General features: G+C 35.9%; 5 protein-coding genes across 8 annotated transcripts; 3 read left to right on the forward strand and 2 right to left on the reverse strand.

Moving 5' to 3' along the window:
• The first annotated feature begins 23,637 nt into the window (after positions 1 to 23,637).
• LOC123529384 (uncharacterized) lies at positions 23,638 to 26,287 on the forward strand. Its single transcript, XM_045309697.2, has 2 exons — positions 23,638 to 23,745; positions 23,991 to 26,287. Exon 2 carries the CDS (start codon positions 24,278 to 24,280, stop codon positions 25,613 to 25,615), a length of 1,338 nt encoding a protein of 445 aa, XP_045165632.2. The 5' UTR covers positions 23,638 to 23,745; positions 23,991 to 24,277; the 3' UTR covers positions 25,616 to 26,287.
• Positions 26,288 to 30,142: 3,855 nt separating this feature from the next.
• On the forward strand, positions 30,143 to 58,902 carry LOC123529069 (urocanate hydratase-like). 3 transcript variants are annotated; one of them, XM_053521395.1, is made up of 21 exons: positions 30,155 to 30,419; positions 31,057 to 31,187; positions 32,732 to 32,885; positions 33,122 to 33,250; positions 33,417 to 33,478; positions 33,798 to 33,864; positions 34,231 to 34,287; positions 34,594 to 34,680; positions 34,952 to 35,103; positions 35,594 to 35,702; positions 35,921 to 35,991; positions 38,168 to 38,265; positions 38,450 to 38,558; positions 38,855 to 38,943; positions 51,758 to 51,828; positions 52,506 to 52,604; positions 53,147 to 53,246; positions 55,242 to 55,323; positions 57,348 to 57,396; positions 58,124 to 58,174; positions 58,762 to 58,902. In XM_053521395.1, exons 1-21 carry the CDS (start codon positions 30,294 to 30,296, stop codon positions 58,900 to 58,902), a joined length of 2,034 nt encoding a protein of 677 aa, XP_053377370.1. In that variant the 5' UTR covers positions 30,155 to 30,293. The 3 variants fall into 3 exon arrangements, with proteins under 3 accessions (XP_053377368.1, XP_053377371.1, XP_053377370.1); XM_053521396.1 differs by lacking the exons at positions 51,758 to 51,828; positions 52,506 to 52,604; positions 53,147 to 53,246 and having other exon boundaries at positions 30,153 to 30,419; XM_053521393.1 differs by lacking the exons at positions 51,758 to 51,828; positions 52,506 to 52,604; positions 53,147 to 53,246; ... (2 more) ...; positions 58,124 to 58,174; positions 58,762 to 58,902 and adding an exon at positions 40,753 to 41,755 and having other exon boundaries at positions 30,143 to 30,419.
• Positions 58,903 to 60,385: 1,483 nt separating this feature from the next.
• Positions 60,386 to 73,644, reverse strand: LOC123529067 (mediator of RNA polymerase II transcription subunit 20-like). 2 transcript variants are annotated; one of them, XM_053521397.1, is made up of 5 exons: positions 73,626 to 73,644; positions 72,424 to 72,486; positions 64,680 to 64,822; positions 62,557 to 62,831; positions 60,386 to 61,241 (listed from the first exon to the last, which is right to left on the reverse strand). In XM_053521397.1, the coding sequence occupies exons 2-5, from the start codon at positions 72,435 to 72,437 to the stop codon at positions 61,029 to 61,031; spliced, it is 645 nt and encodes a 214-aa protein (XP_053377372.1). In that variant the 5' UTR covers positions 72,438 to 72,486; positions 73,626 to 73,644; the 3' UTR covers positions 60,386 to 61,028. The 2 variants fall into 2 exon arrangements, with proteins under 2 accessions (XP_053377372.1, XP_045165203.1); XM_045309268.2 differs by lacking the exon at positions 73,626 to 73,644 and having other exon boundaries at positions 72,424 to 72,570.
• Positions 72,641 to 74,287, reverse strand: LOC123558529 (uncharacterized). Its single transcript, XM_053520796.1, has 2 exons — positions 74,177 to 74,287; positions 72,641 to 73,669 (listed from the first exon to the last, which is right to left on the reverse strand). The coding sequence occupies exons 1-2, from the start codon at positions 74,285 to 74,287 to the stop codon at positions 72,641 to 72,643; spliced, it is 1,140 nt and encodes a 379-aa protein (XP_053376771.1).
• Positions 74,288 to 80,163: 5,876 nt separating this feature from the next.
• On the forward strand, positions 80,164 to 96,837 carry LOC123529068 (small nuclear ribonucleoprotein F). The gene is made up of 4 exons (XM_045309269.2): positions 80,164 to 80,286; positions 93,824 to 93,949; positions 94,679 to 94,743; positions 96,085 to 96,837. The coding sequence occupies exons 1-4, from the start codon at positions 80,281 to 80,283 to the stop codon at positions 96,149 to 96,151; spliced, it is 264 nt and encodes an 87-aa protein (XP_045165204.1). The 5' UTR covers positions 80,164 to 80,280; the 3' UTR covers positions 96,152 to 96,837.
• Positions 96,838 to 104,679: the final 7,842 nt, after the last annotated feature.

Below are 104,679 nucleotides of genomic sequence, written 5' to 3' on the forward strand. Positions count from 1 at the left end.
TTTCAAACACTGAAAGAATAAAAGCCTACAATATAACAAGGAAAATACCAGATTTTTAGAAAATTTGTCAAAATGAAAATGAATGTGCATAACTTTGTTGCAAACTGCACACCTAATGTAATGCTAGCCAAAGAAAGAAACTAATTCAATGTGCAGACAAATTATATACCTCATTGCCCCCGAGACAAAGGACCAAACTGCTCCGCCCACTAACCAAAAAATCTACAACTTGACGTGCGTACACTAGCTCGTAGTCAGCATCAATCACTATAACTGTACCGTCCATGAAACCATTGTGAAATCTTCAACATGATAATATCTTCACACGATCAGCCAACATTCTGGTGATCTGCAGAGAAATACATACAAACAAAGATGCATAAAATACATATATATTAAAGTATATATTATTTTTATACTTCTTTGATACAAAAAAGGATAATATAAGTAGCAATATACATACCTATTCATGATATACAGAAACGCACAATTTTCGTGTCTGCATCTCCATCTCCATATCCGTTTCTGTCTTTATTCTTCAAGTACCTCGCATTCTAGTAGAAAAAGAATAACAATACAAAATAAAAAATAAAATAAAATGAATAAAATAGAACAATTACGGGCGTTACCCAGTGTGTCGCCTGCACCTTGTGTCTGTCGTCTGCATAGTTCATATTGTGTCTTTCCAGCTATCTAAATTGATGGAACAGGTAGAATCATAAAAACTCACCTCAGTATTTAAATTATTCTAATAATTGTGTAAAAGATTAAATCTAGTAATAATATATTGCTAATGACAGAAAAAAAAAACACATTGTTACGGAACGAAAAACGAAGACCAAATGCGACAAACAGTTCGCAACAACAAAAAAAACCTTTTAACAAAACAAGAAAAAACCACATCGTATACAATCAAGAAGACCAAATCAAAGACACAACAAACACCATCACAAACAGTAAAATACCGTCACAAACACAACCACCAACACACATCAAAACAAACACAACCACCAACACACAACAAAACAAACACCACCACAAAACACCACCAAGTAGTAACTCACAGTAAATAAACCCCTGACAAGAGCAAACACCGAACACACAATATTACGAAACAAAAACATACCAGGTAGATTGAATGTTCAATAAGCGCACCTTTTATCGAGATTTTTGTTTAAATTCAAGACTTGCTTCAATTCATTTTCAGGTATTAGCGAGGCTTAGGCTATTTAAAGCTAAGCGTTACCACGTGATAAGTTGAAGGATTTCTCTCACTTCTGTTTGTAGACTGGGAGGTCTGTCATCCATTTATACCATTGTTTAGATGTAGATGAAGGTTTCAATGACAACCCTGTTGAGTGAATGAGAAAAAAAAAACAAATATATCAAAGTAATGCCAAGAGTAAGAAAAAATGAATATATACATCCTGTATGCTCAAAACTCTGCTCTAAGACTATAACATTGTAAGTCTGCACGCCGGTCATCCATTTATACGATTGGCTAGATGTAAAGGTATGTATCCATGGTAACCTGTTGAGTGTATATATACAGAAAGGAATGTGTCAAAAGAGATACAAATATATCAGTTTTACCACAAGAAAGCAAACATACACACCTTTTGTAACTTTGTAGACCTGAACATCGGTGATCTGTTCATACCATTGCCTAGATGCAGTTGCACGTTCCTATGGTGTCCCTGTTTGATGTATAGATACGGAAAGGAATGTGCAAAAAATAAACAAACATGTCATAGTGTCGTCTCAAGAAAGGAAGTATACTGTGCAACTAAGTAGATATGAATGTCTGACATCTATTTCTATCACTGCCTCAAAGATGTAGAGGTGCTATTCCATAGAAACCCTGTTGAGGTTGAATGTATGTTTAGATACAGAAATGCATATGTGTCATATCAGACAGAAACATATCAAAGTACTTACAAAAGAAAAGAAAAGAAAAGTAAACAAACATACCCTATCAGCTGTATAACTTTCTAGATATGAACATCGATCAAGTATTTATATCATTGCCTAGTTTTAGAGGTACGTTTTCATGGTACCTCTGATGGGTGCATTTAAAAAGAAACTAATGTGCAAAAAGAACAGAAACAAACCGTCATATCATAGTATTGCCTCATTTTAAGCGTATTCCCGGCGGGAATTGGATTGCGCGTTTACCACCCGTGTTACAGAAGAAAGGGAAAGTAAACATATATACCCTATATTGTCCAAATCTGTTGTTTAACTTTGTAGATATAAATTTTAACTTCGGTCATCTATTCCTATCATTATCTCCTTGTAGTAGATATGCGTTTCCATGGTAACCCTGTTGAGGTTGAATGTGTAGATATAGAAAGACATGCGTAAAACCAGGTTGTGCTTAATTAAACAAGAAAGCAAAAAATAAACATACATACCCTATATCCTCCGTATCTGCTGTATAACTTTGTAGACCTGGACGTCGTTTATCCATTGATAACATTGCCTAGACATAGATGTGCGTGTCAGTGGAGCACCTATTTTGTATATACATACAGTATGGAACGTGCAAAAAACAGACTGAACAAACATAGCATAATGTTACATCCAAAAAGAAAATATTAACATACACACCTTTCATGCTCCAAAATCTGCTTTACAATTTTGTAGACCTGAACGTCGGTCATCTACATTTCCATTGCTCAGACGTAGACGTACGGTCATCTACTTCTTCCATTGCTCAGACGAAGACGTACAGTCATCTTCTTTTTCCATTGCTCAGAAGAAGACGTACGGTCATCTACTTTTTCCATTGCTCAGACGAAGACGTACAGTCATCTTCTTTTTCCATTGCTCAGAAGAAGACGTACGGTCATCTCCTTTTTCCATTGCTCAGACGTAGACGTACGTTTCCATGGTAACTCTGTTTAGGTTGAATGTATAGATACAGAAATATACAGAAAGGCATGTGTAAAAGCTGAAAGAACCAGATCATAGCGTGAAAAGAAAACATACACATCCTATATGCTCCAAATCTGCTGTTTAACTTGGTAGATCTGAACGTCGTTCATTCATTTATTTCTTTGTGTGGACTTCGATGTATGTTTCTATGGTATCCCTGTTTATTTAAGACACAGTTAGGCATGTGAAAGAACATAATCAAATATAAATTATAGTAGTTCCTTCATCCATTATGTGTATGTATCTTTTTTTTATCCTAATACTAAAACACAACCCAGCTCGATCCCCGGCCGCTCGACTACTCTCAGTTCTTGATAGTATAATATAAGCAATGAGTAAAACTTTAACATCACAATAAGCATATTCTAAGTCGAAAAGGGGCCATAATTCAGTCAAAATACTTGATAGAGTTGCCTCCTCCTTTTTACAGACTGGGGTCATGATGGTAAACAAGTATGCAAAATATGAAAGCAATATCTCAATGGACTTTGAAAATATTTGGGGTGGTACGCAAACTTTAACATTTATTCTAAGTCGAAAAGGGGCAATAATTCAGTCAAAATGCATGATAGAGTTGCCTCCTCCTTTTTACAGACTGGGGTCATGATGGTAAACAAGTATGCAAAATATGAAAGCAATATCTCAATGGACTTTGAAAATATTTGGGGTGGTACGCAAACTTTAACATTTGTGTGACGCTCACGCTTACGCTAACGCTCACGCTCACGCTAACGCCGGGTCGAGTAGGATAGCTCCCCTATTCTTCGAATAGTCAAGCTAAAAATGAGTAAAAGCTGAATCTGCTTCCGTTAATACTAAACAGCAGCTTACTTTACAACATAAATTCTAGGTTATAAATAGTGTTGAAAGTTTGGATTGAATATGGCATGAAAATAATCTTCCACAACAAAGCACAATATGCAACACATTAATACCGAAAAAAGCTCCAACTCGACCAGGATATAATATCACATTGAAGTTCGCAGAACAGTAACCGGTATCAACAAACAGTATTTTATTTATTGCGAACTGAACAAGATAGTACTGCAAATATCGACATTGTGAAGTAAGTTCTTCTTGTACTCCAGATACAATTTTGAAACTAATTGCGTAAATGCCGACTTAAATGTTCAAGCAAATGGTTTCATTTTAGAGTCGACATAAAAGTTCAAGCAAATGGTCTCATTTTAGGGCCGACATAAAAGTTCAAACAAATGGTCTCATTTTAGAGCCGACATAAAAGTTCAAACAAATGGTCTCATTTTAGAGCCGACATAAAAGTTCAAACAAAAGGTCTCATTTTTAGAGCCAATTTTATAGCTTTTAAATGGTCAAGCTAGAACTCTCGAACTGTGTTTATACAAGCATTGTGAATTAAATCATTTATGAACTTCTATTACGATTTCGAAATTAATTGCGTATCATGCCTAAATAAAAGTTCAAACAAGTGGTTTAATTTTTAAAACCCCTCAACTGGCTTTTACCCGAGGTCTAGCTAGAACTTTCGATCTGTATATATAAAATCACTGCAGTATGCAAAACACTGCATATACCGGCAACGCTTTATAAATGTTATATGAACAAGAGCTGTCCGTAAGACAGCTAAGCTCGACTATTCGAAATATTGTCCCAGAAGCAGGAAAATATTACCCAAAAAGGTTAAATATCAAAAGAGTTTTAAGTTCAAAAGGGGGAATAATTTGACCAAAATGCATATCAGTTATGGGACTTGCTGCTATCAACTAGTTTTATAACCCCGAAGGCACATGTGAAGCTTCAATTCAATATCTGCATTAGTTTTGGAGATAGAAACTTGCATGTAAAACTTTAACCAGAATTTTCAAAGTCCTAAAGGGGGCATAATTTGCCCAAAATACATGCCAGAGTTATGGGACTTGATCCAGTAAGGTTAGTAATTGATCTAGAAAAAGGAAAAATAAGTTTCAAATCTATATGCCTTTTAGTAATAGCTGTATGTACTTGCACGCAAAACTTTAACCAGAATTTGCTAAGTCCAAAAGGGCACATAATTTGGCCAAAATGAAGGTCAGAGTTATGGGACTTGCTGCTATCAACTAGTTTTATAACCCCGAAGACACATGTGAAGTTTCAAATCAATATCTGCATTAGTTTTGGAGATAGTAACTTGCATGTAAAACTTTAACCAAAATTTTCTAAGTCTAAAAGTGGAAATAATTTGCTCAAAAAACATGTCAGAGTTATGGGACTTGACCCAGTGAGGTTGGTAATTGATCTAGAAAAAGAAAAAATAAGTTTCAAATCTATATGCCTTTTAGAAAAAGATGTATGTACTTGCACGCAAAAATTTAACCAGAATTTTCTAAGTCCAAAAGGGGGCATAATTTGGCCAAAATGAAGGTCAGAGTTATGGGACTTGCTGCTATCAACTAGATTTATAACCCCGAAGACACATGTGAAGTTTCAAATCAATATCTGCATTAGTTTTGGAGATGGTAACTTGCATGTAAAACTTTAACCAAAATTTTCTAAGTCTAAATGGGGGCATAATTTGCTTAAAATACATGTCAGAGTTATGGGTCTTGACCCAGTGAGGTTGGTAATTGATCTAGAAAAAGAAAAAATAAGTTTCAAATCTATATGCCTTTTAGAAATAGCTGTATGTACTTGCACGCAAAACTTTAACCAGAATTTTCTAAGTCCAAAAGGGGGCATAATTTGGCCAAAATGAAAGTCAGAGTTATGGGACTTGCTGCTATCAACTAGTTTTATAACCCCGAAGACACATGTGAAGTTTCAAATCAATATCTGCATTAGTTTTGGAGATAGTAACTTGCATGTAAAACTTTAACCAAAATTTTCTAAGTCCAAAAGGGGGCATAATTTGCTCAAAATACATGTCAGAGTTATGGGACTTGACCCAGAGAGGTTGGTAATTGACCTAGAAAAAGAAAAAATAAGTTTCAAAGCTATATGCCTTTAATTGATGGCTGTATGTACTTGCATGCAAAAACTTAACCAAGGTGTGACGCCGACGCCGACGCCAGGGTGAGTAGAATAGCTAGACTATTCTTCGAATAGTCGAGCTAATAAAAACACAAATATCAAACCAGTAGGTTATTATGATACAATTACAAAAATTAGATATACTTTGCCGACACCGGGCGAGTGCAATAGCTCTACTTTTTCTTCGAAAAGTCGAGCTAAAAAGTATTAAACTTGATTTTAAGTAAATATTCTCAAATTAATTCTGTCTTTTGATAGTAAACCGGAAGTATGTAAACCATACCAGGCGTCTCCTTCAGCACATTCATGGATGCCAGGTTAAAATGAGACTTGATCATGTTCCCATCTAAAAAAAAAAATCTTGTACAATAAATGATTTGACTGCGTTTGTTTCAGACGAAAGCTAATAAAGGCGGTAACTCCGTCATATCTATCCAGTATTGGAATAATCATAACTTAGGTCCCTGTAAGGAACGAATATCTGTATAAAACAAGTGTTTGAAAACTTTTAAAATTTTATTTTGACTCAAAATAGCAGTTTGAAATTAAATGATTCACTTATGTTATGCATAAATAAAGGTCAATTATAACTAAATCAATGCCAAAAACTCAAAGTCAACAAATACGGGTGAAACTCACAAATAACCTTGATATATGCATACTGTAAGTAAACCAATTAATTTTAAGCTGCAGTTTTAAGAATATTAAGGTACTTCCGCAAATTGAAATTAGAAATTCATGTGAAAAATCAGAATCCTCGAAACAGCTTTCGAAATGCAAGGACACAAAAAATATATGATAAAAGTTGAAAAGATATATCTGTAGGTAAACTTGCGAGCATGAAAGCTACTCTGAACCCTATCACCAAAGTGCTTTTGAAGAAAATGAGTGAACATTTTTGGTGCAAAATTTTGGTATCGTATGCAACCTAAATTGCTATAAAATATTTATTTTCAAATCAAAGAAATGCCAAAATAGTGCACACGAGCTTTACTTTTTCAAGAAAATGTCGTTAAAAAATCTAATGCGCAAAACACGTGCACAGTTTTTCTAAAATATTTCGCCGCCATGTTTATTTCATGCATTAAATATACGATTGTTCTTTTACCTCAGATTTCCTTACTGAAATATATATGTCTCCTTATTCACGGTTAGAGATATCCATTTAGTATAGTTTGCACTGTCCGATCACTTTAATCTGTTACCGATCCTTTACATTTAAAGAATAAACGCAATGTGTAATGATAGTTTTTCGCTTTACACACCTCTCTTGGACAAGAAAGTCGTTTCACTTAAATTTTGTAAGCATCCGCTGGCAAAATATTAATGAAAGATCGGCACTTTTTCTAAAATAAAGTTCAATTTCAATCATTTTCAAAAACTGGAAATATTGCACATTGTGTTGAATTTATAAATAAAACAAAAATCCCAAAAATAAACCATTTTAGAACTTTTCCGGGAACTATACGTTTCAGCCGAACAACGCATTTCAAGATGACACAAAACTGTTTTCTCTTTATAAACAATGTCAAAGTTCACCTGTGGGACATTGTTGGAAAGGTAAAAGTGCTTATTTGTTTCAGTTTTATGTCCTGTAGAAAACAATCAACTTTCAACTGTAAATGCGTATATGTTCTATAATTATTCCAATATCAAAAACCGTCCGATCTTTTCCGTGAGAAATAAAACGAAGCAATTTTAACTATTTAACAGCTGCATTTGAACGCTTTTGTTCACTGTATTTTCACACCGCAAATGAAGGTCACTCTAAATTCAAGATGGCGGAAGTACCTTAATGTAAATTCGTCAGTTTTCCTACACACAATCTGTTATAGATCAAAAAATCTATAAAATCTGTTAACCACTTTCCTAGTCCCATTTAAATGAAGAAATGAGGAAATAAAGAACGACAGAAAAAGAAAGAAAACAGAAATGAAAGCAGAGGAAGAAAAAAGAACATATACCAATTTTTGACGTGTTCTTTTGAAAATCCCTGCTGACGCCAACAATAACAATACATTTAGTCACAAAAGTCAACTGAGAAGTGAACTGAGCATACATAGTGCCCCGGGAATAACGTGTTGATTAATTCACAAAGGGTGAGTGAATTGTGTAAGATCTTGTGTCAAACATGTTTTGTACGAGTTCAATACAGTTACCGGGTCATTGCACCGCACCGTTGTTCTGTGTTGCAATATAACCTTCCTAAAAGACAATGTTAATTTTTTTATGTTCCATCTTTTGTGGAGAAAGTTCATACAAATACCGGTTTAACTCCATGGCTGTATCTCATATGGCGATACCTTTGACCTGTGCTGGTTGTGCCTTGTTTCAGGTAGTGACACGCAGCCAAATGACACTTGTACAATATCTAGATGGTACAGTAACTGGTCCACTTCTCTATTCTTCCGGGTTTTATTTCTATCATACCCCCTGTAACTTTGGGAATGGACCTGTTGTACGTTGTTGAATTCTAAAATCAATATCGCCTCGCCCCTCCTCATTCCACCTCTACCCCCGTGCGCTAAATTCTTTCCAAACAAGAATTGCTCCAGAATGAGACACCCGCCACCAATGCCTGGTAGGGAAAACTTCGATACTGGCTAGATCTTAGGGCCTTGGAACATAAAAAACAGCGGAAAATAAAACCGAAAACCGCTTCCGAACATCTGTATGACTCTCTCACGAGTACACCAGATTTTTTTTTCGCCGTGGCGATACAACGACAAACGTCGTAATGACCCCTTCCGAACGTCGCCCCGACAAATGTAACCTCGCTGAATGTCGCCCCGCCAAAAGGCCGCCCCGCCGGACGTCGTCCCAACAATCGTTGCCCCGCCGAAAGGCCGCCAACAAACGTCATCCCGACAACCGTCGCCCCGCCGAACGTCATCCCGCCAAACGCCAACATTGTTATTTACTAGGATATGTAATATAAGGCTGCTGCATTCTTGGGGCATGACTTATCCGTTGAGATCTTTGACTTTTGTTTTTCGTACGTAACCTGTACAATTTGATATTGTGGTAAAAAGCTGTCTGAATGTTGTTATGGTGTAGGGATAACGCATATTTTTTCATGTTATAACACCTGCAGAATCTCGAAAGATTTGTTGGTGCACAAGCCCGTTAGTGCAAGGATGCCAACTTGAAGATGTCAGGACACGAAATGAACATGCGTTAACGTTATTCTAGCCTTAAACTTGTAAAAAGTAATAACTTAATTAGATCTATATGCCCCACAACGTTATTGAATTTACATGAAATGCGCGGGATCGCCTGCCTTGTTTTTTTTTTCACATTGAGTCATTTACTTTTGAATTATCTTTTTTTGTGGCAATAATACGTTTAAGTAAAGGTGTTTTAAAAGTACGTCAGAGCGTGTGCCTCTCTGTTAACACACGTTTTTTTCTCCTGTTAAAACACCACCGAAAAATGATAATAACAGCAGTTTTATCTATATCTAAAGTTAACGACATATTACATCGTAGGCACAGCATGTTTTCTCGTATGCACGGCATCTCATCTCGTGAGCTCGGCATCTTATCATGTGTGCACGACATCTTATCTCGTGCGCTCGACATCTTATCTTGAGCGCACGACATCTTATCTCGAGCTCATGACATTTTATCTCGAGCGCTCGACGATACCAATTCAAATGCCATTTCAACTAGCACCGTTGTTTATAAGTATGTATCACTGTATGCAAGAAACAAATACCCGACCCAGCCAATAAGGAATGAGACAGATATGCTGGAGGTCGTGTAAAAATAGATCGAGTGACAGCATACTTAATGGTCTTGGCTATTCCAGCATAATGCTACATTCATTTCAAGTGAAATCCTACTGAGTTGGTTTGGGCAAATATGAAAGAAAAACATCTGACATGCGTCATAAATGAGAAGAAAAAAACACATAAAGTATGGGCCTCAAAATCCAGCTCATAACATAAAATGTACAAACACTACCATTCACATCCGCTCCGACCTTGACTTTTGGATCGGACCAGGTGGACGTTATAGCGAGTGTTGTCCCCAACCCGACTCGGGTGGCCGCCATTTCGGGAAAACTCATTTGGGAAAAAACCCGGAGTGAAGTGTGAGGCGGGGATTGCCTAAAATGCTTACAGCAGTTAATAGGAGGACCCTACGGGACCCTTACATTGGGACGGGACCGGATTGACGTTGTAGAGGGTGACGGTCTATGGGGATAGCATGGCGGCTACTCCGGGAAAACTCTTGTTTACTCGTGAGCGGGTCTCAAACTTAGTCTGAGGCCGTTTATGGAAATTTTCACATTTTGCAATTTTGGCACCTCCAGCTCGGCCCCAGACCTTGATTTCTGGATTGGACCGGGTGGCCGTTGTAGAGGGAGTTGTCCCCCAACCGGCACGGGTGGCCGCCATTCCGGGAAATCTCTTGTTTCACTTATCAAGAAAAAAGATACAAGCTGGTGAAACAACCCCCTAAAACAGCTTCCAAGCTCCTCCCCCAATATAACATGAAACCAACCATATCTGGGCATTATCGCGGAAGAATCCAATAGAATTAAATGTAAAAAGAACAACTGAATGCGCACGAGACACCGACCACATCTGGGCACTTTTCTCGGCGTATTATCGTTGAAGAAGCACTTGGCGTAACACTTAGCAACAGAACAAGTGTTTGGCAATGTCCGTAAAAGAATTGACCAGGAGTAATTTTGTAACAAAAAATGAATATCAGTTAACTGCTCTTACTGCTGCTACTGCTGTACTGCTAACTTCACGCCGATTCAATGTTTAACTGCTGTAACTGCTGGTAATTACAGCAGTTAACTGCTGCAACTGCTAGCTGTAACTGCTGTAACTGCTGCAACTGCTAACTGCCAACTTCCTACCGGTCTCATATCTTGGACGCTGTGATTAAGCAGTTCTCATAGTATAACAAGGGGTAAGGTATAACATGTACAGCATTGTTGTTTTTTTTCTACCAGTGTCTCAGCAATTAAACCTTTAAATGGTCTAGTGCTTTAGTGTTTATTTTCTAGATTTTATCACTATGTCTTGTCATTTATGGGAGTATTAACATGTAAAATACATGAAGTCTTTTATATTTCGTATATGCATAAGCCCACATTGTATTTTATGTTTTATGACTTATCTTTATAGATTGATGTACAAAGAAGGGACTTAAAAATAAAGTTTCTTTCAACTAGTGAACTTAAAAGTATTAACAGATCTCGAACAGTATTGTGAAAACGTATAGTTAAAATATAAATTCTGATTGACTCGCTATATTCCTATGCCTAAATTCACTGTAGAAAACATTTGATCCTACAACATACGTTTTCTTCGATGGTATAGTGTTAGAGCGTCCGCTTTGAGTGCGGAAGGTCGTTAGTTCGATTCCTGGCCGCGTCATACCAAAGACGTGAAAAATGGTACCAGTATCTCCTTTGCTTTGCGCTCAGCATTCAAAGGGAAACTGGCTCCTATTCTCTCATACCCTCATGGCGATTGATTCTATCAGGAATGAGGTGTCGAGAGTGATAAATATAAATTGTAGAACTTGCTTCACAATTGACCTAAAATAAATTAGTATAAACTATACTTTTTCTTTTCTGATTTTTTGTCAAAGTTTGCATTATGAAAATATCACAAGTTCATATGAATACATAACGAATATAGATCTAGTAGCATGTTATAACTTCAATGTAGGCGCATTTCACATTAGTATAAATATATAGGAGTACATATAAGTGTATAGCAATATGAGGTATCAACTCTTATATCACACCATGATAAAAATATGAAATGATGGAAAAAATTAATTGACGATTTGAAACATACTTATTTTTATTTGTACTTCTATACCTATGACAAGGATTTCACATGCATGAATACCAGAAATAAGTTTATTCAAGTTATTTCAGCCGCGAATTCAATGGTCTATTTCCATGCACCAAAAAAATCGAAAGCAACTTTTCGTCAAAGTTTTTAATCGAAATCTTGATCATCGAATAGGAAACGTTTTAACTGAGAAATGCTCGCACTTAACATTTTGTTCAGAAAGTTACCGCTTTTTATTTTTGGAACTTTACTGCTGCTTTACGAGGAAAAGCTAGTGAAGAGCTGTAACTTTGTAAGGAATTGTGAGAGTTGTCAGGTGAAAAGTGAAAACATATATATGGATTTACGGGACTCGAGTACAATGTGAAAAATAATATATATTTAGCTTTTTCGGGACTCCATCCGCTACACTTTGACTACGTTCGAAGTAGTTATTGGCTACTGATGTCAGAAATAGCAAGTATACATTATATGCCATGGTGATGCCAGAGAAGTGTCAAAGGTCAGGCAGACTATGATTGCCAAATATTAGTATGTTTGTTCTCCGGTAGAGTAAAGTTTCATCTAATTCCACCTTAATTTCTCAAACCCGATGTGAAAACTAATGTAATGTGAGCCTTGATTTTTGTTGATGCTTCTTTTTTCTTCTGTCTATTATAATAGTTTAAAGACGCAACTACTTGGTTCTATCGTAAACTGATTTCTAAATAGACAGTTTTAAAAACACGCGATGTAGCATTATTTCCTAAGCTCAAGGTGTAAAATATGATTTCTAATTAGATGGTTTTATGAAATTGCGATGTAGATATATTTCACCAAGCTCAAAGTGTAAAATGATTTCTAATTAGATGGCTTTATAAAAATGCGATGTAGAATTATTTTACGGTTTTTGCCGCCAAATTCAACCCTTCAACATTCAATATATATATAATTATAACTATACCCTTTAATACATATCAACATAAAAACTGCAAAAAGGTCGATGTCACAGCTCCATTTTGGAACCATTTTATTCTTTTATCACCAAGACATAGTTTTATGATATACTACTACTTATCGACTATATGGTTTAACTTCCTAAGCTGACGTGGAAAAAATGAAATCATACAGTTCAAAGTAATTTTATTGCGAGAACATTTTTTATTCTCACACAGATGGTCCTACCAATATAGTCATTATCAATATATGATCAAGTTACTTAACTGATTTACACTTATCACAATCGCCATTTAGTTGCATCCCTGATTGACAATTATGGAGAGGATTGTTTTTTACTTAAGCCGTCTGGAAATTTTAGGTAGTAAATTTTTCTTTTAGACATCTAGAAATATTTCTCTGCACCTTGGTCTTGGTCAAAGTCCAAATGACATAAACATTCTGTTCTTCTGAAAAAATGAGAAATCCTGCTTTGTTGAAACAAATTAAAGACATTATAGAAACAACTGTATGTCGAAGACAGAACTTTAGCGTAAATAAAATGCAATGTCTAAACCATGCACAAAATCTGTGAAATACCAGAATGATTTCACTCTCCAAAATCTAAAAATGGTGTTTAATCCCATTTATCCGTAACATTATATAAAAGCTAATATATATTAATTTTGATTATTACCAGTATTCATCGACAATTAAGATTCCCAACACAAATTTTCAAACTAGTATAAGTAGTAGTACAAGGTCACATTACTTTAATATTGATGTAATTCTGTGGTGACTAAATTATGTGAAAAAGAAAAAAACTTTTTGTTTTCGTCAATTTATATTACATTTACGTTATGGCAAAGACTTTTACTCTTAGATGGGTCTAGCTATGTGTAAGCTCTGTATGCACTGTCTATTTTATATGGAACACACCAGGAATAATGTTATGTGTATTAGAACCACAGCTGAGCCGAGGTTAAGCATGTTAACTATGTCTAAAACATTTGTATAGTAAACAACCAGTGGTTGTTTGTTCTTAGGAACTGTAAACTATGCATTTTCCAAACAAGATGGATTAAAATTTATTTTAGTATAAATATATATATCGGAATGGTAGATTTACCATAGCATAAAATATTTGCATAAACAGCTAGATAGGGAAATGAATACACATGATAAAACATCGACCGTTTTCTATAATCATGATGATTTTTGAAGGGAGATAAAATCTGACTTGAACGACGTGTATAGGACATAACTTGTTTTCCCTTTATATCGATATTTTAACTTCCGCGTTCCAAAGTCCAATTTTCTGAAAAAAAATTTACAATTGCTGAAACGCAGGTAAGAATTTAAAAAGTAATGATAATAATAATTGTTTCAGAATTTATAAACTATCTTCAATAAAATTGTCGTCACTTGAAAGAATATAAACAGCTATTGATTAATATTTTTATTGCTTGCTTACTTTGCCTGTCACAACAAATATGTTCCGTGACCTTGCATGTAAACATTTCTGTATCCTAAACATGCATAAATGGAATGATTTGCATTAGTTAATCAAGTGAAAAATGGTGTATGTAATATTTTTAGAAAGTGATGGAGGTACCAGGGAAATTAGCTGCATTTTCCGAACAAGACTCGAACTTGATATGCCTTCCATGTGATAGAGATGGTTTGAGGGAATCAGTATATGGATTTTGCCAGGACTGCCAAGAACACCTGTGTGAATCATGTTACAAGCACCACAAAAGGCCAAGGCCGTTGAGGAATCATGTCCTTTTTGGCAGAGACGAAATGCCAAGGAGCCAAACAATTGATACTGTGAGACCCGATGACAAAACGGATTTTTGTGCAAATCATAAAGATAAAACGTTGGAGTTTTACTGTAACAAACACAGGAAAATTGCATGTTATGTCTGTGTTACTCTGGGACACAAGCTGTGTGAGGTAGACTACATTCCTGATATATCAGGAAGTGTATCTGATGAGTTTAGAAATTTGATGACAGAAATGGAATGTTTGGTAAACAAATGTAAAACCGACATTGAAAATGCTAAAATGGCTACATATTAGATAGACCTGAACTATAGGAAAGTTGCTGAAGATATCAAGCGTTTTAGGAAAGATATAAATGATTGTTTAGATCAAATGGAAATTGAGATAACTAGAAAAGTGGAAGATCTTGTAAACATAGCAAAACTTAAACAAGAGAATGTTGACGTAGCCTGCGGAGAAAAAGTCGAAGAAGTCAATTGTTCGCAGTTGAATCTGACCTCCCTGAATGAAGAAAATAAGCAGAACCAACTTTTTATTGAAATGAAGAATGTTGAGGACCGTCTGTCTACACTGACAAGTAAGAAAAGGCAAGTACTCGAGGACAATAAAACAGATGGAGATGTTGAATTTACCCGAAACCAAAAGATAATTGAACTACTCAAGACTGAGAACAACTTTGGAATTCTGTCTGCCTCTGGAAAACCTTCAGCGGATAAAGCAATATGTGTACAATACAAAGGTACAGTCAACATTAAGTCTTCATCTGATAAGGAGGAATGCAACGTCGCTGCTATAGTTATGATTTCTCCATCGAAAATGATTTTCGCTGACAAAAACAACAAAGTATCAAACTTATTGATGTAGAAAATGATGCATTAGTATCAGAAATAACGCTCTCTTCAGGGCCGCATGATGCAATAAGTTTTCCGCAAAATAAACTTGCTGTAGCTTTAAATAATGAAAAGTGTATCCAGATCTTGTCTGTTACTAGCACTGGTATGTCTTTTGATCGACGTTTAGATGTTGGAGAATATTGTCGTGGTGTAGCTTATTGTCAAGATAAGCTCGTTGTCGCGTGTAATTATAATCCCGGGAAGGTGATTATTCTGAATCTTGCCGGAAATATTCTGCTCGAATTTGATTCTACTGCTTTGTTTAAAGGGTTTTTAAAGACTGCTGTCAGCAGAGACGAAAAATTAATATATGTATCTGCTTATGATATTGGAAGGAGTAGGTGCATTAAAATTGACTGGCAGGGAAATATTATCAATGTTTTCAACGAACCAGGATATAAGGCGCCCTTCGGAATCCAGGAGCTAGAAGATGGCACCTTACTGGTGTGTTACAGAAACAGTGACAATATTGTTAGACTATCCGGGAGCTGCAAGAAATGTGAAATGAAAGGATTTGAGGAAGCAGATCTTTTTCATCCGGCAGCTGTAGCATATTGTGATAGAGATCACACATTGCATGTCAGCTGTGCATCAGAGAAAGAAAAAATAGTGAGTGATAACATAAAAGTGTTCAACGTTAAATGGATTAAGTGTTAAGAAATGGTGCATGTCGATGTATTTCGATCACATTAGATTCATTTGACGTAATATGTACTGCAAGAAAAGACAATTTTGTATTGTATGGAGTATGAAAATGTTGAATACATGTATAATATATCTTCATTGCAACATTAGTTATGTCACACAATGTATCCTGGTATTTTCTAATAAAGGACTAGCGTTTTATATGCATATTACCAACTATAAAATACTGTTTCACAGTACTAGTAAAGGAAAACGTCCTTTCGAAGCATGAGGTATAAAACTATATACAGATGCTACACATTTATTTATTAGATAAAAAGTATCTCATTTAAGGCCTTATGACGACGAATATTTCTTATTTAGCATGTTTTATCATCAGATGATACATGCGTTATACATTATTTGTCTTTCATTGATAAGGAAACAAACAGCTGAGAAGTGTTTTAAGTTTCCCATTGCAGCAGTATTACACTGAACACAAAATGTTATTAATGATGGCGTACTAGGTATACAACCAGAAAGTGACATGGATTTTTTTCTTTTACAGTGTGATATATTTTCTTATCTAGGTTCATACCTGTTATTACGTTTTAAGAAGAATGATAATTGTATTACTGAATATTTAGGGATTTAAGTTAAAAGACATAAATAACAAATTACATTTTCTACACTACTCATATATAAGGTAAAATGTCTCATTTAAGGCCTTATGTACCTTCATATTTCTATTTGGCATATGTTGTTATCATTAAACAAAACACCTGACAAATGTTTTAAATGTCCCGTTGCACTTAAGAGAAATAAATTAAATATGACCCATTTCAACATTAATGAAATTACATTTTTTGTTGTTTTCTAAGCCGGATATACTTTCGTATCAACTTGCATGCTTTAACCGTCGCAGCAATAAATTTTAGAAATGCTTCACTTCCAAACTTAAACAGATTGACAATTTTTCTCAACTGTCCCATTCAAAATGCTATATAGCTCAATACTTAAAAGCTCATAATGCCTTTGTGGCTGCCACATTTTCCGTTATGAACATAAAATACATTAATTTCCCTTTAAATCCTATTTCTGATAATTACTTTCTTTAACATTTGTCAAAGGTTTGAATATTGCTTAATATACTAGAATGTTTTATTGAATCTATTGTTTTTATTACCTCCATTCATGACTCTAACTATATAGCAGTTCATATGCAATATTAAGTATAGTGCTTTTTGTAAGTATTCATAACATCTATTTGGAAAGCTGTTTCTTCTGTTTTAAAGATAAAAATTTAAAGCATTATGTACCTTTAAGGAAAATCGCATATAGATAACGTATAATCCAAAGGAGAAATGGATAAGTTCGGTATGAGATTGGGAAGTTATTTTACTGATGCTAAATTCAAATGACAGCTTAATACAGTAGGTAGGTTAAACTGCATTCCAATTTGATTTTGTTCCTATGAAATACCGGCAAGCCATGCATTTTCTCTATTGAATAAAATATCGAAACGGTACGTTATATCTTCAACTTAGGCGCATTTCACCTAACTATGTATGTAGGAGTACATGTAAGTGTTGCTGTTAATAATATGAGGCTTGAATTATTTTGGAAAGGTACACAACAGTGAGGCTATAACTATTGTGTACCAGTCCAGTTGAATTAAATATAGTACTCAACAAAGGTAAACATTACTTTTTATTTTACACCATGATAACTGAAACATTAAATGATGGGAAAAAAATGACGATTTGAAACGTACTCAGTTGTATTCCTTCTGCAATACTTATGTGTGCGTTATATGCCAGGGTTTTCACATGCATGAATACCAGAAACAAAATTCATTTAATCCTATAATATATAAAATTAAATTTAAAATTCAGAAATAAAATTTCAGTCACAAATTCAATGATTTACTTCCAGCATTAAAAAAAATCGAAAACAATTTTTCGTCCTAGTTTTTAATCGAAATTTTGATCACCGAATAGGAAACGTTTTAACTGAGAAGTGCTCGCACTTAGACCTTTACATTTTGTTCAGAAATAAGAAAGTTACCACTGTTTTTGAAACTTTACTGCTGCTTTAAGAGGAAAAGCTAGAGAAGAGCTGTAACTTTGTAAGGGATTGTGAGAGTTGTCAGTCGAAAAATGAAAACATATATATGGATTTACGGGACTCGAGTACGATGTGAAAAAATATATAAAGCTTTTTCGGGAATCTATATACATCCAGCGACTACGTTCGAAGTAGTTGTTGGCTAATGATGCCAGAAATAGAAAGTATATAGTATATACCATGGTGATGCCAGAGAAGTGTCAATGGTCAGGGAGACCATAAAAATATATCCAAATATAAGGGTTTTTTCTCCAGTAGAGTAAAGTTTCACCTAATTCCATTTTAATTTCTCAAACCCGATGTGCAAACAAATGTACTGTGTGCCTTGCTTTTTGCTGATGCTTCTATTTTCTTCTGTGTACTATAATAATTTTAAGACGCAACTACTTGGTTCCATCGTAATCTGATTTCTAAATAGACAGTTTTCAAGGGACAGGACGTGAAGTGGTTGCACACTTGGTTCAAGCGAGCGAAATAGTTGCAAACTTACAAAATGGCGGATATTTTCTGAAATCATCGCGTGTTCGCTTGTTTTTTATCAGGTAAGTGGGTTTCTATGGTATTTTGAACTCTATGGATATGTGCATGCATCAGTTCTATTTCTACGTCACACTCGGTTTTGCGTTTCAGCGTTGTAGATTTCGAATTCTCGAAGTTATTGAAGTCATAAAATTGTCATGTCCATGTTTTGATATTTGAATTGCGTCGTTTCTTGCCCTTTTTTACATTCTTATGTTCAAACGAGCCTGTTTTGGGACCATTAAACGAGACAAAACAACTAATTGTGAAGAATTCTATAAACGTTTGACTCTGCATGTTTTCGGGATAGTGCTATACCCAAATAAGTCTTGTTCAAGCTCTTTTTTGTTGCAAACTTGTTCTTTAAGCAATTTCTGTTGCAAACTATTTCTGAAAAAATAGTGTCCAACTAACAGAAAATGTTTATTGTGCAACTCGTGTGCATTTCTTTTCTGTTTAGGGTCGTACATTTTCATAGCATCAAATGGCCCTTTGATATTTTAATATAACTGTTGATAAAAAACCTTATCATGTTTTCATGAAACCTGGTAGGATTAGGGTTAGTGTTCCTACATAACTTGAACATCTTCCCTGTTTATAGATTCAGCTGTCTAAATTGCAAGCAGAAATAAAATAAACTTTCGGAGACATTGTCCATAGCTACATTTTGTCTTTTCGATCTTGTCCAGCTATACGCACTATACAGACAACGACTTTAACACGCAGTTGTTTTCTTTCAGATCTTTTCAGGTCTAGATGCTATGAACATCAGACGCTATTATGACCCGAGTCTCGGAGAGCATGAACATGAATCTTGATTGGTTGAACAAACTACGTTATCACGTATATCAGAAATAACCGTTAGGTAAGTGTTATTGGTATCAAAGACAATATATAAAATTTTGTAAGCCTATTCTTATTTTCTATTCCTATTCTGAACCAACAATTTTAGCAACCTAAAGTCAGATACATTTTTTGCGTAATATTATAGTACACACAAGCAATGTTGGTTACCAACCAGTAATAAAAAGTAAATTAATTGCAGTGCCATAATACAGAAGACATACTTGTATTGCTACAGAAATGAATGGCAAGGGCAAATATTGAAATGCCGTTTACTTGCAAAATTTATTTTAATTGTTAGAAACAAAACAAAAGCGTCAAGTGCAACAGTGTATAATGTTGTATGTTCAGTTCTTTATATTATATTAATTTTGCATGACATTGCAATATATTACACAAATTACCAGTGTTATTTTTTATTGCAGAGATCACGAGTTTAACCGAAGGAAAGGAAGCATACCAAAGCATGGAACCTTAAGAAAATTGAATAATTTACCAAGAGGTGTTCGACCAGTTAAGTCCCATTACAGAGTTGACGAGTCCACTAAAACTACATTTTGAGCGAACTCGCAAATTAAAATACAGCGCAACACTTACGCTGTATACAGTGGATTGAAATTGATAAACTATAATAAGAAAATGTTCGGCTGTGATTAAATCCATCTTCTCTGAAAATGAACAGACATAATGATGATGTTTTCTGTTGATTGCCACTACACATTTAAATGACAACTCTACTGTTTGCAATTTTGTCTTAATAAAGTTGCTTGTGTCCAAGATTACAACCACTGCACCTGGGACCTTCAAACTTCACATGCTGATAGTACTTATTGAGTACACGACCCCTACTGATTTTGGTGGTCACCAGGATAAAGGTCAAGGTCACAGGGGCCAATGTTAACTTTTTGCATGAATGCAATTTACTAGCAAACCACTGCACCCAGGACCTTCAAACTTCACCTGCTGATAGTACGTATTGAGTACATGACCCCTACTGTCGTTGGGGTCACCATGTTAAAGGTCAAGGTCACAGGGGCCAATGTTAACTTCTGCATGAAGGCATTTAGCGAAGAGCTTCAAATTCACATGTATAACTTATGATACAGGCCTGACTTGAAGTCACCACGTAGCACCAGCAACCTTCCCAACATTACACATGGCGTTAATATCGTAAACTTAAATTTTCCGAGCGTACACGCCCCTAATTGAGTAACTTTAAGGTTCCTGCAGGTCCAAGGTTACAAGTGATACACCTAGGTTACAAACGATGTCAAACAGGCGCTGCGGGGGTCATTTTGTCACCATTAAGACAGCTTCTTTGAGTTTGATAACCGTGCAATACTATGTGGTTTCTTGGTCCTTTTTTCACAAAGTTATGTTGTGGTAGTCCTTTTTCCTTTTCTGTGATTTAAAACCCAATTCAAGCATTTTCCACACTGACAAATTAATACGCCACGGATGGATAAAATGATGGGAAGGTCAATAATGTTTTCTGTACACTGTAATAAGAGATTAAAATTTTAATCTCAGATATATGAATATTGAACAAGTCCTGGTCTACGATGGTATATCAATTATCTTTGTTATATGATACACAGTACGTATGTCTTATAAATTAAAGACGATGAACGGTTTATGTTTTCACGAACATAGATATGAATAGCCCATAGGTCCGTAAGGGCATTTTACTGTTGTATCTTGCCAGCACTCAATAGCCTTGTTTCGTATTATGATCATGTTATGTCGACACAAGATTGCGCAGGTGGATAAACAACTACTATAACTTCTAATAAGTTCAAAACATTTTGCATCATATCTTAAGACTGGGATATATATTTGCACACTAAATCTAGAAATAAAACATAACGTATGCATTTATGTCATAATGTTATTACATCACTGTTGTATATAAATGTGTTGTTTGTTTTTTTTCCTATCAAAATTACATGTACTAATATTTTACGAAAAACAGTTTTTATGAACAAATTATGTATCCTGGTAGTTTGTTGTCTCATGCGACGACAAATGACGTTGAAGCACAAACCGTGAACGGGATTTCTTTTCGCAAATACAACATTCCAGAGGAGAGTTCCCATCGCTGTCTCAGTCTTGCGTTTTTGCCTGAAAAATAAATTGAACAAGAAATACAATACTGTAGATTTCAGATCGATTGAAATTAAAACATAAGTTTGCTATATATTTGTTCGATTATAATATTTATTTTATGTAAAATATCTTTAACACATTTTCTGTCAATTATAAATAAAGGTCAATGGAGATGAGAACTTAGAATTGGGACTAAGAATTGAGACGAGAACTTGTCAGATTACCCAGTTTGCATTAAGTAATTTCTTGGGCAAGATACACACAAGGCTAGTGCACACCATAGCAAAACATCGACCATATTATTTCACTGATCTTCCAAACTCACAAAAAGCTAAAAATAAGTCTCGTTTTGTGCCCAAGCGTCGTTATACGTGATTAGAAATAGAATTATGAAATTTCGCGCTATCTGCTACAATTTTGAGGAAATTTATGATTTGCCTCTTCAACCAGTTACACAATAAACATTCTCTGTTAGTTGGACACTTTTTTTTTTCAGAAAAAGGTTGCAACAGAAATTGCTTAAAGTACAAGTTTGAAAAAAAATTGCTTGAACAAGATTAATTTGGGTATAGCACTATCCCGAAAACATGCAGAGCCAAACGGTTATAGAATTCTTCACAATTAGTTGTTTTGTCTCGTTTAATGGCCCCCAAACAGGCTAGTTTGATCATTAGAATGTAAAAAAGGGCAAGAAACGACGCAATTAAAATATCAAAACATGGACATGACAATTTTATAACTTCAATAACTTCGAGAATTCGAAATCTACAACGCTGAAACGCAAAACCGAGTGTGACGTAGAAATAGAACTGATGCATGCACATATCCATAGAGTTCAAAATACCATAGAAACCCACTTACCTGATAAAAAAAAATAAGCGAACACGCGATGATTTCAGAAAATATCCGCCATTTTGTAAGTTTGCAACTATTTCGCTCGCTTGAACCAAGTGTGCAACCACTTCACGTCCTGCCCCTTGGTTTTAAAAGTATGCGATGTAGAATTATTGCCTAAGCTCAAAGTGTAAAATGATTTCTAATTAGAATTATTTCTCTGCCTTAATCATAAACAAGCTTACGCTTTTTTACGCCAAAATTCAACCCTTCAATATATAACTATATCCTATATTAACATAAAAACTACAAAAAGGCCGATGTCACAGCTGCATATGGTACCATTTTATTCTTTTATCACCAAGACTAAGTTTTACGCTATACTACTTATCGTATATGGTTATCTTCCTAAACTGACGTGGGAAATATGAAATCATAAAGTTCAAAAGACTTTTATTGCGAGAACATTTTTATTCTCGCACAGCTGGTCCTACCAATACAGTCATTATCAATCTATGATCAAGTTATTTGACTGATTTATACTTGTAACAATCGCCATTTAGTTGAATCACTGACTGACCATTTTAGATTGACTTAATTTTTTTACTAATGCTGTCTGGAAATTTCGGGTAGTAAATTTTTCTTTAGACATCTAGACATTTTTCTCTGCACTTTGGTTTTGGTCAAAGTCCAATCTGTTTTTCTGAAGAAAAAAGAGAAAGCCTATTTTGTTGAAACAAATTAAATTCACTTAAATTCACTTAAATTAAAACTCTATTTATAGAAACAAATGTATGTCGAAAGCTTATATATATATGATTATAACCATTATTCATCGACAATTAAGATTCTCAACACAAATTTTCAAATTAGTATAAGTAGCTATACAAAGCCACATTACTTTGATGTTGATTTAATTCTGTGGTGAAAGGAAAAATACTGTTTTCGGTCAATTTATAAGTGTATTTGAACCACAACTGAGCCGAGGTACGTATGTTAAGCATGCTAACCATGTCTAAAAATTTTGTGCAGAAAAAAGGGGTTTGTTGTTCTAATGAACAGTAAACTTAATGCATTTTCCTAACAAGATGGATTAATAATTTATCAGAATGGTAGATTTACCATAGCATAATAAAATATTTGCATGAACAGCTAGGCCGGCAGGTAAATGAATATACATGATAAAAACATTGACCGTTTTATATAATTACGATACATTTTAAAGGGAGATAAAATATCTGACTTGGACGACGTGTATAGGACTTACTTTTTTCCCTTTATACTGATATTTTAACTTCCGCGTTCCAAAGTCCAATTTTCTGAAATAAATTTACAATTGCTGAAACGCAGGTAAGAATTTAATTAATAATGACAATAATAATTGTTTCAGAATTTATAAACTATCTTCAATAAAACTGTCGTCGCTTGAAAGAATATAAACAGCTATTAATTAATATTTTTATTACTTACTTTGCCTGTCACAACAAATATGTTCCGTGACCTTGCATGTAAACATGTCTGTATCCTAAACATGCATGAATGGAATGACTTCTATTTGTTAATCAAGTGAAAAATGGTGTATGTTATATTTTTAGAAAGTGATGGAGGTACCAGGGAAATTAGCTGCATCTTCCGAACAAGACTCGAACTTGATATGCCTTCCTTGTGATAGAGATGGTCTGAGGGAATCAGTGTATGGATTTTGCCAGGACTGCCAAGAACACCTGTGTGAAACATGTTACAAGCACCACAAAAGGTCAAGGCCTTCGAGGAATCATGTCCTTCTTGGCAGAGACGAAATGCCAAGGAGCCAAACAATTGATACTGTGAGACCCGATGACAAAACGGATTTTTGTGCAAGTCATAAAGACATAAAGATAAAATGTTGGAGTTTTACTGTAACAAAAACAGGAAGGTTGCATGCTATGTCTGTGCTACTCTGGAACACAAACTGTGTGAGGTAGACTACATTCCTGATATATCAGGAGGTGTGTCTGATGATTTAAGAAATTTGATGGCAGAAATGGAATGTTTGGTAAACAAATGTAAAACCAACATTGAGAATGCTAAAATGGCTACACATCAGATAGACCTGAACTATAGGAAAGTGGCTGAAGATATCAAGCGTTTTAGGAAAGAAATAAATGATTGTTTAGATCAAATGGAAATTGAGATAACTAGAAAAGTTGAAGCTCTTGTAAACACAGCAAAACTTAAACAAGAAAATGTTAATGTAGCTTGTGGAGAAATAGTCGAAGAAATGAATTGTTCGCAGTTGAATCTGAACTCTTTGAGTGAAGAAAATAAGCAGAACCATCTATTTATTGAAATGAAGAATGTTGAGGACCACCTGTCTATACTGACATGTAAGGAAAGGCAAGAACTCGAGGACAATAAAACAGAAGGAGATGTTGAATTTACCCGAAACAAGAAGATGATTGAACTACTCAAGACAGAGAAAAACTTTGGAAGTGTATCTGTATATGGAAAACCTTCAGCGGATAAAGCAATATGTGTACAATACAAAGGTACAATCAGTGTTAAAGAATGTGCCGTCACTGCTCTAGTTATGATTTCTCCATCGAAAATGATCGTCGCTGACTACAACAACAAATGTATCAAACTTATTAACGTTGAAAAAGGTACATTGATATCGGAAATAACCCTCTCCTCAGGACCGCATGATGCAATAAGTCTACCACAAAATAAACTTGCTGTAGCTCTGAATAATGAAAAGTGTATCCAGATTGTGTCTGTTACTAGCACTGGTATGTCTTTTTGTGGACGTATAGATGTTAGAGAATTATGTCATGGTGTAGCTTATTGTCAAGATAAGCTCATCGTCGCATGTAATTACGATCCCGGGAAGGTGATTATTCTGAATTTTGCCGGAAAGATTCTGAACGTTTTCGATTCTCCTGGTTTGTTTTTTGGACCCGAAAAGATTGCTGTCAGCAAAGACGAGAGATTCCTGTATGTATCTGATTATTTTTCCGTCAATAGTAAATGCATTAAAATGGACTGGCAGGGAAATACTATCAACGTTTTCGACGAGCCGGGACATAAAACACCCTACGGAATCCAGGAGTTAGAAGATGGCACCTTTCTGGTATGTTACAGAGACAGTGACACTATCGTTAGACTATCAGGTAGCTGCAAGAAATGTGAAATGGAAGGAGTTGAAAAAGCAATCGGCGTGAAGTTGGCAGTACAGCAGTAGCAGCAGTAGCAGCAGTTAACTGCTGCTACTGCCAGCAGTAGGAGCAGTTAACTGCTACTGCTGCTACTGCCAGCAGTAGGAGCAGTTAACTGCTGCCACTGCCAGCAGTTACATCAGTTAACTGCTGCTACTGCCATCAGTTACAACAGTTAAATGTTAGTACTATCACAAGTGAAGATGAAGTGCTGCTACTGCGAGCAGTTACAACAGTTAACTGCTGCTACTGCGAGCAGTTACAACAGTTAAATTGCTTGTACTACCACAAGTGAAGTGCTGGCATGAGTTAATGTTCAGTTTTAAAGTTAGCGATGCTTTACGCTTTTTATAAAGGAACGGTATATAATTTGGATAGTGTGTGCATATACAATGCTACTGTCAGCAGTTACAACATTGGTTAACTGCTGGTACTGCCAGCAGTTACAACGGTTAAATGCTTGTACTACCACAAGTGAAGATGATCAAGCGAAGTGCTGCTACTGCCAGCATATACAGTTAACTGATGCTGTTGCCAGCAGTTAGAACAGTTAAATGTTTGTACTTACAGAAGTGAAGTGCTGCTATTGGCATGAGTTACTTTTCAATTATAAAGTTAGTGATGCTTTATACTTTTTATAAAGGAACGGTCTATAATTTAGATAGTGTTTGCATATACAATATAGCAGTATAGATTTATTTTGTATAATAATTAATTTTAGCAAGAAAAGGATGAACCGCCTAAATAGCTGTGATAGTATGGTAGGTATAAGCATTGCTTAAATATCCATCTGTATTTTTATCTATATAAATTTTCATTTTTAACATAATATTATGCAAAGCCATAACAGATCGGAAGTGTACGGTGGCACAGAGGTGACAAAGATGTTTTTTTTTATTAATACGTGCGCACGTAATAACTAATACGTGCGCACGTACTAGTACAAAAAACATCATCGCACATATTATAAAAAACATCTTCGTACGTATAAAGTAATACGTGCGCACGTACTAGTACAAAAAACATTATCGCACATACTATAAATAAACATCTTCGTACGTTTAAAGTAATACGTGCGCACGTACTGGTACAAAAAACGTCATCGCACATACTATAAAAAACATCTTAGTACGTATAAAGTAATACGTGCGTACGTACTAGTATAAAAAACATCGTCGTACGTATAAAGTAATACGCGCGCACGTAAAGGTTTTACGTGCGCACGTATTAGTTTATGCGTAGGTAGATATTTTTTATAAACTAGTACATGCGCACGTAAAATCTTTTACGTGCGCACGTATTACTTCATACGTACGAAGATTTTTTTTTATAGTATGTGCGATGATGTTTTTTCTACTAGTACGTACGAAGATTTTTTTTTATAGTATGTGCGATGATGTTTTTTTTTTTATACTAGTACGTGCGCACGTATTAATATAAAAAACATTTATGTCACGTCTGTGCCACCGTAGAAGTGTAATGCGTATTTTAGTATTTTTTACAAGTAAGTACAAAATATTTTATATAATGCACAATGTATGAGATGCATGCATGCGCAAATAGAATTAGTTATTATTTTGCCTAGAAAAAAATTGTACTGTGTACTCTGACGAATTAGCTGGCGAGACTTACCGATAATGAAAATTATGCATGATTTTTTTTTGTGTTAAGATGAAATTTATTGTACATAACAAGAAAAATGGAAAACATACAAGTGAAAGAATGAATTTTATCGCACATAAAAGGTTCCTAAAAATGAATTGATAGAGTACAGAGTCCCAACCGCTAACGTGACAATACTACAGGCAACCACAACACCATTTTATTTAGACAGGAAGGGAACATAATAAAACACGCGAGAGACGATCCCATAAATTGAACTTTCAAATGTCAAATCAGTTTATAGTACAGTGTATTTAACTCCAACTTTTGGCCTTAACTATGATGTAATTACCTCCCCAGATTGCATCGTAAGAAACTGAACGTAGAAAATCTCGCGCTTTTATAAATAGGAAGGGATGGTTTCGAATTAGGCCCGGGCACGTTTTCTGAATAAAATGAGTACATGTATTTTATAGGCATTTATATTCAAATAGTTATTTTCAACGATAAAGGAAGTAAAAATACAAACAACAGTAACAGTTTGAAGGAAGTTGCTGTGTGCTAAAATCGAATTACCCAGCTCCTGACTAAAAATAGAATTGCGAGTTAGATCATGCAAAACAGGAAAGGGCAGTCATCCATCAATGTATTCATCCATGTACATTGTACAGATTAAAATCATGACATTTAAATAAGACAGAAGTTTGGGCACCCCCAGCCCCGCCCCAGACCTTGACTTTTGGATCGGACCGGGTGGCCGTTGTAGAGGGGGTCGTCCCCCACCCGGCACGGGTGGCCGCCATTCGGGGAAAACTCTTGTTTGGGAGGAACCCGGGGTGAGGTGTGAGGCGGGGGTGGCCTAAAATGCTTACAGCAGTTAATAGGAGGACCCTACGGGACCTTGACTTTGGGACGGGACCGGGTGGCCGTTGCAGAGGGTGACGGTGTATGGGGGGCCAGCATAGCTGCTACCCCGGGAAAACTCTTGTTTACTCGTGAGCGGGTCTCAAACTTGGTCCGAGGCCGTTTCTGGAAATTTTCACATTTTTCAGTTTGGGCACCCCCAGCCCCGCCCCAGACCTTGACTTTTGGATCGGACCGGGTGGCCGTTGTAGAGGGGGTCGTCCCCCACCCGGCACGGGTGGCCGTCATTCGGGGAAAACTCTTGTTTGGGAGGAACCCGGGGTGAGGTGGGGCGGTGTTTCCAAGGGGAACTCTTTTTTTTAGGGACTCGTGGCTGAATGCGACTTGAGTGGTTTTCTTTCAGCAGTTAATACACCAGAAATATATACGAAACTGGTAAATTGCTCTCGTTAGCTGTAACAGGAACCTTGTTATTTGCTGTCATAAACAGTTTACTGCTAGCAGTAATAGGAGCCTTGTAAACATTTAATCACTGGTAGTTACATATACAAAAAACTGGTATACTGGTCTTATAAACCATTTGACTGCTGCCAGTAACACATAGAAAACTGCTTTCATTGGTCATTTGACTCATTTCATTACTGGAAGTGATATGTTCTCATAGACCACTCTGCTGGCAGAAACATAAATGAGACTTTTAAACCATTTAACTGCTGGTATTATATAGTTTACAGGAGAATTTAAGGGTGAATGGGGCAATTTTCTATAGGGCAAAATTTTTCTTACGGGCAGAATTTCTTTAAACTTTGTATACTGTCTGAGAATCAAAGTTAGAACGAAAATATGTATTGAAGATCATAGGTACCTAGGCTTGATCCTTAATTTTCTGCCCTTGAATATCGGTTTCAAGGGCAGATAATTCATGATAGATTAAAAACGCTTTAATGATCTTTAAACGATACGCGAGAAGGGTAGGTTTTACGGCCTATTACACATCTGAAGGGATCTTGTAAATGATCTTAATAACACAATTTAATTGCTGGCAGTATTATATGTAGGACACTGACAAAATAAATACCTTATGTCATTCTCATCACCTGGTAATACAGCTTGATGAACTGTTATAATTGCTGGCAGTTGTAGCAGTTAACTGATGTTAGCAAACACGATCAATTGCTGTAACTGGTGGCAGTTAACTGCGACAGGCAATAAACTGCTGTAACTGCTGGCAGTAGGAGCAGTTAACTGCTGTAACTGATGGCAGTAGGAGCAGTTAACTGCTGTAACTGCTGGAAGTAGGAGCAGTTAACTGCTGCTACTGCCAGCAGTTACAGCAGTTAACTGCTGCTACTGCTGCTACTGCTGTACTGCCAACTTCACGCCGATGAAAAAGCAAATATTTTTCGTCCTAGAGCTGTAACATATTGTGATAGAGATCAAACATTGTATGTCAGCTGTGCATCAGAGAAAGGAAAAATAGTGACTGATAACATAAAAGAGTTCAACGTTAAATGGGTTTAACGTTAAGAAATGGGACATTTCGATGTATTTTAATCACTTCATTTTCATTTATCATATGTACTGCAAGATATGACATTTTGTGTATTCAGCACAGAAGTATTGAGTGTATGTATATAGATATATATATATATATATATATATATATATATATATATATATATATATATATATATATATATATATATATATATATATATATATATATATATGTGTGTATTGCAGCGTTGTATTTGTCACACAATATATCCCAGTGTTTGTTTGTTAATAAACTTTATTGTAACTTTCTTCATTCCGTTTTACTTGCGTTTTAACAACTTCAAAACGCCGTTTCACAGCAATGGTGAAATGTCAATTTTGAGTATTAGGCATTAGAAATTATCTGGGACAAAATCTTTACAATTTCATAACTTGTGCGTTATTTCTTCATTTTCAGGCCAACCAACGGCAAAAACATTTCGGCTGGTTCAGCAAAAAAAAAAAATAAATTAATTCTCTAAAGGCACACTTTTATGCAACATTATAACACTTATGTGCCATGACCTTGAATACTGTTTTGGAATTCACTGATTAGAACGGTATATCTTATCTATGGTATATTAAGTATACTGTATACATTTATTGTTATTCGAGAGTGTCAGCGTTCATTCACAGAGGATTGTTTCACAATACTTTATTCTATTGAAAAAAACCTTTATTAGAAACTGTATACAATAAACGATGTCATCATTGAAAGACATCTGCGAAGGTGTACCAGTGGACCCACTTCCAGAACCAAAGAACCGAGATGAGTCGGTGCCTCATGCACCTGTTCGAACCCCAGACCTTACCAGAGAGGAACAAAGGGTAAGTTCTCTTATCACCTATATATATTTTGTTAATAATGATAAAAATATTAGAGTGAGTAATTAAGAGTTAGACACAGTAGGCCAGGGGGCGTTTTCAGTCCTTTTTCGAAATGGACTTTTTATTAAGCGCTTGTTTACAAAAGATATTTTAATTGAGATGATAACACTATACATGATTTTCACAGCACATGTAGAGTACAGTTTTTGTTAACTATATAAACTAAACAGAAAAGCCTTCCGCTAACTTATGAAGTTGCACACATGATAACAAAGCGAACTTTGTTTACCATTTAGCCATAATGATAACGTGACCTCGTCTTGACCGAATAATTCATAGCTATTAATTAGTACACTATGTTTGTGTAGAAGAAAATCTCAGTTTTTAAACGAGTTTTATAATTATTTCTTTATTACATTTGTTTAGCCTTTAAAGAACATTTCAACGCACGTTGCGAGTAAGTCTACTCACTAGTGTGCTTTAATTACCAAGAATAAACAATTGTGTTTTATATAATTTTTCTATAGAACATATACAACGTTTCAAAATTCAATGTCAAATTTTGATGACTTAAAGATTTTATAACCATTTTCAAAGTGTTTTCTTTCACCGGGTCAGTACATTTTTAATATTACAGTTAGCCTTGCAAAATGCGCTCAGATATTTCCCACCTAGTGTTCACGAGACGCTTGCCCCTGAGTTTGCAGACGAACTACGAAACTATGGACACATCTACATGTACAGGTTCAGACCTACATTAGAGATGAGGTATGCCATAATTATTGTTTCAAAGGGTCTCATATTGTACCCGAGGAAATATGTTTAATTATGGCTGCACATCCAAAAGGTCAACATTCCTTGTCCGCATATTCTATGTGTGACATATATAAGTATCGGGAACCAAAAATCATATTAAGGAGGTAGGTTACCTTTATTGCAGGGGAAATTGAAATCTGTAGAACATATTGAATTCGAACTGTTTCTTGTAGAGCTATATATATATATATATATATATATATATATATATATATATAGCTGCTAATCGGTGTTTTAGTACGTGTATTGTTCCTATATAGGAAAATATTCATGTTTTAATCACATGACCCGCAACCGACTTTTTATATGAGTTACAGAAGGAAAAAATAAGAGTTTCTATTTTTCACTCTTTTGTAAATTAAATATGATTGTAAATAATGGATAACTGTATGGCATTAACTGCAACCTTTGTATTGTGAATGAAAAAAAAAAGGTATGTAGCGGGCTTTGGTTCCATGGTAACACAATTTATTCCATTTTTAGCAAAATTTTATGGAATGAAATGTTATTAGAGCCCCCAGTTCATTGTCAGAAGCATATAGTCTATTAAGTAAGTGATATGTATGCACACTATTGGTCACACTTACATTTTATGTTCCGTAAATTGTACAATTCATCTGTTACCATGGCAACAGGGGTAGTATAATGCAAATAGTTTTATTTTTTTAATTAATACTTGTATATTTATACATAGTTCTTCTTCTTTTTTTGACTTGTAAATAACTTCAACCATTTTAACATGTAACTTACTTATTTTCCCTTCTCTCAATCGTAATTTCATGGTAAAGATCGTTTTAAATACGTACTTGGCAGCTACCTCTATGTTGACAAATCTATGAATAGTTGTTATGTCACGTTTAAAAGCGTATATCTCTGCTTTGATTTAAATATACGTATCTCCAACAGTTTTATAACGATTGAATTATTACAGTTTTATATATTATACATATTATCAAATTATACCAGGTTTATATAACGCCCTTTTCATGACAATCAAGTCACTCAGGGTGCCGAATTCATCCTCTACCAGTACAGGGATAGAACGAGAGAAAACCCGCGGAATAGAAACAGAAAAGACCTTTAGATACAGACATGTCCGGCTAACTTATCAAAGCTCCTTGCGAATAGACAGTCTGGTTCTTTAACATGCTCCATGTGTAGCACCTATGCGCGCGTCCTTCTTTGGAAGAACCGGTACTTAGTTAGGTGGAAGACACTCAAGAGTATCTAAGAAATTCCCAATGCCTGGATTCGAACCCCGGATCTCAGGGTTGCTACTTTGACAGTCAAGCGTGTTACCTCTAGTTCACCAGGCCACTTTTTAAGTGTTGAAGTAACATTTCTGTGATCCTTTGCTTGCAGTAGTCATTGAATTATACATGTAATTTTTCCGTTGAATATTCAATTTCACCATTTCAAAACTGGGGTTAGGGAAGCGACTTTATCATTAATAAGTTACAAATCATTTTTCTAGTTTTTTTCTGTTTGTGTTACAGGGCTTATCCAATAGACGAGTATCCAGTCCGATGTCGTCAGGCAGCAGCCATCATGCATATGATAATGAATAACCTTGACCCTCGTGTCGCACAGTTCCCGCACGAGCTTGTTACATATGGCGGGAACGGGCAGGTGTTCTCAAACTGGGCTCAAGTATATCATAGCGTTATGAAATAGAAATTCTATCTATCACAACTGTGTTAATTTAATTAATAGTACTAAACAGAAATTATTATGCTGTATGCAAATGCACGGGAACAGGGAAAAAGCTAGCAAAGCTGGTCTCAAAATTCTAATTAGATCTTTGATTAACTGAAGAAATGATTATAAAATTTGAAATGGTCATTGCCGGTGGTAAATGTATCTTCATGATAGAAATATAATTTCAGTTTTTGTTGGTGATGAAGTATCTATCTGAAATGTCAGACGAGCAAACGCTGGTTCTCTACTCTGGTCACCCTATGGGTCTGTTTCCCAGCTCACCAGACTCGCCAAGGGCCATCATCACCAACGGAATGGTAAATATTGCTGTTGAAACTTATTTTCAAAGTAATGCTGCTGACATATCGGCTTGTGAACTTGTTTTCAGTTATGAAGTTCTATGTAGAATTCACCTCTCTAAATTTATAATACATTTTACTATATATACTGCTACTATCTTAAAGTTATTATCTTCTATTTAAGGTTATTCCAAACTATTCATCCAGAGAAATGTATGAAAAGATGTTTGCACTTGGTGTAACAATGTAAGCATGCAATTAACCTAATTTGTATAATCCATTTATACTTCGAAGAAAGAAAAGCTTGTTTAGTCAACTGCTACGTAGACTGCTGTGGTTAATTCTACGCGCCTCCAGATTTATGACAGCATTTTAAAAAAATTTAGAAAGCGCTTTCTTAAGTAAGTGATTGCTTTAGAATAATATTTTGTTTGTGAAATGCTGAATATTTTATCCAGGTGCTAGCGCGTACTTGAAATCATACCCGGAAGGCAACGTGTGGTCTGTCTCCACCATTAAAACTGGAAACATATATCTCCAACAAACATTTAATGATTATGTATAGGTATGGACAGATGACGGCTGGTAGTTACTGTTACATCGGTCCCCAAGGTATAGTGCACGGGACAACGGTAAGTAACAGGACTTAGTTCCAGCACGCGCATTGTATAATGTCTATGACCTGTTTATCGTAACATTTTCTCTTCATGAAATGCAATATGAATTAAATATGTAAACAACTGTTCACGAAATTGAAAATGCAACAAGTATATATGTGCGGAGGCAGTATCCCAAATTGACTGAAGCCGTTATTCGAATCATTTAAGTGGTAAACTTAGAAAAAAATTGCTGTAATAATTCTTAGCCCGTGCTTCTGTCAGGGATAGTGGCAATATTGAATAACCAAACAGTTCTTAATAATTCAATATACCTTTCTTTCTTGTTGTATTTGAATATATTACTGTGAATTAATCCGCGTACGTGTCTGTGGGTTTCAGTTAACCGTTCTGAACGCTGCGAGGAACCAACTTGGATCAGACAACATGGCCGGCAGGGTAAATATTTGTTGTTGTTTTTACATGAATTGTTTATTGCACAGATTGTAAGGTGATAAAAGACTAAGTTCGTCATGTTTACGTACAGTCAAATCTGTGCTAAAGAGCATCTGTTTAAAAAGACCACTACTTGCTCTTCCAGTGGTAGAGCCAGACATGTAGATCGGTGTAAATATACCTCTGTTGAGAGTCCATCTGTCAAAACGGACATTTTTATTTTTGCATTTCCCGTAGGTAGTCTTCATAGATTTTCAAGGAAAGACTGAAAATGTTTATGCAGCAGAATTTGATTCCTTGTATTTGTAGGTTTTTGTGACGTCTGGACTCGGCGGTATGAGCGGGGCCCAGGCCAAGGCTGCGGTCATTTGTGGCTGTGTGGGTGTTATTGCGGAGGTAGGCAAATTAAAAATTTGATCAAAATTATGATTAATTGAAAATATACAACTTGGTGAATTTAGGTAGCGAAATACACTAAGTTGTTTTCAACGTAATATATGTATATTCCATCTAAAACTGCAAATTAAGGACCCAGTGTCTTTTTTCTTCACATGTGTATTTGAAATTGATATATATATATATATGAGGGTATACAAATTATTTTAAATAATGCACATCGTAACTGTTAAGATACGAGCATTTATATGACATATACCTTCCAATACAGGTTTGTGGAGAGGCACTTTACAAGCGTTATAATCAGGGCTGGTTGCTGGAAGTCACTGACGATCTTGATAAATGTATCTCGATGATCAGAAAGGCGAAACGAGAAAAACGGACAACAAGCATTGGATACCATGGCAACGTTGTGGACTTGTGGTAATAAACATGCTACTCATATCGATGAGAACGATTTTATTTACGGAAAATATATCTCAAGTCTATGAACAGACACGCTAAGCGTTCTAAATGTACAGTGCCGGATATCTAAAGGCACCTCTCTGAGTTTTTGGGTCCGTAAATCTTTATTTGCCTACCTTTGACATTCAAACAGAAAAAAAAAACGGTTTGTCGGGGTTGTTGGAGGATTTAAATGTGTTTGGTCTGGACCCTAAAACCTGTCATTACATTGTGACTCTTGATATAATTCGCCGGAATTCTGATGGCATGAATAAAACAATTATATTTAATATCCTGCGGGTCAGTAGTCAAAACTATTGGCCGTCTTCCCTCGGACCTCAGGCAACAGCTTTTATAATTGACCGGAAAGTCATTAAGTAAGTATCTAGTATTAGAAGTTTATATTACTGAAAATTATCCTAGATTAACAATTGATTAGTGTCATTAACACATCATGGTTATTTGACAGGGAGAGACTTGTAGTGGAATATGATCAGACAGGCGACTTATTAGCTGACCTTGGGTCAGACCAAACATCATGTCATAACCCCTACCTGGGAGGCTACTATCCAGTTCAGGTTTAACTTTTCTTGATTTGTCTTTATTCATTAACATAAACATGTGTTGAAAACATCTCATTTACAGAAGCGAAATTCTTATTTTCATTAAACGTGTTTGTACTTAACACTTGGATAAATTTAGATAATTAGAGTGTTCGTAATTCTTCACATTTTTGGTATTCACTTTATTCTTATGCATTATATTGCGAGTAGAAAATGCATTTATTTCATTGCAGTTGAGTTACGAAGAGGCAAGAGCAGAGATGCATGAAAATCCTGTCCGGTTCAAAAATCTCGTGCAGGAAAGGTAATGCAGCATTACATGAAGAACGTAAATCTCACATTATGCTGATTGTAAATTTCCTTTAATACAAAGATGATTTACATTTTTAGCCCACCATCATCAGATGATGGGCTATTCAAATCACTCTGCGTCCGTGATCCGTCGTCCTTCCGTCCGTCCGTCCGTCCGTCCGTCCTTCCGTTAACAATTTCTCGTTATCGCATCTCCTCAGAAACGACCAGGGGGATTTTGACCAGACTTTGTCAGAATGATGTATTGGTACCCTAGTTGTGTCCCCCTGAAAATCAGACTGGTTCAACAATTTTTTTATTTCTATAATTTACATAGATTTATATAGGGAAAAACTTTGAAAATCTTCTTGTCCAAAACCACAGAGCCTAGGGCTTTGATATTCGGTATGAAGCATCATCTAATGGTCCTCTACCAAGATGGTTCAAATTATTTCTCTGGGGTCTAATATGGCCCCGCCCTGGGGGTCACATGGTTTATATAGACTTATATAGGGAAAAACTTTGAAAAACCTCTTGTTCAAAACCACAGGGCCTAGGGCTTTGATATTTTGTATGTGACATCATCTAGTGGTCTTCTACTAAGATAGTTCAAATTATCCCCCTAGGGTCAAATATGGTCCCGCCCCGTGGGTCACATGATTTACATAGACTTATATAGGGAAAAACTTTGAAAGTCTTCTTGTCCAAACCACAAAGCCTAGGGCTTTGGCATTCGTAATGTAGCATCATCTAGTGGTTCTCTACCAAGTTTGTTCAAATTATCCCCCTAAGGTCAAATATGGCCCAGCCCTGGGGGTCACATGGTTCATATAGACTTATATAGGGAAAAGCTTTTAAAATCTTCTTGTCAATAACCTACAACATTCAAATTTGGACCACATGTATGGTTTTGAGTGGCAAGATGAACCTTGACATGAGTTGAACTTGATTCTGACCTAGTGACCTACTTTCACATTTCTGTAGCTACATCCTTCAAATTTGGACCACATGCATAGTTTGTGCACTGAAAAAAACTTTGACCTTGATTTTGACCTAGTGACCTACTTCCACATTTTTGAAGGTACAGGCTTCAAATTTGGACCACGTGCATAGTTTCGTGTTCTGAAATGAAATTTGACCTTGATTTTGACCTAGTGACCTTCTTTCACATTTCTCAAGCTACAGCCTTCAAATTTGGACCACATGCATAGTTTTGTGTACCGAAACAAACTTTGACCTTTACATTAACCTAGTGACCTACTTTCACATTTTTGAAGGTACAGGGTTCAAATTTAGACCACATGCATAGTTCTGTGTTCCGATATAAAATTTTACCTTGATTTTGACCTAGTGACCTACTTTCACATTTCTCGAGCTACAGCCTTCAAATATGGACCACTTGCACAGTTTTGTGAACAGAAATGAACTTTGACCTTAAGATTGACCTAGTGACCTACTTTCACATTTCTGCAGCTACAGGCTTCAAATTTAGACCACATGCATAGGATTGTGTACCGAAACAAACTTTGACATTGACATTGACCTAGTGACCTATTTTCACATTTTTGAAGGTACAGGCTTTAAATTTGGACCACATGCATAGATTTGTGTTCTGAAGTGTAATTTGACCTTGATTTTGACCTAGTGACCTACTTTCACATTTCTCAAGCTACAGCTTTCAAATTTGGACCACTTGCATAGTTTTGTGTACCGAAATAAACTTTGACCTTAAGATTGACCTAGTGACCTACTTTCAGATTTCTCAAACTACAGCCTTCAAACTTGATGCACATGCATAGTTTTGCGTACAAAGAACTTTGTCCTTGAAATTGATCTAGTGACCTACTTTCACATTTCTCAAGCTACAGCATTCGAATTTGGCCACATGCACATTGTTGTGTACGGAAATGAAATTTGACCTTGAGCTAGTCAATAAGTCTTGAAATTTGGAACACTCAAAAATGGCACATTGGTGGGCGCCAAGATCACTCTGTGATCTCTTGTTTACGTTTATTTTCGTTTTCCATAAAACCTACGTTGACTTATTTACTTGTATGCAAGTGGCAAATCTAAGTACATACCTCATTATTTAAATATAAATGTATGCGAATTTGATAAGACTTATGTTGTGACTTTAGTTATGAGAAAAGATTCTCTTGAGTCTTTGTTACAAAGTTTTGTCTTTGCAGCTTACGGCGGCATGTTGCTGCAGTCAATCACTTGGCTAACAAGGGATTGTATTTTTTCGACTACGGCAATGCATTCCTTCTAGAAGCAGGACGAGCAGGTATGTCACTAGCATGATCCAAACAATTTATTAACATTAACATAAATGTTGATAATGATTTCTATGTATGAAGTAACAGAGAAACCATTTCGAATGTTTCTGATCAAACCATTCTAAAATACGACATCGTGCATGCAACCTATTTTCTGTTTTGGACAACTGCATATTTTATTTTATGTTTTAGGGGCCGATGTTGGAGAGAATGCCGGACTACACGGAACATTTTTCCGATATCCGAGTTACGTACAGGACATCATGGGGGACATATTTTCACTCGGCTTTGGTCCTTTCCGGTAAACAACCTGCTTATTTTTAATGAGTTAACTTTAGAGTGATGTACAAGCATTTCCAAATATTAGATCTTTCTTTGGTTAATGTATAAGATTACAAGATGTAGAATATTGAAATACAGATATGAACAGAACGAATGGGATTAATCATTCAGATGCAGAGTCCTGCAAACCAAATTATACAGGCAACACACACCAGACTTATGATTACAGATCACCTTGCTCGTCTTAACTCGTTTGTAAGTGACATTCTTTGCCTTTCTGGAAATTTCATTTTTTCCCCTTTATTCCATTACCAGATGGGTCTGCACAAGCGGTGATCCTAGTGACCTTGACACCACAGATGACATCGCAACCACAGCTCTAGAGGATATAATTAATCAAGGCGGTAAGTGTTTAGTTTGGGCTGAGTTTGTATGTTTGTGTGTGTGCGCGCATGTGTACGTGCGCGCGCGCGCGTGTGTGTGTGTGCGTGCGTGCGTGCGTGCGTGCGTGCGTGCGTGTGTGTGAAACGCCTCTTTATTTATACTAAGACGGGAATGTGTATAGAATAGGTGCATTAGTTTTGTCCCATAACTGTTAAAGATAACCGTTTGATATAGCCTGTACAATATTCTTTTTTCTGTTTCTAAGATATTTGCACAGACCTGACATATCTGAGAAGCGAGTGCGGTTAGAAGAGTGGCGTTATTAATGCAGTATGCAAAATACGGTGAAGAAAACGTCACTTTATATTTTAAATTAGTTTCTTCTTTTTGCCGCGACAGAAGCACGACGTATCTATAATGAAAATTGACTGTAATAACTATTGAGAAAATTATTTTAGATGAACTAGTTTCGACTTCTCACTGACGGCGGTATACTTCTTAACCTTGAACTTTGGCATTCATTGCTCCACTATAGAACATTACTACAGTACACCACTGTAGTACTTTACTACAGTATACCACTGTAGTACACTGCTACAGTACACCACTGTAGTACACTACTACAGGACACCATTTTAGTACACTGCTACAGTACACCACTGTAGTACACTGCTACAGGACACCACTGTAGTACACTGCTACAGTACACCATTTTAGTACACTACTACAGTACACCACTGTAGTACACTACTACAGTACACCACTGTAGTACACTACTACAGTACACCACTGTAGTACACTACTACAGTACACCACTGTAGTACACTACTACAGGACACCAATGTAGTACACTACTACAGTACACCACTTTATTACACTACTGCAGTGGTGTACTGTAGTACACTACTACAGTACACCACTGTAATGCACTGCTACAGTACACCAATATAGTACACTACAACAGTACACCACTGTAGTACATTTATGTTGTTCAAGGCTGTATGTACTTTGTAAATAATTATTGTTTACACTTTTTTCTGTTATTTGTTTTTGTGTCAGTTGCTTGGAAGGTTAGCGTGGTTATTTCCTTGTTCTGTTCTGTCGCAAAAGGACATGGTTACTATGTATGCTCTCCAGGGTATACCTCTATGGATAGCAGTATTGAAAACGTTGATTATACATTTTCATCGCATTTTATTTATTCCCGAGAGGAAAGAAAAATCTTTATGGTGTTGTTCGTTTGTTTACCAATGGTTGACTCAGTATTAGTGACTGTATAATAAATGACATAGCTGGTGTCGTTCTGGAAATCAATCATTGATCATCTCAATATTTAGATATTACGAGAACTCATAGAAACAGTCAGCTAGGTAAAGCGTACGCTTGTAAGAAAATTTATTGGAATATCAAATTAACTTTTCTTTGCAAAATGCGTTTACCGGTTAAGCTAAGCATGCTAAAATGCATCATGCTAACTGGTATAATACAATTACCGGTAGCGTTTGCGTTTGCGTTTTACAATGCTATAAATGATACAAGTGCACTTATAAGTGATCTTCTAACTGACTATAATTTATATGTTAGACCTGCACTGGACGTAAAAGATACCGTCAACGTCACAATGTCTCTGGCTGTTATATCCATAAAAGAATATGACGAAAAAGACGGCACTCTTTCTTTAATTGGTATATTGGGATTATCTTGGAATGACTCCAGAATGATGTGGGATCCACTTTACTATGGGGATATTGAAGAAATACTTGTTGGCTACGACGAAGTTTGGGTACCAGATCTGTACTGTGTAAACTCTGCTGTTTCCTTTATGCCAGTTGGAACCAAAAAAGAAAGAGTTCGTTTCTTCTCTAATGGATTGGCGATTTTTGCTCCCGGAGCACTATTTACAGTTTCATGCGCTGGTAATATGGAAAAATACCCATTTGATTCTCAAACATGCCTTATATCATTTAATGCATGGAATTACAATAAAGGGGAAGTATCCTTACTTCCAGAATATGAAGAAATAAACCTTAGTGTTTTTTCGGAGAACAACATTTGGACACTTGGTGAAACACGAGTTACGCATGGAAGACATACCGACGGTCGTCAGCTAGATTTCTACATGGAAATAAAGCGGAAGTCAAAATTTGTAACTGTTAATGTTGTGGTTCCGCTGTTGTTTCTTAGTTGTTTGAACAATTTAGTCTTCCTGCTGGTTCCTGAATCAGGAGAACGTATTTCATTATGTATAACTGTGTTGCTCTCAATATCAGTGTATCTAACCATTCTGAACCAGACGCTTCCACAAAGTTCGGAACCAGTACCAATCATATCGTACAAAGTTATCGTAGATTTAGCGGTAAGCTACTTGATCATTCTAATGGTGGTCATTAACCTTAAATTGTATAACAAACCTGACAATGAAAAGGTTCCGCATTGTCTACAAACAATGTATAAATGCTTTTCGTGCAGCTGTAGAAAAGCAAAATGTTTAATGCCCTCCAAGTATCCAGATATAAGAAGTTATATAAATGATTGCGTTGAAGATGAAGGGGATACAGACAAACCTCAAGCAAAACGACCACATGTTAAAGTAGAAAATGAATCAAAGGAAATTGTTTCATGGAGAAATATCAGTACAGCAGTTGATTCCATATGCTTTATTGTGTTTAACTGTATCACTGTGTGTAGTTTTTGCGTGTTTATTAGGATGACATACGTCTGAAACTTTGTGTTGGTTAGAATAGATAAAATGAAAATGAAAATAAAATTTTAAACGCTAAAAGATAATTCAATACAATGTTGTTATGTTATTAAATTTTTAAGGACACGTCACCTTTGTTGTTGTTGTTTTTTTCAATTCGTTTTTACGAAATAAGATTTCGTTTTAACGAAACAACACTTCGCTTTTACGAAATACACTTCTTTTTTACGAAATACACTTCTTTTTTAAATATATTTCGTGTATACGAAATAATATTTCATTTTTACGAATGTATTTCATAAAAACGAAATCTTATTTTGTAAAAAACGAAATGTTATTTCGTTAAAACGAAATAGAAAAAAGATTCACATGTCACTTTACGGGCACTGTAGTTTTGCAAGTATCTTGATAGTACGTAGTAGTATGTTACATAACAAAAAAAATCAGAACAATATTTGTGCTAGAAATTGTTTTGGATAGCTCATTGAAGTCACATAATAATTTCTATTGTTAAACTTAATTGTTGGTAACGAGGGCACCATAACTCATTCTTAAGGCATAAGAATGGTTCCTTCCTGATGGGTGAAGAAAAATATTAGTGTGACTCTAAACGTTTTTTCTCTGTAAACAATTGAATATCTTCTTGTTTTTCAACGGAAATTAAAAAGGTGATCCCGTTTTAAATCTGATATTGTAGCAATACTGATGCTAACTTTCCTGCAAAATGTTACAAATAAATACACTTAATGCAGCACTATCATTGAGAAGAACCCAGGTACCGGTCCGTGCATCATTTCATCACGGGAGGGTACATTGGTAGAACAACCGACCTTTCCTAAGCTAGCTGGGTGTCTTCTCCACATTAAGAGTTCAACATCCCGAGCAAAGCTCAAACCCTTAACCAAAGACCTTAACCCCTCGGCCACGGAGGCACCACTATTATTTGCGTTAACTTATTTGATCATCGTACGTTTTATGCATAAATGCCGATACATTTCTCAATACACTTTTACCGAGGTAAATCATTTGTTTCAAGACTGACGTAGAATTACCTAAGGATGCAGAACTTGTTTATTTATTGATCAAATTTAACATTTACGACACACACCTTGAAATTAAGTGTATAATATTTAAAGTGTAAATGCATGCTCTAATTACGGCTATGTCCATCTTTGCTAACAACCACTTTTTAACCTTTCTTGCATTTTGTGTATAAAGGTTCTCAGTTGCTCGGTACAAACTGACTCCCAAAATCTTCTATGCTTTATTTTTAGGCTCTGAATCTGATTTAACAGAACTGATCGAGATACTGGATGCAAACAGATTTAATATTGTTTTTATAAGTTTAGTGGCACAAAGTTTGAGCCAGTCCAGAGCATAAAGTAGGTGTGCTATTCTCTTGAGATTACATTTAATCCCGCTGGAACTATATTTTATGTAATTTCATATTTAAGTCAGTAGTAAAATTGCTTTGTCAGTTGAGATGTGAAACGTAATAGCCTGCGGTAACTGATTATATGAGGTGGAAGCAGTCCAGTATCTGACATGCCATCTAGTACCCTTTTTGGCAGTCCAAGCCACTAGTACATTTTCTTTCAATATCATTTTAGCCCGGCTTGTAAATTCAATAATACAGTAAAACCTTGCAAAGTTTAGTAGAGACCTAAAATATTACATTTCTTAAAGAACAATATAGAGCAGCAGTATTAGTCAGCCTGAAAGCCAGTGCAAATTATTTGTTTTACTTCATTTTTTTTTATAATTTATAAGATCTAATCTTCCTTTATTAACTATTAGAGTATAATTATAGAGTTGCGAAAAGTTACATTAATGCAATATGAGCAAAAAGTCTTTTTACTTTATATACAAAGGGTTAAATCTTCTGCAACCGTAAACTGCACGCAGCATTTTCAAATATAGTCAAAGAGGAAATTTCATATTTTGTTATCTATATATATGATTCTGTCACATTTTAAACTTGAACATTCATTCATGAGAGATGCATCTTTCACTGCAAATCTAAAAGTTATATATTTCCTTGCGGAATCAGCGTTTTAATACTTAAAATGAATTATTTTGATGTAAATCTTTAGTTGATATAAGTTATAGAATAGTGATTTGGCGTGGTAAATCACACCAATTCTTCAACACCAAAGCGAAGAAGGAATGACTTAAAAAGGAAGGAAGATAAAATTGTAGAGAAAAATGTGTCTGAGCAAAATATTTTGTAGGGAATTTAATGGAGACCTTGTTTATACCACGATGTAGCATTAGCTGTAAATTGTACACCCTCGTAATAGAAAAACAGGGCTATATTTCTATAAGATAAATACGCTTTGATCAAATATGAAAGGCATGATTGCGACGGGGCGTCCTAGTAATAACGCGTGCTGCCGTGTTCTTAACACCTCTCACACACCTAGCACCGGCTTAAGCGGAACTCTATTACACATATGTTGGATTGACTCCATGATCCCAAAGGCACGGTAGACTTACCATGAGGTAACCAGGCTGGCATCACAGGTGAGATACTGTCCTATTCTGCGTTGTTGTGCATATCCAGCCCGGCTTACAGAGTAACTGTTGACTTGCTGTTCGATATCCATACTGTTGTCAAATACTGCATCAAGATTTCTAACACACATTTTGTGGACTTTATTACAGAGTCCCCGACCTTCACTAAGACGTCCTAAATGTACTTGGAGTTATGCTTTGATGTGAATAATATTACCTCTGCTTCATCAGCATTGCGCATCAGCATGTTGCAATGCCTCCATGAGACTATTTCAGCCAGACAACTGTCAAAGAGGCGCATGCCGCAGCTTCTAACGGCTTAAAGAACAGATATAAGTAAGAGTCGTAGGCGTAGAAATTAGGACTGGGACGATTATTCGGTTAATCGGATCCGATTCGATTACTAGGTGAAACCGGTTTCAATTTTGCAAAACCGATAATAACTCTCAAACAAAACATATCACAAATCGTACTTCATCTTTATACATTTCTTTGACCAGCACATAGATCCACAGTATATTTCCGCTAAAATACATCAACTCAACTTAATCAATAGTCTCGGATTTGCCTGTCGTGTTATAGTTAAGATAAAATACACCAAAATATGATTTACTTATCGTCACACTGCGTGCAAACGATAAAGTCGGTAAGTTTCAAATGAAATCAGCCACTGGAAGTACCCTAATACGGTCGTCAGGAAAGAATTCGCATTTTCAATATGGTTGCCGATTAACAGGTTCGATTCGATTCGATTTCAAAAAAAAAAATGATTAACCGGTTTCAAAATTTTGAAATCGTCCCAGCCTTAGTTGAAATGATGAAGCAGTCTGTGATATCTGCACATGGCACTAACGAGTTTAGTGTACATGATATTGTTCTTTGGACTAAGTACTGAAGCCAGGGGCACACTGTGCTTCATCAACATAGCTAGGCGTCGACAACTCGCCATCAACGCAAAAAGTTTGATAGGGTTCACTTAGATATTATGACATCCGCGCATGTGCTTTGTCTGTGATCCAAAATGATGTTTCAGGCGGTTTAACCGTGTTTGGTGGTCAATCGTGTCGAAAGCTTTAGACAGATCGAGTAGCACCAGAAATGAAACTTTCTGTACTCGGGCTCAATCCCTCGTGAAGCTTATTTTCACTCAAGTGCCAATCAAGACGTGCATTTAGTACTTTTTCCAAGATTTTTTTAAATGAAAGGGAGATTAGGCACAGGCCTGTAGTATTTTTAGAATATTTTGCCCAAGACCTGGTTTCTTAATATGACATCTTATCCTCGCATTCTCACACTCTTTTTTGTACATCAGCTAATTCCATTGATTCATTTATGATGTTTATTAACATTAGCAAGCGTTCATAATACATTTCTTCAAAAGCGTCAAGTTCACAGGATTGACTTGAAGATTTTTGTATGATTTGTTTTACCTGTTCTGTCGTTGCAGGAGCAAAATCAACAAAACAGTTTGCTATTTCCTGATGTTCTGCAGTATTCAAGTCCGCTGAATCACAATTATTGTGGCTATATGAAATAATGTCATTCCTAATGTTTCCAATTTTATCGATGAAAAAGGCACTAAACATCTGCGCAAGGTCCTTTTAGGATGAGTTGGAGGTACGGGCAGCATCTTGGCTGTCTCTTAGCAGAGGTTTGGTTATCTTGGCTAAGCTTTTGTGGTCAGTGCCACATGACTTCACCTTATCAGCGAAGTAGTCGGTTATGGCCTGAATAAGGAGTTTATTTACGGTAGCACATTTGTTCTTACAAAGATAGTGGTCCATTATTATATTGAGAACACAAGCTTTTGATTAAGTGTTTAGTCTCATGAAGTTCGTCTGTACATTACGGATACCTAGATAGTTTTAGTGAATCATTTATAGCACTTTTTACTTACAATAGCGTATAAACAAAGCGCAGGAACTTTACAATGTGACAAGAAATGATGTTGTTCTAAAATGATGATGTCATGTCCTGTTTCCGTTATGTAACTCAATTTACAATTAATATACAATGTATCATTGCTTTGATTCTAAATTTGAGAATATTTCACTTGTCACAGAAGGTCAATATTTCCGCCGATCGAACTCTCTGGCACGCAGTTAAAGTTTCAAATGAATTATTGGCTAAAGTAAATGTTTTTTTTTTTTTTGGAGACGACACATTTCTCACATTTAAGAGAATAAGATAATTGATTTCAGAGATTTGAGTATATACACAAATATTCTACTGATACCAATGTGTTGTGTATATACAGCTGGACTGAAACTAATTTTGGTAGTTAGTGGATCAGATGTGGAATATGTACACTCATCAGGACAGCTAGGTACTTTGCTGTAATTGGCCTGGTGTGGGAGGCAGTCTTCTTCGATCATTGGTGTTTGTAGTGGGTCAAAAGCATTAAATTAAGTTGATTGGCGTCTAGTCTTCTTGTCTTCTTGTCGTTCGCGAAACTGTATAGTCATAGCGATATTGCATGGTGCTGTGGTTCGTTAAGAGAGTGCCAATGGCCCAGCACCTCTGTCTTCAACTCTCCAGGTTTCTTTCTGGGTTACCTCACCCTTAGTTCCGAGTTAAAACCCTATCCTGGGAACGCAGTAGCTATTTGTCCCACAGCTGGGGGTCTGTTCATAGGCATCAGGGCGTGTCCACACACCGGTGGGCCTGGCATGCCACATGTCTGGGGGCAGACCTCCTCCGAGTCCCCTGCAGTTCTGCCTGAGGCCGCAAGGTGCTTAGTTACCGTGTGGCGCCATCTGAGAGGCACTGCAAAAGGGCTTGTCTGCGGAGAGGCTATGTACTGGCAGGGAAGACTTGCGCACTCGGCTCCTTTTTCACCAGAAGGCTAGCCAGCGGTGGAGGCTGAAAGCTGAAGGTGACAAGCACACAACACACAGCACACCACACTTGACGCATCAGCAGACCAAAGCCACACATTGGCGTCTAGTAAAATATAATATATTCGTAAATGAAAGTTGACCAATTAGAAATGTTGATGATTATACCTTTAACTTAATATCCTAATAACATTCATTCAAATTATCGTAAAAGAACGGTATGTTGTTAAAGGTTGTATATAATCTGAATCAAGCCAGCCAAATCATACGTTACTAAGCCACCACTGGACCGATATTATATTGAAATCTGACCAATTTCGTTTTGCCTGTATTGGTTTTAAGTCTTGCCGATATCTAGTCTCAAATTGTTTTGCTCTCATCCCCAACGCAAACACAATTTTTCGTAACTTTCAAATGCTTTAAAATTGTAATAATATTGAACTTTCATATTTTCTATTCTCAGTAATAGTATGTCTTGATATATTGCTGAATAGTAACGACAGCGCATGTGCAAAAGTATATAGAATGAAGGATTAACAAAATTATCAGTTCAAAATAACATGAGCCGCACCATGAGAAAACCAACATAGTGGCTTTGCGACCAGCTTGGATTCAGACCAGTCTGCGCATCCGCGCAGTCCGGTCAAGACCCATGCTGTTCGCTTTCAAAGTCTATTGCAATTAGAGAAACTCTTAGCGAACAGCATGGATCCTGACCAGACTGGGCGGGTGCGCAAGCTGGTCTGGATCCATGCTGGTCGCAAAGCCACTATGTTTGTTTTCTCATGGCACGACTGATATATGGTTTCTCACAATATCATAACATTGTAGCAACGTTATGTTAATGCATTTTTATTAGCTGCATTTCTTACGATATCTAGCTAATACTGGACTTTTGTTGTTTTTGATTTGTTTAAAAACATACATAAAGAATATTTTTGGACCAATCTGCCAGTATTCCGACCATTAAACCAATATCTATCTGAGTGGGTGTAAACTAATTTCTCTTATTTAATTACTATAGGTGTTTCTTTGTATAGCTGTACCAGGATCACTGATTAAATCTATTCATTACTATTAACTTTTCATTTATTCTCTGGAGAAAGGAAAAAGCTCTGTAGTGAAAACCGATCGTTTTGATATTAATTAAAAAAAGCCTGATATAGTTGCCATTCCGGTAAACAATCATTGAGCAGCTCTCGAGATTGGATATTCTCAAAACATCTTGAAGCAGTCGGTCAGGTTAATCGCACGCTAACAAAATTTGTTGGAATATTTAACTTACTTGTCATTGCAGAATGTTTTCGCGACTTAATGTTGCCATGCTAGCATGCTATATGTTGAGTAGTGTCGTACTATTACAGGTGCAAACTTCTGCTATAAATGATACTGGGACACTTATGAGTGATCTTCTTCTAGACTATAATTTGTATGTTAGACCAGCAGTGTACGTAAATGATACTGTTAACGTTACAATGTCACTCTCTATTCTTTCCATAAAGCAATATGACGAAAAAGAGGGCACGCTTTCTTTTATTGCGATATTGGGATTAGCTTGGAATGATTCTAGAATGATGTGGGACCCATATGTATACGGAGATATTGAAGAAATGCTTGTTGGCTACGACGAAGTTTGGGTACCAGACCTGTACTGTGTAAACTCTGCTGTCACTTTTATTCCAGTTGGAACCAAAAAGGAGAGAGTTCGTTTCGATTATACTGGCATCGCAAAGTTTTCTCCTGGAGCACTATTTACAGTTTCATGCGCTGGTAATATGGAAAAATACCCGTATGATTCTCAGACTTGCCATATATCCTTTAACGCATGGAATTACAATGAAAAAGAAGTATTCTTAATTCCCAAATTTGAAGAGATAGATCTCAACAGTTTTTCGGGGAGCAACATGTGGATGCTTGGTGAAACACGAGTTACAAATGAATTATATTCCGGTGGTCTTCAGTTAGACTTTTTCATGGAAATAAACCGAAAATCAAGATTTGTAACAGTAAATGTTGTGGTTCCGCTGTTTTTCCTAAATTGTTTGAACAATTTAGTCTTCTTGCTAGTTCCTGAATCAGGGGAGCGTATTTCATTTTGTATAACAGTTTTACTCTCAATATCAGTGTATTTAACCATTCTGAACCAGACGCTTCCACAAAGTTCGGAACCAGTACCAGTCATATCGTATAAAGTTATTGCAGATTTAGCGGTAAGCTACCTGATCATTCTAATGGTGGTCATTAACCTTAAATTGTATAACAAACCTGACAATGAAAAGGTTCCGCATTGTCTACAAGCCATGTATAAATGTTTTTCGTGCAGCTGTAGAAAAACAAAAGGTGTAATGCCCTCCAAGTATCCAGACGGTATGAACGAATGGGTTGAAGGTGAAGGGGATACTGACAAACCTCAAGCAAAACTACCATATGTAAAAGTAGAAAATGAATCAAAGGAATCTGTTACATGGAGAGATATCAGTGCAGTACTTGATTCTGTGTGTTTCGTTGTGTTTAACTGTGTCACTCTGTGTAGTTTGTATATGTTTATCAGGATGACATATATCTAAAACTGTGTGCTTTTTTCGAGTACCAGGAGGTGAAATGAACATGAAAATAAAATTTTTTAAACGCTTTCGCAATGGTGTGTATTTGTGTCAACAAATCTGACATCTGTATGTAACAATGTCGTATCATTTTTGTAAAATATCGCATTAAATTAAGCTATTGCAATAATGATGTTTTCTGTAATTGTTTGTTCATCCTCGGTTGTCTTGTATATTTCATTTACCCATGCATTTATTAATGTCAATATACTTCTACATACCCTCCTTTACTGGAGTAAATATTTGTAAAAGGCCAAATATGTTTCATACATATTTAAAGCTACTCGCCCACAGTGTGGGTGAAATTTTTTCCACCAAGATTGGCATAGAATGTATACATGAAACCTAAAAATAGTCACTTTCAGAGTTCTCACTTATTATGGATTTTTGAGAGAAATTATTGTTCGCCTAAAATGTGTGGGTTAGTCCCTTTAAGGCAGTTGGCACTTTTCAAACTCTCTTGTCAGGAAAGTTAAAACTTAAGTACTTGGGCCATTCAAGTCAGAAATAACAAGATAAAATGGCCGTGATTGCCCTATATCTCTCACCTGAGTACCATTGCGACATACTCAAGGTCAACGTCAATGTGTATTTTTATAAAATCAAATGATATGATAAACTTACATATTTATCATCTCTTTCATTGCAACTACGTGTTCGGGAAAGATTCCACGATTATACCGTGTAGAAGACACAACACTTAAACATCAGCTCCGGACCTAGTACTCCATCCCGACCAAATCTTGCATGAGCTCCTATAGATATACATATTTGGTGTGAATATGATAATGATTGCTGAAGAAATGACGGGGCTTGAATGCAAAAAACAAAGACAGAGACCCTATACAAATAGCGACGTTTTAAAACGCAACCCCTCTAACAAAACAAAACCCTATCCCAGTGTATGCACAGGCGCTTGAAGCTCTATCAGTAAATATATGCATTATCATAACCAACCCAACTAATATACTATGAGACAGGTCTATCACCAAAAATATTGGATATGTCAATTAAATCAAATAAAAAATGTGGAAAACCACAGGTCGCCCAACACGACATAAACGAAAATGGTGCAGGCTCGGTGTGATTGAGCCTACTTGTGACATATGGCACTTTATCAATGGCATATAACCCTGAACCTACTGATCGAAGTAGTCCTCAATTTTGATTGAACGACATCTTACTGATATTCATAAACGTATTGGTGAAGAATGAAAGTTCAAGTGAAAACAAATATTACTACGGCATTTAGCATGGTAAAGGAAGGGAACACTACTCTGGATTTAATACTTCTGTCTAATCTATAATAAAAAATAACGTGTACTCCTTCTCTGTAAATATTATTAGGACTGATTAGGAAAATAATTAGAAACTGCTAGAAGGTAAACATAGATTAGAAGAATCAAGGGCACATCACTCGTCACCTTACTTTCCTATTTAACCCGTGAACAAAGTTAAAATTAACGGAAAATTAAGGCCAAATATACTTTGCTGAACTGTGTGTAGGATTGGTGACGAAATGAAATAAATTGAAGGTTATAGAGTGAAAACATCGTTAGATGTGTCTTTTTGATGAATCAAGAGTCATTACTCTTAACCATATTGTCCAGTCCAGCCGGTATTCAGACCAGTCCGAGGTTTTACAGCCATAAACATTGCTTCATTAATTTTGAAATACGGATGCTAGAGAATCAACAAACGTATACTAGTAATGGACGGATGGAGGACATATTTCCAACAATGACTATATTCTCGGTTTACTCACTGGTCGAAAACGGTGCCATAAAAGTTGCATTGTTATGACTAAGATATATGAAAGATACAGAAATGAAAACAATGAGACGATACAGCAAAGGTGTGCAAAAAGTTGTCATTTTAAGTTATTATCCATGCATGCATGAAAGTATTTTTTCTACTACTGGTATATATTAACCTTTAGCTCGCTGGCGGCAAAGGTGATTCTGCCTTTTCGACCAGTGCAGATCAAGATCAGCCTGCACTTCGAATGATAAATGGTCCATTTTAGAAATTTAACAGGGTAAAGGTTAAGGATGAGATGACCAATGTCAAGGTACTAACTTCCTAAAAACAGCAGTGTAAATTATGTTCAGTGACAACAAGAACATTCGAGTTTACTTTCTTCGAAAATTTACATAAGTTAGATCAACTTTTGTTTCAGTAAAGGAAAATGTGAAGCAACAATATAACGACAACATACGATGGATTAAAGAAGCTTCTAAAAATAAAATGGTAACATTTATCTATTGAAATTAATTTGTATAATTCTTATTATCCCTAATAGGGGAGCCATGTCTAGGACAAGTTCATACACGTGTATTCATGAGTTATACGTTCAGAGCGTTTTCAAAAGATGAAGACGAATGTCATTCCTCAGGATAGTTTACATGTTTGAATTTGTGTTTGCTTTGGTCAAGGTCATTGCATATCTAATTACAAAAATAATTCGCTCAAATAAACTAAAAAAGGCTATGTAACTTCAAAAAGCAATGATATATTGGAACGAGAATGACATCCATTATTGATAAAAATTATAAGCAGTTAATTCTGTTTAAAATCTTTAACCTAAACCTCCTTGGCGTGGGTACCAATTCATTTAATTTGCATGTTGAGAGGATTTGACAGCAACAGTCGAACAATAGCGTTCATTGTGAAATATCAGTGGAGTAGCCTAGAAGAGCGTTGCTAATTTACAAAGGACCGCTGTGAGTTAACTTCGTTCTTCAAATCTTTAAAGTCCACATTTCAAGTGAAATCAATAATGTTGTCTATTCAGTATAAGGTTTGCTCAAAATTTCTATATAAGGTACTGATGGTTTAGAACAAATTCATTTAACCAAAATAAAATATACACTAGTGACTACTTCTGATGATACAAAACCAACATTAAACAGTAACGGCTTTTTAAGGTTGTTGGATCCCAAGCAAGAATTCTCTACTCTGACGACAATGGCAGGTTAGCTATAGCAACAGCCTTCAATAAAGCAGTAGCTGAGGGAAAAATAAAGGTAACGTATGGTGTCTCTTTACTTTGTAGTCATTCGTTTAAACGTGTTTTAATGGACATATCGATTCTTTTTACCAAAGCAAATTAATCAGCAACAAATAAATAAATTCCAAATGATACTTCACGTGAAGTAAATATGACGCATTTTTTCGAGAATCTGATCTGTTTATGGATTAAAAAAAAAGCGACGGTTGACCAAAAAAACAACAACAACAAACAAAAACATGAAATGACATATAAAAAGAACCTTCTATTGCTTTTCGTGCTTACCTAACAATTCTACTTTAACCTTTAGCCTGCAGACGGTATATGATTCTGCCTTTGCGACCAGTGCAGACCAAGATCAGCGTGCACATCCGTGCAGTCTGATCATGGTCTGCACTGTTCGCTATTCAGTCAGTTAATTTTCAATGAACACCCCTTCGAATAATAAATGGTATTGCCCAAATTGAATGATGGACCAGTCCATTATAGAAATTTAGCAGGCTAACGGTTAAATAAATGCGCGGCTTAAAGAATAAATACGGTATGTATTTGATGAAGGGCCCTGTTGTGATCAGCCGTGACCATCATGACGTCAGTGGTACAGACAGCCCGTACAGAGAAACTTCCAATATATATGACGGATCTGCCTTCTGTGCAGGTAATTTTTTAGTTAAATCATATTTTATTACATACATAATATGCACATATCTAATACAAACGTATGAAAATAGCAAATGGGTTGGACTTCAAGTTATACCAACATTATAAGCTGCCCTTCCCACGGGGAAGGGCTGTGCAGGTAATGTATATTATGTTTCTGGTCCAACACAATTATAGGTCGTATGGCGACTTTCCAGCTTTTGACGGTGGTGAAAGATTCTCATGTCCCTTCCGGGCGTTATTTCAGGCGGGTAAAACAACCAACCTTCTGTAAGCCAGCTGGCATGGCAGAATGTTAAACCGCATGCAGATTTCGAACCCACAGAAGTGTGGCAGGTAGCATACGTGGTGTTAAAAAGTAGTTGTACAATCCTCGATAATGTTCGTTGCTTTGTTGTTGTTTTTTGCTTTGATCCCTGAAGCGAACATAACCGTGTAAATTTTAAGTGTCACGAAATCATTAACAAAGTACATCTGCATTTCTATCTAATGCAAATAATTTTTCGCGTGACAGATCCAAAGAGTTTAATGTTAAATTACAGTAGATATAATTTTGATACAGTTTAACATTTTAAGTATGACTGAAATCAAATTTAGAAGGGAACGACATACGAGGGCTGTTCCAAAAATAATGTCATTTGTGTTTTATTTCGCGGAAATCGTGTCATGTGTACACAAAACCACCTCGTGTCGATAGAATGATCACTAAATCGTAACATAGCTAAATATCTCGCTCACACGTTCACTGACCTTAGTACAGTGTATATTGCTTTATAGCGTATTCATTACACTTTACACAAAATGACTGGGAAAAGCTGAAAATGTGCTTGAAATTAGGGCCTACATAAAAGGTAGGTCGCTACTCGGCATGAAGCTTGTAGGTATTCACCGTGAGGTGTGCGACATTTATGGGGAGGGTCAAATGTCTCACAGGACTATTTGCAGGTGGGTAGCAGCCCGAATGACAAACTTGTCGTTAGCAAGAGTTCATGGAATTTTGAAGAAACACCTAAAACTTAGTAAATAAATGCAAGATGGACACCCCATTTGTTAAAAGATGAACAAAAGAGGACCCGTGTAACAGTGGCAAAAAAACTTCTGAACATGTACCCAAAATACAGCAAAAAGGTTTTTGATAATATAGTTAGTGGTAATGAAACCTGGGTTTATTATTTTGAACCAAAGCGGAAGTATTCCAACCGAATTTGGGTCACCAAAAATGCGAGACGCCCAAGTATTGCCAAACGAATACGAACGGTGAAGAAGGTTTTGTATGTATTTTTTCACTCATAAGGGTCCAATCATTCAAATTCCGGTACCAAAAGGCAGTACGGTCACAGGAAAATTCTATAAAAAAGTTGTTCTAAGAAAATTGAAGAACTACTACAAAAGTCGCCGCCCCAAAACAGGACTTAAGTACCTCCGACTTTTGCATGATAATGCACCCGCTCACAAGGCACGCATTGTGACCGAGTTTTTGGAGTCAGAGAAGGTTACCGTCCTTCCACACCCTCCGTTTTCGCCAGACCTGGCCCCCTGCGACTATTTTCTGTTTCCCAAACTTAAATATCATCTGTTTGGAAAGAGATACAAATCGAGAAATGCCCTTGGATCTGCTGATTATCAGTATCTGATGGGTGTTCTGTAGAAGAGTATGAACAATGCTTCCAAAAGAGGATTGACCGGCTCAAAAGGTGTATTCAGGCTGACGGAGAGTATTTTGAAGGGCAGAGCAAGTTAAAATGATCAGAACATTTGCAGTAAAGGAGAACCGATGCAAGTGACATTACTTTTGGAAAACCCCTCGTAAAAGGAAACGATTCCACTTGGTTACCTCCTCTTCGTTTAATCCCAATAGCCTTGTGAAACGACATAGTAAATTTGTTCCCGTAGTCTTTGAATGCTTAGCTTATTCGATTGGATACTTGGCGAAACTTTTTGATGCAATTTATCATATCACTTTCTTTGCATAATTTTGATGTTTCTTTGTCAGATATGGCTGTACAGAACGCAATTGGTGACTCCTTCAGAGGCGCGACCTGGGTTGCTCTTCACAATGGTGGTGGTGTTGGATGGTGAGAAAGTTCTTAAATTCTGAGATGAAACTATATTTAAATGATAGATTATGACGACCCATCCCTACGTGACGGTATTTTTTCAAATGCAATAGATTCTTATGTCCCCCTTCGAAGAAGGTGGGGTATACTGTTTTGCAGATGTTGGTCGGTCGGTATATCGGTCTGTCTGTCTGTAGACCAATCCGTTTCCGGATGATAACTCAAGAACGCTTGGGCCTAGGATCATGAAAGCTGACAGGGAGTTTGGTCATGACCAGCAGATGACCCCTATTGATTTTGAGGTCAGTTGGTCAAAGGTCAAGGTCACAATGACCTAGAACAGTCAAACCGTTTCCGGACGATAACTCAAGAACGCTTGGGCCTAGGATCATTAAAGTAGATAGGGAGGTTGGTCATGACCAGCAGATGATCCCTACTGATTTTGAGGCCAGTAGGTCACAGTGACCCGGAACAGTTAAACCGTTTCCGGACGATAACTTGAGAACGCTTGGGCCTAGGATCATGAAAGTTGATAGGAAGGTTTATCATGACCAGCAGATGACCCCTATTAAGTTTGAGGTCAGTAGGTCAAAGTTCAAGGTCACAGTGACCCGGTATAATTAAACCGTTTCAGGACGATAACTGGAGAACACTTGGGCCTGGGATCACGAAACTTTGTAGGGATGTTGACCACGACCAGCAGAAGAACCCTATTGATTTTGAGGTCAAAGGTCAGTGACCCGGAACAGTCAAACCGTTTCCGGATGATAACTTGAGAACTATTGGGTCCAAGATCACGAAACTTAATAGGGAGGTTGATCATGATCAGCAGATGACCCCTATTGATTTTGAGGTCAGTAGGTCAAAGGTTAAGTTCACATTGACCCAGAACAGTAGAACTTTTTTGCCAAATAACTAGAGAATGCTTTCGTCTAAGATCACATTTGATACAGAGTTTACTTATGACTGGTAAATGTCCAGTGCACAGTGACCAAATAATTTTGTTCCTTGTGCAGTTACTAAATGCATCAAGGGTGGGGGGGGGGGGGGGAGCATTTCGTGTTCTACAAGCTCTTGTTTTGCCTTGCTTTCTTATCAACCTAGTTTTCACCTCAGAATAATCCAGGTTAACAAAGTTATTCTATATTCTGACCTTATGACCTAGTTTTTAACTTCGTATGACAGTTTCAGATTTGACTTAGATTTTATCAAGACAGATCAAGAAAAAAATATAATCTATAGATATAATAAAGTGTTAACAACGTTTTCCTGTGATTTGACCTAATTACGAAGTTTCTGGTCCAAGATGTTCTGATTTCAAATATTGAGCCTGAACTAAATCAGTGACTTCTAGAGTATAACAGACTTTTTTGACGGACACACACAGGAGAATAACAATAGTTAACCTTGAGCAAATTGTGGGGCCTCCGTGGCTGAGTGGTTAAGGTCGCTGACTTCAAATCACTTGCCCCTCATCGATGTGGGTTCGAGCCTTACTCGGGGCGTTTAATTCTTCATGTGGGGAAGCTATCCAGCTAGCTTACGGAAGGTCGGTGGTTCTACCAAGGTGTCCGCTAGTGATGAAATAATGCACGTAGGGGCACCTGGAGTCATGTTAAACCCAACAAAATAAATAAATTGAGCAAATTGTGCTCAGATCATGAAGCTAAAATAAAGGAATGTGGAATAAAATTATTTTAATCAAAACCAAGGTTCCTGTATAAATTTTAGCCCAAGAGTTTATGACAATCTAAATGTGCCATTTTCCCGGCTTTTTTTAAGTGAATACAGATACTGTTAAAAATTAGATCATAGCAAAAGATCTTTCAGTCCAGTAGCATAGCATAATTACAGGCCGTTGACAAGCCAACCTTGTCATTATAAAAATAAATAATAAATGATGACTTTTCCGATCATTTATAAGATCAGTCTTTTGAAGCAAATCAATTAATAGAATGGAGTTCCTAGTCGATTATTTTGATATTATCAATTACTTAATAAATAGATACATGACAATGTGTACCAGGTACTTATTTTTTCAGGGGTGAAGTTATGAATGGCGGGTTTGGGCTAGTCCTGGATGGATCGAATGTAATGTTTTCATCTTCCTTTGAAATATTTTTATAATCAGTAATAACAATAGTTTGACCTGGATCGCTTTTGATGCACATCTCCCAATAGGCCCCAGATCATGTACTTTAATTTTATACAAAAAACAGTCTTGTAAACATTATTTTTTCATGAGAAGATCAATTAGATAGTAACTGTTGATTAAACATACTGACATGGCATTGCCATTACTGCTTATCTTATGTCGCATTGAAAACTGCATTTAGAATATTACTTTTATGCAAATATTGCAGAGATTAAAAAACAAATTACATTTGTTGCCTTGCAACAGAAATAACACTTTGTGACAAGTAAAGCTACATGTTTCAAGCAGGTCATAGCAGTTAATTAATAACTGATGGTGCTGAATATGAAGTTGAAATAGTTTCATATAATATACATGTACTAGACATCTGTTTTTGTTATAACAACTTGTTAAACTCAAAAGAATATGCTTTCAAGGTTTATCACAATGCGAAAGAAAACATACATTCTCCTGTTGGTGCTTTTTTTTATCCAAACAGATGACATATAAACAGTAACTATCTTTTTGTGTGCTCATCTGGTATATTCAAATTCATCTTAAACCTCGAGCACCTGTTAAGGTGTCTCAAACTCAGGTATTTATTTTACATTAAGGCTTGTAAAAATTTGGATTCACAATCGCGGCATTATCTTTGATGTAAGGACACTTTTCTTATTCCATCAGGATGCGGAGGAAAAAGCTAAAAGGATGCTGTCATGGGACGTTTCAAATGGGGTAGGTAATACTTAATACCCAAGACCGTTAAGTACTTGTCACATCTGACTCTGGTTAGTATGTCATATATCATGACATGTGAAGCTGTTTACAAGTAAAAACATATACTTTCAACATGCAGTGACATCATCATGACATGTAAAGTATAGCAGAATTGGGTGAAAAACATGAAGATATTTCATATTTGAGGAAACATTGAAAATAAAGCAACATATAATAAACTTTTGAGTACAGCTAGAAAAGGCTAAACTATAAATCACCGTTTTGTCTTGACATACTGTCGAACAAAACAGCAAAATAAGAGAAAAATGGGCAAAAGGGTCTGCTTAGAAGCCTGAATAGAGCTTTACCTTGTTATTATTTACTTAACGGTTAAAATAACCCTTATCATGCAGGACACGATCGATTCTGCCTTTGCGACCGGTGCAAATCATGATCAGCCTGCACATCCATGCAGTCTGATCAAGATCTGCACTTTTCGCTCTTCAGTCAGCATTTTTTTGGTAATCATCCCTTTTAACAATTAATGGTACTGTTGGACAAGTTTGTTACAGAAATTTAGCAGGGTAAGGGTTTAACTATTACAGGTTGCTCGGAGAAGTTGGTCAGGAAACAATAAAGCCAAGGAGACCATCTGCAGAATTATGGATGAAAATCCAAACATGAAAGTTACCATTCCAAACGAAGTCGAGAACAAGGACATTCTGGAGAGAGCTCTCAAAGACTAAATAGGACACCTTACTGATATATTTTGTATTGTGCAAACATTTCATATAGTCATGTATTCAACATGCACTGTACATGTTAAAGAAAACTTGAGTAATAACTTATATCCGGAAATATAAGCATTCTACAAACCTATGAATTGTAAACCTTTCATTGGTGATTATTAGGGTACAGCTCACAAACACCTTTGACAGTCAGAGTAAACAGGCTTATATAAAATTTTCCACGTTACGAAATCACTTGATATTTTCTCTGATTAAGTCAGTTCTCTGTGATTATGTCAATGTTTGTCTGCCAATATATAATAGGGTTATTATAATAGTAACTCAATCTGGGATGCTGTACTCGGCTCGTGTGCATTTTTGTCAGATCAGATCTCACGAGGTACGCAGGCGCCAAGTGTGATCCGACCTTGCAAATTCCACAAAAGCCGAATACAAAATATATATCTAGCTACTGTTATAATGACCCTTTTATTATATACCTTTTTGTTTGTTGTTTTCTTATTGAACAAAATCTTCAATGTTTACCAATGTTAAAATGGAACTTAAGTGAAATTTTTATGTGCACTATTTATAGAACTGTGTCAGGTCATGCATATTAATGAAAGTTGACCGGCAACATACAATACAAAAGGCACAATACTGAAATTTTTTCTGCCTGTTCATATTTACTTGTGAAATACAAGCCGATTTTTTTACAGAATTTATACGGTATATAATATTAAAATGAGATTATTGATAGATGGATGGTTAAATAAATTGCTTTTTTATTGGATTAAAAATACTATTAAAAAGTTTTAACATCAAGATAATTAAAGATGCAGTCTCTATTTGGAGAAAAATACTTTTCAGACCTAAGCACAACTTTGAAATAAAAGTTGAAGACAATATCATTAACTGATAAAAGATTTTAGAATTTACAGGCCTGAGATTCAGTCAAAAATCAAATTCTAGCAGTCAAATGCCTGAAAAATCTCTGACCTGTAGAAAAAAAGGTCTATTATCAAACTTTGTTTGCATTTATTTAAGGAAATCTTAATTACTCCATAATTAAAAATAAACCAAGACAATAATTATGAGATAACATATTTCATCAACAACAGTTTCAGGGTATTATCAGGATATAGAATTCTTTGTAAATCACATTAAAAAAAATAAAAAAATATCCTAAGTAGCAAAACAACCGATACAAACTGAAAGTAATTTATCTCTACATGAAGTGTTATTTGAAAATGTCACGAGTGTGCTTTTACCATGCACATATTCTTGCAAAGCTTCTTTTGATGGTTATATGTAAACAAAGAACATGTGACGTTAGAGGTACTGACCTCCAGATCATATGACAACAAAAAAAAGAGGAATTTTCAAATATCAGAAAATAATTGCTATATTTCTTAAGAAGGCCTTGAAACTTAGTTACTGACAGATTATAGGTTACTGACAGATTATAGGTTACTGACAGATTAAAGGTTATGGAAACAAATAAGAATGAGTTGTTTTATTTTTTCCATTCAAAATTGCAAAGCATCTAAAAAGGTGTACCGTTGATAAACTGCTCTAATTATAGAGCTTTAAAATTACTGTCCATTACATACGTATTCATCCTTAGTTTATTGGTCTAGACCTCAGGTAAATATGTATTGCAGTGGCGACCCGGGTTCGATTCTCCACTTGTGCATATATTTGTTTTGATTTGGCATTTTTATGATAGTTTAGAAACAAAAATCTCATGTTCTAATGTTCATAATACATGACATTGTATGACACAACTTCCATTTTAAGAAAAGATCATTTTAGCCGAAATCTGAAGATCAGCGCCTTTTACTTTCCAAGGTACATTTTGGTTGGTAAACTTATGGCCTCAAAACCCTGGATGACACTATTATTTTGCTCTTCCCATTGCGACTCCCAGCAATCTGTGTTGTACTGTAATATGTTCTATCAGTCCCTTTAAAAACACAATAATAAATGTGTACGTGCATTTTAAATTTATATCTCCTTGCTCTGCTTGAGGTCCCTCATAGTCTCCAGTAATACCAGTTACTGTAACGATGGCATTGTTCATTCAAAAGTTGTTGGAAACTTAATATTTACTTTAAAATAACTGCCACAATCTTGCAACTGCATCATCTAATTGGCTGATTCACATTCGTTTGTTTACGGAAATTAGTGAAGTGTTCAAGGTACTGATTTATTGTATCTCCGGGTGTATAAAACGCATCCATTTTGTTCTTCACTAACGTTGGTGGGGTTTCTGCTACATTGCCAAGAAAGCTTTGCATCAGTTCTCTCATAAGATTCCAACATTCATTTGGTATGCTGCAAGGACAGTATTCCACCTGGATAAAAAGATAAAAAAAGTAGAGTATGATCCTCTAATAAACAGACTCTGTCACTAACTTTTTTTAAAAATTTGTTCTTTGTATAAAAGGAAACTATATTCATTTCATAGCCTATGATTTATCAACTGTATTTGACAAAGCCGTAGCAAGAATTCATCAATTGAAGTAAATCAATTCAGTATCTGGCCACTGTTTTTATGAAGTGCTTCGTAACTTTGCAGAGAACTTGACTACTAGGTTAACTCAACGAAAACCTTATCAATACTCTTAGAGGCTATATTTGCATATATTCTAGCATAAAACTGCTGTTTTTGTCACTTTTTGGGGGTGTTTTAACAGGAGAGAAAATGTGTGTTAACAGAGAGATTCTCGCACTCACATGCTGTAAACACCTTTTAATATATTATGTGCGTTTCGTGGCAAAGTTTAAACATATTACGCCCCCAAAACAGATTATTCAGAAGGAAATGACGTCAACGTGAAACAGGAGTGCCAGACTGTCACAAAATACGCCCATCATCGAACTTGGCCTAATTCAAGGGCCATAATCCAAGAGTGCCTGGGACAATTCCGCTGCTTATCGAACTTGGCCAAGATGTTAGGCCCACAAACATTGTCAGCATGTTTGGTGAAGATCGGATGAAAACTGTTCGACTCAGAGAGCGGAAAAGGCTAAATTGGCAGTTTTTTAAGTAATTCAAGGGTCATACACTGTGTAATTCAAGTGCCTTGAGTGATTTGGCTGGTTATTGAACTTGGCCGAGATATTATGCCCACAAACTTTGTCAGCAAATTTGATGAAGATTGGATGAAAACTGTTCTACTTAGAGTGCGGACAAGGCTAAATTCATAGTTTATTGAGAAATTCAAGGGCCATAATCCAAGAATGCCTGGGGCGATTTGGCTGGTTATCAAACTTGGCTGAGATGTTATGCCCACAAACATTGTCAGCATGTTTGGTGGAGATCGGATGAAAACTGTTCGACTTAGAGACCGGACAAGGCTAAATTTGCAGTTTTTCAATTAATTCAAGGGTCATAATTCAAGTGTCTTGGGCGATTTGGCTGGTTATCGAACTCGGCTGAGATATTTTTCCCACAAACATTGTCAGTAAGTTTGGTGAAGACTGGATGAAAACTGTTCGACTTAGAGAGCGAACATGCTTTGGACGCCGACCGCCAGCCCTTCGGGATTCTGCAGGTGTTATAACACGAAAAAACATGAGTTATTCCTACACATGACTGTGAATGTTGTTGTTGTTTTTTTTCAATAAATCGAACTTTCTCTTGTTTGGGTTTACCAACTTACTAACCTCTACAAGAATTCCTTTGAAATTTGATGCCATTGACACTGATCCAATTTTGATAACAAAGTCACTTAGTTCATATCTTGGCCCCTTGGATTCCATCTTGAATCCTTTTCTCTGTTGATAGAATGGATCTTTCCCTGCTTTAACCTGAGTGATTTTAGCAATAAGCACCTCAAACAGGACATCAGCAATAAGAGTTGTACCTGTGTCCAGCACAGAGAAACAGGAGGCAGGCTGTTCATTGTTGTGTAGAACATGGATCAGACGTTGTGTGCCTCCTGCAAGATATCATATTCAAAATACAATGATCCAATATTAAACATCAAATGCTAAACTAAGGAAGGACTAGAAAATAAACACTGCTACAATACTGGACAAAGAAAATCTTAGCATGACTACCCTGATCCATTACAGGTGGTTTTTGGTTAAAAAAAGATCAAGTAGGTTATACAAGTGTACTTCATACAATCAGCATCAAGATACACTTCTAAAAATACATTGTTTAACAGTGATACACAGGAAACACTTGTTGCTGTTTTCAAAATGGATTGTCAGCTTGGTCCAAATACCTCATTCATTATTAAATGGATACAGCTTACATATCTTCAATAAAAGTACCTCATTTCTAACATAATAAACTATCCAAAAATATTTTTTCTATTTTAGAAATTGACCAAAGCAACTTAAAATGCAACTGAAATTTGGCTTCAATGAAAGATAACAATTTCTCATTTCCAACTAAATTACTGACTGAACCATTTTTCTGTATTTATTTTATGTTTTCCAGTGAATTATAGAATTTTCTCAGTGAAATAAAAGTGATAATCCACAGTTTTGAAACAGATGATTATCATTTTTATTTTTCACTGTTTTTGCCGAAATAGTTCTGGTCCTCCGTCGCGATTGAAGTCAAATTGTATACCGAATGTTATGAATACCGGGGACCATAATGACGATGACGTCGTTAAAATGACGTCATTTGTGTTCTGCTTTCTGCTGACCTTTCCAGCGATTTTCGACATTTTATAAATTACGCAACAAAAGTAGAGTTTTACATATCATCACGGAAATAAAAAGAAAATTTGTTTGTTTCAGTGAAATATCAATTTTATTTCACTCGTGAGCACCAAAAAAGTCATTTTCACTCGTGGCTATGCCACTCGTGAAAATATCAGTTTTTGATGCTCACTTGTGAAATAAAATTGATATTTCACTAAAACAAACAAATATCCTCTATTTATTTACTACAATTCATGCTTCTCATTAGTTCTCAAATACAACCAGTAACACTGGTTTCTATGAAAGCCACTTTAGTATTCACCAAAGTTGATCTACATGTACTTATCTCATTCCTAACTGAAGAACAATTTTTCTATTTTTAGTAACAATAATCTGACCTTTGTCCATATAACAAAAAATATCACTAAAACCATTGTCTCTATACAAGCTCCAAGTCTTGTTGCAGTACTGCATCTTTTAAGCAGAAATAATTTTCTGTTGATTACTAACAGTGACCTTGACCCTGACAGCAGTATCAAGTGTATACCTCTTTCTCCAAAATCCAATTCCAAATATATATCTAAGCCATTTGAAAAGAACTATCATTCACAGTAAAAACTGACGGACGGAAAATGGAATAAAAGCAATATATAATATACAGTATATACAGTTATACAAAGGGCCATAAATCTTCCAGCAATCTGACTGAAACTTGCAGGGCCGCATTTCCATACAGCAGTTAAAAGTTCTACCATGTTTTATTGAAATATTCCGAACAAAGTCTTACATAAGGCTTCTGACAGACAGATGGACAGACAATGCTAAAACTATATCTCTCCAAATTCAGGTGGGAATAAAAACATTATCCCAAGCCGAAAGCTATGGACAAAGTTGAAACTTGGGACATAAGCAAAGTGGGTGTTTAAACAGGTATAATTTCATCTGTAGTCAGTAAGTACTGAGCAGTTTACTGATATGTCTGACTTGTGAATTTCAACAAAACCAGATCTAGTATAACACCCATTCTGACAACTGATGCAAAGCTTCTCTATTTCTGTAAAACTGGGCTGTCAGTGGTTAATATTCAACAAGATCAAACTGACTGAAAGTAAAAAGTGTGGTCTCACCTGGCAGGTTCACTGAATTATAGGTTTCACAATCTACATTAAAACTGCCAGTTTTGACAGCACCAAGAAGTTCAACTTCCTTCTGTAATAAATCCACAACTTGTTGTCCGCTTTTACCCTCAGGAACAGGAAAAGCATACACACTGAAAACAGATAAGCTATCGTTTATACTCAATTTTTGCACAGTATCTAATAATTATTTATCTGTTATCAAAATCTTATTATATATATATATATCAGGAAATCGTGATTGAAAAGAAAAAGGAACTTTTTTTTTTACAATTATAAACCATTGTGCTTGTTTCTGTAGAGCTATCACTGAAGTTGATTCATAACCCAAAAAAGGCTTGTTTGAAACAGCTCTTGTCTTACTGTTAGCCGCTGTTTTAAATGCAATACATTAAATGGTCAATTTAGTCAATCATATTACATTTTATGACATTTTCTACTTAAATATTCTGTTACCAGATTTATTATTATTATTATTATTATTATACCACATTTATATACATGTAGCACCCTTTTCATGATAAACATGTTTAAAGGTGCTTTACAGCAAACGCAGCCACACAGGGTGTGAAATTCATCCTTTACTAGTACAGACACAGAGCGATCTGACCAGACGAACAGAGTGAGAAAAAGCCCCCAGAATAGATAGAGAGAAATCCTTTTTAGATACAGGCTTATCCAGCTAACTTATAATTAGCCTAGCTCTTTGCAAATAGACAGTCTGGTTCTTTAATGTGCCCGGTGTATATTACCGATACACGTGAAGCCGTCTTCCCTTGGAAAAACCAGTACAGGCCTCTTAGTTTTGTGGTAGACACTCAAGAGTATCTCAGAAATTTCCAGTGCCTGGACTGGGATTCGAACCCCTGACCTCTGGATTGACAGTCAAGTGTGTTACCACTAGACCACTGGCCCACCATATTTAAGAATCTCACTGACAAGTGTGAACAGAGTAAAAGAAGTAAACAAGAGGGTCATGATGATCCCATATCGCTCACTTGTTAAACCTGACCTTGGAATCATCAAGATAAACATTATGACCAAGTTTCATGAAGATAGGGTCATAAATGTGGCCTCTACAGTGATAACAAGCTTTTCCTTTGATTTGAGCAGGTGACCTAGTTTTTTACCCCACATGACCCCGTTTCGAACTTGGCATGGGAATCACCAAGAAAAACATTCTTACCAAGTTTCATGATGATATGGTAATAAATCTGGCCCATAGTGTGTTAACAAGCTTTTCCTTTGATTTTTTGACCCCACATGATCCAGTTTCAAACTTGGCCTAGGAATCATCAAGATAAACATTCTGACAAAGTTTCAGGAAGGTAGGGTTATAAATGTGGCTTCTACAGTGTTAACAAGCTTTTCCTTCAACTTGAGTGGTGACCTAGTTTTTGACCCCACATGACCCAGTTTTGAACTTGCCCTAGGAATCATCAAGATAAACATTCTGACCAAGTTTCATGAAGATAGGTTCATAAATGTGGCCTTTAGGGTGTTAACAAGCTTTGCCTTTCATTTGACCTAGTGACCTAGATTCTGACCCTACATGACCCAGTTTCGAACTTGGCCTAGAGAACATCAAAATAAACATTCTGTGCAATATTGTATCAAATCAAATCAAAGCATAAATAATGAAAGGGCCACTCTAGAACCCATGATGGAATCTAGCCGGTTTTCGAAAGGAACCAAGATCTTATTGTGACTTAAGTTGTGTGTAAGTGTGGTTAAAATCGAATGTAAAATGTCACTTCTATTGTGTTCACAAGGTAAAAATTAACAAATTTTGGCTCTTTCAGGGGCCGTAACTCCGGAACCTATTATTGAATATGATGGATTCATAATGGAATCCAAGATATATTGTTGCTAAAGATATTTTGCAAGTTTGTATCAAATTAAACCATAAATGAAGTCTCTATATTGCTGCAAAACCCAAGAGCAAATTTTGGCCAGTTTTCAAAAGGAACTGAGATATTATGCCAATACAAGTTGTGTGCAAGTTTGATTAAAATTGATTGCAAATGTGGTCTCTATCATGTTCACAAAAAATTGTGAACGGACGATGGATGGATGACGGACGGACGACAAACAAAGGGCGATCACAAAAACTCACCTTGTCACTACGTGACAGGTGAGCTAAAAATGGCTACATACAAAAACGGGCATAATTTTCATCTGAATGTAAGCACTAAGCAAGTATGGTGGAACTAATGTGATCCAGTGGTATTATTATGAGGAAGGAACATATGAACTTTCATTCTGTTTTGAGGAGTACTAAGGAAGATATGAGCTTGTTGAGAATCATGGGAGTTATCATGATAGGTCTGGTGACTTTTTTCATATAAATCTGGTATAATAATAATAATAATAACGGTGAGCTAAAAATTAAAAATTCATTAATTCTTGTTTTTTCTTGAGAAGGTAGGGGGAGTGTGCAGATGTGCGGGGGTGGGTGTATGAGGGAAACTAAGAAACAGTATGAGATGTAAGAGATAACTAAGTGAGAACCTTTGACCTTGCTTCTTTCCAAGTTTGTTGAACAACCATCAAGCAGTTCATTGAACATTATTTAAAGGTTTTTCAAATGTTTTGCTGTGATTTCCCCAAAACCATTTAAAATAAATTCACAGAGGTCTAATCAAGTGTTTGGTGAAGACGTTTACAAATACTGTTCCATTTTATAGCTGTGGTGGCTATAGTCAAGTTGAGACATATGAATAAAACTGCAAAAGGTTCATCTGAGGTTGCTACAGACAAAGTTTAGCAAAGATCTTTCAAGTGGTTCATAAAAAGTCATTTAAGGTTTTATTTCCACTTTAAGCATTGGCAACCCCTAAAAGAAGCAAAGTGAAACCATTTGAAACAAGAGCTCTTAGAACACGAAATGCCCCCCCCTTGATACATTCAGTAATTGCACAAGAAAAAGAAATTATTTGCTCACTGTAAACAAAAGTTCTACTGTTCTGGTTCAATGCAACCTTGACCTTTGACCTTAAATTCAACAGGGGTCATCTGCTGGTCATAATCAACCTCCCTATTAAGTTTCGTGATCCTAGGCCCAAGCGTTCTCAAGTTATCGTCCAGAAAGGGTTAAACTGTTCCGGGTCAATGTGACCTTGACCTTTGGTATACTGACCTCAAAATCTATAGGGGTCATCTACTGGTCATAACAAACCTCCCTATCAAGTTTCATGATCCTAGGCCCAAGCGTTCTCAAGAAATCGTCCGGAAATGGTTTAACTGTTCCGGGTCACTATAACCTTGACCTAATGACCTCAAATTCAATAGGGGTCATCTGCTGGTCATGAACCTCCCCATCAATTTTCCTGATCCTAGGCCCAAGCGTACTTGAGTTATCATCCAGAAACTGATTTACTGTTCCAAGTCACTGTGACCTTGACCTTTGACCTACTGATCTCAAAATCAATAGGGGTCATCTGCTGGTGATGACCAACTTCCTTATCAACTTTCACGATCCTACTCCTAGGCCCAAGCATTCTTGAGTTATCATCCGGACACCATTTAACTGTTCTGGGTTACTGTGACCTTGAACTTTGGTCCTACTGACCTCAAAATAAATAGGGGTCATCTGCTATTATGACCAACCTCCCTATCATCTTTGATGATCCTAGGCCCAAGTGTTCTTGAGTTATCATCCGGAAACAGTTTAACTGTTCAGGGTCACTGTGACCTTGACCTTTGACATACTGATGTCAAAATCAAGAGGGGTCATCTGCTGGTGATGACCAACCTCCTTATCAACTTTCATGATCCTAGGCCCAAGCGTTCTTGAGTTATCATCCGGAAACGGATTGGTCTAATTTCCGACCGACCGACATCTGCAAAACAATATACCCCTCCTTCTTCGAAGGGGGGCACAACAAGATTATTGACCCTAAAGTGCTCACCTGTGTAAAAGGCTTCAAGTTTGTTAGTATAACATAATGCTACAAGTACAGAGTTAGGTTTATATAAATATCAAGGCTCTAGCCAGCCTATCACGTATTCAAAGAAGAAGATATTCAAAGTTTCTTATATATTTATAAGCCTATAGTCAGTAAATGTCACACATACAGGCATGGCCATTTTTGACCCTAGGGCAATAATTTGAACAATTATGGTAGAGAGTCAAACCCTGATATCACATGCCAAATATCAAGGCTCTAGCTATTATAGATTCAGAGAAGATTTTCAAAGTCTCATATATATAAGTATATTGTATATACATCTCACATTCAGGGGTGTCGCCATTTCCGACCCTAGGGCAATAACTGGAACACTTACAGTAGACAGTCAAACCCTGAAAGCACTAGCTAACTATCAAGGCTCTAGCTATTATCGCTTCAAGACAGAAGATTTTCAAAGTTTGATAGCTGAAAACCTATTTCAACCTTTAGCCTGCTGGCGGCAAAGAATTCTGCAGTCTGATCATGGTCTGCACTGTTCGCTATCCAGTCAGTAAATTTTCAGTAAATACCCCTTCAAATGATAAATGGTACTGCCCAAATTAGGAGATGGACCAGTCCATTATAGAAATTTAGCATGGTAAGGGTTAACCATAGTGAGTAAATGACTCGTATGTTCAATGAACCATTTGAACAACTTTGAAAAAGGGCCATAAAGAGATCATTGTGTAAACGTTCATCAAAATCCATTCAGTAGTTTTGGAGGAGATGTCATTTAAAGAAATTGTTGATGACGTACTGACGGATGCATGTGCGCACGAAGGACATAGCGTAATCACAATAGTTCTCCATGTGCTCTAGTGAGCTAAAAACTTAGAGAGTTCAATACAAGGATGCTACAGGCCAAGTTTTGTAACGATCCACCAAAGTTCAAGAGAAGAAGTATTCTATTTTTAGCTCTGATGGCCCCTTACAGAGGCCAGGTAAATTCATTTGAACCTGTCTGAGGAAGGTCCATACAAGGATGCAACAGAACAAGTTTTGAGAAGATCCATCCAGTAGAAAAAAAAAAGACCTATCACCAAGTTTGGTATAATTCTGACTAACTGTTTCAGATAGGAGATGTTTTAAGTAAAATGCTAACAAAGGATGATGCATCGAAGCCCATCAATCTATACAGTTTAAGTGAGTTAAAAGACATTTGGAGGTGATGGGGTGAAAGGAGGATGGACATGATATGAGGAATACTAAAAATCAATGTATGATATCATATAAGTAGCAATAACCACAGGAAAGATAACTCTTGCAAAGCCTTGATTCAGGATATAAAAATTGTAAGTATTTCAAAACTTTTTTGAATTTTGAAAATCCATAAATGAATGAAAAAGTTATTAACAATTCTAACACTACCAGCAAATAACCTACATACATGTAGAGCAAAAACTATCTCGGGTTATTCTGCAATAAACCACTCGCGTGCAATGACCATGATGACGTCATCTGATCCAAGTGCGTAGCACGGTCGTAAAAAGTAGTTACCATTTTTTTCTAATACTGTTGATACTAGTATGTCGTGTTAGAATCGAAATAACAAGTTCCCAAGTGTGATTTATCGTAGAATAACCCGTGTTTTTCGTTCTTATGCGAAACAATATACAGGTCAGAGAGATGGCCGGTTTGCACCAGGCTGGTCCAATTGACCCATAACAAGACATGTACACATAGGCCTAATGAACCATATTTGTCATAATTATCAAATTATGTTGAAAGACTTGTAAAGATATGCGCTTGGAAACGCATTCGCAATCTTGTTTCGGCATGTACGTTTACTCAATATGTTTTCTTCCTCCTTTATCTCTCAGATTTTACAAATGGCCGAAATAAAGATTTTCCAACAGTTACATTATTTTATTTTAAGAATTTTGTAAAATCTGTGGTGACCGAAGTGTACAAAGTAACGTACCTGTTTGCAAAGCGATTCGCAGATCGTTGTAAGTGTCAAAGTCATTGAAATGTAGTTGCACTGCGTAAGTTAAAGTTCAGTAAACCATAAAATGTCCTTACGATAATGTGAATATCCACACAATGATTGTTAGTCCTCTTTTAAAACCAAAAAACCGTGTGTCTCATGATTTATGGGTCAATTGAACTATCCTGGTTCAAACGAACCAGCCTGGTGCAAACAGGCCATCTCTCTGACCTGATATATCACTCAGGCCTATGGCCTTCGTGATATATTCACATGCATAAGAACTCAAAACTCTGGTTATTCTATGATAAGCCACGATTGGGAACTTATTATTTCTTAATTAAAAATTCTGATCCCATATACAAACAATGTAAAAACGTTTGTTTTGCCCACTACTAGATAAACGGGTGTAAATGCGTGACGTCACAGCGATCTCTATTTGATGATTTAGCAGTTTGAGTTTGACTGTAAATATTTTCTTGCATCAAACCTGGCCCCTACTTTTCTTTTGTTTTTTATTCAACACTGACAATATTCTTCAGGAAAATGTAAGTTACAGACATTTAAAATGGGCCCTGATGCAGACATCCCAACTCTCCCGATTCGATCGGGTTTCTCCCAATTCTGGTTGTAAAACCTGATCACCCCGATCAGAAGTCCCAATCTCCCGATTGAAAAAAAAACAAAAAAACAACACACACAAAAATTATGAAATAATCCACTTCTTTGCGCCTATCTGATACTGTATCACTACTGACGAGTCTGTAAACAACAGCTTTCGGATATTTACGCACCTTATTCTACCAGTGCTGATTATTGTTAATTACACGATTTAACAAAGCCAGGTGTTGATTAATGTGTCACAATTGAAATTAAAATCCAGACATTAAATATCTAATTAAATTCAATCAAATTTAGATTATCAATTATACTGGCTTTACCTTGTTCTGTAACTTTTTGAAATCGAAAGTAGATGGTCGCCGAGTCAACCTGCTAGGTTTTAAAAAACATTTCTCTTAAAATCATTTTGATAAGAGGAAATGTCATGGTAAATTTTAATATCACTTACAATCAAATGCTGTTAAACTGTCTTTGCATCATAACAATTTGTCAAACACATTCTTTTAACTGGAGATTTTGGCAAATCTACGAAAGTGTAACAATACCCGGACATTCAATTTTGGATAACAGGATTTTGATCAATAAAAGTATTTGAGCCAGGGGTTTTAAATACTGGTTGACAGGGATGAGAATGAAACAGTAAATTTTCTATTGCTTGAACTTTTAGCTATATACATTTTGTTTTTACAGTTCTAAAAGCTGTACTTTTTGTCATGTAAAATTCACCTGGGGAGTCTTCTTTCAAAAAGAAATTAAAGATGCAGGTTTAATTCTCAGTTTGTTTGAATTTAGACATATAGTGCTTAAAGTACATACTATTTAATTTGCAGAAAGCTTCATGTATTATTGTTCCAAAACATTAAAAATGCATGAATAATAGATATAGACAAGTGAATTTTTTTAAGACTAGTGATTTTATTAAGGCAAATAAGTTTATATTATCATTAGATTTGTTAAAAGCTTCGTTATCATGAACATTATTACCACGGTATAAAATCTCCCACTTGAACACCTCAATCTCCCACTTTGGAAAGCAAAAACTCCCACTTGGCATTCAGAAAAAGTTGGGATGTCTGCTGATGTGTGCAAAGAAAAACAGCTATTTTAGTATTTAACCATTACCCGAAAATGGCAATATCCGAGAATGATACAAATCATCATTACTCGTTTCCTTTCTACCCAGTAATGATAAATAACTTGAAAATACCAAAGACATTGAAAAATAAATTCTGTTTACCATACGACACCCATTATGTTCTTTCAAGAATGTTAATGAGAGAATCTGCTTTTGAGGTGTATGTTGTTGTTGTTGTTGTTGTTGTTCTAGTTCGCTATCGTGTAGCTGTTAACTCTAGTGCGAATGTGTTGCCACATCATTGTCATCCTTGGTACTTTTTAAACTCGTGCTTAAACTCATTTGCTTATTTAATTATATGTCAATATTGGGAAGAAGTTTATTCCGATTCGCTGCTGAAGCGACCAGAATTTTGAATATATTGGCTGAAAACTTCTATTAATTCTCTCCTTGCCTCAACCCTAATATCAGCCAGTTCTCCTACTAGGGTGGCCATTGATATATTTCCACAACTAATATTTTCTCTATATAGTATTGTCTCTATGTCCCGTTCAAGTGTCTCTCTTTGTTTTGTGAATCTGGCACAATGGAATATGTAATGTTGTGCTGTTTCTGGAACTTTGCATTGGCAGCACATTGCTGATTTTGTTGAATCAATTTTTGACCAGTGTGCATTTAATCTTGTGTGTCCACTTAATAGCTGATTGATCATACAAAAAGTTTCCCTGTTTTCCTCTCCCACCAACGACCTAACTCCTGCTTGCTGATAAACTTCTTGAATATTTTCAACATTTTCTGACAGGCTGTATTTGTTGTTCCATTTTTCTTTTATTTTTTCTTTCATAATTCTGACAACTTCCCTTGCATCTCTCTTCTCTGTGTTCTCCTCACTATCTGATGTACACATTTCAGATGCAGCTGCTTTTGCCTGAGAATCTGCCAATTCATTTCCTGTAAGTTCTTTATGGCCTGGGATCCAGTGAATTTCTATTTCATATTTTCTGTCTTGTAGGTTTGCCAAATATTTCTTGATTGTGATGATGTTTTCTATCATTTTTGTTGGTACTTCTTTACAGAACACTGATGTTATTGCTGCCTGACAGTCTGTAAATATATGTATCTTTTTAGCAGTTGGACTTGTTACTTCAGACAAGAATTCCAGAGCAATTTCAATACCAACAATTTCCCCAGAAAAGTTATTTCCCCTTTTGCTCACTGACCTTTTTAATAAAACTGGGATAGAGTCATAGCCATTTAAGTATACTGCAGCTCCGGCTCCAGTTGGACCAGGGTTCCCAATGGCAGATCCATCTGTGAATGCTAATATGCAGTTATCTTTACATGTGCCTAAAATGTCTTTTATATTGTTGTTGCCTTTGCTGTTGTTGTTGTTGTTGCAACCGGCGTCCTAACGAATTCCAGACAGTTCCCCCCCAAGACTATTCCCCATCTGACAATCCTAATTGTCACCTTATTTTATTTATATTATTTTTTCTTTATACTGATGTAAAAATATCTTTTTTTTTTTTACTAATTTTTGTTCTGAGGTGAGCTTTTTATTATTCTACATGAAAAAATTATTATTCTTTGACCTGGTAACTAACAGTTCATTGGACAATTATATTTATATCCCTTATTCTATTATCTATATTTTTTAGTTAGACATTGTGAAAATATTCTTAGGACGGGCGTCGGAAGGTGTTTGATATTGGGGCCGCAAAAGGTGGGGTAGGTACTGGAGGGAGATACCTCCTCCCATAATGGGGGTACGGGGAGGCTCCCCGGAAAATTTTTGTTCTGGTACATTTTAGGCGTATTGACTCCAGTATTTTCTTACCATTTACATGTTACAAATTTAAGAAATGATTTAAAAAGTTTTTCATGATGAAAACATATGAAATCAGAGAATACGTACCTCATCATAGTGAAGCCTTGCACTGAACATTGAATGAGCGCTGTTCAGGATTTTTATTCCAAAAGTGCGTTTTGGAAACTTGAAATTTAGTGGTTGCTTAGGAGTACCCATTATGAGTATTATAAAAGATATGACGTAAGTTAAACTTCACTTCTTATTTTGTTTGAAATATCAATTTTTGAGTAAGAACAATTTATGCAATTAATTCCTTACATATTTGCGGTGTGATAAATCTTAATACTTAATTACATCTTCCATAAAAAAAAACATGACAATTATTTTTCTTAATTTTCTACATTAATTCCTTAGATCTTAGCGGCAGGGTATATTATGTGGTATCATTTTTAAGTGTATTGACTCTATATTGTGTGGCTTCTTTAATAAACTTAGCTATCTTAAGAAGCAGCTTCGCATTTTTCGAAGACATTGAATTATTATTATTTTTCTGAATAGTGGGCCATTGTGTATTATCAAGGTTTTTCTTTCTTATATCTGTATATTGAGTGTAGGACAAAATCCCCTGCGGATTTTTCAATATCTATAATTATCTACATCTAATGAATGTGAATGGAAAGAGGTGTCTTGAAAATAATTATAGAGTATAATATCGATAACTGATGCACTTACTAAAGAACAAAATTCAGCCAAAAGACTCAAAAAGAGATTTTTAAATAATTATGTTAACTGTGCCATTGGTTAACTGTATCCATTATTTTAACTAATGTAGATATTTTCAGGACACAAATATCGCATAAAATATGAGAACGCCAGAAAATATTGGCAAAGATTAATGAGTGCCAGGTCAGTACTTACGGACAATTATAACTCACAGGACCACAGCATCCGCTTTATTTGATTTTATATATATGTAGAATATGATAAATACTTCCATCTTATAGAAGGATTATTTACACATGAAACAGGAAATAGTACTTGTACAAAATAAATCTCAAACCTTTTTGGGATATTTTATTCCAGAAAAAAAGCCTAAAATGTATAATAATTAAGGGATACATACAAACAAATCATTGTTCCTTTGACTTCTCAATTCGATTGAAAGGTGCTGATTACCAGAATCGCGTAATGACATTATTGCAATAAACAAATTTAATCAAAATGGTAACCAGTCAATCTTTCACACCTCTTGATTGAATTACCAGCTGTAAAACAGTAATCAAAGCTGACATTGATCAATCAATTATGATATTGTTGTTGTTACATTTTAATTGTGTTTTATGTGTTAGGATTATGATATTTATAAACAATATAACAATTTGTCCATGTATAATGACAATTATCAGCATTGCTAACTTTGTGTGATACTTTTGATGAAACACTTGTTGGAACACATCAGAAATTATGAAAGATGAAAGTGTTGTTTGACAATGTTGCTAATCTGACAAATAATGCAAGTGCAAGTATAAAAGTAGTTTAAAAGCATTGAAAAAAGACTTCAAAGTAAAAATAGTAAGAATGACATAAAAGCGTGATAGTGTTAATACAAGGTGAAAGTATTTAAAGGTTAAAAGCTGGTAAAAACAACTCTCTCCGGTACTCATGGGCGGTTTGAATTGAGAGATGTTCTAAGACTGCGCTTAAACCCTTCTAGTGTGAATTTGCTTGAAGGAAAGGGGGTGCATATGGTGCATCATTCTCACGGGCACCACGAGATATGATGGAACTGGCAATGCCACCAAACTGTACATAATTTTGTAGAACATTTTCAGACGTGCCATATCCCGTCGGTCTTGTAATGTCTACCAACCAAGTTCATGCTGCATGCTGATGACACTGTCATAATTAAAATAGTTGTTTATAACCCAACGGGCTGCTCTGCATTGCTTTTCTACTTTGGTGATATTTGATTGTGTAAGAGGGCTCCATACAGAGTAGGCAACTTCTCTGATGATTTGGTTTTTCATCTGGATGTTTCTGTGAAGGATGTTTCTGCGAAGGAAACTAAGAGTTTTATTAGTATTGTTAGTAATTTGGTCTATTTGCTTATTCCATGATAGGTCTGCTGATCAATAAGTTCACTCCTAAATACTTGGCACTCTCAACTGCTTCTAAAATGTGTCCATGTAACATGTAATTAAAAGAAAAGGATTGCCTCTTTTTAGTTATATCTAAAACAACACAATTACTTGGATAAAAAGGGAGGTTGGTTACCTTAATATTTGTATATGCGAATGCCATACGATGACATTTACGACACACTAAATGTGTTTGTTTATCCATTCTTCTGAAAAATGACGCCATGACGTTATTGACGCCATGACGTTACATGTCAGTTATCGCGCAAAAATAATAGTTTTTATTTTGAAAGTACGAAATTCTGTGCATTACATTTATCTGAACTATCTTTAAACAGCCATTATTTGCTGAAATATTTTTATGAGTCTTTCACTCTGAATAATGACCAATATTTTGCTTCTTTTGTAGTTATATTAATGTTATCAGGAATGTAAGAAAATGGATGGTGGTAACTGATGTTATTGGGAATACAGTTGGATGAAAGGTTACTTAATACGGCCATTATCAAATAGAAATTAGGCAGTTTGATTTGTAATACCTATTTTTCAGTTTCCGTTGATAATTATTTGTTACTTATATACTAAAACTAAGCTCTAATACTGTTCAAATTTCAGTAGAATATTGTGGTCTCTTGAATTAAATTTATGTTACCATGGAAACGAAGCCCGTGACCTTCAAAAGCGTTGACACGTGTCTATTTAAGAAAAACAGCTTCGGCTTTTTCTTTGCATTTCAACAATATTCATGAGAATAATAGCAGCATGCAGAACGATTTTTCCATAAAAATGTCAGACGAGGGGTACTGCTGTAAGTATTTCAAGCTGTGAAATTTGTTTAAATAAATGCAAACAACACAAAAATATTACTTACACTAGAAATAAGATGTTTTAAAGCTTCATTAACAAGAGAGATATTTTTTAAAAATATATATATTATATAAGAAATTGCGATAAAAAGCAATGTATAAGTGATTTTAAACATCTCTGTTGCCACGGTTACTTTAAACTTTGAGAAAAATCAAAGAACTAAAAATATTTTTATAGCTCTTTGGAAAAATAGGGTACCGTGTAAAGTGCTTGGTATTTTGCTAATAATATTACCCAAATATTACATGTTGGTCATTAATAGAATGGCACTGAAGCCATAAAAAACCGTTCTCATACAGAGTTACTTAAAAATGAGAGAAAATGCGTTACCATGGAAACACGAGCCCCGCGACATATACATTTTAATCTTATATTGGAAAGACAACGTGCATACTAATAGAATTATCAATTATGCAGACTTCTACGAATAACAATGAAACCAAAATACACTGAAAAGTGTTAAGGCCTAAAAATATTCTTTGTTTCCGGTAACATGCTTAAAAAAATTAGGGTAGGTAGGTCGGAATTTTCTTTTTTTTTTTGGATTTTTTTTATTAAGGGAGACTTTTTTAAAATTATTTTTGTGTCAAAAAATGAATACAAATAAGGGGGTTATGTCTTGAGAGCATCAGTAAGTTGATTTTAAACATCACTGGCCATGTTTAAAGCATAAAAAGTGCAGTTTTTCAACTTTTTGTTAAAAAGTTGAAAAAAAAAATTCACCAAGGCCATAAAAACATTTAGGGTCGGGCCAAAAAATTAGTGTAGGTCGGGATACCGGAAACAAACATTTTTTACGCCTAAATATCCGTATTTTTCTTCTTCTTTCAATATAAAATACCTGTGGAGGGTCCTGTACTTCAAATCTGGATAAATTTGTACTTGAAGGGACAGGGATAAACGAAATTGAGATTGTAGCAGTTAAAACATTAAATTACACGAAACACAAACAATTGCTGCGGTTAAACTAATTTGAATTTACCCTGGTAACAAGGTAACCTACCTCCTTAAATTCCATTTCCCAAATTTATTCCCATTTGACCAACTTGTTTAACATAATCTGAAAAGTAGATCCCTCGGAAGCACCGAGAACAAGGTAAACAGTGAAAATTGCAGACTCAAATCATCTTGGAGAGTTTGCAATCAAGCATGTTTTTAATTGCTAAATATACGACAGTGTCATCTGCAAACAAACAAACTTGTGATGTTATTTGGTCGGGTAGGTCAATTAAACTAATATATCTTAGTAGGCACGACCATGTAACATCCACTAATGAATAGATAAATGAAATAAGATGTCCAAAGGTAAAGACAGTTTCTAGAAAAATATGGTGGTTGTACCTTCTAGCAAACAATCCCTCGGCCAGTTATGACACAAACTGTGCAATTTTGACAACAAAGCCGTATATTGACCGCTTACTAAAAAATCGAATCTAAAAATGTATAACTTGACTCTTCTACATATACACCATTTTGATAATATTCGGTTAAGAATCTAGTATGATATCAAGGGAAGCAGCGGTCTAGTGGATAAGATGTTGGCCGCTCAATCCAGGGGTCGTGGGTTCTAGCCCCACTGGGGTCACGACCATGACTTCTCATATCTCAGTTAGTTATGTTAGTAAATGATCTGGTCACTTCAGTCTACAATAAGAAACAAGTAGATCTTTTACTTTTAGATTTTAGTAAGGCTTTCGACAAGGTAAGCCATGAGAAAGTCCTATTAAAAATGCACAAATATGGTGTCAGAGGTAACACACTAAGATGAGTCGAAGGATTCGTAGATGATAGGAACCAAATCAGTAGTTCTAAATGGCACAACCTCTGATGCCATCCCAGTATCATCAGGTGTCCCGCAGGGGTCTGTACTTGGTCCCCTGCTCTTCCTAGCTTACATAAATGACCTCCCACAAAACGTCAATTCCAACGTCCGTCTGCAATATATCTAACATTGTCATCTGCAGACCAATCTGCCACTCTCAAAAATGACCTAAAACTTCTAGAAAAGTGGGAGTTGGAGTGGGATATAGAGTTCAACCCCTCCAAGTGTCAAGTGATCCACGCCACTAGAAGGAAACATCCTATCCCTACCCAGTATTACCTACTCGGAGTCCAACTTGAATCGGTCAGCTCAGCTAAATACCTAGGCGTGGATATCTCAAATGACCTATCATGGGACAATCACATAAACAGGTCAACCAAAAAAGCTAACCAAACCCTAGGGTTCTTACGAAGAAACATTAAGGTCAAATCCCAACCCATTAAGACCATTGCTTACCAGACTCTAGTCCGACCCCAGCTCGAAAATGCCTCCGAGGTATGGTCGCCCCACACCCAAACTCAAATTGACCAAATTGAAAGCGTCCAAAGAGAGCCGCCCATTGGATCAAGACGGACTACGGCCGTACTTCCAGTGTAACAGATAAGCTACACTCCCTAAACCTTTGTCAACTGGATTTAAGGCATATAGATTCTAGGTTATCACTCTTCTATAAGATTTATCATGATCTGGTTGCTATCCCAATCGTAGATTACCTTACCCCAATGACCCGATATGTCCGCTATGGCCATTCCCTAAGTTATAGGTTAATGACTGCAACCACTGACTATTACCAGTTTTCTTATTTTCCGAGAACAGTGTACCATTGGAACCAACTTCCTCCCACTGTAGCCCACCTCCCTACACTAGAGCAGTTCAGTGCTGCAGTTTGCAGCCTTGAACACGTCTCGCCCTAGTTATCCTGCAAACTCAAGTTTTAACCTTTTTATATCACCAAAGTTATTTTTTAGTTTCTTCCACTCTAAATTTTTATCACTATATTCTTTCTCTTTATGATTTTGACGCGCAAAATGTCTACGTTCTCGCAAGGGGTTTGACGTCTACGGGAGATAGATAGATCACCTGAACTGGTTTTTCCACGAAACGGACTCGAGAGTGGTTCCAATAAGTTTATGTACTTACTTACCGACATACTTATCATAACACTGAAGGTAAAACAAATCATTGCATAATTTACCTTTTCTTGTCACTAGCCTGTACTAGTACATTATCTTTTATTTAGCTGTTTAGTCATTTTCTTAGTAGTATTTTAAAGTCCTTTCTGGTAATTTAGTAAGCGCACGCGCAAACGGAAACACGCTCAACGCGGAATCAACAAAAAAAGACGAATAATAAATTAAATTTTTAAATAAATTTAGAAAAATATGGCGGTATGTACACATTTCCTTACATTACTGAAACTTAAAGTTTCCATTTGAGTTTGTAACTTTATACTTTGGCATGCCTCTGTTTTTTTTGTTCATTTTTTTGCAAATGTCATCGTATTTCGCGACCTGGCAGAAATGTGTACATGTTGTATCCTAAGTACTGCTACTATCTTTTATGTAAAAATAATGTTGTATACTATGTTTTTATCAGCATTTCTAGCTTTTCATTTTTTGCAAGATGATGGTTGTCTTGAACAGGCTGGTAACATTGTAGTTATGGCTGCCATAACTTAGCATCTTTGACGCTATTTTTGCGGTAGGATGGAGTTCCCTCGTATCGCAGTACTAATGGTTGTAACATAAATAACATATCAGTTTAGTCTGATCTTTACTTTGTTATCTGTATTAAAACTTTAAACCAACTGTCTGTTATAACTTGCAAATCATCTTTCTTTCTCAGCCAGCGGAGAATACGTGTAAAAAACCACAGGAGCCTGAAATTCTATCTGTAATGCTCCAAAATGGCTAAATATAAAAATGACCCCTCCTATATATATAAAAAAAGAACAGGAATGAAACAAAACCGTACCCCGCCCACTTTTTGTAAGCAAGAAACTTCGAAAAACAGCAAAGCATCTCTATACGTGCGGTCTTATTTTGAAGAGGACAAAAAATCTACTAGAAACACTGCTTACTGTAAACTGTCTTCCTTTTAACTAACATTAAATCATCATTTTCAATACCTTTTCGTTCATCGCCGAAACCATTGCGTGACGTCACATACATGTACCTGTTTCACAGCCTCGCAGTTAATTCGATGTACTTTCACTTCGATGTGTCATAACTAATTAAGGGTCAAATGCAACATTTTTATAAAAAAACACAGGATTTCCATACCATATCACAGCGCTCAGGTTTTCTGCCATAATTAAAAATAGTCACTATGGAAGTTTCCAATTTTTAAATTTCCCTCCAGTGAATAATGGAGTTACTTCCCCTTTTGTTTACGTTTTTGTTTTGAAAATATTAGTTGAATACATTGGCAAACAAATGCAAATATATAATTTTTATTCATGGAAAAATGAACAATAAAATATAGAACATAAACAATATCTTACCTTTATTTCTTATCGAAGTGAAAGTACATTGAATTAACTGCGAGGCTGTGAAACAGGTACATGTATACGGTCACACATTAAACCGGAATCCACCTAAAAACCGGAATACACCGGAATACACTTTCCATAACCGGAATACACCTGTATTTTTTAAGTTAAAGGTATTTTTGAAGGTTTTTTGATATAATTCAATCATATATATCATAAATAATTAACATACGGAAGAAAAATAAAATACGTTCACGCAAAATGATTTCATACGAGATTGAAGTTCGGCGACCGCGCGAGAAATTTCCATAACCGAAATACACCCGTATTTTATTAATAAATGGTATTTCTGTAGGGTTTATTGCAGAAATCATTCGTGTATAATATAAATAATAAGTTTACAAAAGGAAAATAAAATACTTTCACGCAAAACTATTTTATACGAGATTTGAATTTGGCGAGCGCACGGGAAGTTTCCATAACATAAATGCACTCGTCCTTTTATAACATGATCGTAAAGGGCATGTCACATGTTTATTATTGAAACTTATTTAATTGTTTCTTCATATTTGATTTATCATATAAAAAAAGAAAATAAACTATGAATTATAAAGTAGCAATTTTTGATTTTTAAATGAATTATAGACAAAATACGAGTGGCATAAACCCCGCTGATCGGAAAGAACATAACACGATCGGAAAGGGCATGTCACATGTTTATAATTTGAAATTATTTAATTATTTCTTCATATTTCGCATTTCGTTTAACAAATAAAAAAGAAAATAAATTAAAAAAAATATTAATATTCAATTTTTAAATGAATTGTACACAAAACACATGTCTGTGCATAAACCGCGCTGATCGGAAAGAACCGGCCGTATGTTTATTATTGGAACTAATTGAATTATTTCTTCATGTTTAATTTGATAATTTAAGAAGAGAATAAATTACGAAAAATCAGTTTTCAAAAGAATTATATTATGTTTAATATATAAATATAAAAACGTTTACTGCGCTTATTTCCAAAGCACAATTAATATCCTTTGAATATATGTAGCGTAACAAACACGTGCCTCTGATTAGTCCTGATAGAGTTTGATTGGATTATCACACCTATTGATTATATCAATTAATCAGTATATTTGTAAGCACACACATGCGACATATGACAAATAATGTCTGACAAGGTAAGTGCAGTTAAATATGATACGCTTTTATTCAATTTCATACTTGTTTTGGGGTAGTCCTGGGGTGTCTTGTGGTAAAAAGACCCACTCTACGGCCCGTTACGATCCTTTATAGATTTTCAACAACTTTGTCACATGATCATATCTTGTATGTCAATGTATATTACGTGATGAGGTATTATACTTATGTGGGTGGTTTTCAAAATAATGAAGCTTTTTCTTTTCTCTCACCTTACTTTAATTCAGTTTAGTTTTAGAATGCAATTTGGGGCAAATTATATCCAAATCAATGTAGTCAATAAATGTGTGCAATTTCAGCTTAATGAATCAAACAGTTTTAAAGTTATATTAAATTATATAGCTAATTTTGTCCCCTGTGCACCCAAAAAAGTGTGACATTTTACACGAAGTATAGTTTTCAACTGTGGCTTACTTTTTAAAACCATGCTTTATTGTTACAGTTTTGGCTTTTTTGTGTAACTTAAACTCTGCACATTTGAATAAAATACTTCTTTTCATTACCTACATCTTATTGTTACCGATATTTCACAACTTGTGATGGAACCCTCTTCACAAAAAATAGTGAAAAAAATACTAAATTTAAATGTTGAACACTACAATTTCATAACCCTATTACTTTTCTAAAGTTTTAATGTTTTTCTAAGATCCTTATCCCTTCAGCTGTGAAGACACAGTATGATTTTTTTCTTTAATAAATCAACTTTCTCAGAAACTTGATGGATGTCTATACACCTAAAAATGTCCCCTGTGCACCTTTTCAGTTGTAAAGTGTCAGGTTTCTTATATTCTTTAAATAAAATGGGATTTTACTTTATTTTCCTTGAAAGGGAGTTATAACAGATACAAAAGCAGCATTCAACTTCACATATTACTGACCGTTAAACATTCACAGAGCCAAAAGTGATGTCCCCTGTGCACCCTTTTTTGACATATATCAATTTTCATAGCATTACTGTAATTTGTGGTGGCAGTTCTATATTCTTAACAGTCTGAAAGCAAAATTTAGGCATTACTTGATAATTTAGCATTATATAAGAAACCCTGAACAATTTAAAATTCATTGTTTGCATTTATTTCTGAAGTTGCCAATTTTCAAGTTTAAAAGTGGAAACATCAATTTTATTGCTTCTTAAGCTCTTTAAGTTTACCTTAATATGTAATGTTCACTAGTAAATAGTGTGTAGTTAAAAGAATTTTACTTACCATGAACATATTCTATGAATAAATATTTTGATACAATTTGTCCCCTGTGCACCCTTTTTAGTAACATTATAAAGTATGTATGAATTTTACTATTCCATTTTATCATGCATGGCATTTTGTCATTTTTCTACTATGAATAAGCATTGCATGTAAACTAAATGATTTCAGTGTATTAGTTATGTATAAAGTCGCTTATTTTTTCATTTAAAGCATTACATTTAGTTGAATTTTCATGTTTTTATAGTGAAAATTTTCAATTTTGTAGTTATTTTGTGGAATAAATTAATTTTTTAATAGTATTTGTCTAAAGTTGATCACCATTAGTCTTTTTACAAATAGAAAACTAATAATGGATGAATATTACACTGATCTTCAGTATGTGTCCCCTGTGCATCTGTACAATAACTCAATTTTGAGTTGACAATTCTAGAAATTAGAATTACTGGACATTCTTGAAATTTGGCATGTGGTTTATAAACATGCAAAGTGAGAGAGAAAAATAGGTTTTATAATTATATGTTAGTTATTTTGCATTTAGCAACAACTTTTCTAGGTAAAGTATTATTTTCATGTCAGATTTGTGCAAAAATTGTGATTTTGAAAACCGATGTCCACAAACATATGAGTAAATAAGTTTCAAACCATACACATACACCCATTACTTATCATTTATGTTGAAAAAATTACTGTTATACATATTTCCTTGTCATAAAACATTGCAACATTTATCACCCATCTTATGGAAAAATTCACTGAACTTTCAAATTAGAGGCTGAAATATTTTCTTATTGGCATTTCTCAACACTTTCCGAGAGTTATTTCCTTCAAATTTGAAGTATTTGCTATCATAAAAAATAGGTGACCACCCTAAAAAATAAGTTTGAATTTTCAACCTCTATGTCACACTTTTGCTTCATTATTTTGAAAACCACCCATGTACAAATTACTGAATACATTTTTGTTCTGTTCTTGTCGATAGAATTGCAACTTGAAAAATTGAAGAAAAACAGGTACATTCAGTATAATTTTTTATTTTTCAATAGTAATCAATGTTTTGCTAAAACAGCGATGTATTGTAGATTTAAACATTTTCATTCCTCCTTCCTTCTCTCCAGGATGCACTAAGTCTCGATCATAATGTCTCGGGTATCGTAGTTGTTTTCCTTTATCAACATAGTCTTCCTTTAAATACTTTTTCAGTGTTTCATTTACAGAATTCCTTATTTTGTTAAAATCAGTTTTAGTAATTCCAGTCCACTCTGGAAATTTAGGAGAAGTGTTTTTACGTCGTAACTTTACCAAAATTCAGAAATTATATCGCGAAAAACGTCAACAAACTTATTATTTGGATTGACTGGAATTTACCCGGGAATCGTAAAGATACAAAACATCATGCCGGTAATTTTCCATTCCACGAGCACGTGCGACCTATCGTAATATCTAATTTACATCGCTCGACGTTACTTTTGTTTATCAACACGTACATCAAACGCGCGTAGTGCATTCATTTTTTAGCCCACCATCATCAGATGGTGGGCTATTCAAATCACTCTGCGTCCGTGGTCCGTCATCCTTCCGTCCGTCCGTTGTCAGTCCGTCCGTCCTTCCGTCCGTTAACAATTTCTCGTTATCGCATCTCCTCAGAAACTACCTGGGGGATTTTGACCAAACTTTGTCAGAATGATGTATTGGTACCCTAGTTGTGTCCCTCTGAAAATCAGACTGGTTCAACAATTTTTTAGTAAGTTATGGCCCTTTGTTAGCCCACCATCATGATGATGGTGGGCTATTAAAATCACTCTGCGTCCGTGGTCCGTCCGTCCGTCATTCCGTCCGTCCGTCCGTCCGTCCGTCCGTCCGTCCGTCCGTTAACAATTTCTCGTTATCGCATCTCCTCAGAAACTACTGGGGGGATTTTGACCAAACTTTGTCAGAATGATGTATTGGTACCCTAGTTGTGTCCCCCTGAAAATCAGACTGGTTCAACAATTTATGAGTGAGTTATGGCCCTTTGTTTATTTCTATAATTTATATAGATTTATATAGGGAAAAACTTTGAAAACCTTCTTGTCCAAAACCACAGAGCCTAGGGCTTTGATATTTGGTATGAAGCATCATCTAGTGGTCCTCTACCAAGATGATTCAAATTATTTCTCTGGGGTCAAATATGGCCCCGCCCTGGTGGTCACATGGTTTATATAGACTTATATAGGGAAAAACTTTGAATAACCTCTTGTCCAAAACCACAGGGCCTAGGGCTTTGATATTTTGTATGTGACATCATCTAGTGGTCTTCAACTTAGATTGTTCAAATTATACCCCTAGGGTCAAATATGGCCCCGCCCTGGGGGTCATATGGTTTACATAGACTATATAGGGAAAAACTTTGAAAATCTTCTTGTCCAAACCACAAAGCCTAGGGCTTTGATACTTGTAATGTAGCATCATCTAGTGGTTCTCTACCAAGATTGTTCAAATTATCCTCCTAGGGTTAAATATGGCCCTGCCCCGGGGGTCACATGGTTCATATAGACTTATATAGGGAAAAGCTTTTAAAATGTTCTTGTCAGTAACTACAACATTCAAACTTGGACCACATGTATATTTTTGAGTGGCAAGATGAACCTTGACATGAGTTGACCTTGATTTTGACCTAGTGACCTACTTTCACATTTCTGTAGCTACATCCTTCAAATTTGGACCACATGCATAATTTTGTGCACTGGAAAAAACTTTGACCTTTATTTTGACCTAGTGACCTACTTTCACATTTTTGAAGGTACAGGCATCAAATTTGGACCATATGCATAGTTTCCTGTTTCAAAATGAAATTTGACATTGATTTTGACCTAGTGACCTACTTTCACATTTCTCAAGCTACAGCCTTCAAATTTGGACTCCATGCATAGTTTTGTGTACCGAAAAAAACTTTGACCTTGACATTGACCTAGTGACCTACTTTCACATTTTTGAAGGTACAGGCTTCAAATTTGGACCACATGCATAGTTTTGTATTCTGAAATAAAATTTGACCTTGATTTTGACCTAGTGACCTACTTTTACATTTCTCAAGCTACAGCCTTCAAATTTGGACCACTTGCATAGTTTTGTGTACTGAAATGACCTTTGACCTTTACATTGACCTAGTGACCTACTTTCACATTTTTAAGGTACAGGCTTCAAATTTGGACCACATGCATAGTTTTGTATTCCGAAATAAAATTTGACCTTGATTTTGACCTAGTGACCTACTTTTACATTTCTCAAGCTACAGCCTTCAAATTTGGACCACATGCATAGTTTTGTGTACCGAAACAAACTTTGACCTTTACATTGACCTAGTGACCTACTTTCACATTTTTGAAGGTACAGGCTTCAAATTTGGACCACATGCATAGTTTTGTATTCCGAAGTAAAATTTGACCTTGATTTTGACCTAGTGACCTACTTTTACATTTCTCAAGCTACAGCCTTCAAATTCGGACCACTTGCATAGATTTGTGTTGTGTACGGAAATGAAATTTGACCTTGAGCTAGTCAGTAAGTCTTGAAATTTGGAACACTCAAAAATGGCACATTGGTGGGCGCCAAGATCACTCTATGATCTCTTGTTTATTTCTATAATTTACACAGATTTATATAGGGAAAAAGTTTGAAAATCTTCTTGTCCAAAACCACAGAGCCTAGGGCTTTGATATTTGGTATGAAGCATCATCTAGTGGTCCTCTACCAAGATGATTCAAAATATTTCCTTGGGGTCTAATATGGCCCCGCCCCAGGGGTCACATGGTTTATATAGACTTATATAGGGAAAAACTTTGAAAAACCTCTTGTTCAAAACCACAGGGCCTAGGGCTTTGATATTTTGTATATGACATCATCTAGTGGTCTTCTACAAAGATTGTTCAAATTATCCCCCTAGGGTCAAATATGGCTCCGCCCCGGGGGTCACATGGTTTACATAGACTTACATAGGGAAAAACGTTGAAAATCTTCTTGTCCAAACCACAAAGCCTAGGGCTTTGGCATTTGTAATGTAGCATCATCTAGTGGTTCTCTACCAAGTTTGTTCAAATTATCCCCCTAGGGTCAAATATGGCCCCGCCCTGGGGGGGTCACATGGTTCATATAGACTTATATAGGGAAAAGATTTTAAAATCTTCTTGTCAATAACCTACAACATTCAAATTTGGACATGTATGGTTTTGAGTGGCAAGATGAACCTTGACATGAGTTGACCTTGATTTTGACCTAGTGACCTACTTTCACATTCCTGTAGCTACAGCCTTCAAATTTGGACCACTTGCATAGTTTTGTGCACTGAAAAAAACTTTGACCTTGACTTTGACCTAGTGACCTACTTTCACATTTTTGAAGGTACAGGCTTCAAATTTGGACCACATGCATAGTTTTGTGTTCTGAATTGGAATTTGACCTTGATTTTGACCTACTGACCTACTTTCACATTTCTCAAGCTACAGCCTTCAAATTTGGACCACATGCATAGTTTTGTGTACTGAAACAAACTTTGACCTTTACATTGACCTAGTGACCTACTTTCACATTTTTGAAGGTACAGGCTTCAAATTTGGAACACATGCATAGTTCTGTGTTCCGAAATAAAATTTGACCTTGATTTTGACCTAGTGACATACTTCCACATTTTTGAAGGTACAGGCTTTAAATTTGGACCACATGCATAAATTTGTGTTCTGAAGTGTAATTTGACCTTGATTTTGACCTAGTGACCTACTTTCACATTTTGTCCTTGAAATTGATCTAGTGACCTACTTTCACATTTCTCAAGCTACAGCTTTCGAATTTGGACCACATGCAAAGTGTTGTGTACGGAAATGAAATTTGACCTTGAGCTAGTCAGTAAGTCTTGAAATTTGGAACACTCAAAAATGGCACATTGGTGGGCGCCAAGATCACTCTGTGATCTCTTGTTTAATATTATCGCTTCAAATTTTCAACACCGCTTAAGAAGTAATACAGTTTGAATTTTATAACGCTTTTAATAAGATATCGATAGTAATGTAGGGAAAATTCTATAAAAACGGTCGAATTTTCACATAATTATTTGTAAAACTTCAAACAGCGCGATCTGGATTACTTATTTCTTTCTAAAAGTAAATAAATGATACATGCTATGGCCATAAAATTCAGACTTTTGACCAGAAAGTACAAAAAAAAGAATAAAAAAATCTTAAATAATGAAAAAGCGGCAGCAATTTAAATAAATGGAGTAAAACGATTTTTGGCAAACAGGTTTCTGTCAGTGCGGCATAATAGGTTACGTGACCTCGTGAACGTAAATAGAAATGTGGTTTTAAAATAAAGCAATATAATGTCGTTGCGGTTTTAAATGCATCTTTGTACATGTATATTTTTGACACGACACTTTACTTTTAAGATATTCTTACAATAATGTAAATTCCTTGAGGAATCGAAACTTGAAAGAAATTTACCTACCTAAGTTAAAATCTAACAAAATTATGGCGATTGTTGTTCATCCACGAGTGCGCAATTTCCCGTGCGCTGAACAAATTCTCAACGTTTTGCGCATTTTAATTTCCTTTTGTAAATTAATTATTTATTTTAGATATGACTGAATTCTGTCATAAACTCTAAAAATACGATTTATTTAAGAAATACGGGTGTACATTAGAGAATTTTAGGGCATGGAAATTCATATACGAATACGCAAATTTCCAGTGCCTTCGCCGATTTTCAATCGTGTAAAAAACTTAATGCGCAAAGTATTTTAATTTCATTTCGAAAATTAATTATTTATGATATATATCTTTGAATTCAGTCATAAACTACTTCAAAAATAGCATTTGTTGAAGAAATACGTGTGTATTTCGGTTATGGTAATTTCCCGCGCGGTCGCCGAATTTTCTATCTCTTATAAAATCGTTTTGCGTGAACGTATTTTATTTTCCTTTCATATGTTGATTATTTAAGATATATATGATTGAATTATATCAAAAACCCCTCAAAAATACCTTTAATTAAAAAAATACAGGTGTATTCCGGTTGTAGAAAGTGTATTCCGGTGTATTCCGGTTTTTAGGTGGATTCCGGTTTAATGTGTGACCCCATGTATATGTGACGTCACGCAATGGTTTCGGCGATGAACGAAAAGGTATTGAAAATGATGATTTTGTGTTAGTTAAAAGGAAGACAGTTTACAGTAAGCAGTGTTTCTAGTATATTTTTTTGTCCTCTTCAAAATAAGACCGCTCGTATAGAGATGCTTTGCTGTTTTTCGAAGTTTCTTGTTTACAAAAAGTGGGCGGGGTACGGTTTTGTTTCATTCCTGTTCTTTTTTTATATATATATGAGGGGTCATTTTTATATTTAGCCATTTTGGAGCATTATAGATAGAATTTCAGGCTCCTGTGAAAAAACACAAAAAAGTTGGCCATACTTGACCTACTTTAACAATCCCATAGTTCTCAAATATCGCGGTATTTGATTTTGATAGCTGCGGGACACACCTACTTGCGTCATCATGTGACCGCAATAATTTCATTCATAAAAACAATGCATCAGACAAACTTTTTGAAGCGGTCCAGGTTGTGGATTTAGTTTAATTTAAATAAAAGCGTTTTTGGGCTGGAAGGGGTGATGAGCCAGGGATTTCCCTTGGCTTTTCTGGATGGGAGTCCCGGGACACCCACACCTGCCAATTTGGGAGTCCTGGGTGACTTTGGGGATCCCCAATTATATTTAAAGAATTTTCATGAATTGTATAGCAAATATCTAACAACCTAATGGATACAATATTATATTTATAAGTTGATGTGTATTTATCGTTATTCATCCTACTGGTAACCCTGATAATTACCTTTTTATATGATTCATGTTGGCTAAAATTTCCGAGCTGTAGCCATTTATTACATTTTGTCATTGAGTGTTTTTATCAAACTTATGATGGCATGACTGTGGTCTGTCTGCAGCAGCTATTTTGTTCAATATAAATACAGTTTTTTGGGGGTTTTTTTGGAACCACATTTAAGGCCCGTTTATTCATCACAAAATTTACATTTACATTTCAATATATAACATATATAACATATACAACATTAAAATATTCACATATTACATAATTTGTGACCCAGTCTTTATAAAACTTGGTCAGAAAGTTTGGCCTGATGATTTCTAGGTCAAGTTTCAGTGATTTTTTTTTTCTTATATAAGTGGTACCAAATATCAGACCCGTTCCGCCAGACCCATTCACAATGGGTGTGAAAATCTTTAGTAATAGTAGAAAAACGCTAGAAGAGGGTTCAGTGGACCGGAGGTTCCGGTTTTGACCCGCAAAAATCAAGAAAAACTCGTATTTGACCCACACATAATATGCCCTGTGCGTCAGCTTGACTCACGGTAATTCTTTTTGATGCATCACAAGTTCGAAAGTTCCGCCCCTTTTCAATCAAAATCCAAGTGAACTTCAATATTGTTTGTGGACACAAGCCGAAGTATGGCAGTAGGCAGAGCATTGTATATTTTAAATTAGCTACTGACAGATGTCAATCATGCCACACGCCGACTGACATGTGGTCATCATCAATGTGTAATAGTTGATTGATAAACCATGCAGCATTAGATTATCATGTTTGTACCTCTTGTTAATTAGCGGTAACAGCTTATGCTGTATTGTGTTATATGTGTTGCCAATTTAAAATAATTATTTTATGTGCTTTATTTGATTTAAAAATAAGCCGGTCAGCCGTTACACAAATTTATTATCTTTGCCGAGGTATTTTGCTAGGGCAAAATAAAATATAAATGTTTTAAATCATCAGATATTATAAGTATTGAATAGGTCTGGTGAAAAGATGAAATTTAAAATGGGTATTTTATCAAGAATTTAAAAAGTTTGCTTTCGTTTTTTCATATTTGTCACCCGTTTTCGCTACCATGTATTTCGGACATTTTTACCATTTCTTACAAGATTTTCTAGTACAATCGAAATAAAAAGCCAATAAAAAAAAATCTGCATTTAATAATAATATGATAACTCCTGCAAAAGCAGCTCTTATTTTGAAGCATTTTTGTGAATAAAAACTTGCAAATGCACCAAACCCCACCTACTTTTAGGCAATGTACAAAATAAGACAACTAAAATATGAATGGCTTAAAAAATTCTGTCATGACTAATGGACTTGTTTTAGATAAAGTCTGTGGAAGTCACATTTATAACAGTATATCATTATCAATTTGTTGATGTTGGCCATAAAATGGTAGAAGCAGAAGTATAGCTTGATCCCCTGACAGGGCTTGAGCTAGGGAGCGACTTGGGCGAAATAGTCGCTTTGTAGCTCCCCACTTCGCTCTAATCTAACATCAAAGCGAAATTCAAGTCGCCCGATTTTTTCATCCACACTCCTCCAGTTATCCGCTGTCTGCCTGTTGACACTTGACTGGAATACATGATAGCATAATTTAAGCTCTGCCTACTTCAGATTACGGAGCAGTGCGAAGGTGACACTTGTTTTGTATGTATTTAATTCACATACTTGTTATTTAAAGTGACTGACTTTGAGTGCATTAGCATTGGGAGCTTGATTTTTTTTTTGCTGATATGGAATTAACTTTTTTAAATTGTATTCATATTTAAAGGATTTTCTTGGTTTGGACAATCATTGCAAGAGTGAAAAAAAAACTTGAATTTGCAGTTTAATCACATTAGATTCACAAGGTTAAAAATGATAAGAAAACAGAATCACTGGCATTTTCAGTGAATTCGTTATTTTACTTTAAAGTAATAGACTTTGTAAACAAAGACAGGGAATAATAAAAAAATAGTAACATTATATAAAGCGTATTTAGTTCCTTTTTCAGCTTGCATGTCATGGTGCTAAAATCTTTCCACGTTTTCCCTAAAGTCTCTCCACTTCTCCCTAAAATCTTACCTGAGGGGAAAGTGACTTCTCCCTAAAATCTTAGCCTAGCTTAAGCCCTGTCTGAAAAGCTGATGTTGACACTTGAAAATCTGATTTTGTTTTGGAATAAATATATGAATGTAAGTTTTTAATACCCATATTTTTACACCCATATATCCAATCATTGAACATTTTGATTCACAAAGTATTAATAAATTCACAATTAAGGGGGCAAAGATTCACAATTTTGAGAAAAACAACGCTAATTTTCACAATTTTTCTGGTACCGGACCCATTCACAATTTTGAGAAAAAAATCACTGAGTCTGAATTTGGGTCATGTTGGATCAAAAACTAGGTAACCTGGTCTAATCAAATGAAAAGCTTGTGAACATTCTAGAGGCTACAGTTGTGTCCCAATATTTATGAAACTTAATAAGTTTGGCTTGATGATTTCTAGGTCAAGTTTGAATCTGGGTCATGTGGGGTCAAAAACTAGGTCACACATTGCAAGTGGTGGGAATCCGAAGTATTTATAATTGCTTAACCCCAAGAAAGACAAATTGAAGAATCAAAATAATAAATTTCTGCTTTTCTTTAGTATTTTAAATTAGTATTGTGCACATAAATTGACGAATTTTTTTACTGCTAAAGTAAATAACACTTAAAGAAATCAACGATAAAATTGCACTTACACCGTCTCCAACCAATGGGCTTTTCCTAAAAAAGAGGGTTAGGTTGAGTTCTTCAGTACTTGGGTATTACGAGTGCAAGTACCATTTTTCCTAGTACTCGCTAGCACTCTGTACTCAATGAAAAAATATTGGTACTCTTGAGTTATGAAAACTTTTCTAAAATAGACTGACCAATAATTGTGTCAGTTGAACATTAAACCAACAAAAAAAAAATAGATGTATTGCATAGCAGTGAGAATAGTATCAAAATAGAATTGTTAAAAGAATTGTTGTATCAGAACAAAACAATCTTACCAGTACCTATCCAGCCATTGTGATACAATCACAGAACAAAATTTCTAAAACCCTGCAATTCCACAGGTGTTTGTGGCATTCCCAAAATGATGGAAAAAAAGGCCTGCAAATATTTTAGATTATCCTTTTCTTTGCAGTCACTTCCTATGAATCCAAAGCCATTTTTGAATGGTCTTACTGGAAAACCTGTTTTGGTGAAACTCAAATGGGGTATGGAATACAAAGGCTATCTAGTTTCTGTGGATGGCTATATGAACTTACAGGTAAGTCACTGATACATATCTATTAAGCCTACAGTGCTAAAAGAGCTTGAGTTTCACAATGAATATTCATCTCCCATCAGATGTGGAAAAATACTCAGTCGTGATACACCTTACTTTAATTGTGAGGACAAAGTTCTATGATGTTCAGTGTGTCAGAAAGTTAATTGATTCAAACAGCTTTATTATTCATTTGAACTTATAGTTGACTGTGGCCAATATAACACTAGAAGTAAGTAGACCAGTGGTATGTATGATAAAATGGTCATTAAAACAGTACCTTGATCTGCCATGGTGAATTTGCTGAACATTGTAGATTTACTAGGTCAGATCACAGTCAGTGCAAGAGTCTCTTAGGATCCAGGTCTGGCAAAATTCGCTCTTGCCAAATACAACCTGGTAAGATAATAGAATTATGAAATTAACCCTTGTTAAGGAATTTTGGAATATTGATATTGGCTGTTTTGTCGCTTTTTGTGATGTAATATGTAGAATACACCTGAAACCAAAGTGTGTACAAGAAAATGTAACTGAAATAGAAAAAAAACTTAACTTTCAGGTAGTTGATTGAACTTGCAACAAATTAGCGATATATTAATAGTTCTTGACCTATTTAACAATGAAGGCTTCTTGCAGCTGTTATAATAATTTAATATTAGTTTTGTACATAATATACTGCTGTCACAAAGAAGCTGAAAACTTGCGTACTTAATATTGTTGTTACTGTTATAGTTGGCAAATACAGAAGAACTTATAGATGGAGCACTGACTGGGAATTTAGGAGAAGTTTTAATCAGGTAAGTAAGAGAACCCTCAGAAATTCTGGTCGGCATCTTGGCACTTTCATGCTTGACTTGGGGGTCATTTTCAGTTTTAGGTTGTAATTTCTAGCTCATTTGAGCACAAAGTCTCTGGGTGAGCTATTGTGATCACTCCCTGTCGTCCGTCCACATTTACCTTGGAACAAAATCTATGAAACTTGGCCTGGATGTTTCTTGGAAAGTCTCCTTCCAAAAATGTTCAAACACTTAGCTTGGTTGCACATAAAAGCTAAAAATAGAAAACATAATCTCCTAAACTGCTTGTCCAATTCACACAAATGGTCCTTCTGTGTCTTTTTACCAAGATTTTTCAAAATATTCTGATTGTCTAAAAAAAATGGCAACCAGGGGACATTGTCACTTTTCCCTATATGTATATACTTGGAAACTTTAAAAATCTTACATGAAACTGCTGGCCTGATTTTGAAATAATTTCATACAAATGTGCCTTGTGTGAACCAGAACCAGGATTATTCAAATTCTTTTGATTCATCAAAAAACATGACCACCAGAGGCATAGTCAATTTTCCCTTTATGTATGTTTTTTTTAGTGGAAAATTTAAAAATCTTGTTGAAACAGCAGGTCTAATTTTAAAATAATTTTACTCAAGTGTGTATGGTGACCCTTAATGAAGATTGTTCAAATTTTTTTGATTATTCAAAGAACATGGCAGCAAGGATGCAAGGTCACTTTCCCCCTTTATACATGTAGCGAAAACTTTCAGAATCTTATTGTTTGATATTGTCTTTTAGTATCCGGTGTCATCATTCCTGCAACATCTTAACCCACCTCCCTCCACCCCAAATGACACACACACGTAAATTCCCCGTCTATATTCATTTAGTAGAATTTTGCTCTATTTCAAAATAATTTCACAGACATTTTTCTTGAACAGCAATTTACAAAAACTGTTTAAGTAAGCAATATAACTCAGGTGAGCGATCTAGGATCATCATGGCCCTCTTCTTCAGTAGGGCATATTATAAATAATCTGAGGCAGCTAGGCAGGGAAGTAGCATAGTTGATAGTTGACTGAGGTTTATAACCAGCTAGCTCCTTCAGGCCTGTCTTGAGTTATAGTCCATGAAGTAACTAAAGTTTTTGTAGCATGTGTCTCAGAATTTAGAGTTATCAAACATTAACTTTTTAAAAAAGGATGTCCAGACTCCATATATTTGCAAAGTCAAATTATTGAATGACTTAATTAATTGCTCTATAATTTTCAAGTCTTACAGGTTATATCATTTCATTTTCTAGATCTTTGCTCAAAATTCTTTGTTGCAGATTCTGTAAATGTGTGATATTATGTTTTACAGGTGCAATAATGTGTTGTATGTTCGAGGAGTTGAGGAGGAAGATGAAGAAGGGGAAATGAAAGACTGAACTGATAAAATTCCAGAGGTCTGCTGTAAATATTTGTCAAGAAAGATGTGTAGTGTTTAAAACTGGGATCAATATTTTGTTGTAGTAATAGTGGAAGTTTTGAGTTGACAGCCTGAACGTGATGATACATATATAGAAAAAAGAAACTGTCTTACCTCTAGGACTATAATGCTGAAGTATTATGGTAACATTATGGAATTAATCAACGTTCATTTACAGCTGTAAACATGTTTGGAAATATGTAATGAGCAGGTTTCATCCAACAATTTTAAAGCAAGTGATCAGGGCAACTTATTATTAATCACACCAGTTGCCTTAGAAAATGAGGTGGCTTTATAATCGGTATTAATACTGAGTAACAGACTTAGGTTGAAGCAAGTAAATAGAAGTCCAGATTGTATCTCCCTACATCTTCAGAATACCATCGAAGGTTTTAGAGTGCAGACATTAAAACTTCAGTTGAAGTTGATCCAGTAACTGCAGATCTTTTAAAACTATTTAAACAGTTGATCTGTTCAAGCTAACAGAGAAATCACGTGTGTCATTTTCAGAAAGATCATATTTTCCTCTCAAAACTTGCATTACTGTCATCGAAATATGTACTTATCATCAGTGAAGAGATCATTGTAAAAATTCATTTCAATTTTAATTGTTGTTTTATACAAAATAAAAGACAGAAGAGAGAATAGGCATTTTTCATTACCTCACCCAAGCACGAAGTGTACGTCGTGAGCTGTTGTGATCACACTGTGTCCATCATGCGTGCACATGTCCTGTTTGTCCATTGTCAACAATTTAAAAGACATCTGACTGGAATTTGATGAGACTTGGCGTGGGTGTTCCTCTTCCAAAGTTGTTCAAACAGTTCCGCTTGGTTGCCAGAGCTAAAAAAAGAAAAACCTTCAAATGACATAGATCTCCATCACCGATGGTCTGATTTTGAAACAGTTTCACACAAATGATCCTCATGTAACCTATCAAGTTTGTTCAAATTATTCTGATTTCATCAAAATATGGCCACCAGGGTGTATAGTCCTTTTTCCTAATATTGTTAATAGTGGAAATTTTTAAAGTCTTCTTGTGTGAAACTGCTGGCCCAATTTTAAAATAATTTTATGCAAATGGTCCTTTTGTGACCCTCTACCAAGATCATTATGTCTCTTCCCCCTCCCCCTGGTGGAGACATATTCTTTTTGCCCTGTCCGTCCGTCATACTTCATTTCGGACCAGTTACTGGAGAACCATTTGACCTAGAACCTTCAAACTTCATAGGATGGTAGAGCTTATGGAGTAGACAACCCCTTTTGTTTTTGGGGTCACTCCATCAAAGGTCAAGGTCACAGGGCCTGAACATGGAAAACCATTTCCGATCAATGACTTGAGAACCACTTGACTCAGAATGTTAAAACTTCTTAGGATGATGGGACATGCAGAGTAGATGACCCCTATTGATTTTTGGGTCACTCTGTTAAAGGTCAAGGTCACAGGGGCCTGAACATGGAAAACCATTTCCAATCAATAACTTGAGAACCTCTTGAATCACAATGTTGAAACTTAAAAGGATGATAGGGCTGACAAAGTAAATGACCCCTATAATTTTTTGGGTTACTCGATCAGAGGTCAAGGTCACAGGGGTCTGAACATAGAAAACCGTTTCAACAACTTGAGAACCACTTGACCCCGAATGTTGAAACTTCATAGGATGATTGGAAATGTAGAGTAGATGACCCCTATTGATTTTTTGGTTACATGATCAAAGTTCACAGTCACAGGGGCCAGATAATGTAAAACCGTTTCTGATCAATAAGTATAACTTGAGAACCATTTGACCCAAAACCTCCAGAGGGTGACAGGTCTTACTGAGTGGGTAACCCTTATTGATTTTGGGGTTATTTGAGCAAAGGTCAAGGTCACAGGGGCCTGAACATGGAAAACCCCTTCCGATCAATAACTTGAGAACTGTTGAAACTTCATACGATGATTGGACATGCAGAGTAGATGCCCCCTGTTGATTTTGGGGTCACTTGATCAAAGGTCAAAGTCACAGGGACTGGAACATGGAAAACCGTTCCCTATCCATAACTTGTGAACTGCTGGACCCAGAATGTTGAAACTTCTTAGGATGATTGGACATGCCCAGTAGATGATCCCTACTGCAGCCAACCATCGGTGTCCTTGGGACTTTTGCTCCTGTCCCCTTTTGACTTCTTGCCTATTACTACTATGCATTGGGGGAGATGTGTGTTTTTCTACAAAAGCAACTTCTAGTTCAATTTATTCCTATTCTTCAAAAAACATGGCTGCCAGAGGGCATGGTCACTTTCCCTATATGTATATAGTGGAAACTAAAGGTATCCTTGTGTGAAACTGCTGGCCTGATTTTAAAATGATCTTGCACAAAATGGTGGTTATGTGACCTACCAAGAATGTTCATTGTTTAGCTTCGCCAAAAAACATGGCCGCCAGAGGGCGTAGTCCTTTTGACCTTTTCCTTTAAACTTAAAACAATCTTCTTCTATGCAACTGCTGGCTGCTGGCTCGATTTTAAAACAGTTTCACACAAATTGTCCTTGTGTTACTTTCTACAAAGATCCTTCAAATTATTCTGATTCATCAAAAAACATGGTCCCGAGAGGGCGTGGTCACTTTTCCCTATATGTATAGAGAGGAAACTTGATAACTGTACTTGCATGAAAGTGCTAGCTCAGTTTTAAAATAACTCCACACAAATGCACCTAGTGTGACCTACCAAGATTTTCAAACTATTTTGATTCAAAACAAGCAGCTAACGCCTAATGGCTTTTTGGCTGGGTTTTCTGAATTGGGTAATAATGAGCTTAAAGTTCTAATAATGGCATACAATAAATAACCCCCAAATTAATAAGCAATATTGAAGGAAAAAGGGGAAAAAAGAAAAGGACAGGTAGAAAATGAAATTAAAAAAATAAATTGATGTAAAAAAAAAAAAAAGTAAAAAAACCCAGTATTTTCAATGTTTATATCATGACCTTGACCTTTGACCCTGAAATCAATGTGGGTCAGGTACACATCAAGACCAACATACCTATGAAGTGTCAAGGTCCTAGGTGAAATACTTGTCCAGATATTCAGCAGAAACCATTTTCAATGTTCAGGTCCCTGTGACATCGACCTTTACCCAGTGACCCAAAAATCTATAATAGGGGTCATGTACACATTTAAACCAACATACCTATGAAGTGTCAAGGTCCTAGGTGAAATACTTGTCCAGATATTAAGCGGAAACCATTTTCAATGTCCAGGTCCCTGTGACATTGACCTTTGACACAGTGACCTAAAAATCTATAAGGGTCATGTACACATTTAAACCAACATACCTATGAAATTTCAAGGTCCTAGGTGAAATACTTGTCCAGATATTGAACGAAAAAAAAGGTTAACATGTTCAGACCCCTGTGAACTTGACCTTTGATCCAGTGACCTAAAATTCAGGTTACTGTGACTTTGACCCAGTGACCCTGAAATCTATAGAGTCATGTACACATCAAGACCAACATACCTGTGAAGTTTAAGAGTCCTGGGTGAAATACTTGTCCAGATATTGAATGAACAACAAGAGCTGTCTCCATAGGATGATACATGCCCCCCATGGCACTTTGAATGAACAGTTATGGCCGATGTTAGAGTTTAGGACCTTTGACCTACGGACCTGGGTCTTGCTCACGACACGTCGTCTTACTGTGGTACACATTCATGCCCAATAATTTTAAAATCCATGCATGAATGACAAAGATATGGAGCGGACATGCCCATCAATGCACTATCATGAAATATGACCTTTAACGTCTAAGTGTGATCTTGACCTTTGAGCTACGGACCTGGGTCTTGCATGCGACACGTCGTCTTACTGTGGTACACATTCATGCCAAGTTATTTGAAAATCCATCCATGGATGACAAAGATATGGACCAGACACGAATGCACATCATGAAAAATGACCTTTAACGTCTAAGTGTGACCTTGACCTTTGAGCTACGGACCTGGGTCTTTCGCGCGACACGTCGTCTTACTGTGGTACACATTCATGCCAAGTTATTTGAAAATCCATCCATCGATGACAAAGATGTGGACCGGACACGAATGCACATCATGAAAAATGACCTTTAACGTCTAAGTGTGACCTTGACCTTTGAGCTACGGACCTGGGTCTTTCGCGCGACACGTCGTCTTACTGTGGTACACATTCATGCCAAGTTATTTGAAAATCCATCCATCGATGACAAAGATATGGACCGGACACGAAAATTGCGGACACACCGACAGACTGACAGACCGACAGACGGTTCAAAAACTATATGCCTCCCTTCGGGGGCATAAAAAGGTTAACATGAGACTCATTATTCCATCTGTCTGCTCAGACCTTCCATACCTCATGTTTTTATTTCGATGTAAATGAGATGTGGAACCAAAATTTGTAGTCCTGTTTGGCGCCATATAACCTATACTGTGTTGGTGCACCGTAAAACCCAAATAAACAAGGCAGTCTGAAAGACAGCTAAATCCTCCGCCACTGCTATGGATAGTGAAAGGATAAACCTTTGTTTTTAGCTGTGACCTTGACCTTGAACTGACATGGCTGACTCATGAATTCTGCACGTCTTGATGAGGTGATCATTTGACCAAAGTTTCATGAAAATCCTTCAAGGGGTTTAGGAGATACAGAGCTGAAACCTTTGACCTTCAGTTGTGACCTTGACCTTGAGTTGACATGGCTGACTCATGAGTTCTTGATGAGGTGATCATTTGACCCAAGTTTGATGAAAATCCTTAAAGTGGTTAAGGAGATACAGAGTGGACACCAAATGGAAGGCTCAAACTTTAGTTGTGACCTTGACCTTGAGCTGGCATGGTTGACTCATAATTTCTACACATCGTTCTGATGAGGTAATCATTTGACCCAAGTTTTATAAAATTCCTTCAAGGGGTTTAGGAGATAGAGAGCGGACATGAAATGGAAGGCTCTAACCTTTGACCTTCAGTTGTGACCTTGACCTTGAGCCGACTCATAAGTTCTGCACATCGCCTTGATGAGGTGATCTTTTGGCCCAAGTTTGATGAAAAGCCTTCAAGGGGTTCAGGAGATATAGAGCGGACACAAAATGGAAGGCTCAAACCTTTGACCCTAAGTTGTGACCTTGACCTTGAGCTGGCATGACTGACTCACGGGTTCTGCACATCGTCTTGATGAGGTGATCATTTGACCCAAGTTTTATAAAATTCCTTCAAGGAGTTTAAGAGATATAGAGCGGACACAAAATGGAAGGCTCAAACCTTTGACCTCGAGTTGTGACCTTGACCTTGAGCCAGCATGGCTGACTCATGGGTTCTGCACATCGTCTTGATGAGGTGTATCATTTGACCCAACTTTCATGAAAATCCTTCAAGGGGTTTAGGAGATATGGACCGGACACGATTTTGTTACGGACGGAAGGACGGACGCAGACCATTCCTATAATCCCTCCGCCATGGCGGGGGATTAATAAATAAGACCTAATCGACAAGCCGGGTTTTTCTTCGAAAACCTGGCCAAAGATCAAGGTCACCAGCTCCTTCAAGTTTGATTGGGCTTATCAAGTGATGACTCCACTGAACATTGAAAACATCTTCTGCCCAGTAACTGGAGAACCACTTGACCCAGGACTTTTCAGCTTGATTGCACGATAGGGCTTGTCAAGTAGATGACCCTATTCTTTTTGTGGTTAATAGGGCAAAGGTCACAAGGGACAGAAAGGGAAAACGGTTTCCACCCAAACGCTTGACCCAGAACCTTCAAATTTGGTAGCATAATTGGACTTATGAAGTCGATGACGCCTGTTGCTTTGGGGTCAGTAAGTCAAGGTCACAGGGCAGGAACCTTGAAAATAGTTTCCACCCTATAACTTCAGAACAACCTTACCCAGAACCTAGAAACCTGGTAGCATGATTGGGCTAATGAAGTAGATGACCCCTATTATGTTAGGGGTCAAGGTCACAGGGGCCTGAACCTTGGAAACAATTTCTGCCAAGTAACTTGACCTTGACAGCATAATTAAGCTACGGTAGTGAAGGAAATGACCCCTATTGTTTTTGGGGTCAGTTAGCCAAAGGTAAAGGTCACAGGCACCTGAACTTGCAAAATAGTTTCAGCTCAGTAACTCGAGCATAACTTGACCTTAAACCTTCAAATATGAAAGCACGATTGAGCTTAAGAAGATGATCCCCGATGTTTTGGGTGTCAATAGGTCAAACGCATAGGTCACATGTGCCTGAACATTGAAAACGGTTCTCTTTATTAACTCTAAACCACAACCTTCAAAATTGATATATGATTAGGCGCATGAAGTAGACCCTTTTGGAGTCAGTAAGTCGAAGGTCTTGGTCACAGGCGCCAGAACCTTGAAAAAAGTTTCCATTCAATAACTTGAGAACTTTTTGATAGTATGATTGTTTATTTGAATTTGATGACCTTTATTGTTGTTGGGGCGAGTAGGTCAAAGGTCATAGTGATTACAAGACAGAAAACGAGACAAGCCATAATTGGGGGAGAGGGGTGCATATGTGTTTTACAAAAAACTCTTTGTCTCGACGGTGTTTATCAAACCTTGGTACAATGTAAATGGCAACAAGTTTTGGGTACAGAGTACAAGCTCATTTCTCCCAATATAAATCTATAGGCCTATTGTTGAAACGTAAAAGATCTTTGTCAGAAACTGCTTTTCCTGATTTTAAAATATTAACCTAAGTCTGGAGTTTCAAAGCTACTATTTTGTTCTAGTCACACCCTAGTTGGAACCCTGATTCCACATAAAGCTTCTTTCACACCTGAATGCTACAGTTTCTGAAACAGATTGCTCTTAAGGCTGAATTTTTATGGCCGCCTTCGAAGGTGGGATATATTGTTTTGCAGACCAATCCGTTTCCGGATGATAACTCAAGAATGCTTGGGTCTAGGATCATGAAAGTTGATAGGGAGGTTGGTCATGACCAGCAGATGACCCCTGTTGAGGTCAGTAGGTCAAAGCCACAGTGACCCAGAACAGTTTCACTGTTTCTAGATGATAACTTGAGAACACTTGGGCCTGGTCATGACCAACAGATGACCCCTATGGATTCCGAGGTCAGTAGGTCAGTCACACTGACCAAGAACAGTGAAACTTTTTTTGCCAATGACTAGAGAATGCTTCTGTCTAACATCACATTTGATACGGAGTTTACTTACGACTGGTAAATGACCCATAATTATTGATTTGAGGTCAGTATATCACGTCTAGTGCACAGTGACCAAATAATTTCTGTTCCTTGTGCAATTATTGAATGCATCAAGGGGGGCATTTCGTGTTCTACGAGTTCTTGTCTACTCACACTTGTGAAACAAATCTCAAAAACTGTATTTTTACGGTATATCAATCCTTTAAGTAATTTATGGGGTATACCTGATGAAACTGAACTAACAAATACATATTTGACAGTGGTATACCGATTCATGTTAGGCTGAACTTCATTGGCAGCATTTAGTAACATCAGATCTACTGACTGATGAAGTCAGCTAGCAATCACCTTTGAATTGTTGGAGCAAGTGAAGTTGGACACACATATAAGATGATCAAGACAATGACCTCTTGCTAAAATTGAATGGAGCTTGTAACATGATTCCATATAATTTTATGTTTATATGTAGCAAAAGTCTGTTCCCTGATATTGCAGCTAGAGGGCTATTATGGCCCTAAATCACTCACCAGAGTGTCATAACTTGCTTGAACAGTTTTGTTAGTCATGCAAGGAAAATTTCTGAGAAATTATTTTGAAATAGCTAGGGCAAGTGTTTTCTGACAGGAGGATTTTTAGCTCGACTATTCGAAGAATAGTCTAGCTATTCTACTCACCCTGGCGTCGGCGTCGGCATCACACCTTGGTTAAGTTTTTGCATGCAAGTACATACAGCTATCATTTAAAGGCATATAGCTTTGAAACTTATTTATTCTTTTTCTAGGTCAATTACCAACCTCACTGGGTCAAGTTCCATAACTCTTACATGTATTTTGAGAAAATTATGCCCCCTTTTGGACTTAGAAAATTCTGGTTAAAGTTTTACATGCAAGTTACTATCTCCAAAACTAATGCAGATATTGAATTGAAACTTCACATGTGTCTTCGGGATTATAAAACTAGTTGATAGCACCAAGTCCCATAACTCTGACCTTCATTTTAGCCAAATTATGCCCCCTTTTGGACTTTGAAAATTTTGGTTAAAGTTTTGTGTGCAAGTACATACAGCTATTACTAAAAGGCATATAGATTTGAAACTTATTTTTTCTTTTTCTAGATCAATTACCTACCTCACTGGTCAAGTCCTATAACTCTGACATGTATTTTAGCCAAATTATGCCCCCTTTTGGACTTAGAAAATCCTGGTTAAAGTTTTACATGCAAGTTACTATCTCCAAAACTAATGCAGATATTAAATTGAAACTTCACATGTGTCTTCGGGGTTATAAAACTAGTTGATAGAA

The sequence above is a fragment of the Mercenaria mercenaria genome, chromosome 13 (genome assembly GCF_021730395.1).
Source record: "Mercenaria mercenaria strain notata chromosome 13, MADL_Memer_1, whole genome shotgun sequence".
NCBI classification, from domain to species: Eukaryota; Metazoa; Mollusca; class Bivalvia; order Venerida; family Veneridae; genus Mercenaria; species Mercenaria mercenaria.

Coding starts and splice junctions, on each gene's coding strand:
- LOC123529384 (XM_045309697.2), top strand. CDS start 24,278: ATGTTGGAGTTTTACTGTAACAAAAACAGGAAGGTTGCATGCTATGTC.
- LOC123529069 (XM_053521393.1), top strand. CDS start 30,294: ATGTCATCATTGAAAGACATCTGCGAAGGTGTACCAGTGGACCCACTT. Junction 35,104..35,593: donor GGCAACGTTGTGGACTTGTG/GTAATAAACATG, acceptor GTTATTTGACAG/GGAGAGACTTGTAGTGGAAT. Junction 35,703..35,920: donor GAGGCTACTATCCAGTTCAG/GTTTAACTTTTC, acceptor ATTTCATTGCAG/TTGAGTTACGAAGAGGCAAG.
- LOC123529067 (XM_053521397.1), bottom strand. Junction 62,832..64,679: donor TAATTCAGTGAACCTGCCAG/GTGAGACCACAC, acceptor GATATCTTGCAG/GAGGCACACAACGTCTGATC. Junction 61,242..62,556: donor TCAAAGGAATTCTTGTAGAG/GTTAGTAAGTTG, acceptor CTTTTTATCCAG/GTGGAATACTGTCCTTGCAG.
- LOC123558529 (XM_053520796.1), bottom strand. CDS start 74,287: ATGGGTACTCCTAAGCAACCACTAAATTTCAAGTTTCCAAAACGCACT. Junction 73,670..74,176: donor CAAGGCTTCACTATGATGAG/GTACGTATTCTC, acceptor GGAATTCGTTAG/GACGCCGGTTGCAACAACAA.
- LOC123529068 (XM_045309269.2), top strand. Junction 93,950..94,678: donor ATGGCTATATGAACTTACAG/GTAAGTCACTGA, acceptor TTACTGTTATAG/TTGGCAAATACAGAAGAACT. Junction 94,744..96,084: donor TTAGGAGAAGTTTTAATCAG/GTAAGTAAGAGA, acceptor TATGTTTTACAG/GTGCAATAATGTGTTGTATG.